The 144179-nt window shown below is 50.4% G+C and overlaps 5 protein-coding genes across 10 annotated transcripts in view; 4 read left to right on the forward strand and 1 right to left on the reverse strand.

Annotated features, from left to right (window-relative positions):
* PSMC6 (proteasome 26S subunit, ATPase 6) overlaps nt 1-11170 on the reverse strand; it is a 19043-nt gene extending 7873 nt beyond the window's left edge. Inside the window, exons 1-8 of the mRNA XM_061547876.1 lie at nt 11061-11170; nt 8884-8963; nt 7900-7939; nt 4005-4057; nt 2576-2643; nt 2100-2214; nt 1018-1105; nt 245-306 (exon numbers count right to left, since the gene is read on the reverse strand). Of these exons, the coding sequence (XP_061403860.1) occupies nt 245-306; nt 1018-1105; nt 2100-2214; nt 2576-2643; nt 4005-4057; nt 7900-7939; nt 8884-8963; nt 11061-11163 (609 nt within the window). The 5' untranslated portion in view covers nt 11164-11170. The remainder of the gene's footprint in view (nt 1-244; nt 307-1017; nt 1106-2099; nt 2215-2575; nt 2644-4004; nt 4058-7899; nt 7940-8883; nt 8964-11060) is intronic.
* Nucleotides 11171-33148: 21978 nt separating this feature from the next.
* LOC133339732 (ribosome-binding protein 1-like) lies at nt 33149-63890 on the forward strand. The gene is made up of 9 exons (XM_061547890.1): nt 33149-33536; nt 39968-40116; nt 50258-50446; nt 53424-53488; nt 54722-55003; nt 55900-56609; nt 59477-60205; nt 61325-61511; nt 63052-63890. The coding sequence occupies exons 2-9, from the start codon at nt 40064-40066 to the stop codon at nt 63888-63890; spliced, it is 3054 nt and encodes a 1017-aa protein (XP_061403874.1). The 5' UTR covers nt 33149-33536; nt 39968-40063.
* LOC133339737 (uncharacterized) lies at nt 63888-85342 on the forward strand. The gene is made up of 10 exons (XM_061547896.1): nt 63888-64275; nt 69694-69873; nt 72231-72264; nt 73607-73786; nt 74424-74830; nt 76860-77017; nt 77760-77876; nt 78562-78687; nt 81798-81890; nt 83523-85342. The coding sequence occupies exons 1-10, from the start codon at nt 64099-64101 to the stop codon at nt 85336-85338; spliced, it is 3288 nt and encodes a 1095-aa protein (XP_061403880.1). The 5' UTR covers nt 63888-64098; the 3' UTR covers nt 85339-85342.
* Nucleotides 85343-85957: 615 nt separating this feature from the next.
* Nucleotides 85958-102335, forward strand: LOC133339738 (uncharacterized). 2 transcript variants are annotated; one of them, XM_061547897.1, is made up of 7 exons: nt 85958-86917; nt 91508-91583; nt 92650-92717; nt 93018-93265; nt 96612-96680; nt 98879-99029; nt 100089-102335. In XM_061547897.1, exons 1-7 carry the CDS (start codon nt 85958-85960, stop codon nt 100227-100229), a joined length of 1713 nt encoding a protein of 570 aa, XP_061403881.1. In that variant the 3' UTR covers nt 100230-102335. The 2 variants fall into 2 exon arrangements, with proteins under 2 accessions (XP_061403881.1, XP_061403882.1); XM_061547898.1 differs by having other exon boundaries at nt 91511-91583.
* A 25746-nt stretch (nt 102336-128081) lies between these two features.
* On the forward strand, nt 128082-138198 carry LOC133339728 (uncharacterized). 5 transcript variants are annotated; one of them, XR_009754776.1, is made up of 6 exons: nt 128124-128204; nt 129194-129234; nt 130549-130866; nt 133029-133163; nt 134611-134657; nt 136432-138198. XR_009754776.1 is itself a non-coding variant. In XM_061547883.1 (5 exons), exons 1-5 carry the CDS (start codon nt 128132-128134, stop codon nt 136524-136526), a joined length of 678 nt encoding a protein of 225 aa, XP_061403867.1. In that variant the 5' UTR covers nt 128082-128131; the 3' UTR covers nt 136527-138198. The 5 variants fall into 5 exon arrangements, 4 of the variants coding, with proteins under 4 accessions (XP_061403867.1, XP_061403869.1, XP_061403868.1 ...); XM_061547883.1 differs by lacking the exon at nt 129194-129234 and having other exon boundaries at nt 128082-128204; nt 134608-134657; nt 136425-138198; XM_061547885.1 differs by lacking the exon at nt 129194-129234 and having other exon boundaries at nt 128082-128204; nt 134608-134657.
* The last annotated feature ends 5981 nt before the right edge of the window (nt 138199-144179 follow it).

Below are 144179 nucleotides of genomic sequence, written 5' to 3' on the forward strand. Positions count from 1 at the left end.
TCAGTGAGTGAATGGGTGGGTGGGTGAGTGCATGGGTGGGTGGGTGAGTGAGTGGGCAGGTGGGTGAGTGAGTGCATGGATGGGTGGGTGGGTGAGTGAGTGGGTAGGTGGGTGAGTGCATGGGTGGGTGGGTGAGTGGATAGGCGTGTGGGTGAGTGGGTAGGTGGGTGAGTGCATGGGTGGGTGAGTGAGTGGGTAGGTGGGTGGGTGAGTGAGTGTGAATGAGCGCAACTGTGAGGTTCACCTTGAGGAAGTTGCAGTCAAGTTGGCTCGCCACGGCCCTGGCTAACAGAGTTTTACCAGTGCCTGTAAAACAAGAACACACACGTATACACACACGTACATGTGCACAAATACACACACGTATATACAAGAACAACAACCGCCAATCGCCACTAAGTGGCGGTGACATCATCATGACGCTTGTGCCAGGCCATGTGCACCTTGAGGCCACGTAAAGTGTCGAACGCCCGCTGACAGGAGGTCACGGGGCAGACCCAGGTACCACGGGTCGACTGACTGAGATGACTGAGATGACTGGCTGATGTACCACCTGTGCCCCCTACTGTGCCAACTTGCTGTGCTTTAGTCACCCGGCGCTCCGCTCGTTGTTGTGAGCGTCGCTCCTCCGCCCTTCGAGTTGTTGGAGGGCGACTGCCTCCCACTGCCCAGTAGCGTCCTTCACGAGCCTCCTCCACAGGCCGATCTTGACACCGCTGGTACCAGTCATCGGCAAGTCCACTCAGCTCCACATCCTCCTGTACCACATCACTCCATCTCTTCTCTAGTCCGTGCTGCCTCCGTTTAGCCCCCTCGATCCGGCCGAACAAAAGCTGTTTGGGCATGCGGTGATTGGGCATGCGGGCTACATGACCCAGCCAACGCAGCCTTGCCTGCCGGAGGTGCTCACCGATGGGACTTTGTCCACATGTAAACACACGCGCATACTCACGCACACACACGCGTTCGTGCATTGTTTACAGGTGGGGAGTGGGGGGGGCCCGGCGTGTTGGTTACCGGGGGGCCCGTAGAGGAGACACCCCTTGGGGGGGGTGATCCCCACGCGCTGGAACAGCTCCGGGTTGAGCAGCGGCAGCTCAATCACCTGCTCACTCACGCACGTGAGAGTCTGTGAGTGTGCGAGTTACTGCGTGCGAGTCTGGGAGTGTGAGAGTCACTGCGTGTGAGTCTGTGAGTGTGTGAATCTCTGCATGAGCCTGCGTGTGGTGAGTTTGTAGTTCAATCACCTGCTCCCTCACACGCACGTGAGACTGAGCATGTGAGACTCTCTGAGCATGTGAGTCTCTGTGTAAGGGTGAGTGTGCGAGTTGTATGCGTGTATTGAGTCTACATGTGGTGAGACTGCGTTTGAGTCTGCAGCTCAATCAGTTGTTCGCTCACATGCGAGTGAAACTGTGAATGTGGGAGCCTGTGTGTGGCGAGTCTGCGTGTGGCGAGTCTACAGCTCGATCACCTGCTCGCTCGTACGCCCATGACACTGAGCGTGCGAGTCTATGAGTCTGCCCGAGTCTGTGAGTCTGAGACTGACAGTTTGCGTGTCTCTCTATGTGAGTGGGTGAGTCTGAGTGAGACTACCTGAGACTGAGAATCTACATGCGTCTGTGTGTGTGTCTATGCGTCTCTGTGTGAGTGAGTCTGAGTTTGCGTGCGTGTCTTTGGGAGTCTGAGTGAGTCTGTGAGAGTCTGTGAGGATGTGTCTCTGTGAGCCTCTGTGTGCGAGTCTGTATGAGTTGAGTCTGCGTGTGCGAGTCTGAGTAAGCCAGTGAGCCCGAGTCAGTCTGTGAGAGTCTACGTGTGTCATTGGGAGTCTCTGTGTGGCTGAGTGAGAGTCTGTGGCCGTGTGTGTCTCTGTGAGTCTCTGTGTGAGTGGGTGAGTCTGAGTGAGAGTCTGTGGCAGTGTGCGTGTGTGTCTCTGTGAGTCTCTGTGTGACTGAGTGAGTCTGAGTGAGAGTCTGTGGCAGTGTGCGTGTGTGTCTCTGTGAGTCTCTGTGTGACTGAGTGAGTCTGAGTGAGAGTCTGTGGCAGTGTGCGTGTGTGTCTCTGTGAGTCTCTGTGTGAGTGAGGTGGAGGTTGCTCACCTCTCGGAGTTCCCGGATCTGCTCGGTGAGCCCCCCGATCTCCGAGTAGGAGACCTGGCCCGGGTCTTCGTGGGACATGTTGTACACCAGCGGGTCCACCTCTCTGGGCAGGTACCTGGGGAGAACCACGGCGGGGCCTCGCTCACCCAACCACTCACCAACTCACCCACTCATTCATCCACTCACTCACTCAGCCAATCACTCAACCCCCCCCCCCCCACTCACTAACTCGCCCACACACTCACCCACTCACCCACTCACTCAACCACTCAGATATGATGATGGTTCTAATGGTGGTGTGCTAATGGTGGCGGTAGTGATCATGGTAGTGATGGTGATGATGGTGGTTGTGATGATGGTGATGATTGCAAGGATGATGATGCAGTGGAAGAGGAGCAGCTTTAACCCTGTCTGGGAAATTCCACATTCACATGGCAAGGGCAGGAGATCCAGTGGGCAGCACTGGGTGACCCCACCTCATGATGGTTAGCGTGGTCATGTCCAGGGCCACTCGGGTTCCTGCCTTCAACTTTGACTTGTCCAGCTACAGAGAGAGACAGACAGATATACAAAGAGACAGATACTGAGAGATATATCTAGGCACACTGAGACATACATAGATATCGAGAGCGACAGAAATATGCAGATATATATAGACGCAGAAGTAGACAAAAACTGAGACATATGATATACTGAGAAAAAGATCCACACAGATACAGAGAGAAAAGACATGAAGATATATACGCAGATACAGTGAGAGGTACAGATATAGAAGCACATGAGGGAGTGGTGTCACCAGCACCGTACCTGGCCACCTTTGCCTCCCAGTGCTGACGTTTAACAAACTGGAGGCGCTTATTTTGAGGCCAAGTCAACCTAGAGGAGGCCCATGACTGGTACTGATATTTGCTGTCACTATCCACTGCACCACCACTACCCAACACAAAGACAAAGGTGCCCCGCACAGCCTAAAACAGACTGTTGGGGCAAGTGCTGTTAGTGAGGAGCAGCGCCTATGAAGGCCGGCTCTGTGGCACGCGAGGGGGTGAGTGGCCTGCACCACGCCCGGTCGCCTTCGTCTCCCAGTGGTAACGTTGACGACACACCACTCCTTCGGATAATCACTTGAGGGCTGAGTGGACCTAGGGGAGGCCCAGGACCGGTTTGATTAATCGCTATCACTGATGGTGTTGGTGGCGGTCGTGAGCGGGAATCGAACTTTGGGTCTCTGCTGGGGTTCGCAGCGCAGCACAGCGCTAACCGCTGCGCCACAGCTCCCCTCAAGACACACACAGCACACACAGCCTACACGGGACACACAGCACACACAGCCTACACGGGACACACAGCACACACAGCCTACACGGGACACACAGCACACACAGCCTACACGGGACACAGCACACACGGGACACACAGCACACATGGGACACACAGCACACATGGGACACAGCCTAAACGGGACACAGCACGCACGGGGACACACAGCACACAAGGAGACATACAGCACACACAGAGATACAAAGAACACACGAGGCACACAGGGGACACACAGCACATGTGGAGTGCTCTGTCCCGTGGTGGCGACATGTTGACTACCTCGCCTGGTATGCAGGAGGACATGGGTTCGATCACAACCCCGACGATGCTTGCTGCTGTATATTTGGAGTCTGTGTCTCTCTCACCCCGTGGTCACATGGATTTTTCTCCGGGTCCTCCAGTTTTTCCGTCCACATTTAGAATCAACGTCACGCGTTTAAGGGTATTTGGCTGCTATAAATGTCCACGTGATAAGCCACTTCGTTGAGCTATCATTTGTGATAGCCAAGTCACTTCTGAAAACAGCTACATAGCTCAGTGGGCCTTACCTAGCAAAATTAATATAATGTATAGTTTTATAGTCACCTGTCTGCGACATCCGACCACATAGCGAGGCCCATTGGTAGCCTTCACGATAACTGAGACACAGAGGCAGAGAAATCATTGTCAATATCATGAACATCAGAATACCTGGGACACACAGACAGCCCGGCATTCTCACTCACAGACATACACGTATACACCACAACAACACCACTAGGTGGTGGTGACATCACCACGGTGCTTGTGCCAGGCCAGGTGCCCTTTCCGGCCACGTGCAATGTCGAAGGCTCGCCGACAGGAGGTCACAGGACAGGACCCAGGTGCCATGAGTTGACCGACTGAGATGACCGACAGATGCTTCCCACTAAGCCAATTTCTTGCGTTTCCGCCGTCTGGAGTTCTGCTCGTTCTTCTGAGTATTGCTTATTCGTCCTCCATCTGGGTTAAACCCAGGGTGGATCGTAGGCAGGCCAGCCTGAATGTTTCAAACCGGCGCAGAGGTTCCATTCCTTCAGTCTAAATAAAGATTCTGATTCTGACGGAGAAGTCTCAATGTTTCGCGAGCATAGAGAAGGGAGGGCATAACAATGGCCGAAAAGACCCGAAGCTTCATGTGGAGCGACAGGCCAGGTAGCTTTCACACAGCGTTACGCAGCCAATGAAGAGATGTCACCAGACGAATTCCGAGTGAGACCTCCGTTGCCAAACCAGATTTGGTCATAAGCACACTGCCCAGGTACGGGAACTACTCCACTCTCTCCACAACTGCCCCATCCACTCATGGGGAGTTATGGAGATGGGAGTATTTGATAATGTAAAAACACCCAGCCAAGTGCTATGTTTTGGTGGGGCTGATGGTAAGGCCCCAGGTTCAACAGCAGCGCCCTCCAACTCCTTCTCAGAGTGAGCAATAATCAACAGATCTTTTTCGATTTAAAGCTTTCGTGACTGCAGGGATTAATCTTCTTGGTTCTTTCGGTAAAGTCACGTATTATTTTATTATTATTTTCCTTCTACGTGACTTTACCGAAAGAACCAGGAAGATGACTCAACAGATCATCAGCATACGTAACATGGTTAATTAATAGGGAGCCATCTCTTTACCCGGGCATCGATCATCCTATCATTGTATATGTACCAGATGGAAATTCCTCTGGTACATAGTCAAAGATGATGTTCAATAGAACATGGGACAGAGGACATCCCTGTCACACCCCAAGGTGAATAGGGAATGGCTCCAACTCCAGGCTACACAGCTTTATTATCCAGGCCTGCCAACCATCATGAAGGCCCTTAAATATTGTGAGCAGAGAGTTAGGGACTCCAACAGCACGATAATCTAGAGCCCTGGCCTTATGATGGTATCATAGGCCTTGATCAGGTTAATAAAGCAGAAATGCTGGTCCTGTTGATATTCCGTTCACCTCTGCTGTAGCAGACGGACACATAAAATGGCGTGCGTGCAAGTCCGCCCTGGCCTGAAACCACATTGGGGCTCCGCAAGCCTCTCCTCAGCGTGCCTGGCAAGGCGATGTTAAATAATCCTTGCCAGGACCATTCCCGGCACACCAAGGAGGGAAATGCCCCTGGAGTTTTTAGTCTGTGTGGTGCCCCTTCTTGAAGAGGGGGACCACCAGGGCATCCTTCCAATCTGCAGAACCCGTCCTGTGGTCCAGACAGCTGTATTGATATTACATAGGAGAGTCTGCACACAGACGCCACCCTCCCTCAGCGGTTCACTTGGGAGATCATCTCTGGCCGACACTTTACCTGGTCTCAGGCTCTAGATTGCTCTTTGTACTTCCCCAAATAATGGTAGCCAAATATCTCCAATATTTGCGGAAACAGCAGTCCCAGCGCAGGGTTATCCCAACCTTGCCTCGATATTATCTGGGCTGAGGGATTTCCCTTCCCCCAAGTTACTCATAGAATTGCTCAGCAAATCCTTAAGGATCATGATAGGTGTGGCGCTAATGGAATTAAAGAGTGATTTGTGACTGCGAGCTACTGAAGCACTTTCCATCTCCATAACAATCCACGACCACCACTCTATCCTTACAGGACTACACGGCTCTCCGAACCTCCAAGCAAAGGCCACATTGAGCCTACTCACCCATTTCCCCTCGGCATCAGGAAGGGGGAAGCATGTCAACCCCAGCTGCAAGCGATGATGAAATTCTCGCTTGCAACTTTCATCAGCTAGCTGAGAGCACGTCACTTTGGGTTTGAATGGGGTCCTAAATGGACACCTACCACCGGAGTGGAAGAATGGCAGGTGCATTTTCCAGATGGCAAGCTGATGGTCAATGGGCAGAGTAGCACCACGATAGATCCTGGTGTTAAAGACATGGGCCCGAATTCTCGTATCACTATCTAGTCCAGCAAATGTTCTTGCTTAGACCCGGCATGCATCCATGTAGTTGTGTGGATGCGTCAATGCTGGAACGTGTTGGTGATTACAAACCTATAAGCTGCACAGAAGTCTAACAGCCTCCTACCGTTGTTATTGAGCTGATTTGGCCCATGCATTCCAATCACCTGCATCCTAAACAGGCATTGAAGTCACCTGATAGTCACTATCCCGAGATCCACTTTAGCTAGCACCTGTGACAGGTCATCGAAGGCATGCGACTCATCAGCTTTGCCTACATCCCTCCAATGATGTTCATCTTCAGTGGGGGTGTAAACCAACCACCACCACCATTCTTAAACTCCTGGTGATGGGGAGGCAAGCCCACAGTCACTTTGGACTCACAGCTTCCCACACCTCACCTCCACACTCCCAAACCCCCTTCATTCTTTTGTTCAGAAGCAGAGCCACTCCCTGTTGTTTGGAAGTTTCCTGCCCTGTGTGCAGGACTGTCCACACATCAAGGAGCAAGAACCAATCCACCGGACCCTCTTGTAATCCAGAGGTCCAGGCAATACCGCTCCATCTCCTGACGGCGTTTGTGTACGTCATCGGTTTTTATTCCAATTAAAACTAAAATAAAATAACTTTATCGGTACCAAGGCTCCCCACAAGGCCATTCTGGAGGGTTGTGTGGCACAGTATGGCGCCAGCTATCGTAGAGTACGGCGGTCGTGTTGCTACGGTTCTCTGCGGTAACAATGTTTTCATAAAAACGTCGCTACTACACCTCTCTAAAAATTGACGCTGAACCGCTCGCGCCTTCCGAGATTCAGCAGTGAAGGGGACACCCACCACCCGGCAACTTACAGACGTCTCATAACGGCAAACGGTTGATATATTTTGTGGTTTTAGTGGCAATTAAATTTAAGGTGGAGGGGTCACAAGCCCCTCGCGCCAGTCCAGAGCCCACGTTGGCCACTGTGGCGGCTGTGATCGCCATAAGGGCATCAACGGATTGGCATTGCTCACAGCTACCACAGCGTTACCAACAATCAACCACCGAGGAGGTGGCGGGGGGGTTTAAATTACCGAGCAGTGCTACCCAAATTACACCGACATGGAGAGGCAGCGAGAGACACGACACACAGTAACATCGCGACCACCAAAGATAAAGATCCCCCGTATAGCATTAATAGACTATTGGGGCAGGTGCTGTTAGCGAGCACCTATGTAGGCCGACACGGCACACGAGGGGGTGGGTGGCCAGCATCACACCCGGCCGCCATTGCCTCCCCTTGTGGCGATGTTTACACATCGCACAAGGTACTCATTTGAGGCTGAGTCGACCTCGGGGAGGCTCAGGACCTGATCAGATAACCGTCACTCGTGTTAGCTGTGAGCAGGAATCGAGCTCGGGTCGCCGGGTTCGTAGTGCAGCGCTCTAACCGCGACACTTCCGCTCCCCACAACCACAATCACCACCATCATGACCACCACAATTGCCATCACCACCATCTGTTGGAGTTGGTGTCCACAGACTGGGCCCTGCCATAGGAATGTGTAATTTCCAGAGCCAGTTCTTACATTTGTCCTCAGTGAGCTGTTTGAGAACCTCTCCCACAATCTGCAACACAAAAACAGTTGGTGAAACACTCGCAACGTGAAACACTCAATAGTCACACTCAGCCACTCGGTTATTCACTCACTCGCTAAAAAACTCATTCAGTGACACTGGGTCAAACTCAATAGACACTCAATAGACACACTCAGCTACTCACTCGCTCACTCACTAAAATACTTATTAAGTGGCACTCTGTGACACACTCAGTAGACACACTCAGACACTCGGTTATTCACTCACTCGCTAGAATGCTCATTCAGTGACACTGTCATACACTCAATAGACACACTCTATAACCACTCAGCCACTCGCTTGCTCACTCACTCACAAAAACACTCATTCAGTGACACTGTGACACACTCAATAGTCACACTCAGATACTCACTCGGTTACTCACTCACTCAAACACGAATTCAGTGACTCTGTAACACACTCAATAGTCAAAATCAGGCACGCACTCACTCATTCAGTGACAATGACACATTCAATAGACACTATCAAAAGACACTGAGCTACTCACTCGCTCACTCACTAAAATACGTATTAAGTGGCGCACTGTGACACACTCAGTAGACACACTCAGACACTCGGTTATTCACTCACTCGCTAGAACGCTCATTCAGTGACACTGTCATACACTCAATAGACACGCTCAATAACCACTCAGCCACTCGCTCGCTCACTCGCTCACTAAAACACCCATTCAGTGACACTCTATTACACACTCAATAGTCACACTCAGATACTCACTCGGTTACTCACTCAAACACTAATTCAGTGACACTCTGTGACACACTCAATATCCACACTCAGACACTCATTCAAACACTCATTCAGTGACACGCTTTGACACACTCACTCAATAACCACATGGTCATTCACTCAATGACTCCCGAGGCAGTAATGACTGTCCTTTAGCGAGTGGTGGTAGTGCCTTGTGTCTGTACCTGGCCCACGCTCTGCAGAGCCTTGAGGTCGTTCTCGGACTTGTCATACTGCTTAGTCAAATCCTTGAGCTGTTCACGGACTGAGAGACACCATCACCACCATCATTATCATCAACACCACCATCAACACCATCATTATCATTAACACAACCATCATCATCAACACCATCACCACCATCATTATCATCAACACCACCATTATCATCAACACCATCACCACCATCATTATCATCAACACCACCACCATCAACACCACCATCACCACCACCATCATCAACACCATCACCACCACCATCACCACCATCATCAACACCATCACCACCATCATTATCATTAACACCATCACCATCATCATTATCATCAACACCACCATCACCACCACCGTCATCATCAACATCATCACCACCATCATTATCATCAACATCATCACCACTATCATTATCATCAACACCATCACCACCATCATTATCATCAACACTATCACCACCATCATTATCATCAACACCATCACCACCATCATTATCATCAACACCACCACCATCATCATCATCAACACCACCAACACCATCACCACCATCACCAACACCATCACCACCATCATTATCATTAACACCATCACCATCATTATCATCAACACCACCATCACCACCACTGTCATCATCAACATCATCACCACCATCATTATCATCAACACCATCATTATCATCAACACCATCACCACCATCATCATCAACACCATCACCACCGCCATCAATGATAACAAGAGTGAGTGTAAGTGAAAGTTCGTGACGGTGAGTGGCGGAGTGATAAGTGAATCGTCTTGGTTCTTTCGGTAAAGTCACGTAGAATGGAAATAATAAAATAATAAAAATAAAACATAATAAAATAATTCTCACGACGTTTCGGCCACAACGCAAGCAGCCGTCCTCAGGTGAAGAACAGGTCTGTCAGAAAGACAGCGTCTGAATCATTTTATTATGTTTTATTTTTAGTATTTTATTATATCCATTCTACGTGACTTTACCGAAAGAACCAAGAAGATGAATCTCTGCAGTCACGAAAGCTTTAAATTGATAAGTGAATGTTAAGGAGTGTTAGTGAGTGATAGTGATGGTTAGTGAGTGAGCGGGATTGATAGTTTATAGAGTGTAAGTGATAGTGAGTGCAAGTGAAAGTTCGTGAGGGTGAGTGGCGGTGTGAGTGATGGTGATAGTGTCAGTTAGTGATGGTGAGTGTTAGTGTTAGTTAGTGATAATGAGTGATAGTGATAGTTAGTGATGGTGAGTGATAGTGATAGTTAGTGATGGTGTTAGTTAGTGATGGTGAGTGATAGTGATAGTTAGTGATGGTGTTAGTTAGTGATGGTGAGTGATAGTTAGTGATGGTGATAGTTAGTGATGGTGAGTGATAGTGTCAGTTAGTGATGGTGATAGTTAGTGATGGTGAGTGATAGTGATAGTTAGTGATGGTGAGTGATAGTGTCAGTTAGTGATGGTGATAGTTAGTGATGGTGAGTGATAGTGATAGTTAGTGATAGTGATAGTTAGTGATGGTGTTAGTTAGTGATGGTGAGTGATAGTGATAGTTAGTGATGGTGAGTGATAGTTAGTGATGGTGATAGTGATGGTGAGTGATAGTGATAGTTAGTGATGGTGAGTGTTAGTGTTAGTTAGTGATGGTGAGTGATAGTGATGGTGAGTGATAGTGATAGTTAGTGATGGTGAGTGTTAGTGTTAGTTAGTGATGGTGAGTGATAGTGATAGTTAGTGATGGTGATAGTGATGGTGAGTGATAGTGATAGTTAGTGATGGTGAGTGATAGTGATGGTGAGTGATAGTGATAGTTAGTGATGGTGAGTGTTAGTGTTAGTTAGTGATGGTGAGTGTTAGTGTTAGTTAGTGATGGTGAGTGATGGTGATAGTGATGGTGAGTGATAGTGATAGTTAGTGATGGTGATAGTGATGGTGAGTGATAGTGATAGTTAGTGATGGTGATAGTGATAGTGAGTGATAGTTCGTGATGGTGAGTAGGTGCCGGAGTGCGAGGGCTTGAGGCCTTGCGGGATGAGGCGGTGACTGTGCACAATGCGGGCGAGGCCGCTCCCTGTACGCGGCGCGTGCGGGTGAGCGCTGGCGAGGGTCGAGTGGCGAGGGGCGAGTGGTGAGGGTGTCGCTCACGCTCCCGCAGTCTGCCGTCCACCTCCTTGTGCTCGAGCAGCTTCTTGCGGTGCTCGTGCAGCGCCGCGTCCCGCTCCGCCATTGCGACTCCTTGCACTGACATGACGTCACTGGCACGCGCGCGCTCGCGTGACGTCACCGCTACTCGCATTTTGACGTGACGTCACTACCACTCGTGCTGGTGTGACGTTCCTAGTGTTCGCTCTGACGTGACGTCACCACTACTTGTACTATAGCGTGACGTCACTACCACTCGTGCTGGTGTGACGTTCCTAGTGTTCGCTCTGACGTGACGTCACCACTACTTGTACTATAGCGTGACGTCAACGCTAGTCGCATTTGCGTGACGTTACTCGCGCTCGCGTGGCGTCCCCTTCTACTCGCACTGGCAAGATGTCACTACCGCTCGCACTACATGACGTCACTACTACTCCAACTGGCGTGACGTCATCCACTGCTCGCATTGGCGTGACCTTACTACTCGCACCGACGTGAAGTCATTATTGTTCGCACGTGCATGACGTCACCTCCACTCGCACCATCATCTCTATTCGCACGGGCATGACGTCACCACTACCCGTACTATCGTGACGTCACTACTGTTCACACTGGCGTACTGCTACGACTGCTCGCACGGGCGTGACGCGACTAGTATTCCCACTGGCGGAACGTCACCACTACTCGTACTAACATGACGTCTTCACTGCTTGGTCTGGCGTGACACTACTACTCACGCAGGCTTGACGTTGCTGGCGTGACCTCACGGGGACGCTCACACTGGTGTGACGTCACCACTAGTGACATGCACGTGACGTCCCCAGATATTGACAAAAGCGCTTTGTCAACAACCACTTGCAAACGCGTGACGTCATATCCACACCCACACACGAGTGACGTCACATGCTGGACGTGGCGAGAGAAACAGAATGAATCCTAAAAGCTACGAAGCGCTTCATCACAGATGTCCAGCACGGGTGCACGGGCTCAGCAAAGTCACAACAGTGCAACAAAGAGCTTTATAGCTCATCGGATTCCTTCAATATAAATACATTTTCAGATATCGAAAAAAATTGTGATTCGTAAATAATACATCCATTTATTAAACAGCGTGGGCCATAAGTAACCATCCGATTTGTTTTGCAAATACATTTTGACGCGCTCTAAATGATGGAACATTCTTTAATTCGTTGGGATCCGATATAATTACGTGCGACAAATGATACCTTGCCTGCCACTGCCAAATCCGTGCTCTTATAACGGCGTTCTCCATCACTCCCCTCAACACTTCATTGTGAGGACAACTGCACTCCTCGCAATGCTGCAACTCTAGCAGCAGCTGGATCTTATATCTATCTCTTCTATATAAATAAATACCTTAATCTGTACGTCTCAAAAAACCTCTGGGGTTACTCCCGACAGGGTAGGAAGCTGACATTCGGTAGCTTTTAAGGACACAAACAGCGGGGAGAGAAATCAGAAAATTCGACATTTTCATTTTAAGGCCCTCAAATCTCGATTTTGAGTGCTTCCCATAAACGTGTTCTGTGCCCGGTGTCATTCAGAAACCGTTCAAAATAAAACATTGCGAGATTTTTTTGTTTCGTATGATAAGAGAGCCTTAGACGGCAAATAAAAAGACAGCGATAACCACTGGTTGGCTTCTATCTTTGATTGTGTTTGAGATATTTGGGATTCAGGCGGGTTTTTGAACGAAAATAAATTCGCATTTTGTGACGTTGACATGTGAATTAGAAAAAGGGTAAAAGATAGAAGAGCTTCCACCCGTAGACTATTAAGTTCATTAATTTTTGTTCTGTCTAATACAAAAAAAGAACAATCTTTAAATCGTCAACAATTTTTTTTTCGGAAAATATCCGAATATTTGGAGTAGTTTTTAAGTTGTCTGATCGTAGATAAACATTGGAAAACAAATGTTATCAGGTTAATTAATATATTTTATTAAAACGTTTGCCTGACGAAGACGGGCTTCATGAACTAGTTCGCTTGTGTTGCGATCGAAACGTCGTAGTTTTTTTTACCTATCGACGTGACTTTACCGAAAGACCCAAAGAATATGAATTCCTGCAGTGACGAAAGATTCAAGTCAAGATTTAGTTCGATAGAATTATGCACGAACCCCAGAACCTGCAATTGTGTTTGTTGGCGAAGTCGCTGAGGTGAAAATCAGCTTCATCCCACATCATCACATTTGTAATAAGGGGCCGTCCATAAATGACGTCACGCGATTTTAGACGATTTTTGACTCCCCCCCTCCCTTCATCACACGGCGTCACAAAAAGTCAGACCCCCCTAACATATGACGTCACAAAGCTCTGCCCCCCCCCCAAAAAATACTTCAAATCGCTTTAAACTATTGTCATTTTAGTGCGTATTTAATGTGGCGCTGCACTTTGATGTTGGAGGAGAAAACATGTATTAAAAAGTATATTTAATTAAGTAGAACGTGTTGTCTATATTTATTTACAGTCGCACATTTTGATGTGACGTCACATTTCTCACCCCCCCCCCCCTCGTCACACATAGCCACAAATGTCTGACCCGCCCTAGGTGCGTGACGTCATTTGTGGACGGCCCCAAATCACATTTGGAGGGCCTCCAGAGATTAAGTGAAAAGTTATACTGGTAGGAACGAAGTGGACCAGACCACCAATAGATTAATGTGTCCGTCCGTCCGTCCGTCCGACTGTCCGTCCGTCCGTCCCTCCGTGTATCAACATCGCCCCCTACTGCAAACACTTGGCATGACCCTACAAAAACCTTTAGACTCAGTGACGCTATCCTGGTAGCAACATCGCCCCCTACTGCAAACACTTGGCATGACACGTGTAACATTCCCTTATTCCCTGAGATAGCTTTTGATTAAAACCTTAAAATTAAATAAAGTGCGCGCGTTTCGTTAACATTAACGTGAGTAGCCGCGTGTAAGAGTTACATTTTAACGAGACGCGCGCAACTATAATGTTACTGAGGCCTAGTCCGTTAGCGCCTCGTATACAGCCTTAGGTTTTTGCGTGGCAAGGTATATTAAGCGTTTATTTTAATGTTTATAAAAAATTAATTGCACTTTTAACATTAACGCGAGTAGCCGCGTGTAAGAGTTACATTTTAACGACAGGCGCGCGCTATAATCAGTAGTTTATAAACTGTATTAGTCACTTTAAAGTTACTGAGGCCTAGTCATTCAGCGCCTCGTATACAGCCTTAGGCCTTTGCGTGGCAAGGTATATTAAGCGTTTATTTTAATATGTTTATAAAAAGTTAATTGCACTTTTAACATTAACATGAGTAGCCGCGTGTAAGAGTTACATTTTAACGAGACGCGCGCACTATAATGAGTGGTTTATTAACTTTTTTTGTCACTTTTAAGTTACTGAGGCCTAGTCCGTTAGCGCCTCGTATACAGCCTTAGGCCTTTGCGTGGCAAGGTATATTAAGCGTTTATTTTAATTTGTTTATAAAAAATAAATTGCACTTTTAACATTAACGCGAGTAGCCGCGTGTAAGAGTTACATTTTAACGACAGGCGCGCGCTATAATCAGTAGTTTATAAACTGTATTAGTCACTTTAAAGTTACTGAGGCCTAGTCCGTTAGCGCCTCGTATACAGCCTTAGGCTTTTGCGTGGCAAGGTATATTAAGCGTTTATTTTAATGTTTATAAAAAATAAATTGCACTTTTAACATTAACGCGAGTAGCCGCGTGTAAGAGTTACATTTTAACGACAGGCGCGCGCTATAATCAGTAGTTTATAAACTGTATTAGTCACTTTAAAGTTACTGAGGCCTAGTCATTCAGCGCCTCGTATACAGCCTTAGGCCTTTGCGTGGCAAGGTATATTAAGCGTTTATTTTAATATGTTTATAAAAAGTTAATTGCACTTTTAACATTAACGTGAGTAGCCGCGTGTAAGAGTTACATTTTAACGAGACGCGCGCACTATAATGAGTGGTTTATTAACTTTTTTTGTCACTTTTAAGTTACTGAGGCCTAGTCCGTTAGCGCCTCGTATACAGCCTTAGGCCTTTGCGTGGCAAGGTATATTAAGCGTTTATTTTAATTTGTTTATAAAAAATAAATTGCACTTTTAACATTAACGCGAGTAGCCGCGTGTAAGAGTTACATTTTAACGACAGGCGCGCGCTATAATCAGTAGTTTATAAACTGTATTAGTCACTTTAAAGTTACTGAGGCCTAGTTAAAATAATAAAAATAAAACATTGTGAGAATTATTTTATTATGTTTTATTTTGATTATTTGATTACTTCCCTTCTCCGTGACTTTACCGAAAGAACCAAGAAGACGCATCATATTGTTGTGGATTCGCTCTCCAGCACACCGGTGTTGCTGTACGACTCACGAATTGGCCACGTTCTGGTCACGCTGTGTCGGGTGGTGGCGGGTTTAACGACACATTTACGCTATCTAACCACCCCCCCCCCCCCCAAATAAAAAAAACTACATTATGGATGATATTGGTCGCGAAAGCCTACTACGTGTTAAACTAATACTGGTAGGAACGAAGTGGACCAGACCACCAATAGATTAATGTGTCCGTCCGTCCGTGGGAGGGGTGGTGTTGAGGGTGGTGTTGGAAATGAAAGACTACGAGTCTTTAAATCTCACAGCGTTTCTTGTCAAAACAAACACTTTTAATTAACGTTACACTAGAATACAGTAATTTTTTCTTTAACTCCTCTATACCCGGTCGATATCTCTGTACCGGTACTAAGTATTATTCCTACCAGCCCACCCCGCAGGGTCCTGTTACTGGTAGGAACGAAGTGGACCAGCCTCCAATAGATTATATCGTCCGTCCGTTTGTCCGTTTGTCCGTCCGTCCGTCCGTCTGTCCGTCCGTGTAGCAACATCGCCCCCTACTGCAAACACTTGGCATGACCCTACAAAAACCTTTACTCAGTCACGCTTTCCTGGCTAAACAAGTGTAACATTCCCTTATAATTCCCTCAGATAGCTTTTAATTAAAACATTTCAATTAATGAGGCTTTCCTGGCTAAACAAGTGTAACATTCCCTTATAATTCCCTGAGATAGCTTTTAATTAAAACATTTCAATTAATGAGGCTTTCCTGGCTAAACAAGTGTAACATTCCCTTATAATTCCCTCAGATAGCTTTTAATTAAAACATTTCAATTAATGAGGCTTTCCTGGTTAAACAAGTGTAACATTCCCTTATAATTCCCTGAGATAGCTTTTAATTAAAACTTGTAAATTAAAATTTAACTCACAGCGGCCTAAAGCCTCGAACTACGCCTCAAACTCTCCCTTCATATCGTTCCCCCGCGTGTGTGCAAGGGAGTTAATGTTTAACAATGTTACATTCCCTGATGCTTTTAAATAGAAACATTTAAATTTAAATCTTTTACATAAATAATAAAAACAGTTAAATTAAAAATTAACTCACAGCGGCCTAAGGCCTACAGCTAGGCCTAAAGCCTAGACCTAGGCCTCAAACTCTCCCTACATTCCCTGATGTTTTTTTAATAGAAACATTTACATTTAAAGCTTTTACATTAAAAACAACTCCCCCCCCGCTCGTCGGCGGCTCTCCAGCCTAGAGCCACGCCTGGGAATCTCTCCCCCGCTAGGGGTGTATTGGGCGGGGCTACGCGGGGTTGGGGCGGGGCTACAGCGGCAGGGGGCGGGGCAACGAGCTGGGGGCGGGGACACCGAGATGGGGCGGGGCCACGGGTGGCCGGGGCGGGGTTACGCGGGTGGAGGGCGGGGCCACGGGGCATCCACTTATTGGCGCCCATTTTTTGCCATTTCATTTTATTATAGCCATTCAATTGTTCGTTCCTACCAGCCCACCCCGCAGGGTCCTGTTTAAATTTGGGAATGCTGAATTTTATTTGTTGTTAGCCTTGTAAAAATAACATTTATTTTTCCTTAACTTTGTTTTCCTTTTGAAAATATTACTGGGGGCCTCACAGTACCTGTAGCCCAGGTGGCCCCAAAAAGCGCTACAAGGACACCCTGAAAGCTTCCTTGAAGAGCTTTGGATTTAACCTTAAAAGCTCAGGACCGACCTGCCTGGAGAAGAAAAGTACAGGACGGTGCAGTCCTCTGTGAGAGTAGGAGACGCTCCTGTGCCATCTTGAAGAGGCAGCAGCGCAAATCTACCAAGGAAGGACGTGTGGCTGCACCTCAGAGCTCTACATCCTCCCTGACCTGTCCAGTGTGCCACAGGGAATTCCGGGCTCGGATTGGCCTCTTCAGCCATCTGCGCACTCATCAAAACCCAACATAATGACAAACGTGCCTTGGTCATCATCAACTTTGATGGACGAACAAGAAGAAGAAGCCCAGGGACCCACAACATCTTAATCCGGCCCTGCCTGTCGACACGAGGGGGGGGGGGGGGGTGGCCAGCACCACGCCTGGCCGCCTTTGTCTCCCAAGTGGCGATGTTGACAACACCACCGCTACACCAGGCACCCATTTGAGGCTGAGTCGACCGAAGATAAGGACGAGGAGGCCCAGGACCGGTCCAGATAGAATCGCTATCTCTGGTTCGTCATGGGACCTCCGCTATGGCTGGTGTTGTTGGCCGTGAGCGGGAATCGAACTCGGGGTCTTCTCTGCAGGGGTTCCCGTAGCGCAGCGAACCGCTGCACCACCGCTCCCCTCCTCCCATAGCTAAGCAAAGACAAATATCCCCCGTGTAGTCTGTAACAGACTGTAGGGGCAAGTGCTGTTAGTGAGTAGCAGCACCTATGTAGGCCGGCACGGTGGCACACGAGGGGTGTGGGTGGCCAGCACCACGCCCGGCTACCTTTGTCTCCCCTCATGGCGATGTTTACACATCGCACCAGGTACTCATTTGAGGTTGAGTCTACCTAGGGGAGGCCCAGTACCGGTTCATATAATCGTCACCGGTGTTGGCCGCGAGCGGGAATCGAACTCGGGTCGCTGGGTTCGTAGCGCTAGTCGCTAAACTACCGATCCCCATACACAACATACACAACACAAGACACACACATCTGAGACTCGACGCGAGTCTGTGTGGCTCTGTGCGAGTTTGTGAGTGTGAGTCTCTGTGAGGCTGTGTGTGAGTCTGTGTGAGTCTCTGTGAGGCTGTGTGCGAGTCTGTGTGAGTCTCTGTGAGGCTGTGTGCGAGTCTGTGTGAGTCTCTGTGAGGCTGTGTGCGAGTCTGTGTGAGTCTCTGTGAGGCTGTGTGCGAGTCTGTGTGAGTCTCTGTGAGGCTGTGTGCGAGTCTGTGTGAGTCTCTGTGAGGCTGTGTGCGAGTCTGTGTGTCTCTATGTATGTGTGAGTGATTCCCTCTGTGAGTCTGTGTGTGAGTCTGCAGCTAGACCACCTGCTCGCTCTGTGAGTGTGCGTATCTGTATGTGTGAGTCTGTGTGTGTGTCTCTGTTGGCAGATTAGGGGGCACAGGTGGTGCATATACAAAGATCAAAAACAAAGATCCCCGTATAGCCTTAACAGACTGTAGGGGCAAGTGCTGTTAGCGCACCTATGAAGGCCGGAACGGTACACGAGGGGGTGGGTGGCCAGCACCACGCCCGACCGCCTTTGTCTCCCCAGTGCATATACATACACACAGACACACGCAGTGGGACTGGTATTGGCCAAACCAAACATCCCAATGCTGAAACAATGACCCTGCCACAAACCAATCTCTTTACGTCTTAGGTCACCAGGTAAGGACCCACTTCTACACGCTTTCTATTAACTCACTCTGTCTGTATGGATCGCTGCAGTCACGAAAACTTCAAATCTAGTTTCACTCTGTCTGTTGTTGTTGTTGACGTATCCTCAAATATTGTAACTCAATTTTAACCCACTTCCTAATGTGGTATCGACTGAAAACTTGGTATACTTATCATACTATCATTCTATCATAAAAAATATATATATTTTTAAACCACCTTTCTTTTCTGTTATGTTTCGGCTTGGGTCTAATTGTCCACAGTCAACTGACGTTGGCTGTAATTGGCCACGGTCCTTTACGTTATGCCAAGCTTGGGGGCCACTTCCTGGAGTCGTGGAGTTTTGCCATTACGAGTACGGTACATTACATTTTTAAAAAAGTATTTTTAAATATTACTTATTATTCAACAATACTGCTTAACACAAAGGGGTAACGGACACCCGATGCACTAATACGCCTCTCACTGGCTATTCTTACCCTTCCTGAGTGAAGCTTGTTGGTCGTCACTGGTATAGAAGCTGGAGACGACCCTTGCCAAGGGTACGGCTCTGCCCATCGGGCTCTTCTTCTCAGGAGGCTCTTGATCTTCAGGTGGACGACGACTGCCGGGACCGTTCAGACGTCCGGCTTTTATAGAAGTCCGTGGCTTGCTCTGCCCTGTCCCCGCCTTCCTTCCAGAACCTTCCACCAGGTCCCGAAAGGGTGACATCATCCCCCAGCCCCCCTCCTGGGGTCTGGGGTCTTTGTCCCTGGATCCATTATCCCAGGGTTTGCCGTTGCTCCCTTGGGCCATAGTCCTTTAACATTGGGCTTAGTCACTCTTCCGCCCCCTATTGACATGTGAGGGATACTACCAGCTGACAGCATGGGGAGTGCACAATAATACCTCGACATATATTTTATATTCTGCCTGGGTATTTTTTGCCATCAAACACTCCACCCCCTCAACTCCCCGTTGGTGATGGGGCAGTTGTGGACGGAATGGAGAGTTTTACATACCTGGGCAGTGTGCTCATGACCAGCTCTGGTTTGACAGCAGAGGTCTCACTCCAAATCAGTCGAGCGGCATTATCTTTCCACCAGTTGCGTAACGCTGTGTGTGTTCTGTCCACACGAAGCTTCAGGTCTTCTCGGCCACGGTCATTCCCTCTCTTCTCTATGCTTGCGAAACGTGGACCTCCCTAATGGAACATCTTCACTGGTTAGAAACATTAAGGCTGGCCTGCCTACCATAAATCCTGAGTTTAACCAGGCTGGATTGTGTGAGGAACTCACAAATCCAGCCACCGCATGCCTAAACGGCTTTTGTTCGGCCAGATAGAGGGGGCTAAACGAGCGTGGCACGGGCTAGAGAAGAGGACGTGGAGCTTAGTGGACTTGCCGATGACTGGTACCAGTGGTGTCAAGATCGGCCTCTGTGGAGGAGGCTCGTGAAGGACGCTACTGGGCAGTTGGAGGCAGTCGCCCTCCATCAACAACGGAAGGCAGAGGAGCGAGGCTCACAACAACGAGCGGAGCGCCGGGCAGCTAAAACACAGGAATTTGGCACAGTAGGAGGTGCAGGTGGTGCATCGGCCAGTCATCTCAGTCAGTCAACCCATCGCACCTAAAGAAGTGAGTTTGTCAATCTCAATAATGATTTAAACGTTGCATAGCTCCCAGTGGCTTCCAAACATCGGAAGGAAGAGCGTTCCAGATGAACGCAGAAGCAGCGCATCTGCAAGCGCCAGTGTGATGATGCAGCCAAAGACCGATGCTGCTGCTGTGAGGATGAGCGGAGTGGCAAGTGATGATGGTTTATAGCTCCTTGACGAGATCAGCGAGCGAACTATTGTGGCTCATTTGTGGCAAGCACTTTGTGTGTGCAATGAGTGCGACTGATCTTATGGTAACAATAACACGTAGGCTGTCGCGACCAATGTCATCCATAATAGAGGTTTTTGGGTTAGATCGTGTAAATATATAAATGTATCGTGAAAACCCGCCACCACTCGACACAGCCAACTAGTAAGGGTTGTCACGTAAACAGAACATGCCAATTCGTCACTAGTACAGCACATTTTGGCTCTCCAATCACACCGGCGTGCTGTACTAGTGACAAACTGGCATGTTCTGTTTACGTGACAACCCTTACTAGTTGGCTGTGTCGGGTGGTGGCGGGTTTTCACGACACATTTATATATTTACGCGATCTAATAAAAAAAACCTCTATTATGGATGACAATAACGCTGCATTCGCTCGGCAGCCAATGCAGCTCGGCGAGCATCGGACGGACACGTAGTGGGATCTTGCAGCACCCCGTCACGGCACGCACCAGGGAATGTTGTGCTCGCTGCTTGCAGCTTGCTCGTGTTTTGTTTGCCAGACGTCCCGTAGAGTAGCGGGTTGCAATAATCGGGGCTTGTCGATACTCCTACTACTACGTTACTACTACTACGCTACTACTACTACGCTATTAGTACTACGCTATTATTACTACGCGACTAATATGATGCTACTACTACTACGCTACTACTACTACGCTACTACTACTATGCTACTACTACTATGCTACTATTACGCTACTACTACTACGCTACTACGACACTATTGTAAAGACAGTACGGAGCGATAGAGGGATGGTATGGTTCCTCGGGAGCATGGTTACTAATGTACTTGCTAATGATGATTGATGGGACAAGCGTTGGCAGGGTCACGTGAGGGGGAGCACGGGATCCAATGGCGGGGAAGTGTAATAAGGGGGGAGATTGACAGAGCCACGTGCGGTGAGGAGAATTCGAGAATATGTCCGTGGCCGGATCGGGCGAGGCATAAGAGGCGGCGCGACCCGGACCATGGGGCTGTTGGTGTGGGGAATCGCCATCGTCGTCATCACCTTTCCATCGTCTTCGAGATGTCTTTAGACTAGAAGCTATGTTGTCTCAGAATAGAGTCGTCTAACTACCCAAGTCGTTGAGTTGTCAGTGGACTTTATTCAGAATAAATATACAGAAAGACAAGACGGTGTCTCTGAGAGCTACATTACACTATTACTACAACGCTACTCCTACTACGCGACTCCTACTACACTACTACACGCCACCGCTGTGTTGGCTGTTACGACTCGAACGTGGTCCAATGTGTCGTCTCACAACGTGCGAGGGTGCCCCGAATGTAACGTCGCCGAAGGTTGACTCGACAGCGAGAGAAGACTGACGATCGCATAACATTTGAACCCAAATGGGTTACACAATTGAATTACAAAAGAAATATCGTCATCAACTGTCCTCTGCACATTTCGTCTTTTGTTATGTGCCCGATACGCTCAAGTAGTGGCCATATCTTTCTGCCACACTATTCTATTCTCCGTTTGTTTCCTGACGGTGTCATAGCTGCTGCCGCTGCTGCTTTCCGATAGAGAATTGTTCAACCCAATCCCCGGCACCCTTCATCCTCCTCTCACCACAGTGGCAAGGAGATGTTAACTACCTCACCTGGTATGCAGGAGGTCGTGGGTTTGATCCTGACCCTGACGATGCCTGCTGCTGTATATTTGGAGTTTGCGTATCTCTTTACCTGTGGTCGCGTGCATTTTTCTCCGCGTCTTCCGGTTTTCCCCTCCACATTTAGAAACATGCGTGTAGAGTATTTGGCTTCTGCTATATATGTCGGCATGATCAGCCACTTGGTTGAGCTGCAATCATTTGTGATGTCCAGGTCGCTTCTGAAAAATAACGACATAGCTCAGTGGGCCTTACCTGGAAAAATAAAAAAATAGCTTCATTTTAATATGCAGAGATTGTGTAGTGAATAAAATAAAGACGCTCCATAATGGCAACGATTGTTATAACGTGTTGACTTCCACTCTGATAATTCCTATCATTACTGTACAAAGCAGTGAACCACCTTGCCCTATAATAGAGGTTTTTTTGGGTTAGATCGCGTAAAAAAATGTTGTGTCTCGATTTAAAGCTTTCGTGACTGCAGGGATTCATCTTCTTGGTTCTTTCGGTAAAGTCACGTAGAATGGAAATAATAAACTAATAAAATAAAACATAATAAAATAATTCTCACGACGTTTCGGCCACAACGCAAGCAGCCGTCCTCAGGTGGAGAACAGGTCTGTCGAGAAGACAGTCTGAATGTCGTGAGAATTATTTTACTATGTTTTATTTTTTATTATTTCCATTCTACGTGACTTTACCGAAAGAACCAAGAAGAAAAATGTTGTGTCGTTAAACCCGCCACCACCCGACACAGCCAATCAGTAAGGGGTTTGTGACGCAAAAAAACATGCCAATTCGTCACTAGAACAGCACTAAACCGGTTGTGTGTTGGAGAGTAATTGCAAAGTGGTTCACACAAGGGAGGCAGAGACATCTTTGGAGGCATCACGTTATTTCACAATAAGCCCTAAAACACGAAGGGGAAGAACTGCCCCTTCACCAGCTATCCTACGGAGGTATCTCCCACGGGCTAGCTAACCCTAGCTAACCCTGGCTCACCCCAGCTCACCCCAGCTCACCCTAGCTAACCCTGGCTCACCCCAGCTCACCCCAGCTCACCCTAGCTCACCCTAGCTCACATGGGCTAGCTAACCCTAGCTAACCCTCGCTCACCCTGGCTCACCCTAGCTCACCCTAGCTCACCCTAGCTAACCCTAGCTCACCCTAGCTCACATGGGCTAGCTAACCCTCGCTAACCCCAGCTAACCCTAGCTAACCCTAGCTAACCCTAGCTAACCCTGGCTCACCCTAGCTCACCCTAGCTAACCCTCGCTCACCCTCGCTCACCCTCGCTCACCCTAGCTAACCCTAGCTAACCCTCGCTCACCCTAGCTAACCCTGGCTCACCCCAGCTCACCCTAGCTAACCCTGGCTCACCCTAGCTAACCCTAGCTAACCCTAGCTAACCCTGGCTCACCCCAGCTCACCCTAGCTAACCCTGGCTCACCCCAGCTCACCCCAGCTCACCCTAGCTAACCCTGGCTCACCCCAGCTCACCCCAGCTCACCCTAGCTCACCCTAGCTCACATGGGCTAGCTAACCCTAGCTAACCCTCGCTCACTCTGGCTCACCCTAGCTCACCCTAGCTCACCCTAGCTCACCCTAGCTAACCCTAGCTCACCCTAGCTCACATGGGCTAGCTAACCCTCGCTAACCCCAGCTAACCCTAGCTAACCCTAGCTAACCCTAGCTAACCCTGGCTCACCCTAGCTCACCCTAGCTAACCCTCGCTCACCCTCGCTCACCCTAGCTAACCCTCGCTCACCCTAGCTAACCCTGGCTCACCCCAGCTCACCCTAGCTAACCCTGGCTCACCCTAGCTAACCCTAGCTAACCCTAGCTAACCCTGGCTCACCCCAGATCACCCTAGCTAACCCTGGCTCACCCCAGCTCACCCTAGCTAACCCTAGCTAACCCTCGCTCACCCTAGCTAACCCTGGCTCACCCCAGCTCACCCTAGCTAACCCTGGCTCACCCCAGCTCACCCTAGCTAACCCTAGCTAACCCAAGCTCACCCTAGCTCACCCTAGCTAACCCTCGCTAACCCTAGCTAACCCTGGCTCACCCTAGCTCACCCTAGCTAACCCTAGCTCACCCTAGCTCACACTAGCTAACCCTCGCTAACCCTAGCTAACCCTGGCTCACCCTAGCTCACCCTAGCTAACCCTAGCTCACCCTAGCTCACCCTAGCTAACCCTAGCTCACCCTAGCTCACCCTAGCTAACCCCAGCTCACCCTAGCTCACCCTAGCTAACCCTCGCTCACCCCAGCTCACCCTAGCTAACCCTAGCTAACCCTGGCTCACCCTAGCTAACCCTCGCTCACCCTAGCCAACCCTAGCTCACCCTAGCTCACCCTAGCTAACCCTCGCTCACCCTCGCTCACCCCAGCTCACCCTAGCTCACCCTAGCTCACCCCAGCTCACCCTAGCTAATCCTCGCTCACCCTAGCTAACCCTGGCTCACCCTCGCTCACCCTCGCTCACCCTAGCTAACCCTAGCTAACCCTCGCTCACCCTCGCTCACCCTAGCTAACCCTAGCTCACCCTAGCTAACCCTTGCTCACCCTCGCTCACCCTAGCTCACCCTAGCTAACCCTCGCTCACCCTCGCTCACCCTCGCTCACCCTAGCTAACCCTAGCTAACCCTCGCTCACCCTAGCTCACCCTAGCTCACCCTAGCTAACCCTAGCTCACCCTAGCTCACCCTAGCTAACCCTAGCTCACCATAGCTAACCCTAGCTAACCCTAGCTAACCCTCGCTCACCCTAGCTCACCCTAGCTCACCCTAGCTAACCCTGGCTCACCCTAGCTAACCCTAGCTAACCCTAGCTCACCCTAGCTCACCCTAGCTAACCCTAGCTCACCCTAGCTAACCCTAGCTAACCCTAGCTAACCCTCGCTCACCCTAGCTAACCCTGGCTCACCCCAGCTCACCCTAGCTCACCCTAGCTCACCCTAGCTAACCCTAGCTAATCCTCGCTCACCCCAGCTCACCCTAGCTAACGCTAGCTAACCCTAGCTAACCCTCGTTCACCCTAGCTCACCCTAGCTAACCCTCGCTCACCCCAGCTCACCCTAGCTAACCCTGGCTCACCCTAGCTAACCCTCGCTCACCCTCGCTCACCCTAGCTCACCCTAGCTCACCCTAGCTCACCCTAGCTAACCCTCGCTCACCCCAGCTCACCCTAGCTAACCCTCGCTCACCCCAGCTCACCCTAGCTCACCCTAGCTCACCCTAGCTAACCCTAGCTAACCCTCGCTCACCCCAGCTCACCCTAGCTAACCCTAGCTAACCATGGCTCACCCCAGCTCACCCTAGCTCACCCTAGCTAACCCTAGCTCACCCCAGCTCACCCTAGCTAACCCTGGCTCACCCTAGCTAACCCTAGCTCACCCTAGCTAACCCTAGCTCACCCTAGCTAACCCTAGCTAACCCTCGCTCACACGGGGTGGCTATCCCGGACCGGTCCCTGGCTCAGGTCCGGCTCCTGTAGTCAGGCAGGTCTTCTCCGGGTGGCGGCTTCTGTCTTCAGTCTTGCAACAGCCCCTCGACCCGTTCAGAGTCCGGCTTGTATTGCCAGTCCCGGGGCTTCCTCCGCCCCGAGCCACACCTCTCTTCTCGAGCCTTCGAGAGGGACCTGGTTCTGGTCCTGTGGTCCCCCCAGCCCCCTCCTTGGGGCCCCTTGGCCGGTACCTTCGGTCACCAGGCCTCCGGGTTCACCTGGAGCGCCATGGCTCCAGGTGAACCCTTGCGCCCCCTAACCGCCAGAGGCTGGCACTGCATGTGGCTGGTGTGAGCGACGCGCATCGTGCCTCACACAGGCCGGCTTATACCTCATGCAGTGGCCTCCACTAGGGGTCGGCACGGTTTGGCTCAAACCACCAAACCGCGGTTTGAACCGGACCAAATCGGTTTGGTTTGGCTCTGTTTGAACTGGTTCGGTTTGGTTTGGGGCTACGAAAACCGACTCGGTTTGGCTCGGACAGGGTGGAACCGGCTCAAACTAGTTTGGTTGGTTGTAAAGGCCGAGTACAGCAATATCAAGGACATGATGATGGACATTCTCAACCAGCGCTACCCAGCGTTGACGACGGACGCGGCGCCGAAGGCGGCGCCGCGTGGCGGCATTAACATCCTCTTTGACATGGTCTACGCGCCCAACGCTCACGACGGCGCCGCCTCCGAGGTCGACCGCTTCCTGCTTGAGCCGACTCAGGACCTGAGCATGGACGTCGTCGAGTGGTGGAAGCTGTACGGCGGCAAGTACCCGCGCCTACGACGCGTGGCCCTCGACTATTTGCCTATCCCGGCGTCGTCCGTGCCCTCCGAGAGAGCAAACTCGGCCGCCAAGCGCTCCTTTCTCGACCGACCAAACCTGCACAAGTGCACGTTCAAGGCCGAGATGTGTGTGCGCTCGTGGGCGCGGATGTTGCCTAGTGTTGGGGTTTCACTGCCATTGAACTACCACACTGCGTTCAAGGACATTGGGCGTGCCAAGCTTGAGGAGATGGCTGTGGACGACATCGTCGTCCAGTACTTTCTAGTGAATCTCAATATGAAGAAAGCCTGCGTAGAAATTAGCGATTAATACACTTGATATTTGTATTGAATGCGAATATTGTTTGCCGCGCATCTTTTCGGTTCAAGCCAACTCAAGAGGTTTGGTTTAGCTTAGTTTGGTTTGGTTTTGGTTTGGTTTGGTTCAGTCGTCGCTGGTTTGGTTTGGTTTGCTCAATTTGAAACCAGTTTGAGTCGGTTCAAACCATGCCGACCCCTAGCCTCCACCGATGCCACTACAATTGTAAATGTAGTAGTGGGTTTACTCTCCAACACACAACCGGTCTGCTGAACTAGTAACGTGACAACAACCTTACTAATTGGCTGTGTCGTGTGGTGGCGGGTTTAACGACACATTTATACTTACGCGATCGAACCCAGCAAATACCTCTCTTATGGATAACACTGTGTGCCTTGGTGTCTAAATCTTTTGTAGTCATTATTGCCTTACTTTAGTATAAATACATGTTAATTCGTATTCATATATAGTTTTTTTCTGACTTTATGTGAACGAAAAGACACATTCGCCCTTTTTCTCATTGAAAATAGGTAAATTTCAAAATATCACTGTCCTGGTTACAAAAGAAAAGTTTGTGGGGAATAACAGCCATTTTCTAGACTTTTTAGGCATACGCAATTACGAAATAACACTTACTACCCAGGAACGAAAATTGTGTTACATAGCGTAATATTGGTCGCGACAGCCCTCCAACTACAACGTCTTAAACTCACCTTGCCCCAGCCTACACCACTGACTTGCTGCACCCCCGTGTATCCCCTCAAGGTCCCTAAGATGTGGGGGGTGAAGATCTTTTTTCCTGCATTCCCGGCTCGAGGCTTAGCTTTACGGGCGACTGAGAGTTGCCCCCATGTCGCACTCCCCCAGGAACTATGGAACGATCTCCCACGAGGTGTGTACCGCTTGCTAATATTTTAGTTCTCTCAGTAATTATTCTTTGGTTCTTTCGGTCAAGTCACGTATAAAGAAAAAATAATAAATTAAATAATTGCATACGTGACTTTACCGAAAGAACCAAAGAATAATTCCTGCAGTCACGAAAGCTCCAAAGTTAAGATTCACCCAGTAAATTGATTCTTAAAATGTATTTATAATATTATTGCTTAGAATAGGTTTTCCTCTATTTTCTGGCAACAAAACAGGTCTGGTCTAACACTGGCATCCTCTGGTCTAACACCGTTTTGAGACGAGACTCAAAAGAAAGCTTTCTCAGGTGTGGACCAATCAGTTTTAAAGACAATGCACAAATGATCAGAGTACGTTTTTTGCTTGCATTCTGCCCACAAGTATTGTGGTTAATGCAGACATTATACTGGTAGGAACGAAGTGGACCAGACCACCAATAGATTAATGTGTCCGTCCGTCCGTCCGTCCGACTGTCCGTCCGTCCGTCCGTGTATCAACATCGCCCCCTACTGCAAACACTTGGCATGACCCTACAAAAACCTTTAGACTCAGTGACGCTATCCTGGTAGCAACATCGCCCCCTACTGCAAACACTTGGCATGACACGTGTAACATTCCCTTATTCCCTGAGATAGCTTTTAATTAAAACTTTGAAATTAAATAAAAAAAACTCACAGCGCCCTAAAGCCTACAGCTAGGCCTAAAGCCTAGAACTAGGCCTCAATCTCTCCCTTCGTATCGTCCGATTTGGTGTAGCAACATCGCCCCCTACTGCAAACACTTGGCAGGACCCTACAAAAACCTTTTGACTCAGTGGGGCTTTCCTGGCTTAACAAGTGTAATAATAAACTTCGCTTCAAATTTACTTTACTGAAACGCAGCACGTTTTTTTTAACACAGAGACAAGATACATTTATTAACACAGAGACAAGATACATTTAATCGCCTTATTTGTGCACGAAAAGCACGGCGCGAGGCCTAGTGCGGCAGGCTTTGCGAGGCCTACTGCAGGGAAGGCTTCGCGAGGCCTACTGCAGGAGGCTTCGCGAGGCCTACTGCAGGAGGCTTCGCGAGGCCTATTGCAGAGAAGGCTTCGCGAGGCCTACTGCAGAGAAGGCTTCGCGAGGCCTACTGCAGAGAAGGCTTCGCGAGGCCTACTGCAGAGAAGGCTTCGCGAGGCCTACTGCAGGGAAGGCTTCGCGAGGCCTACTGCAGAGAAGGCTTCGCGAGGCCTACTGCAGGGAAGGCTTCGCGAGGCCTATTGCAGAGAAGGCTTCGCGAGGCCTACTGCAGAGAAGGCTTCGCGAGGCCTATTGCAGGGAAGGCTTCGTGAGGCCTACTGCAGGAGGCTTCGCGAGGCCTACTGCAGGGAAGGCTTCGCGAGGCCTAGTGTGGCAGGCTTTGCGAGGCCTACTGCAGAGAAGGCTTCGCGAGGCCTACTGCAGGGAAGGCTTCGCGAGGCCTACTGCAGAGAAGGCTTCGCGAGGCCTACTGCAGGGAAGGCTTCGCGAGGCCTACTGCAGGGAAGGCTTCGCGAGGCCTATTGCAGAGAAGGCTTCGCGAGGCCTACTGCAGAGAAGGCTTCGCGAGGCCTATTGCAGGGAAGGCTTCGTGAGGCCTACTGCAGGAGGCTTCGCGAGGCCTACTGCAGGGAAGGCTTCGCGAGGCCTAGTGTGGCAGGCTTTGCGAGGCCTACTGCAGAGAAGGCTTCGCGAGGCCTACTGCAGGGAAGGCTTCGCGAGGCCTATTGCAGAGAAGGCTTCGCGAGGCCTACTGCAGAGAAGGCTTCGCGAGGCCTATTGCAGGGAAGGCTTCGCGAGGCCTACTGCAGGAGGCTTCGCGAGGCCTAGTGCAGGAGGCTTCGCGAGGCCTACTGCGACAGGCTTCGCGAGGCCGTCCCTCTGTCTGACAAGATGGCCGCCCGCTCCCCCTGCGATCCGTGAACTAAATGAACTAAACAAGATGGCCGTCGCATCTGGCGCAGCCAATGACATCGCCTGTTGCAATCCTTGCTCTGTGGGCGCGCGAGTCAGTGGGGAGGGGGGTGTTGACGTCATCGCTCTGTGGGCTCGCGAGTCAGTGGGGAGGGGGGTGTGGACGTCATCGCTCTCTGGGCGCGCGAGTCAGTGGGGAGGGGGGTGTTGACGTCATTGCTCTGTGGGCTCGCGAGTCAGTGGGGAGGGGGGTGTTGACGTCATCGCTCTGTGTGCGCGCGAGTCAGTGGGGAGGGGGGTGTTGACGTCATTGCTCTGTGGGCTCGCGAGTCAGTGGGGAGGGGGGTGTTGACGTCATTGCTCTGTGGGCGCGCGAGTCAGTAAGGAGGGGGGTGATGACGTCATCGCTCTGTGTGCGCGCGAGTCAGTGGGGAGGGGGGTGATGACGTCATTGCTCTGTGTGCGCGCGAGTCAGTGGGGAGGGGGGTGTTGACGTCATCGCTCACCCCCCATGCACAAATCATTTTCTTTTTAACTCCTCTATACCCAGTCGATATCCCTGTACCGGTATTAGTATTATTCCTACCAGCCCACCCCGCAGGGTCCTGTTTCCTTGTAAAAGGTTTCAGTTTGGCGTTTTAACATCTTAACACCTGTTTTGTTGCCAGAAAAAAGGGGAAAACCTATTCTCATATTTTGGTACTGGCAAAGGAGGTCCCATGATAAAATATGATTGCTTTCATGTTGAGTGTCTGCTGCGACTGCTATGTCCTGTACAGCGCTTTGAGATCCTTGATGAAAAGCGCGAAATAAATGGAATGTTTACAATACTTATTGAGTCTAACTTCATATGTAACTCTCACAACGCGGTCGCTGTCTCTCCCCCTCCATGATTCAGTCAGAATGTTCCTTCAGACTGCAGTAATTCGAAAAGCTACGAAGCGCTTCATCACAGACGTCCAGTACGGGGAACAGGGTTCAGCAAAGTTACACCAGCGAACACTCAAAACACTCCTCACGAGATAGGAGTGCAACACGTCACTACATATACTGTACAGTATAGAGGTATTATTATGCACTCGCCATGCTGTCAGCCGGTAGTATCCAACACGTGTCAATAGGGGGCGGTAGTGTGACTGAGCCCAGTGTCAAGGGACTGTGGCCCAAAGGGCCAACGGTAACCCCGATGGGAAAACGGATCCTGGGACGCAGACCCCAGACCCCGAGAAGGGGGTTGGGGGATGACGTCAACCTCCCAGGACCCGGTGGAAGGTCCTGGAAGAAAGGCGTGGCTGGGGCGGAGTAAGCCTCGGACTTCTATAAAAGCCAGACCTCTGAACAGTCCAGGCAGTCGTCGTCCACCCGAAGATCAAGAGCCTCCTGAGGAGTAGAGCCCGATGGGCAGAGCCGTACCCCTGGCAAGGGTCGGCTCCAGCTTCTATACCAGTGAAGACCAACAAGCTTCACTCAGGAAGGGTTAGAATAGCCAGTGAGAGGCGTATCGGGTAGAAGGGCTGTTACCCCTTTGTGTTAGGGATTATTTGTTTAAAAAAATACGTGTTGCCTCAGAGCGACTCTCCTCTAGTTATTGGCCCACGACACATATACATAGTTCATAAATACATTTATTGATCAAGACAGCAACAACTGCAACAAATCAGCCCCAAAACAACACCACGAGAACACGGCACAGCACCAGTGCCTCAATGCAATGCCACATTAACATTGCACTATCAATACGACGGACACAGGACGCTACGGTGGCTAGGAGATGTTGACTACCTCGCCCGGTATGCAGGAGGGCGTGGGTTCGATCCCGACCCTGACGCCACGGTGGCTAGGAGATGTTGACTACCTCGCCCGGTATGCAGGAGGTTCGTGGGTTCGATCCCGACCCTGACATCACGGTGGCTATGAGATGTTAACTACCTCGCCTGGTATACAGGAGGGCGTGGGTTCGATCCAGACCCTGACGTGGCCACGGTGGCTAGGAGATGTTGACTACCTCGCCTGGTATGCAGGAGGTTCGTGGGTTCGATCCCGACCCTGACGCCTGCTGTATATTTGGAGTCTGCGTCTCTCTCAATCGCCCCGTGGATTCCTCCACATTTAGACTCAACGTCTCTGCACGTTCAGAGGATTTGGCCGCTGCGATAAATGTCCACACGACGACGATGATGATAAGCCGCTTGGCTGAGCTGCTATGATTCGTGATGGCCAGGTCGTTTCTAGCAAAGAAGCCAATAGCTCAGTGGGGCCTCACCTGGTACAACGAAATACATCGTTGTGTTGAAGTTGTATTTGTTATTAAGCCATTTATTTGCCTTTCCTTTGCTTTGCAATGCTCAGCCGGTAGAATGAAACAAGTTTAGTTTGTAGAACTATCGTCACACAGGCGGTAAGGATCGAATATTTACTCCACGTCTCACCGAAAGCCCCCACTCCCCGCGAGCCCCCCACTCCCCCCACTCCCCGTGAGCCCCCCACTAACCCCACTCCCCACTCCCCCCCACTCCCCGTGAGCCCCCCATTAACCCCACTCCCCGCGAGCCCCCCACTCCCCGCGAGCCCCCCACTCCCCCCACTCCCCCCCACTCCCCGTGAGCCCCCCATTAACCCCACTCCCCCCCACTCCCCGTGAGCCCCTCCACTCCCCGTGAGCCCCCCACTCCCCGTGAGCCCCTCCACTCCTCGTGAACCCCTCCACTCCCCGTGAGCCCCCCACTCCCCGCGAGCCCCCCACTCCCCGCGAGCCCCCCACTCCCCCCCACTCCCCCCACTCCCCGTGAGCCCCCCATTAACCCCACTCCCCGGGAGCCCCCCACTCCCCGCGAGCCCCCCACTCCCCCCCACTCCCCCCACTCCCCGTGAGCCCCCCATTAACCCCACTCCCCGCGAGCCCCCCACTCCCCCCACTCCCCGTGAGCCCCCCATTAACCCCACTCCCCGTGAGCCCCTCCACTCCCCGTGAGCCCCCCACTCCCCGTGAGCCCCTCCACTCCCCGTGAGCCCCCCACTCCCCGTGAGCCCCTCCACTCCCCGTGAGCCCCCCACTCCCCGTGAGCCCCTCCACTCCCCGTGAGCCCCTCCACTCCCCGTGAGCCCCCCACTCCCCGTGAGCCCCTCCACTCCCCGTGAGCCCCTCCACTCCCCGCGAGCCCCCCACTCCCCCCACTCCCCGTGAGCCCCTCCACCCAATCGCCGCAGGTGGGGGGGGCGGGCCTGTAGTGGAGGGGCGGGGCTGAGGGGGGCTGGGGGGGTACAGGGCTATGGGGGAGGGGGGAACTGTGGATGACTGGGGGCGGGGCTTGATCAGCGCGGGGCGGGGCTTGTTGTGTGCCTGTGGAGGGGGGGGGGCTGTGGGGAAGGGGGCGGGGCTGTGGAGGAGGCTGTGGAGGAGGAGTCGGGGGCTTGACGCGTGAGGGGGCGGGGCTCCCCCCATCTCGTGACCCCTGACCCGCTCCCATCGCCTATCCCGCCACCATTGACCACTCCGCGGCATTGTCTGGCGGCCGCCTGCCCTGGGCCCGCAGCCGTCCCGCGCGGAGCGAGAAGGAGAGCGAGGCGGCCGATCGCGGCTCCCCCCGGGGTCCCACCTCTCCCTCGCCTTCCTTGAGATTGCTTCCCGACCGCGGTGGCGGCTGCTGCTGCTGCGGCTGCTGCTGCGGCTGCTGCTGCGACCTCTTAGACGGCGGAGAGGTGGGGAGCAGCTCCGTGCGGCCTACCCCGGGCCTCCCCCACTACCTCCACCCCACGGGGGCGAGGCGCTAGGCTAGACCGAGGCTGTGAGGCCTTGGGGAGGTCTCTCCCCCCCCCCCACCACCACCCTCCGTGTCGCTCTCCTCACGCCAAGCAAGCGAGGTGAATAATCGCCGTGAAAAATTCGATGAGCCTCACTCTGCATCGTTATTGTCGTCGTGGCTATTGTTGTAGTGGCTATTGTTGTTGTGGTTATTGTGGCTTTGATTGGACGTTAATTGAATCTCCCGCTGCCGAACGGGGTTTGAGTTTTTGCTGAAATTGATTTGCATCGCGCGCATTGTAGCTGCGCTCAAGATTATTGTTGTTGTGATTGTGAGAGGTTGCTTAGGAATATATACATCTTTAGACTGTAGCGGCACGATGAATCCGATGAGCTATGAAGCTCTTAATCACGGATGTCCAGCCGGGGGCAGGGAGGTTAGAATGTTACAAACGGCGAACGCGTTGGAAACAACACGATAGGAGTGCAACGGTATAAACATGAGGCAAATTAAACTCGACGATTTTTTTTATTGTACCAGGTGATGCCCCACTGAGTTTATTCGCTTCTTTGTGAAAAACGACCTGGCCATCACGAATGATTGCAGCTCAGCCAAGCGTCGTGTGTACATTTATAGCAGCGGCCAAATCCTCTGAACGTGCAGAGACATTGAGTCTCACTGTGGAGGGGGAAAGCGGAAGAACCGGAGAAAAATCCACGGAGAGAGCGAGATGCAGACTCCAACAAATATACAGCAGCAGGCATCGTCAGGGTCGGGATCGAACCCACGACCTCCTGTATATCGGGAGAGGTAGTCAACATCTCTTAGCCCCACTGCGGCGTTAACCGCTGGGTTTACAATGCGGTCCAATTGATGTGGTTGGTGATGGTAACACGACGCGGTCCAACTGTGCTGGTGAGTGGTGTGAGCTGCTGCCGCTGGTTGGTAACGGCGGTGCCTACGAGAGGGCAAAACGAATGACTCCGAGCTGCCCATCGAAACAACGAGAGGGGTGTCTTGGAAGCTAGGAGTGAGTTTATACTCTTCTTTTTTTCGTTATTATTTATATATTTTTTAAACATCTGGTTATTTTGATGCAGTGGCGTTCATGGCTAAACGGACTGATCCTTGCAATAAACTCCTTTAAAAAAGTTTTTTTTAAAACAACGGGTTTATTAACAACGCTTCGTTTAACTCGCGGTCTAGAAGTGCTATAAATGGCGCCTGAGACACGCGGCCCCTGCGTTTTGTGCGAGCCGATTCCACAGTTTAGGGACCGTGGCGTTTTTGACCTACACAAATATATAAATAATAAGGCGTCCATCCAAAATGTTAATTGCTTTAAAGTCGCGAATTAATTGATGCCGATTTTGATACATTGTCACCGGATCTGTGTACTTGTGCAAAATGTTGAATTGATTGGACAACGGAAAGTGGACGCAATTTTGATTCCAAGATTTGACCACGACAAACAGAGAAATCAAGTTAAGTAAAACTGTTGAAAAAAGGTTTCTCTTTTGGGTTTGAACATCTTAACACCTCCTGTTTTATTGCCAGAAAGGGTAAAACCTATTCTTATTTTTCATAGACTGATCTGGCTGTGATGCAGATCCTTCTGCAGTGATCATGGCGAAATGTTAACTGCATCGCCTAGTATACAGGAGGTTGTGGGTTCGATTTTGACCCTGACGCCAAGGTAGCTCGGAGATGTTAACTACATCGTCTAGTATACATGAGGTTGTGGGTTCGATCCCGACCGTGACAATGCCTGCTGTATATTTGGAGTGTGCATGTTCTCCCCATGGTCATGTGGATTATTCTCCGGCTCCAGTTTTTCCCTCCACATTTATAATTAACATCACGCGCTTTGAGTATTTGGCTGCTGCTTCAAATCTCCACGTGATGATGATAATTAGCTTCTACTTTGTTGAGCTTTAATTTGTGATAGCCAGGTCGCTTCTCACAAAATATCTATATAGCTCAGTGGTGGGCCCTACACCTGGTAAAGTAAAAAAAATAGTTTCTAGTTTTAGTTGATAGGGAGGGGTAGGAACTCAGCAGCAGCCGAATGAACACATTATTACACAGCGGTGGCCTGTAGTAGAGTAGCAGTAGCAGCGTAGTCGTAGTAGCAGCGTAGTAGGAGTATCCACAAGGCTCGATTATAGCAACTCGCCACTCTGCGGGACGTCTGGTGAAAACAAACATGAGCATGCTGCAGCAGCGAGTACAAAACTCTGGTACTGCAAGATCCCACTCCTTGTCCGTCCAGTGCTCGCCGAGCTGCATTGGTTGCCGAGCGAACGCAGCATGTTTTATAGTCATCACACTCATTACACATTGCTTGCCACAGATGAACCACACGATAGCTCACTGCTCATCTCGTCAAGCAGCTATAAACCATCATTACGCGACACTCGTGCCATTGTTGCAGGCCACAGCGGCAGCTTTTGATTTCACGCGGATGAGGAAGGAGGCGTTTGCGACCAATATTATCCATAATAGACGTTTTTTGGGGTTAGATCGCGTACGTGTAAATGTGTCGTTAAATCCATCACCACCCGACAGCCAATCAGCAAGGGTTTGTCACGTGAACGAAGCAAGACAATTCATGACTAGTTCAGCTCTAACTGGTTGTGTGTTGGAGAGTAAACCCAATTCTCATACTGTGACGTTCCGCCGGTAATTACAACCAGCATCATCAGGCGAGAGCCAATGGATTTTGGCGTCTAACAAAGACTGGTCACCGCATTATCGCGCAGCGCTTTCAGCTGCGCTGCTTCTGCGGCCGTCTGGAACACTCTTCCTTTCAATATTAGGAAGCCACTGGAGCTATGCAACTTTAAAACTATCAGTCTATATTGGCAAACTCATTTCTTTAGAACTGCTGCTTGTTGTGTTTAATTTGTTGTTCCACCTCCGGTTAGCACGGTTGGCTACGTACGGTGCGAAAGAAGTTCAACACACATACACTACAATATACACTACAATGCACACTACATTATTATACACTTCACTACATACAGACACATGAGACCATGTGATTAATGGATTCACTACACGTGGCGAACGTAGAGCAGCCTCCACCGATGAATGGATGCAGTGCCAAGTAAATAATGCCGCAGTTTACTAATAGGGTTTTTCCCATTTTTTTCTGGCAACAAAACTGACACCTTTTGCAAGGAATCATGTTTACATTAACCACAATACTTGCAGTCAAATGGAAAAAAAAACAATACAGTACTCTGGTAATTTATGCATTGTCTTTGAAACTGATTGGTCCACACCAGAGACAGCTTTCTTTGGAGCCTCGTCTCATATGGTGTTCGACCAGATGACGCCAAAAGGCGCACAGTTCAAGACAACGCACTACCAGAGTAATGAGGGCTCGGGGTTAGCAGCTACATCATGGGACCTCTTTTGCCAATACCAAAATATACTAATAGGGGGTTTCCCCTTTTTTTCTGGCAACAAAACTGACACCTTTTGCAAGGAATCATGTTTACATTAACCACAATACTTGCAGTCAAATGCAAACAAAAAACAATACTCTGGTAATTTATGCATTGTCTTTGAAACTGATTGGTCCACACCATAAATTACCAGAGTATTGTTTTTTGTTTGCATTTGACTGCAAGTATTGTGGTTAATGTAAACATGATTCCTTACAAAAGGTGTCAGTTTTGTTGCCAGAAAAAAAGGGGAAAACCCTATTAGTATATTTTGGTACTGGAAAAAGTGGTCCCATGATGTAGCTGCTCACCCCGAGCCCTCATTACTCTGGTAGTGCGTTGTCTTGAACTGTGCGCCTTTTGGCGTCATCTGGTCGAACACCATATGAGACGAGGCTCCAAAGAAAGCTGTCTCTGGTGTGGACCAATCAGTTTCAAAGACAATGCATAAATTACCATAGTATTGTTTTTGGTTTGCATTTGACTGCAAGTATTGTGGTTAATGTAAACATGATTCCTTGCAAAAGGTGTCAGTTTTGTTGCCAGAAAAAAAAGGGGAAAAACCCTATTAGTATATTTTGGTACTGGCAAAAGAGGTCCCATGATGAAATGCTGCAGTTGTAGCCTTGAAAGTTAAAATAAATAACGTTTTCATAGCACGTGAGCTCTGAAGAAGGGTCCTTGCCAAAAACGTCGCCTCTGTTCCTGACAAGGCGCCGGTGTCGCCATAGGCATGGAGCCCGTTGGGAGTTTTCTCCGTTGTTTGCGCACCAGCGCCACCAACGCGCCAGCATCAACCTCGCCAGGTGATGCATTAAAACCCACGGTAATGTGTGTAGTACGATGAACTTCTTTCGCACCGTATGTAGCCGACAGTGCTAATCGGAGGTGCGGGGGAAGGACAACAAACACAACAACAACAAGCAGCTCTAAAGAAGAGTTTTCAATCTCGATTTTTTAGAAGTGCATAGCTCCAGTGGCTTCCGAATATCAGAAAGAGAAGAGTGTTCCAGACGGCCGCAGAAGCAGCGCATCTAAAAGAGATCAATGACATTGATATTTATTAATGGTAGCTGCTATAATATGCTCCACGGGGGATGTGAGTGGATCAGAGATTAGGCAGAGGTGTGATGCACGGTGGGAGACTAAGGTTATCTTCTTATTCACGAACTTGCTGTCTGAGAATTGCATTTGGGACTATACACGGCTCCTGCATCATCATCATCATCATCTCTCTCTCTCTCTCTCGAGAGAGAGAATTTAATGAGATGTACTATATACATATTTATTTAAGGCAATTCATGAACAAATGTAGGGTTTTTGTATGCCAATATAATCATCTGCGAAATTTGCTATTCACGAGCATCTCCGGAAGGTATCCCTTGCAAATAACGGGGGAATACTGTACAGCAGAATAACCGGACAGATACCGCCTCCTCCTTTACAACCACCTCTCCGTATAAACGATACAAGCATATTTTTGTACACATCCCATCAGCCACACGGCCTTCGGAGAGTGCATCGCAGCAGCAGCATTGCTTCAACACAATGAGTCAGGGCTCTGCTTGACCGATCGTGTGAATGAGAGAGAGAACGTAATTGAGAGTGTGTGATCCTAATGAGAGTGTACACAGTCGTGTCTAATGCTGTGCGGCTATAGTATCCAAGTGTGTGTGAGTGAGTGAGAGTCTGTACTCTGAGTCATGTAGCCCACATGCCCAGCCACCGCTTGTCCAAACAGCTTTTGTTCGACCGGATAGATAGGGCTAAAAACGGGTGTGGAATGGGCTAGAGAATAGATGGACTGATGTGATATGAGAGGATATGGAGCTGAGTGGACTTGCCAATGATTGTTACCAGCGGTGTCAAGATCGGCCTCTGCGTAGGAGGCTCGTGAAGGACGTTACTGGGCAGTTGAAGGCAGTCGCCCTCCAACAACAACGGAGGGCAGAGGAGCGACGCTCACAACAACAAGCAGAGTGCCGGGCGGCTAAAACTCAGCAAGTTAGCACAGTAGGGGGCACAGGTGGCACATTATCCAGCCATCTCAGTCAACCCATGGCACTTGCTGTATCTGTCCCATGACCTCCTGCGAGCAGGCATTCGACGCTTCACGTGGCCTTAACATGCACATAGCCTGGCACAGGCGCCATGGTGATGTCACCGCCACCTATTGGCGAATGGCGGTTGTTGCTTGTATAATTTACTGCACGCACAATATTCATTGTAATCTCATTGAGGCTCCATGAATCCTGCAGAGATCAGAATCGGAGTCTCTGTTTGGACAGCAGGAGGAATGCGATGAACTATGAAGCTCTTCATCACAGATGTCCAGTGTGGGGTACGGGGTCAGCAGAGTTACACGAGGGAGACTTCACTTTACACACAACGCCGGATTGCACTAAGGGCTACGTTCCTTGCGCATGAGTTTGCGCAGCAAGGGGCGATGTTTCTGCTGCTGCTTTGTGTGATCTCAACTGTGCACATAGCCTGGCACAGGTGCCGTGGCGAATGGCGGGTATTGGTTATTGGATCACAGCTGTAGCGAGCGGTGATGCAGCGGTTAGATCTATGCTGTGCTGGGAACCCGGCAGGGGACCCGAGTTCGATTCCCGCTCACGGCCAACACAAGTTACGATTATCTGAACCGGTCCTTGGCCTCCTCCCGTAGGTTGACTCGGCCTCAAATGACTACCGAGTGTGAGGTGTGTAAACATCACCACTAGGGAGACAAAGGCGGCCGGGCGTGGTGTTAGCCACCCACCCCCTTGTGTGTTGTGCCATCCTTCATAGTCGCTGCTCGCTAACAGTTCTTGCCCCAACAGTTTCTTACAGGCTCGGCGGGGATCTTTGTCTTGGTGTGGGTGAGTAACTGAGTGGGTGGGTGAGTGAGCAGGTGGGTGGGTTGGGGGATGGTGGTGGATGTGTGGGTGGGTGAGTGCGTGAGTGGTTGGGTGATGGTGTTTGGATGTGTGTGGGTGAGTGGGTAGGTGAGTGAGCAGGTGGGTAGGTGATAGTGGTGGATGTGCGTGGGTGAGTAAGCAAGTTGGTGGGTGCAGGTGGTGGTGAACGTGACGGTTGTGTGGTGTCACCGCAGGTCTGAGGAAGCACAGAGCCAGCCGTGTCCCCCCCCCCCCCAGCCAAGAGCGGGGGGGGGCTGCGGGGTTCCGTTACCCCTCCGTGCAGACCTGCCATGGAGACAGAAAGCAAGGGCACTCAACCACGAACCCCTCAAGCGGAGCTGCGGTGAGACCCTCACTCACGGCCACCGATCCACACTCACTCACCCACTCACTTGCTCACCTGCTCGCTCACCCGCCCGTTTGCTCACTCACTCGCACTCGCTCACCCGATCACTCACTCACCTGCCCGCTTGCTCACTGACTCGCTCATCTACCCACTCGCTCACACACTCACCCACCCACACACTCGCCCAATACTAATACCAATACCCACCATTCGCCACAAAGTGATGGTGACATCACCATGGCGCCTGTGCCAGGCCAGGTGCACTTTAAGGCCACGTGAAGTGCTGAAGGCTCGCTGACAGGAGGTCTCGGGACAGACGCAGGTTCCTTCTGTGCCAACTTGCTGAATTTTAGCCGCCTGGCGCTCCGCTCATTGTTGTAAGTGTCGCTCCTACCCTCCACTATTGCTGGAGGGGCCACTGCCTCCCAACTGCCCAGAAGCGTCCTTCATGAGCTTCACCCACACTACTCACCTGCCACTCTCCCACCCACACACTCACACGACTACTCACCTACTCATCCCACACACTCAAACAACTACTTGCCTGCCACTCACTGACTCACTCACCCACCCACCCACTCTTTCACTGACTCACGTACTCGCTAATTCACTCACCCACTCACCTCATTAATTCACTCACCAACAATAACAACCGCCATTCATCACTAAGTGGCGGTGACTTCACCACAACGCTTGTGCCAGGCTATATGCACCTTGAGGCCACGTGAAGTGTCGAACGCCCATTGGTAGGAGGTCGCGGGACAGACCCAGCAGGTGCCACGGGTCGACTGACTGAGACGACTGGCTGATGCACCACTTGTGCCCCCTACTGTGCCAACTTGCTGTGCTTTAGCCACCTGGCGCTCCGCTCGTTGTGAACGCCGCTCCTCCGCCCTCCGTTGTTGTTGGAGGGCGACTGCCTCCAACTGCCCAGTAGCGTCCTTTACGAGCCTCCTCCACAGAGGCCGATCTTGACACTGCTAGTACCAGTCATCTGCAAGTCCACTCAGCTCCACGTCCTCTCTCCACAACTGCCCTATCACCTCTGCTGTAGCAGACGGACAGAAAATATGGCATCTGTGCAGGACCGCCCTTTCCTGAAACCGCATTGGGGCTCCGCAAGCCTCTCTGCAGTGTGCCTAGCAATGCGATGTTGAATAATCATTGCCAGGACCTTTCCCAGCACACTGAGGCGTGAGATGCCCCCTTTAGTTGTTACAGTCTGTGCGGCTCCCCTTCTTAACGAGGGGGACCACCAGAGCATCCTTCCAGTCCTGCGGAACCCGTCCAGTGGTCCAGACCGTTGTGATGATGTAATATAGGGCAGTCTGTGCACAAACGCCACCCTCAGCATTTCGCTTGGGAGATCATCTCTAACCGGTGCTTTTCCTAGTCTCAGACTCTGGATCGCCTTTAGTACTCCACAGATGGCACCTCAGCCAGCCACTCACAGGGGGTGACTTCTTCCAATATTTGAGGCACCGCAGCCTCGGCAGGGTCATCCCCACTTTGTCTCACGTTGTTATCCAGGCTGACGGGGATGTCCCCTGTCCCAGGACCTCACAGAAATGCTCAGCAAATCTGCAAACCTGTTCCTGGGGGTCGGAGATTGGATCACCATTCTTTCCCCTAATGATGGCAATAGGTGTGGTGCTGCAGGTTACTTTTTTGATGGAATTAAAGAGCGATTTGTGATTGCGGGCCATTGAGGCAGAGTTCATTTCCTCAGCAACCCGCGACCACCACCCATATTTGCAGCGCCTCACAGGTCTCCGAACCTCCGAGCGAAGGCTGCGGTAATCTTCCTCATTCTCCGACGTGGCATGCTGTCGACGATTAGAGTGAGCCTGTTGCTTTTTAAATCCTTTATATTAAGTTCGCTTGCTTGCTTGCTTGTGTGCTTGCTTGCTTGCTTACGACCGTGCAAATCTTTCAGTCGTTTTTTAACCCACTTCCCATGATCCAATCGAGCTGACATTTTCCACACAGACTCGTCGTGCGTGACAATACATTTTCGTGAAAATTTTTTTCCAAAATTTTACACTGTTTAGGGAATTTTAAAAAAATATTTAATTACCAATTGCTTAATGCTGGCAGACAATCATCTGACCCATAGGTGGCAGCCATCTCAAGCCAGAGGACGAGAGGACTCTAGCCGCCACGCATATAAAGGATTTAGAGTGAAAAACTTTGTTTTTACGGGTTAATTTTTCTCAGCCAGCTTGAACACCTCCTCTGTCAGCCAGGGTCTCTGGGGAGGTCTGGACCGTGTACCCAAAGCAGCCATTGCATGAGCCACAGTCCTCAACCTCGCCCAATTCCCCTCGACATCAGGAGGAGTGGGGGACGATGTCAACCCCAGCCGCAAGCGATGATTAAATTCTCGCTTGCAACTTTCATCAGCTAGCTGAGACCATGTCACTAAGGGTTTGAATGAGGTCCTGGGTGTACACCTACCACTGGAGTGGAAAAATGGCAAGCGCATCTTACAGATGACAAGCCGATGGTCAGTGGGCAGATCAGCTCCACGGTAGGTCCTGGTGTCAAGGACATGGGCCCGCATCTGCTGTTCCGTCACTACGTAGTCCAGCAGATGTTCTTGCTTGGACCCGGCATGCATCCATGATGTTATGTGGATGCGTTGATGCCGGAACAACGTGTTGGTAATTACAAGCTCATGGGCTGCACAAAAATCTAGCAGCCTCCTACCCTTGTTATTGAGCTGATCTGACCCATGCCTTCCAATCACTCCAGACCAGGTGTCAGCATCATGACCAACTCGAGCATTGAAGTCACCTAACAAGATAACTCTATCCCGTGGGGCCACTTTAGCTACCACCTGTGACAGGAGGTCATAGAATCATAGAAGGCATCTGACTCATCGGCCTTGCCTGCATCCCTCCACGGATGTTCGTCTTCAGTGGGGGCATAAGTAACCACGACCACCACTCCTCGCCTCTGGTTGATAGGAAGATGAGCCCAAAGTAGCCTAAGGCTTACAGCCTCCCACACCTCACCGCCACGCTCCCACGCCCCCTTCATTCTTTTGTTCAGAAGAAGAGCCACTCCCTGTTGTTTGGCATTCTTCTGCCCCGAGAAGAGGACTGTCCACCCCTCATGGTGGCAGGAGCCAGTGCCTGTCTACCGGACCTCCTAAAAACCACAAGCGGTACTGGTCCAGCTCCCGACAAAGGAGTGGCAGCCTCTCCTCCGCAGTGAGCGTTCGAAGATTCCACGTGGCCACACGTAGTGGTGTTTTGTTGTTTCTGGAGGAGCCCCTAGGGTAACGATTCAGTCTCCTGGCTTCGCCAAATGGGGTTTGGCCAGGATACGTCATAGATGTCTGTCCCCCCTGGGCCTCCGGCACAAGCTTATTAATTAAATTTTGTCCGTCGTGGTTTAGCGGTAATTCATTGAAGGTGGAGGGGTTACCAGCCCCTCGCACCCATCCAGAGCCCCCATTTGGCCGCTGTGGTGGTCACAAACGCCATGAGGGGAAAGGCCAATCGGAATTGGCCCTCCCTCCACAGCACTGCCCACGACAGCGTTGCCCGTCCGGCACCACGAGGAGGTAGGGGGGTTGTTTTGCCGGACCAACATACACATCCACTCACTCAACTGCTCGCTAATTCACTCGCCCACTCACCTGCTCACATACTCACTAATTCACACACCCACTAACCCACTTGCTTACCCACGAACACTCCTCGCTCTCACACTCACTAATTCACACTCGCTCACACTCTCTTACCCACACACTCACTCACTCTCTCACACTCATGAATGAGGATTGCTCGTGAGCAGTGCACGTGTGTGGTTTGTACGAAACAAAGATGCTTCATCCAGAGATATCGGAGGTGCTGCCGGTTGGCACTTGGGCCCAGGTGACATTTTTATTGAGTGTATTGGGTGTGGCGGTCGCAGACTCCAGGATTCAGTTTTCTACTTGTGTCTAAAGAGCCTCAGCACCATAATCAATCAGAATGTTGTTTCACCACCGCGTGTAAATTAGAGTGGTCATGCAATTTTCATATCAGGGCTCGACGACACATTCGGTCACTGTTGAGTCGTGACGTAGCCGACATGGCGGTTGCGTGTGCAGCGTTGTAGTAGCAGCGTAGTTGTAGTAGCATAGTAGTAGGAGTATCGACAAGGCTCGAATATTGCAACTCGCTACTCTAAAAAGAGACGTCTGACAAACAAACATGAGCAAGCTGCAGCAGCAGCGAGTACAAAACTCTGACGCGTGTCATGTCCGAGTGTCCAAGATCCCACTCGCTGAGCTAGCATTGGCTTCCGGCTGCCGAACGAACGCAGCGTTATTACTATCAGGTCATCACACACACAGAGTGCAAAGGAACCACACACCTTGCTGCTGATCTCGTCACGCGACACTCCGCTCATCATGACGCGACGCTCTCCGCTCTCCGCTCATCATCACGCGACGCTCCGCTCATCATCACAGCAGCAGGAGCGGCTCTTGGCTCAGCCCATCGAACAAAGACGGTCGTCAACGCATCATCGCGTGGCGCTTTCGGATGCGCTGCTTCTGCGGCCGCCTGGAATGCTCTTCCTTCCGATGTTAGGAAGTCGTTGCAGTTATGCACTTTCAAATCCTCTCGATTGACTGTTGGCTACTTACAACGTGAAAGAAGTTCAACATAGACACACACACCTCAACCCCATCACACACAACCCCTCTTCACACCTCATGGCATTCAGCCCTGCACTCGCCTACACCACACACAGACACACACCACTACAAACTACAACACACTGCACACACACACCACACTACAAACTAAAACACACTGCACACACACACCACTACAAACTACAACACACTGCACACACACACCACCACAAACTACAACACACTGGACAGCCCACACGAACGAAGACTCAGACTCATGCAGACCCACACTGGCATCATGCTTAACACTGGCACTGCCTCAGATAATACACACGGGACAGACACGGTACACACACTGGAGAGACACGGGAGAAACACGGCACAGACACGGGAGAGACGGGACGGACACGGTACACACGAGACCGACAGAGTACGCATAGGCCAGACACAGTACACACAGGACAGACACAGTACACACAGGAGAGACACAGTACACACAGGAGAGACACAGTACACACAGGAGAGACACAGTACACGCGGGAGAGACACAGTACACACAGGAGAGACACCGTACACACGGGACAGACACAGTACACACGGGAGAGACACAGTACACGCGGGAGAGACACAGTACACGCAGGAGAGTCACAGTACACACAGGAGAGACACAGTACACACGAGAGAGACACAGTACGCACGGGACAGACACAGTACAAACTGGAGAGACACAGTACACACGGGACAGACACAGTACACACGGGAGAGACAGTACACACGGGAGAGACAGTACACACGAGAGAGACAGTACACACGAGAGACACAGTACACACGGGAGAGACACAGTACACACGGGACAGACACAGTACACGCGGGAGAGACACAGTACACACGGGAGAGACACAGTACACACAGGAGAGACACCGTACACACAGGAGAGACACAGTACACACAGGAGAGACACAGTACACACAGGAGAGACACAGTACACACAGGAGAGACACCGTACGCACGGGAGAGACACAGTACACACAGGAGACACGGGACACACGGGAGAGACACGGTACACACGGGAGAGACACAGTACATGCGGGAGAGACACAGTACAAACGGGACAGACACAGTACACACAGGAGAGACACAGTACGCACGGGACACAGTACACACGGGAGAGACAGTACACACGGGAGAGACACAGTACACACGGGACAGACACAGTACACACGGGAGACACAGTACACACGGGACAGACACAGTACACACAGGAGAGACACAGTACACACAGGAGAGACACAGTACACACAGGACGGACAGTACACGAGGTGTGGTGATACTGGAGTCTGACTTTCTCTAATGTCTGTCTGTGTCTGTGTGTGCCGCCTCCTCCCTGTGTGCGCTTGTGAGTGTGTGCGTGCGTGTGTGCGTGCGTGCGTGTGTGCGTGCGTGTGTGTGCGGTCTGTGGTCTCTAGCTGTGCTAAGCCTCAGCATTGACCCACTCCCTGCTGCTTCTCCTCTACCTCTCCTTCTTCACGTGTGTATCACTCACCTACTCACCCACCCACACACATCCACCCACTCGCACACCAACCTACTCGCACACCCACCCACTCGCACACCCACCCACTCGCACACCCACCCACTCGCACACCCACCCACTCGCACACCCACCCACTCGCACACCCACCCACTCGCACACCCACCCACTCGCACACCCACCCACTCGCACACCCACCCACTCGCACACCAACCCACTCGCACAGCCACCCACTCGCACACCCACCCACTCGCACACCCACCCACTCGCACAGCCACCCACTCGCACACCCACCCACTCGCACACCCACCCACTCGCACACCCACCCACTCGCACACCAACCCACTCGCACACCAACCCACTCGCACACCAACCCACCCACCCGCTCACCAATTCACCCACTCGCCACCACTGACCCCCACCCCAACCACTCACCCACCTCCCCCACCCACCCCATTGACCCCCCCCACTCACCTACTCATTCACCCACCCACTCACTCACTCACCCCCACCCACCCACCACTGACCCCCCCCCCAACCACCACTGACCCCCCCCCAACCACTCACCCACTTCCCCCACCCACCCCATCGACCCCCCCACTCACCTACTCATTCATCCACTTATTCACTCACTCGTGATATTCACTGACAGCGCGCACAGTGCTCACTCACTCTCTGCTCACTCACTCAGTGCTCACTCACTCAGTGCTCACTCACTCAGTGCTCACTCACTCAGTGCTCACTCACTCTCTGCTCACTCACTCAGTGCTCACTCACTCAGTGCTCACTCACTCAGTGCTCACTCACTCAGTGCTCACTCACTCAGTGCTCACTCACTCAGTGCTCACTCACTCAGTGCTCACTCACTCACTCAGTGCTCACTCACTCAGTGCTCACTCACTCACTCAGTGCTCACTCACTCACTCAGTGCTCACTCACTCACTCAGTGCTCACTCACTCACTCAGTGCTCACTCACTCACTCAGTGCTCACTCACTCACTCAGTGCTCACTCACTCACTCAGTGCTCACTCACTCACTCAGTGCTCACTCACTCAGTGCTCACTCACTCACTCAGTGCTCACTCACTCAGTGCTCACTCACTCAGTGCTCACTCACTCAGTGCTCACTCACTCACTCAGTGCTCACTCACTCAGTGCTCACTCACTCAGTGCTCACTCACTCACTCAGTGCTCACTCACTCATTCAGTGCTCACTCACTCACTCAGTGCTCACTCACTCAGTGCTCACTCACTCAGTGCTCACTATCTCACTCACTCAGTGCTCACTCACTCACTCAGTGCTCACTCACTCAGTGCTCACTCACTCACTCAGTGCTCACTCACTCACTCAGTGCTCACTCACTCACTCAGTGCTCACTCACTCAGTGCTCACTCACTCACTCAGTGCTCACTCACTCAGTGCTCACTCACTCACTCAGTGCTCACTCACTCACTCAGTGCTCACTCACTCACTCAGTGCTCACTCACTCACTCAGTGCTCACTCACTCAGTGCTCACTCACTCAGTGCTCACTCACTCAGTGCTCACTCACTCACTCAGTGCTCACTCACTCACTCAGTGCTCCCTCACTCACTCAGTGCTCACTCACTCACTCATGCTCACTCCTCACTCAGTGCTCACTCACTCGGTGCTCACTCACTCACTCAGTGCTCACTCACTCAGTGCTCACTCACTCACTCAGTGCTCACTCACTCTTCAGTGCTCACTCATTCAGTACTCACTCACTCAGTGCTCACTCATTCAGTGCTCACTCACTCAGTGCTCACTCACTCACTCAGTGCTCACTCACTCACTCAGTGCTCACTCACTCAGTGCTCACTCACTCAGTGCTCACTCACTCAGTGCTCACTCACTCAGTGCTCACTTACTCAGTGTTCACTCACTCAGTGCTCACTCACTCACTCAGTGCTCACTCACTCACTCAGTGCTCACTCACTCACTCAGTGCTCACTCACTCATGCTCACTCAGTGTTCACTCACTCACTCAGTGCTCACTCACTCAGTGCTCACTCACTCAGTGCTCACTCACTCAGTGCTCACTCACTCACTCAGTGCTCACTCACTCAGTGCTCACTCACTCAGTGCTCACTCACTCACTCAGTGCTCACTCACTCACTCAGTGCTCAATCATTCAGTGCTCACTCACTCACTCAGTGCTCACTCACTCAGATGCTCACTCACTCAGTGTTCACTCACTCAGTGCTCACTCACTCACTCAGTGCTCGCTCACTCAGTGCTCACTCACTCAGTGCTCACTCACTCACTCAGTGCTCACTCACTCACTCAGTGTTCACTCACTCACTCAGTGCTCACTCACTCAGTGCTCACTCACTCACTCAGTGCTCACTCACTCAGTGCTCCAGTGCTCACTCACTCAGTGCTCACTCACACTCAGTGCTCACTCACTCACTCAGTGCTCACTCACTCAGTGCTCACTCACTCAGTGCTCCTCACTCAGTGCTCACTCCTCAGTGCTCACTCACTCAGTGCTCACTCACTCAGTGCTCACTCACTCACTCAGTGCTCACTCACTCACTCAGTGCTCACTCACTCAGTGCTCACTCACTCAGTGCTCACTCACTCAGTGCTCACTCACTCAGTGCTCACTCACTCACTCAGTGCTCACTCAGTGCTCACTCACTCACTCAGTGCTCACTCACTCAGTGCTCACTCACTCACTCAGTGCTCACTCACTCAGTGCTCACTCACTCAGTGCTCACTCACTCAGTGCTCACTCACCAGTGCTCACTCACTCAGTGCTCACTCACTCACTCAGTGCTCACTCAGTGCTCACTCACTCACTCAGTGCTCACTCACTCAGTGCTCACTCACTCACTCAGTGCTCACTCACTCAGTGCTCACTCACTCAGTGCTCACTCACTCAGCTCACTCACTCACCCAGTGCTCACTCACTCTGCTCACTCACTCACTCAGTGCTCACTCACTCAGTGCTCACTCACTCACTCAGTACTCACTCACTCAGTGCTCACTCACTCAGTGCTCACTCAGTGCTCACTCACTCAGTGCTCACTCAGTGCTCACTCACTCACTCAGTGCTCACTCACTCACTCAGTGCTCACTCACTCACTCAGTGCTCACTCACTCAGTGCTCACTCAGTGCTCACTCAGTGCTCACTCAGTGCTCACTCGCAGTGCTCACTCACTCACTCAGTGCTCACTCACAGCACTCACTCAGTGCTCACTCAGTGCTCACTCAGTGCTCACTCACAGCACTCACAGCACTCACTCACTGCGTTTGGACCTGTATATGGGTTTATATTTACATATATCTACGTCAATATCTATGTATAATCCAGCTATGACCCGAGTTCAATTGCCGCTCATGGCCATCACCAGTGATAGCGATTATCTGAACCAGTCCTGTGGCTCCCCTAGGTCGACTCGGCCTTAAATGGGTACCTGTTTGCGGTGTGTGGTAAACATCGCCACTGGGACGGCAAAGGCGGCCGGGCGTGGTGCTGGCCACCCACCCCCTCGTGTGCCACAGTGCCGGCCATCATAGGCTCTGCTACTGCTCACTAACAGCACTTGCCCGAAAAGTCTGTTAAAGGCTATGCTTGGGATTTTTGTGTGTGGTGTCTGTGTGGTGTCTGTGTGTGTGGCGTGTGGTGTCTGTGTGGTGTCTGTGTGTGTGTGGCGTGTGGTGCGTGTGTGTGGGTACGTATGTCGGTGTGTGTGGTATGTGTGTTGTGTGTGGTATGTGTCTGTGTGTGGTGTCGGTGTCTGTGTGGTGTGTGTGCATCTGTGTGATTGTATGGTCCGTGTGTCTGTGTGGTGTCAGTGTCTTGTGTGTGTGGTGCATGTGTCTGTGTGTGTGGTGCATGTGTCTGTGTGTGTGGTGCGTATGTGATGTCTGTGTGGTGTGTGTGCATCTGGGTGTTTGTGTGGTACATGTGTGTGTGTGGTGTGGTCTGTGTGGTGTCTGTGTGTAGGGAGGCGCGGGTGGTTCTGCATCTGCTCAGGGTCCCCATCTCTCCGGGGGAGATGCAGAAGCTGGTTGGGGGCCCCGAGGGCTCCCGGGGGAGGGGGCCTGGGGAGGAGGGGTCGGCGGTGGCGTCGCCACGCAGGCAGAACGATGGACACGACGATCCCGTCAACAACGGCAACAGCAGCAGCAGCCGGTGACTTAAACACACACACACCGTATAGACACATACACGCACACAGCTCTATACACACCAATACCAATACCCGCTATTCGCCACTAAGTGGCGGTGACGTAACCACGGCGCTTGTGCCAGGCTATGTGCACGTGAAGGCCACTTGAAGTGTTGAACGCCCGCTGGCAGGAGGTCACGGGACACACCCAGATGCCATGGGTCGACTGAGATGACTCGCCGATGCTCCACCTGTGCCCCTTACTGTGCCCTTTACTGTGCCAACTTGCTGTGTTTTAGCCACCCGGCTCTCCGCTTGTTGTTGTGAGCGTCTCTTTTCTGCCCTCCGTTGTTGCTGGAGGGCGACTGCCTCCAACTGCCCAGTAGCGTCCTTCACGAGCCTCCTCCACAGGCCGATCTTGACACCGCTGGTGCCAGTCATCGGCAAGTCCACTCAGCTCCACATCATCTACTACCACATCACTCCATCTCTTCTCTAGCCTGTGCTGCGCCCATTTAGCCCCTCTATCCGACCGAACAAAAGCTGTTTAGACATGTGGTGGCTGGGCATGCGGGCTACATGACCCAACCAACGCAGCCTTGCCTGCCAGAGGAGCTCACTGATGGGACTTTGTGGAGATCTTTGAAGGATTTTTTACCTCCTAGCATAATCCGGCCTGATTAAACCCATGATGGATCTTAGGCAGGCCAGCCTAAATGTTTCTAACCGGCAAGCATGGAGAAGGGAGGGCATGACCATGGCCGAGAAGACCTGAAGCTTCGTGTGGAGCGACAGATCAGGTAGCTTCCTTAGAGGGTAACACAGCTGATGGAAAGATCATGCCGCTCAACTGATTTGGAGTGATACCTCTGCTGTCCAACCGGAGCTGGTCATGAGCACACTGCCCAGGTATGGAAAACTCTCCACTCTCCCCATCACCATTTGGGAGTTGTGGGGGTGGAGTGTTTGATGGTATAAAATACCCAGGCAGGTGCTTAGTTTTGGTGGGGCTGATGGTAAGGCCCCACCTCTTAGTGGCACGCTCCAGGTTCAGCAGCAGCGCCTCCAACTCCCCGTTTGAGTGAGCAGCAATCACCAGATCATCAGCATACGTAACATGATTGACCATTAGGAAGCCATCCCTTGACCGTACCTGGGCACTGATCAAGCCTCCCATTGTATCTGCACCAGATGGAAATTCCTCCCGTAGAGCCATCGAAGGTTACATGAATTACGTGGTCGAAATAGATATTAAATCATGTGGGAGCCAGAGGACATCCCTGTCACACTCTAAGGTGAACAGGGAATGGCTTTGACTCCTGCCCATGTAATTTTACCTGGGCCTGCCCACCATTATGAAGGTCCTTAATGATTGTGAGCAGAGAGTCAGGGACTTCGAAAGCACGAAGAACAACCCATAGCCCAGGCCTACTGATGGTATCATAGGATTTGACCTGGTCAATAAAGCAGAGATGTAGGTCCTGTTGGAATTCTCTACACTTCTGCTGTAGCAGATGGACATAAAATGTGGCATCTGTGCATGACCACCCTTTTCTGAAACCACATTGTGGTTCCGCAAGCCTCTCCTCAGCATGTCTGGCAAGGCGATGTTGAATAATCCTTCCCAGGACCTTTCCCGGCACACTGAGGAGGGAGATGCCCCTGTAGTTGTTAGTCTGTGCGGTCCCCCTTAAAGAAGGGGACCACCAGGGCATCCTTTTAATCCTGCGGAACTCGTCCAGTGGTCCAGACTGTTATTATGATGTCAAATAGGGCAGTCTGCGCTCAAAAGTCACCCTCCCTCAGCATTTCGCTTGGGAGATAATTCCTGTCCGGTGGTCTCTATACTGAGGGGCCACTTTCGCGAGCACCTGTGACAAGAGGTCATTGGCCTTGCCTGCATTCCTCCACTGATGTTGTTTTTCGGTGGGGGCATAAGTAACCACCACCACTCCTCGCCTCTGGTTGATGGGAAGAGGATCCCAAAATAGGCTGGAGCTTACAGCTTCCCACACCTCATCGCCACGCTCCCACACCCCCTTCATTCTTTTGTTCAGAAGAGCCTCTCCTTGTTGTTTATTAATTTCCTGCCCTGAGTGGAGGACTGTCCACCCCTCATGGTGACTGAAGCCAGAGCCGGTCCACCGGACCTCCTTGAATACCACAGAGATGCAGACGGTACCGGTCCAGCTATCGATCGAGGAGTGGCAGCCTCTGATCTACAGTGAGCATTCGAACATTTCACGTGGCTACCAGCAGTGGCTTTTTGTTGTCTCTGGCTAATCCCTGAGGGTAAGTATTCGGTCTCCTGGCTCCGTCAAATTGGGTTTGGCCAGGAGAAGTCACAGACGCCTGTCCCCCTGGGTCCTCGGGCACAAGCCGAGCTAGATTTTTTTCCGTGATTTTGTGGTTATTAATTTAAGTAGGAGGTGTTACCAGCCCCTTGCACCTGTCCAGAGCTCCCTTTGGCTGCTGTGGTGGCTACAAATACCATGAGAGGAATGGCCAATTGATATTGGTCCTCCCCCCATGGCACTGCTCACCACAGCACGACCGTCCGGCACCAACGAGGAGGTAGGATGTTGTTTTGCCAGTTTACACACACACATATACAACTATATACACACACCACTAGACGAAGACAAAGATCTTCCATATAGCCTAACAGATTGTTCGGGCAAGTGCTGTTAACGAGCACCTATGTAGGCCGGCACGGCACACGAGGGGGGGGATGGCCAACACCACGCCCGGCCGCCTTTGTGTCCCCTTGTGTCGATGTTTACACAACACACCAGTTATTGATTTGAGGCTGAGTCGACCTAGGGAAGGAGGCTCAGGACCAGTTTAGGTAATTGTCGTTGGTGGCCGTGAGAAGGAATCCAATTCGAGTCACTGGGTTCATAGCGCAGCATGCTAACCACTGCACTACCACTCCCCATAGATTGTATATATATACACACTCACTGGCTCACTCACAGCTGAGTGTGTGTGCCTATTCAGGGAGGCGGAGTCTGTCTTGGCTGTGGAGGAGTCTGAACTGAGAGATGGACATGAATTTAACACAGGTGAGGTTTCACGTACACATGCTCGCTCACTCACACGGTCGCTCGCACATGCACACTCACTCATTCGCACACACTCACTTGCTCACTTACACACTCACACTCACTCACACACGCACACTCACACTCACTCGCACGCTCACGCATGCACACTCGCTCGCGCACTCACTCACGCACTCACTCGTGCACTCACTCGCGCACTCACTCGCGCACACTCACACACTCACTCGCACACTCAAAACACTCACTTGCTCACTTACACACTCACCACTCGCTCGCACACGCACACTCACACTCACTCGCACGCTCACGCATGCACACTCGCTCGCGCACTCACTCGCGCACTCACTCGTGCACTCACTCGCGCACTCACTCGCGCACTCACTCGCGCACTCACTCGCGCACTCACTCGCGCACTCACTCACACACTCACTCGCACACTCAAAAACTCACTTGCTCACTTACACACTCACCACTCGCTCGCACACACTCATACACTCGCTCGCATACGCACATTCACACGCACACTCACTGATTTACTCTCACATGTGCTGACTTTCTCATTCACTCAGAGACTCGCACATCCTCAGACTCGCTCGCACACTCACTGACTTACTCTCACACATGCTGATTCACTCATTCACTCACGCAGACTCACACACCGACTTAGACTCGCACACTCATTCACCCTTACACACAGACATATATAAATATCCCCCGTATAGCCTCAACAAACTGTTGGTGCAAGTGCCCTTAGCGAGTAGCACCTATGAAGGCTGACACGGCACATGAGGGCATGGGTGGCCAACACCATGCCCGGCCGCCTTGTCTGCCGAGTGGTGATGTTTACACACCACACCAGGTACTCGTTTAAGTCTGTGTCGACCTAGGGGAGGCCCTTGACCGGTTTAGACAATCATCACTGGTTTTGGCCGTGAGCACGAATCAATCTCGGGTCGCCGGGTTCATAGCGCAGCGTGGCGCTAACTGCTACACTGCTCCCCATCATTCGCACACATCACACATACACACTCATACACTAGCTCACTCACACTCACTCATACACTTGTACACTCACTCACGTTGACTCACACTCGTACACTCGCTCACCCACGTACACTCGCACTCGCTCGCTTACTCCTTCACTAACATACACTCATGCTCGCTCGCTGACTCAATCATGTACACTCACAATTGCCCTCACTCTCACCAACCCACCCCCTTTGTTGCCTCTAGATGTCTCCTTGGATACGTCCGTACCCAAGGCATCCTCATCATCACAACAATTATCAAACCCCCCACCATCAGTGTCACCATCACAACCATCTCTACCTCCACCACCACCATCATCACCATCATGCCCAACTCCGCCCGTGGTGCATGGCTCAGCACCATCTCCTCTTCCCCCGACGTCGTTGATCTCTCCGCGCTCGCTGCGCTCTCTGGAGCCTGCGGGCCTGGCCTGTCGCGTCCTCTGTGAGAGGCTCCCGGACGACGGGCAGCTCGGAGACGTGCGAGGTGAGACATGGGACACGTGGGGAGAGACACGAATACGCGGGGGGAGGAACACAAACACGTGGGGAGAGAGACACGGGCACACGGTGAGAGACACGGAGATGCACGGGGTGAGAGGTACGGGCACGCAGAGAGAGGCATGTACACGTAGAGAGATGCGGGAAGAGACACGGCAAACGCGGGGAGAGACATGGGTACGTGGGGAGAGACACGTACACACTGGGAGAGGGACATAGACACGCTGGAATAGAGACAAACGAAGAAAGATGCGGAGAGACAAATTTCGGGATGTGCGGAGTGAAGTGGAGACACGCAAAGCTTCACAAAGACGCATGCAGAAACCCACGCATGCAGATTCACACACGCAGACAGGCATCTCTCAGCCTCCCATTGTATCCATACCAGATGGTAATTCCACCGGTTCAGCCGTGGAAAGATTTTCGAACTACTTGGTCAAAGAAGATGTTCAGTAATGTTGGGGCCGGAGGGACGTCCCTGTCACACCCCAAGGTGAACAGGGAATTGGCTCTGACTCCTGGCCACGTAGCTTTACCCAGGCCTGCCCACCATGAAGTAGGCCCTTAATGATTGTGACCAGAGAGTCAGGGACTCTGAAAGTACGAAGAACAACCCAGAGCCCTGGTCTACTGATGGTATCATAGACCTTTGCCAAGTCAATTAAAGCAGAGATGTAGGTCATGTTAAAATTACATACTCTTTGTTTCCCTCTCCCTATGTCCTTGTTTCTTCCCCCATGTCTCTCTCCCCACGTCTCTCTCCCTATGTCTCTGCCTTTGTCTCTCTCTGCCTGTTTCTCTCACACTGTGTCTCTCCCCCCCCCCCCGTGTCTCTCCCCCCCCCCCCCCCCCCATTTCTCTGGCTTTTCTCGTGTCTCGCAGGCGGTGTGAAGCACCTGCTGGAGGAGGTGGACGTCTCTGTGGGCGTGTCCCCCAAGCGGGTGAAACTGGACCGAGGGGGAGGTGCGTGGGCAGTCTCAAGGGGCGGCTCTTGGGGTGGCCGTGTCCGCTCGGCGTCTCTGGGGAGCACGGTGGGGGGGAGCAGCAGTGGCAAGAGAGAGAATGAGATGAAGATGATTGAGAAGGAGAAGGAGGAGGAGGAGAAGGAGGAGGGGAAGGAGGAGGGGAAGGAGGAGGGGAAGGAGGAGGGGAAGGAGGAGGGGAAGGAGGAGGGGAAGGAGGAGGGGAAGGAGGAGGGGAAGGAGGAGGGGAAGGAGGAGGGGAAGGAGGAGGAGGAGGAGAAGATTGAGGATAAGATTGAGGATAAGATTGAGGAGAAGATTGAGGAGAAGATTGAGGAGAAGGAGGAGGAGAGGAGGAAAGCGGAAGCGGTCACCGAGGCATTGCAGGGCGACGTCGAGGGAGGTGAAGGCGCTCAGAGCTGTGAGGGAGGCGAGGGGCAGCAGCATCGGCAGGAGGTGGTGATGTCGGTGGAGGTGGCGGCCGTGGCCACGTCGCGCGAGGAGGAAGACCGGCAGCGGCAGGACGATGAGGAGGCAGAGGCGATGGCTATGATGATGGAGGCAGAGGCGCTGGGCGTGGAAGAGGTGGTGGAGATCACCTACGAGGGGCCTGGTGTCACCTACTCACAGGTGAGTGTGCAGCTTCTTCTCCCTCCTCCCCCCCACCGCCTTCTCTCTCACGGGGATCTGGGTGTGTGTGGCCCTCCGTCTCTCTCCGTGTGCGTGTCTCTCTCTCCCCGTGTGGCTCCGTCTCTCTCCGTGTGTCTGTGGCCATGCAAGTTGGCCTCGGCACACACGCACACGGGGCTGTCCTGCAAGGGAGCAGGCGTCTGTGTGACGTCTCCCACCCAAATCCCATTTGGCGGATCCAGGGGACGGAACCCGTACCCTCGGGGTTCCTCTATAAACGGCAGGAGACCACTGCGGGGGGTGACCACGTGGAATGTCAGATCGCTCACTGCAGAGGAGAGTCTGACACTCCTCTGTCAGGAGCTGGACCTGTTCCATCTGGACCTCTCGTTCTGGCTCCAGGCATCATATGAGTGGACAGTTCTACACTCATGGCAGGAACTGCCAAACAACAGAGTGGCTCTGCTTCTGAACAGAATAATGAGTGTGGGTTTTTGGGAGCAGGGAGGTTGGGTGTGGGGGAGCTGTCAGTCCCAGGCTACTGTGCGCTCACCTCCCCATGAATGGGAGGCGAAGAATGGTGGTGGTGGTGGTGGTGACTAACACCACCACCGAAAATGAACATCAGTTGAGGGATGCAGGCAAGGCTGATATGACCACCTAATCACAGGTGTTAGCTAAGGGTGGCTGGCCTCTTGGAATCGACTCATCCTGTTGGGTTACTTTAATGCCTGAGTGGGTCATGACGGCAGCCTCCTGGCCTGGGCCAAATAATGTTTGGTAGAAGGTTGCTGAACTTGTTTGCTGCCCATGGGCTTTGTAATCGCTCCCAGCATCGGTGCATCCATGCAACATCATGGATCCAGAATCAGAATATTGTATTTATACTGCAGGAGGAATCAGATGAGCTATACATCTTTTGTTCACATATGTCCAGTAGGGGCACGGGGTAAAAACGTTACAACAACTAAATCATACTTAACTAGATAGTAGTCCAAAGTACAAGAAAGTTAAACAAATCACCTCAACACAACCTACAAATACAACTAAACCATCCCCATCCAACCAGGCAATGCCCACCGAGGTATTACATTTTTTTAAAGCAACTTGGCCGTAAATGATAGCTCAACAAAGTGGCTTATCATTTGGATGTCTATAGCAGCAAAATAATCTAAATAATCTCAGTGCATGTATGTCGAGTCCAACCAAGAACATCTCCTGGACTACACAGTGATGGAAACAGCAGATGATGCGGGCCCATGTCCTTGACACCAAAACCTACCGTGGAACTGATCTGCTCACTTACCATCGGCTCTCGTCATCTGTAAGATGCGCGCATGCCATTCTTCCACTTTGGTGGTGGTGGTGGGCGTTCACTTAGCACCCTATTCAAAAGTGACAGTCATTTTCTCTTGGCGCACTGATGAAAGTTGCAAGTGAGAATGTCATTATTGCATGCAGCTGGGGTTGTCATCGTTCCCCTTCCTCCTGATGGTGAGGGGAAATGGGTGATGTTCAGGACTGTGGCTCATGCAGCTGCAATGGCTGCAGAGAGTTGGAGGCTCGGCTGTTGAACCTAGCGCATGCCACTAAGAGTTGGAGCTTTACCATCAGCCCCAACAAAACAAGGCACCTGCCTCTGTGTTTTATCCCACTAAATACTGACTGGGCAGTGTGCTTATGACCCGCTCCAGTTCGGCGGCTGAGTTGTAACTTGAGCGGCATTGTCTTTTCATCGGCTGCATAATGCTCTGGAAGTTACCTGGTCCGTCACTCCACACAAAGCTTCCGGGGCTTCTTGGGCCAGTCATGCCCTCCCTTCTCTATGCTTGTGAAACGTGGACCGCTCTGAAGGAACATTTGCGCCGGTTTGAAATATTCAGACTGTCCTCCCTACGATCCATCCTGAGTTAAACCAGGTGGATTGTGTGAGGAGCTCACAGACCCTTGAAAGATCTGGACACGGTCCCATCATCAATGAGGTCCTCCAGCAAGCGAGGCTACGTTGGCTAGGTCATGTAGACCAGATGCCCTACCACCGCATGCCCACGCAGCTTCTGTTTTGCCAGATTGAGAGAACTAAACGGGTGTAGCATGGGCTAGAAAAGAGATGGACTGATGTGGCACAGGAGGATCTGGACCTGAGTGTGGACTTGCCAATGACTGGTACCAGCGGTGTCAAGATCAGCCTCTATGGAGGAGGCTCGTGAAGGATGCTACTGGGCAGTTGGAGGCATTAGCCCTCCAGCAACAGCGGACTGTGGAGGAGCGACGCTCGCAACAACGAGCGGAGCACCGGGCGGATAAAGCACAGCAAGTTGGCACAGTACGGAGCGCAGTTGGTGCATTTATCGGTCGTCTCAGTTCCATGATGTCCAGCACCTAGCCTTGCATAGCAGTCCTATCCATGGCACCTGAGACTGCCCCTTTACCGCCTTCCAGCAGAGAGAGCCTTCAACACTTCACGTGGCCTCAAGGAGCACCTAGCCTGGCCCAAGATGTCGTGGTGATGTACACCGCCTCGTAGTGGCGAATGGTTGCTGTGGTCTATGCGCGGTGTGTCGTCTCTGTGTGTGTGTGTTGTGCGGTAGTGTAGTGGTTATTGCGCTCACTGCTAACAACAGTGACAATTATGGGAACCATTCCTGGGCCTCTTCTAGATCGACTCAGCCTCAACTGAGTACCTGGTGCGGTGTGCAAACATTGCCACTGGGGAGACAAACGCGGCCAGGCATGGTGCTGGGCACCCACCCCTTCGTGTGCTGTGCCGGCCGTCTTTGTGCAGCTACAGAGGCAAACCGTGTGCGTCTTAACACTCGTGGAATCTTTGTCTCTGTCTCCCCGTGCCGTCCCGTTCACCCGCGCAGCTGGACATGAGTCGCTACTGGGCCGAGTGTCCCTTCTGCCTCAAGAACAGCGACGGCCACACCTACTGCAGCCACTGCGGTGCCCAGCTGCCTGCCAACACCGTAAAGCGGCTTAAACCCGCACCCCAACAACACCACCAACAACATCAACAACATCATCATCAGCAGCAGCAGCACCACCACCACACGGCGTTTGGGTTTCACGGCGGCCGCCACCTCTCCCTGAGCCGGCCCTCCCCACGCCAGGCCCATGCCCACCCCTCCGGCCACGCGTCACCGTCGTTTGGCCCCCGCGGGCCCTTCCGCTCCTCCACGGGCGGCCGCCTCCCTGCGCTTCGCACCCCGGCCCAGCAACCCCAGCAGAGGGCAGCCGCCTCTCAGCTGCTGCTGCACCACTCCCTAATGCAGCAGCAGAGGGGCGGTCCTAGGGGAGGGGGCGTGGGGGGTCCCGCCGCTTGCTCCGCTGCCTCGTCCAGAGCTGTGCCGCACTATGACCGGCACCAGCAGCAGCAGCAGCAGCTACGCAGTTACCAGCACCACCACCAGCACCACCACCAGCAGCAGCAGAACTCCCTCCTGCGTGCCGGGCGAGGGGCCACGCTGGTGGGGGCCGGGAGGGCCAGGGGGGGCGCCGGGGGTGGGGCGGCTCTAATGGCGGCCGCGGGGGGCCGGGGAGGCCGCGGGGTGGGGCAGCTGCCGCTGGGCGGGGGCCACCAGCGAGGCGCGCAGGTGAGATGCACTGCCTGAGCCTGATAGTTGGCGAATATGGAGGTTGTGATGGAGAGAGCGATGGTGAATGTGCGAGTCTCTGTGCGAGTCTCTGCGAGTCTCTGTGCGAGTTCTCTGTGTTGGTCTCTGTGTGGGTCTGTGTGAGCTTCTGTGTGAGACTCTGAGTGTCTGTGTCTGAGTCCGGCAAACAACCCCCTATCTCCTCGGTGGTGCCAGACGGTGTGGTGCGCAATGCCATTGAAGTCAAATTTTAATCGGCTATTCCCCTCATCGAGTTAGTAGCCACCACAGCAGCCAATGGAGGCTCTTGACGGGTGCGAGGGGCTGGTAACCCCTCGACCTTCGATTTAATTACCAAAAACAAATGCGGAAAAAATCTTAACTCAACTTGAGCCGGAGGTCCCTGTGGGCAGACATCTATGACTTACGAAACGGGGACCCCCGAAATGGAACATCTTCGCCGGTTATAAACATTTAGGCTGGTCTGCCTACGATCCATTCTGGGTGTAAACAGGCTGGATTAATGTAAGGAGCTCACAATTCTTTGAAAGATCTGGACGGTCCATTGGTGAGATCCTTCGGCAATCAAGGCTGCGTTGGCTGGGTTATGTAGCCCACATGCCCAGCCACCGCATACCTAAACAGCTTTTGTTAAGCCAGATAGAGGGGGTTAAATGGGGTGGCACGGGCTCGAGAAGAGATGTAGTGATTTGTTACAAGAGGATGTGCAGCTGAGTGGACTTGCCGATGACTGGTATCAGCGGTGTCAAGATTGGCCTCTGGAGGAGGCTCGTGAAGGACGCTACTGGGCAGTTGGAGGCAGTCGCCCTCCAGCAACAACGGAGGGCAGAAGAGCAATGCTCGCAACAACGAGCGTATCGCTGGGTGGCTTAAACACAGCATGTTTGTACAGTAGGGGGCACAGGTGGTGCATCAGTCATATTAGTCAGGCAACCCATGGCACCTGGGTTTATCCCGTGAATTCTGCCAGCGGGTATTCGATACTTCACGTGGCCTTCACGTTGTGTGAGTTTCTTTGTGTCTCTGTGCTTGTTTTTGTGTATGTCTCTTGAGTCTGAGAGACAGAGACTGTTTTGTCTCCCTCTTTCTCTCTTTCAGGGTTCTTTCTCCAGCTGCTGGCCCCCCAATGGAGCCATGAAGCCACCAGGTTTCGTGGGGGGCTCCCCGCACCCTCACCACGCCTTTTCCTCCCTGCGCCTGCAATGCAACGGGGGGCGTCTTGGCTCCCCTCTTCACGGCCGCCCTATGCCCCTCACCCCGATCCACAGCAAGCCTGACGAGCCCAGTGAGCGAGCACGTACACAGACACACACACGTGCACAGACACATGCAGTCATTCTAGATTTGAAGCTTTCGTGACTGCAAGGATTCATACTCTTAGGTTTTTTCGGTAAAGTCACGTAGGTAAAAAAATAAAATAATAACAAATGAAAATAACTAAATTAAATCACACAAGCCTCCGTCATCAGGTGTAACTGCTCCAGTATTTTTTACTGGAGCAGTTACACCTGATGACGGAGGCTTGTGTTGCTTCCGAAACGTCGTGATTTAATTGAGTTATTTTCATTTATTATTTAATTTTTTTACCTACGTGACTTTACCGAAAAAACCTAAGAGTACACACACGCTCACTCGTGCACACGATCGTGCACACATGTGAACGCACGCATGCGCAAGCACACGCACGCACACACGCGCGTGTGCACACACGCACAGGCATGCACGCACGCATGCACAGGCATGAACGCACGCTTGCACGCACATGCTCATGCAAGCACACATGCACGCCCACAGACATGCCTTTTCTATCCAGCCGAACAGAAGTTGCTTGGGCATGCTGACTTCGTGAACCAGCCAACACAGCCTCACCTGCTGGAGGAGCTCACTGGTGGGGCTGTCCAAATATTTCAAGGATCTGTGGGCTCCTCGCACGATCCAGCCTGGTTAAACCCAGGATGGATCATAGGCGCAGGCCAGCCGAAATGTATTGAGTGTTCAAACCGGCGCAGATATTCCATTGGAGGAGTCCTTTTTTTGCAAGCATAGAGAAAGGAGGTCATTACTGTGGCTGAGCTACACACCAGGTAGCTTCAAATGCAGCGTTACACCACGGATAAAAATGCCGCTCGACTGATTTGGAGTGATACCTCTGCTGTTAAACCGGAGCTGGCCATGAGCACACTGCCCAGGTATGGAAAACTCTCCAATCTCTCCACAACTGCCCTATCACCAATTAGGAGTTGTGGGGGTGGAGTGTTTGATGGCACAAAATACCCAGGCAGATGCTCGGTTTTGGTGGGGCTGATGGTCATGCCCTGTCTCTTAGTGGCACTTTCGAGGTTCAGCAGTAAAGTGAGCAGCAATCACCAGATCATCAGCATACATAACATCGTTGACCAATAGGGTCAACCCACGACCTCCTGCATATCAGGTTCAGCAGTTAACATCTCGCCACTGTGGCAATATGTTAACTCTATACGGATATATAATACATACACATGCGTGCACGCTCACTTGCTCACTCACAGAAACCTGTGGTTTGGGTGGCCAGCACCACGCCCGGCCGCCTTTGTCTCTCCAGTGCTGAGGTTTGCACACCACACCAGGTACTTATTTATAGCTGACTCACCCTAGGGGAGGCCCAGGACCGAGTTCAGATAATCGCCATCACTTTTGGTTGGCCGTGAGCAGGAATTAAACTCTGGTCACTGTCGGGTTCAATGCACAGTGCAGCGCTAACCACTGCCCTACCACTCCTATACACTGCGCCACACAAACACACTGTGACCCCGTGACCCTGTGTCCCCGTGACCCCGTGCATCTAGTTGTGCTGTCCAGTGGCGATGAGGACGATGACGAGGTTGAGAATAAAGAGGGGGACCATGGCAAGAAACCAGCGGGGAAGGAGGGAGAGGAGCAGAAGGAGGAGGAGCAGAAGGAGGAGGGGCAGAAGGAGGAGGAACAGAAGGGGGAAGGGCAGAAGGAGGAGGGGCAGAAGGAGGAGGGGCAGAAGGGGGAAGGGCAGAAGGGGGAGGGGCAGAAGGAGGAGGGGCAGAAGGAGGAGGGGCAGAAGGAGGAGGGGCAGAAGGAGGAAGAAAAGGAGGAGGAAGAAAAGGAGAAGGAAAAAGAGAAGGAAGAGGAGGAGAAGAAGGAAGAGGAGGAGAAGGAAGAGGAGGAGAAGAAGGAAGAGGAGGAGAAGAAGGAAGAGGAGGAGAAGAAGGAAGAGAAGAAGGAAGAGGAGGAGAAGGGGGAGGTTGAGGAGGAGGGGAAACGGGGGAAGGGAGAAGAGGAGGAGGGAGATGAGGTGAGGAAAGAGGTGAGAGCTGAGAGAGAGGAGGAGCAGCAGCAGACGGAAGATAAGACACAGGAGGAGGAGGAGACTGCAGTGGTGAGGGTGAAGGTGTCTGGTGAGGAGAAGGGGGAAGAGGAGGCAGCAGCAGCGAGGCACGACGAGGTGAGTGAGGAGGAGGCGGCCGTTTCGGCTCCTGCCTCGGCACGACGAGGGGGAGGAGGGAGAGGTGGGGGGGGAAGGGGAGGAAGAGGGGGAGGAGGAGGAGGGCACGGTCAGCGCAGCGCCCGCCACGCAGGGACGTCAAGAGACCCTCGGCGACGACGACGACGAGCAGCTGCAGCAGCAGCTCCTGCTGCTGCAGCAGCACGATGATGATGATGAGGAGGATGAGGAGGAGGAAGACTTTGATGAGGAGGAGCTGGATGATGAAGAGGAGGAGGAGTGTGCTGTGTGCGGTGAGGAGGGTTGTGAGGAGTGTGGAGCCGGTGAGGAGGAGGAGTTGGAAGATGAGGAGGAGGAGGATGAGGAGATCTGTAACGACTGCGAAGAGGGAGAATGCGCTCGACATGCAGAGGAGGAGATGGATGAGGAGGATGAGGAGGAGTTTGACGATGAAGATGAAGAGGAGGAGGAGGAGGAAGAGGAGGAAGAAGAGGAGGAAGAAGATCTAGAGGAGGAGGAGGAGGAGGGGGCGATTCTGGCACTGGACGAGGGGAGTGGTGGTGGCGAGAGCGACACCGAGGGTGGCAAACGCAAGGTGAGGAGACACACGCTTACCTACTCGCTCACTTACTTGCTCACACACCTCATTCATTCAACTTTTTTTTTATAAAAACTCGCCCCCATTAAAGAGGGCATCGCAATGCTTTAAAGTATAAATTAAACAATGGTAGTCCTTTGTTTACCTATAAAATCAAGATACATATACAAATATAAATGAGAGGACATACTCAAGGAAAAGCTTAAAGGAAACAAATTGTCTTGCAGAGTTTCCCCAAACAGTTAGGTGCTTGGAGCTAATCTGGAGACCGGTGGAAGAGAGTTCCAGATCTTAGGCGCCTCACTCGAGAAGGCCCCTATTACCGCCCAGCGTAGAATGAAAAATTCTAGGTTGAGCTCACAGGGCCTGGCCTGAGGAGCGCAAGGCAAATCTACCTTGACATCTGGGGGCCCAGACCAAGACCGCTTTGAGCTTTGTAAATCATTACAGTTAACTTAAATTGTATGCGATAGCTGACTGGTAGCCAGTGTAGATCACGGAGGATTGGTTTTACGTGCTCGAAACGGCTAACACGTCTAAGCACGCAGGCAGCCGCATTTTGCACCAGCTGCAGTTTCCGAACCAGTCCACGAGGCAGCTCAGCATACAAAGCATTTCCGTAATCCAGACGCGCCGACACAAAGGTGTGAACCAGTGTTTCAAGATCGCGAGCGGATAAGAGGGGTCGCAGCCCTCGGAGTATTCTTAGGTAATTAAACCCCGCTTTGGCCACAGCTGCAACCTGAGGGCGCATGGTCAGGCGACGATCGAACAGTTCACCGAGGTCGTGCACCACTGTTACAGGGAGAGGGCGTACTCCATCAATTAATGGAGGCTCAAGCTCCCCCTTTCCCATCCTCAGGCGACTCTCTGATCCTGCGATCATCAACTCTGTCTTGTCAGGATTCAACCTTTTGCCAGTTCTGCTGCATCCATGCAGCTACCTCTGCCAGAGAGTCTGTTAAGCAGACGAGAGCTGTGTCTGGGTCACTTGAAGGAGACTATCAGGGTGTCATCGGCGTACTGATGGCACTAACTTGTGCCTCCAAGTGATAGCTCCCAGCGGCCGAACAGGCGTTGAATAATCGGGGAGATAAGACTGACCCCTGGGGGATACCGGAAGGGGGAGGGTCCAGCAGGGGACACGTGGAGAACCGAGGCCACCTGCTGGGTCCTGTCCTGCAGAAAAGATCCAATCCACTGCAAGTGCCTCTGATTCCTGCCAGGTCCCGTAGGCGCTGCAATAAAACCTGGAAGAGTTGATCACTGGCTCAAAGGCATCCTTAAGAAGCCAAGAGGGACAGGGAGAAAAATCACAAGTGGTCCAATTCATCCCCGCAGTAGTCTGGATGAGGTCTGTTTAACACGTCGGCTTTCGCGACGAATATCCAAAATAGTTTTTTTGGGTTAGATCGCGTAAATATATTAATGTGTTGTTAAAACCCGCCACCACCCGACACAGCCAACTAGTAAGGGTTGTCACGTAAAGAGAACGTGGCCAATTTGTCACTATTACAGCACACCGGTGTGTTGGAGAGCCAAGCCACATTTACAATCTGAGTACCGTCAGCAGTAGCAAAGCACGTGTGCCAACAAGGACACTCAATTAATTTTTATAATGTTGAAGTTCTGTGCAAAACTAGTTATTACTGGCCAAGACTAATTAGAGAATATATCGAAAATGTAAGATGTAAAAATAATCGTAACTGTTCCAGACAGCAACCGACTTAGTGCTTCGTGGAAGCAAATCCTCAAAACAGGATCCCTGCGGGGTGGGCTGGTAGGAACGAATAACCAAAGAATATAAACATAATGTATTATTACACTTGTTTAGCCAGGAAAGCCGCACTGAGTCGAAAGGTTTTTCTAGGGTCCTGCCAAGTGTTTGCAGTAGGGGGCGATGTTGCTACACCTAATCGGACGATACGAAGGGAGATTGAGGCCTAGTTCTAGGCTTTAGGCCTAGCTGTAGGCTTTAGGGCGCTGTGAGTTATTTTTAATTTAAATGTTTTAATTATTAATGTATAATTGAAATGTTTTAATTATTAATGTAAAAGCTTTAAATGTAAATGTTTCTATTTTAAAACATCAGGGAATGTAACATTGTTAAATATTAACTCCCTTTCACACATGCGGGGGTACGATATGAAGGGAGACTTTGAGGCATAGTTCTAGGCTTTAGGCCTAGCTGTAGGCTTTAGGGCGCTGTGAGTTTTTTTATTTAATTTCAAAGTTTTAATTAAAAGTTATCTCAGGGAATTATAAGGGAATGTTACACGTGTTTAGCCAGGAAAGCCTAATTAATTTAAATGTTTTAATTAAAAGCTATCTGAGGGAATTATAAGGGAATGTTACACTTGTTTAGCCAGGAAAGCCTCACAGAGTCTAAATGTTTTTGTAGGGTCATGCCAAGTGTTTTCAGTAGGGGGCGATGTTGCTACACGTAATCGGACATCGGACGGACGGACGATATAATCTATTGTAGGCTGGTCCACTTCGTTCCTACCAGTATAATACATTGTTTACCTGCATGTCTATACAGGGCACCACACTTCAATAGGGATTACTGTTGGTACGGCTATTTTTTATACACACAGTGGACAGGAAGGACAGGATCAAAGGGCTCGCATAATGCGAATGCATAATGTACATTAGTTCATTAACCACTTTGCGCAAGAGCACATATGTGTGGCCACCACATCTACACCTCTATAGAAGGAACGAAACAGGTGGACTTCTCTCCACAAATCTGGCTGCCGTCTTAAGTTAGTTGTAATTGCTGGCGAAACGTCATACTCAGATGGTAAATGTGGCTTGGCGCTCCAACACACCGGTGTGTTGTACTAGTGACAAATTGGCACGTTCTGTTTACATAACAACCCTTACTAGTTGGCTGTGTCGGGTGGTGGTGGGTTTTAACAACACATTTATATATTTACACAATCTAACCTAAAAAAAACTCTTATGGATGAGGTCTGCAGGCAGGACCAGGGAAAGGCCTCAAATAAGAGGAGCCCTTGGGTCCAAGCTAGGATCAGGACTAATTGCTGGGCAGATACCCTCTCTAATGCGATCGATCTTATTAGCAAATAACTGATGTAAATCTTTGCAGCGCTCTTCAGAAGGAGCAATCTTTATTGACGTACAGTCTTGGTGAAGCAAACTGTTGACCATCCTGAACACCTCAGCAGGGGTCGGTTCCTTGCCGAATCAATCCTCATGGCGACCTAATTTTTCTTCGCCATGAAGATAGCCCGTGTGTAAGCCCATTGACAGGCTCATAGAGTTGTTCGATCATCAAGTTGAGATCTGCGACAGCATCGTACCATTTTCCTAAGTTATTTTTTCAGGGCCCTGGGTTCTCTGGAATACCAGGGAGTGGTCATGGTAACTGGAGCATGAAGACGGTGGTGAGGAGCAAGGTCATCTTTAGCAGATCGGCGCAATAAATTGTACTTATCAACCCTTTCATTGATGGTACCACTGTCACAGTCAGAAGAAATATATGCGGATTAGGCGTCATGAAATCCAGAAGGGGTCATGCGCCTTTTGTGCCGAACTCGGCGTCCCTGAAGTCCCCCAGACCTTCGCAGAGGGGTGGGGAGACCCTTGATCTCGACATGAATCACTCTGTGATCAGTCCATATTGCGAACGAAAATTTAGTGGTCATAACTGAGACCCGCTGGGCGAATACTCGGTCGATCGCGTGGCCATGATGATGGGTTGAGCCCTGAATAAACTGAGTAAATCCCATGGAACCGATGGTATCCAAACGGTCTGTAGCTAAACTGTCAGATGTGTCATCCATCCATATGTTGAAATCTCCCAGCACAATTGTGGAGGGAATTTCAGGAACAAGGGAGGCATCACCTCAGACAGCTGAGACGTAAAATCACCTTTGCTTCCTGGTGGTCTATAAACAAATACAGGCCCTGATTCTCATTCGGGGCACAACGCACGATCATGTAATTCAAATTACTCAATTTTGGGACCAGGGCACATGGCACAGACGAAATGAGTCTGAAAGATCACCGCCACCCCACCCACCCCTCTTTTTACCTGTCTGGGGAATATGCAATATTGAATGCCCACCTGGGACTAAATCAGCCAAAGGTTTGTCGACTCCAAGTCAAAACTATGTTTCGCTAATAAAAGCTAGGTGGGGACAGCTCATAGCGATCGTGTCACGTACTGAAGGGGCGCTTTGCACGACCGACCTCGCGTTCATAAGCATGAACTTCAGTACAGGCTCCTTCTTGCCACTGCAGCTCAGTGGAAAGTTGGTTAGGTATGTTTATTATAACCCTAGGCCAATGGGGAAGGGATTCTGGGAGTCTGGATCTGAGGGTCCGATGCAGATGTGATACTACCGAGATGTTATGGGTAGACAATGAATTGGAACCATCCTCACTGGCTCCCAGATTCCAACCTCCCGACAGGCCTCCTCCGTCCACCCTAAAGTCCTCGGGGGGGGAAAAGGGACGGAGGCTCCTAAGGTCATGAACTGAGTAAGCCGATATCAGGTGATGAGATTAACTTAGCTGAGACAAGACACACGCTGGTTGTAGAGCACAGCAAGCTGACCACAGGCCAAGATGGGCAGGTGTGGAAGTAGGCCAATCAGATAGTGGTTATACTGAAGCACAAATCAAGAGATGAAATCAACTTGGTTTGAGTCAAGGGCTCAGGCAGATCCAGGGAGCAGCATCTCGGGCAGACCCAGGGACCAGCAGCTCGGGCAGACCCAGGGAGCAGCAGCTCAGTGAGGCCTCAGCTGCTCCTTAACCTAAAAATAACGACTCTATAGTGTAAAACTAGAAAACTAGAAGGTGACTTTCAAACAGAAATAAATGTTTAATTAAATAATAAAAATATTTAATTGGTATGCAAAGGTAAAAGACAAAGATCAACGCGAGTGGGGCAGGAGTGGCAACAAGCCTGACAGTGTCCCCTCACCTACTCACTCACATACTCACCTACTCACCTAGTCACTCACGCATACATTCACTTATCTACTAACTGACCTCACTCACTCACCTATGCACTCCCTCACCTACTTACTCACTCACCTATTCACCCACCCATCCACTCACTCACCCACCTATCCACTCACCTACCCATCCACACACTAACTCACCACCCTCCCATTCATTTATCTACCCACCCACTCACCCACCTATTGACCCACCCACCCTCCCGCTCACATACTCGCTCACCCGCTCGCCCACCCTCCCGCTCACACACTCGCTCACCTGCTCACCCACTCACCCACCCACCTGCTCACACGCTCGCCCACCCGCTCACCCACCTGCTCACTCACCTGCTCACTCACCTTCCCACCCACCTGCTCACCCAGTGAGCGCGTTGACCCTGCAGGGCCCCCTGTATCCGCTCTGTGTTTTTTCGTGCCGCAGGCTGCCTCCCTGCTACGGTGCCGCCAGGCCAAGCGCGCGCGCGGCTTGGTGCATCCGCACCTGCTGCCTGCGGTGTCGCCATGGCGACAGCGCGCCCTGTCGCCACGGCGACGCGTGCTGCTGGACTGTTCTGCGGTGTACGTGGGAGGAGAAGAGCACCGTCCAGCGGGGCCCGTCACGGTGATCCCCCTCATATACTCTACACGACACACAATACACTATACACGACACACAATACACTATACACGACACACAATACACTATACACGACACACAATACACTATACACTACACACAATACACTATACACGACACACAATACACTATACACTACACACAATACGCTATACACTACACACAATACACTATACACTACACACAATACACTATACACGACACAATACACTATACACGACACACTATACACTATACACTACACACAATACACTATACACTACACAAAATACACTATACACTACACACAATACACTGTACACTACACACAATACACTATACACTACACACAGTACACTATACACTACACACAATACACTATACACTACACACAATACACTATACACAACACTACTACGCTGACCAATGGAGCCTGTCACGGTTATCTCCTTCATATACTACTATGCCTGATATACACTTATACATTATATACGACACTACTACTATATACTATACACTATCCTACTATACACTACACTATACTACACAACTATACACCACTGCGGCGGCCCCGAACAACCATAGCCTGCGGCGCCCCCCAACAACCACAGCGTGCGGCGGCCCCCAACAGACTGGTCAAGTAAATCCTTACGATCCACTCGCACAGCGTGCGGTGGGCCTTCATCGAGCAGTGGATTTAAGCACACAAAAAAACTCCAATACTAATGTAATGGACAGAGCACGTCTCTGCCTCAGGGCAACAGTGGAGAGAGCGCGGCTGTCCCTCAGGGCAGCAGTGGAGACAGCGTGGCTCTCCCTAAAGCCAGCAGTGGAGAGCACGGGGGTCCCTCAGGGCAGCAGTGGACGGAGCACGACTATGGCCTCACTCTCACTCACCCGTCTCCTCACTCACACTCACCCGGCTGCTTGCTCGCGATCACGTGACGCACTTCAACCATTTACATAATTGGAACCTCATTTGCCAGTACAAAATATGATAATAGTTTTTTTTACCCTTTTATCTGGCAACAAAACTGACACCTTTTTTTACAAGGAGTCATGTTTGCATAGACCACAATACCTGCAGTCGTAATGGTGTCATCTGGTCCAACACCATGTGAGACTAGGCTCGAAGGAAAGCTGTCTCGGGTGTGGACCAATCAACTTTAAGGACAGTGCATACATTATCAGAGTTATGTTTTTTGTTTGCATTACGACTGCAGGTATTGTGGTCTATGCAAACATGACTTTTTGTAAAAAAGGGGTCAGTTTTGTTGCCAGATAAAAGGGTAAAAAAACATTTATCGCACTTCAACCAATCCGTGCTGCGTTAATCACAGAATGACAGAGCTGGGTGTTTATATATTAGTACTTGCAGAAGTACCCAGCGTTGCCCGGGTGAAAAATATATTTCTTAATAACCTTACATATATACACAGATGGGCTGCTACCCCTGCCCCCCCCCCCCCCCCCAGCCACGATCTCCTCGGCCGCTGTGCAGTAATATGTACGGCCTATAGTGTGGTGGGGTGTCGAGGCCTAGTACCGTGCAGAGCCTCCGGCCTCGCCTAGATTGCCCATCCGGCTGAGGCTGGGTACTGGGGCCGTTAACCCCCCCCCCCCGCGCTACAATAATACTATTCTTAGGTGTTTTCGGTAAAGTCACGTAGGTAAAACATCAAAATTAATAAAAATAATTAAATAAAATAATTTTTTTTAATTTTGATGTTTTACCTACGTGACTTTACCGAAAACACCTAAGAATATGATTCCTTGCAGTCACGAAAGCTTCAAGTCTACAATAATACTGTCTAATCGCTATAATTTTATTATCTACCGACCCTATAATAGTAATTGCACACATTGGGGTGGGGGGGGAGTGAAGAGGACGTGAAACTTTGATGAATTTATCTCAGAGTCGCGTGTTAATGCGTGCGCATATTTTTAACGGGAATTAAAAATGGCGTCCACCCAGCAGCGAATGCGTCGCTACCCGTTGCCAGGGGCAACCGCCGTGGAAAACCAAACGGACCAATCGCGTCTCGCAAATCCCTCACATTTCGTCCAATGAAACTGCGTATGATCCGGCGACACACAGACAAACAGACACACACACAGACAGACAGATTTGCGATTTTATATATATAGATACTACTATACACTACTATACATTACTATAAATTATACACGACTATATACTTTAATACTATACACTACACTATACACTACACTATACACTACAGTACATTATACACTACACAACTATATTATACCCTTCCCTACCATACACTGCGCAACCGTACACCCTTAGTGGCGAATTGTGGTTGTTGTTTGCTGACTTGTTTGTTTTTCTCTTTTTGCAGGTGTCGGTGATTTCAGTGGACATTCCATTAGCAGGTCTAACCTAATCACCTACTCACCCGTTTACTCGCTCACTGACCTGCTCACTTATACACTCACCGATCTACTGTTTGCCCCGTTCATTCACCTGCTCTCTCACCCGCTCACTCGTGCACTCACTCACCGATCTACTCACTTATTCCACTCACTCATACACTCATTCACCGATCGACTCACTCACCCACTCACCTGCTCACTCATACACTCACTCATACACTTACTCACTGATTTACTCACTCATACACTTACTCACTGATCTACTCACTCATCCACTCACTCACTGAACTACTCACTCACCCACTCACCAATTAATATAATCACTCATACACTCGCTAACTCATACACTCGCTCAAATTCTCAGTCAGCTGTTTACTCACCGGCTTGCTCACTCACTTGCCCACAAAGTGCTGTTAGTGAGCTGTGCCTATGAAGGCCGGCACTGTGGCACACGATGGGTGGGTTGGCTAGCACCACGGCTGGCCACCTTTGTCTTCCAAGTGGCGATGTTTACACACCGCTGAGTCGACCTAGTGTAGAGGTGAGCAGAATGCTCACCTCTACACTACCACTCCTCAACACTCACTCTTACAAACTCAAATACACACTCATGTGATCACTCTCGCTCACACACTCGCTCACACACACGCTCACACACTCGCTCACACTCTCGCTCACACTCTCGCTCACACACTCACTCACACGCACACCTGCTCACTCACTCACCTACCTACTTAACCACAGATGTGGGCAGTGGTGGTGCAGTAGTTATCATACTGCACAGGTTAGATTCCCGCTCACGGCCAACACCAGCGACGATTATCTAAACCGGTTCTGGGTATCCCCTAGGTCGACTCAGCCTCAAATGAGTATCTGGTGCTGTGTGCAGCAAACATCGCCACTAGGGAGACAAAGACAGCTGGGGGCATGGTGCTGGCCACTCACCCCCTCGTGTGCCGTGCCGACCTTTATAGGTGCTGCTACTAGCTAACAGCGCTTGCCCCAACACGGGAGATCTTTGTGTTTTATGGCTGTAGTGGTGGTGGTGTTGGTGGTGCTCATGGTGATGATGATGGTGGCAGTGATGGTTGTTGTGGTGCTACGAGCTAGAAGCACTTGCCCCAACAGTCTGTTAAGGCTACACGAGGAATATTTGTCTGCCTGTGTGTTTGTCTGTGTGTTTGTCTGTGTGTGTGTCTGTGTGCTTGTCTGTGTGTGTGTTTGTCTCTGTACATATCTCTGTACATCTGTCTGTGTTTATATTTGTTTATCTGTGATTGTGTTCATCTGTCTGTGTGTGTTGTCTCTCTGTGTACAACTGGCTATGTGTCAATGTGTGCAGTGGGTGAGGGGCGTGCCCCCCGCGTGCTCTCGCTGCCCGCGCGCTCCCTCTGTTCATGCTCTGTGAACACGGCAGAGCCGCAGGGCCCCAGCCTGCTGCTCGCCCTGGAGCCGAGCCTGGCGCTCAACGTCCACTCACAGCTCCTCAGCTGGGCTGGCCTGGACAGCGTGGAGGCGACTGGTATGCCGTGTGGCATGCGGAGACACACCGGGATACTCGGGGACACGCGGGGACACACGGAGACATGGGGGAGGACACGGGGGAGACACGGGGTCAATGGGGAGACACGGGGGAGACACGGGGGAGACACGAGGGAGACACGGGGTCAATGGGGAGACACGGGGGAGACACGGGGTCAATGGGGAGTTGCGGGGGAGTCGCGGGGGAGTTGCGGGGGAGACGCGGGGGAGACACGGGGTCAATGGGGAGTCGCGGGGGAGACGCGGGGGAGACACGGGGTCAATGGGGAGTCGCGGGGGAGACGCGGGGGAGACGCGGGGGAGACACGGGGTCAATGGGGAGTCGCGGGGGAGACGCGGGGAGACGCGGGGGAGACGCGGGGGAGACACGGGGTCAATGGGGAGACGCGGGGGAGACGCGGGGGAGACGCGGGGGAGACGCGGAGGAGACACGGTGGTCAATGGGGAGTCGCGGGGGAGACGCGGGGGAGACGCGGGGGAGACACGGGGTCAATGGGGAGTCGCGGGGGAGTCGCGGGGGAGTCGCGGGGGAGACGCGGGGGAGACACGGGGTCAATGGGGAGACGCGGGGGAGACGCAACTCCCTGTCCATCCCACCCCGGTTCCCCGTCTGTCAGAGCCTCCCGAGCGCGTCGTGACACTGGTGGTGGAGGCGCCGCTGCCCCCGGCGTCGCTGCGCCTGCTGCAGGAGCTGCTGCTGGAGGTGGCGCGCCGGAACGGTGGCCCCCCGCCCCCCCATCACCACTTCTCGTCGTCGTCGCGCATGCCGGGGGGCCTGGCCCCCCACTCACCGCTGGCGCCGCACCCCCCCTCGGCACATGGTGCCTTGGCGCTCACCCCCGCCCATCAACACCACCAGCAGCACCATCATCACCATCATCACCAGCACCATCAGCACCATCAGCACCATCAGCACCATCAGCATCATCAGAATGCCGTGGCTGCGTACGTCGCGGCCGGGTTTGCGGAGCCTCCCTACGGACCTGGTGGGGGGCGCCCACCACATGGATTCCAGCACGGGGTGGTAAGAGTCTCCCCCGTGTGTCTCCCCTGTGTCTCAGTGTCTCCCCTGTGTCCCCGTGTCCCCATGTCTCTCTCCCAGTGTCTCCGTGTGTGTGTGTCCCCCTCCCTGTTATGTGTAACACAATGGGGAGCGGTGGTGCAGTGGTTAGCGCTACGCCGTGATATGAACCCGGCGACCCGAGTTCAATTCCTGCTCACGGCCAACACCAGTGATAGTGATCATCTGAACCGGTTCTGGGCCCCCCCTAGGTCCACTCAGCCTCAAATTAGTACCTGGTGCGGTGTGTAAATATCACCATTGAGGATAAAAACGCCTCCGGGCGCGGTGCTGGCTACCCACCCCCTCGTATGCCACAGCGCCGGCCTTCGTAGGCGCTGTTCATTAACGGCACTTTCCCCAATAGTCTTATAAGCCTATACGGGAGATCTTTTTCTTTAGTTATCGGAGGAGGGGAGCAGTGGTGCAGCGGTTCGCGCTACGCTGTGCTACAAATGGGTGCCTGGTGTGCAGTGTGTAGTAAACATTGCCGCTGGGGAGACAAAGGTGGCCTGGCATGGTGTTGGCCACCTACTCCCTCGTGCCACAGTGCCGGCCTTCATAGGTGCTCCTCGCTAACGGCACTTGCCCCAAAAGTCTCTGTAAAGCCGAAACGGGGGATGTTTGTCTTTGTGTCTGTGTGTTAATATGTAGCAGAGTTGTGTAGTAGGGTTGTCTTCAGTAGGGTTGTTGTTGTTGATAGAAGGTTCGTGGTGGTGGTGGTTGCACTTGTTCTAGATTTGAAGCTTTCGTGACTGCAAGGATTCGTACTCTTTGGTTTTTTCGGTAAAGTCACGTAGGTTAAAAAAGAAAACAAATAAATTAAATCACGACGTTTCGGAGGCAACACAAGCTTCCGTCTTCAGGTGAAACCGTCACAGCAAAATTGCTGTATCAAGTGAAGAGAAGTCCCAAGAGGCACGACCTTATTATATACTGGTTGAGGGGGAGGAGCCAGGATGGGTCGTGGGAGAGGAGGAGTTGTGAGATGGTCAGTACTGCTGCTGGAACTGAGCCTTTGTAATGTAGATGGCAGAAGTAGATAAGCAAGCTAGGATTAAGCCGCCTTTTGTTATGCTGCTGGGTGGTTAAAATTCAAAGCAGGTAACTAAAGTAAAAAAGAAGCTAAACATGATAAGCAACGTGTGGTGATGTTGATGGTGGTGCGTGGAGCTGGGGGTAACAGACTGGTTATATGGATATGTTTAAGAAGATAAATCTAAACTGGCTGTCTATCAGTAAACTGCACGGTAACTAAAGTTGAACTTGGTTAATTACATCTTTCCAATGATTGCTCAGTCTGAATCCATCATCTCGGTTGAAGTTATGTCTGTGTTTGTATATCTGGATGGCCTCATGGAAAAATCTTTGGTAGTATCCAGGAGGTTTGCAAAGTACCTTGGTATCTGAGAACACAATGTCATGCGAGCCAGCAGTATTATAACAGTGGTCAGCCATGGCCGACGAATTCGTCTTGCCATGTTTCAAATCCGACTTGTGCTCGCGAATGCGGTCAGCAATGTGTCGTTTCGTTTCCCAGATCCGATATAGCAGTCACCACAGGTACAACTTAATCTGTAAACACCGGGGTACTGTAATTCAGAAATGGCGTCCTTTACGGATGGGATCAGATCACGGATTTTGTTCAGATTGAGCAATCATTGGACAGATGTAATTAACCAAGTTAAACTTTAGTTACCGTGCAATTTACTAATAGACAGCCAGTTTAGATTTATCTTGTTAAACATATCCATATTACCAGTTTGTTACCCCCAGCTCCACGCACCACCATCAACATCACCACACGTTGCTTATCATGTTTAGCTTCTTTTTTACTTTAGTTACCTGCTTTGAATTTTACCCACCCAGGTTGTTGTTGGTGGTGTCGTCGTAGCATTGTGCTGGTGGTGCAGTGTAGTAGTGGTGGTGTCCTAGCATTGTGGTGGTGGTAGTCGTCGTGGTATCGTAGCGTTGTGGTGGTGGTGGTGCCCAGGGAGTTCCGTGGCCGGCCGACTTCTCCGTTCTGCAGCTGCGCCAGGGTGGGCACTACGCCAGCGAGTTGATGCCGGCGGCCTCGTCGTCGTCGCCAGCGCCGCCCTTCGCAGTGCCTGCCGACAGCCAGCGCAGCAGCAGCAACATCCCTGTGCAGAGGTGACGGGGGGGCCGGGAGGTTGCAGGGTGGAGGTTTTTGTGGTGGTGTTAGTTGTGCTACGCTGTGCTACGAACCTCGGTGACGGGCTAGAGAAGAGATGGAGTGATGTGGTACAAGAGGATGTGGAGCTGAGTGGACTTGCCGATGACTGGTACCCGCGATGTCAAGATTAGCCTCTGTGGAGGAGGCTCGTGAAGGACGCTCCTGGGCAGTTGGAGGCAGTTGCCCTCCAACAACAACAGAGGGCGGAGGAGCGACGCTCACAACAACGAGCCGAGCGCCGGGTGGCTAAAACACAGCAAGTTGGCACAGTAGGTGGCACAGGTGTTGCATTGGCCAGTCAAATCGGTCCACCCATGGCACCTGGGTCTGTCCCATGACCTGCCAGCGGGTGTTCGACACTTGACGTGGCATTCATGTGCACATAGCCTGGCACAAGCGCCGGGGTAACGTTACCGCCACTTAGTCACGGAACCCATTCGTAAGTCTTGGAATGCCCCTTCAGTTAATTGTCGTATTCCGACTTATGAACCTTTCCGACTTATGAACGGTTCAACTTAGGAATCGTCCGACTTACGAATCGTCCATCTTGCGAACCGTCCGACTTACGAACCGTCCAACTTGTGATCTTGTGGTGACATGCTGTGTTGTAGTGACGTGTTTTGATGTGTTAATGTGTTGTGTTATGACGCTGTGTTTTTGTGTTATTTTTGTGTTCTGTTATTGTGTTGTTGTGGCCAGGCTCATCATCTATCCCCCGCCGCCCACCAAGGGTGGCCTTAGTGTTACCACGGAGGACCTCCTCTGCCTGGAGCCCGGAGAGTTCCTTAATGACATCATCATCGACTTCTACCTCAAGTGAGATGCGCCCTGGAAACTCTACATTCCTATGACGGTTCCAAAGAGCGGACGGGCGGGAGTGGAATTGAAGTACAGGAACTTCTCTACTCACGAACGTCCGACTTATGAATTTTAAGAGATAATGAACAAACCTGTCCCGTATATCCAGTTGCAGCTGTTCAGAACGAGAGTTGTAAGTTCAAGCGCCGCGCAATAGATGGCAGTAGTGGCAACTTCATCTGCAGAACGTGAAGAACCTGTGGCATCTTCATCTGCAGAATGTGAAGAACCAGTGGCATCTTCATCTGCAGAACATGAAGAACCAATCGCATCTACAGAAGATTATACAACTTTTAAAGCCATTCCCCGTATACATGCCGTCCAACATGTTCGCAATCGACAGGAGTAAAGTTGAACTTACGAACCTCTGAAACCTAACTCATTTATAAGTAGAGGAGTCCCTGTATTTATTATAATGCAGCAGACTCTCGATTATCCGCACTCATGACGGGGAGGACGACTGCGGATAATAATCTCTCCCCGTGCGTGTCTCTCCCCCTGCGTGTCTCTCCCCCTGCGTGTCTCCCTGTGCGTTCCTCCCCGTGTTTCCCCGTATCTCTCCGTGTCTGCCTCCCTCTGTCTGTCTGTCTCCCCCGTGTCTCTCTACCCCCTGTCTGTCTCCCCCCCCATGCGTGTCCCCCAGGTTCCTCGTGAGTAGTGAGCGCATGAGCCGTGAGGACTCGGACGGGATCCACGTATTCAGCACCTTCTTCTACAAGCGCCTGCTGCAGACGGAGCGCGTGCTCACAGAGCACATGGCCAGCCTCACGTACGCTGCACACCCTGCTGCACTCCCACCCTGCACCCTGCATACCTCTCCTGCACACCCCCACCCTGCACCCCCACCCTGCACCCCCACCCTGCACCTCCACCCTGCACCCCCACCCTGCACCCCAACCCTGCACCCCCACCCTGCACCCTGCACCCTGCACCCCCACCCTGCATACCTCTCCTGCACACCCCCACCCTGCACCCCCACCCTGCACCCCCACCCTGCACCTCCACCCTGCACCCCAACCCTGCACCCCCACCCTGCACCCTGCACCCCCACCCTGCACCCCCACCCTGCACCCCCCACCCTGCACCCCAACCCTGCACCCCCACCCTGCACCCCCACCCTGCATCCCCACCCTGCACCCCCACCCTGCACCCCCACCCTGCACCCCCACCCTGCACCCCCACCCTGCACCTCCACCCTGCACACTCTTCCTGCACTCACCACTCCACCGAACGCTGCACAGACTTACATAGCATACAACATAACATAAAAACTACACACACTACTATAGCATTTTCTTTACACTACACTGTACCACACACTACTAGACACTGTTAATACAGCATATACTACACACCACACTACTACACACTATACACTACACTGCTATACACTACACACCATACACTACACACTACACTGCTAGAAGGACCGGTAGCGTAGCGGTTCGTGTGCTGCCCTACGAACTCGGCTACCCGAGTTCGAGTCCCGCAAACACCAGTGACGATTATTTGAAGCGGTTCTGGGCCTCCCGTAGGTCGACTCAGCTCCAAATGGTTACCTGGTGCGGTGTGTAAAAACATTGCCACTGGGGAGACAAAGGCGGCCGGGCGTGGTGCTGGCCACCCACCCCCTCGTGTACCGTGCCGGCCTTCATAGGTGCTCGCTAACAGAACTTGCCACAACATTCGGTATGCGGTCCAGACCTCCCAAAGACCCTGGCTGAAGGAGGAGGTGTTCCGTTTGGTTGAGAGAAAACGACAGACCCACTCCCGTCATCTACAATATCCAATATTGTAGAATGAGGAGGCTTACCGCAACCTTTGCTCGGAGATTCGAAGCGCTGTGCGGCGCTGCAAGGATTAGTGGTGGGGGCGGGTTGCTGAGGAGATAGAATCTGCTTCAGTACCCCTCTGACAAATCACTATTTAATTCCATAAAAAAGTTACTTGCAGCACCTCACCTATCACCATCCTTAAGGGAAAAAGAATGGTAATCTGATCTCTGACTCCCAGGAACAGGTCTGCAGATTTGCAGAGCATTTTTGTGAGGTCTTGAGGAGGGGAATTCCCTCAGCCCAGACAACATCATGGGGCATGTTGGGGACGACCCTTTTAGGGCTGCCATGCCTCAAATATTGGCAGAAGTAGCCACCCCTTTTGAATGGATGGCTGTGGTGCCATCTGTAGAGGAAGTGCTTAAAGATTGTAACAACTATATGAGCATCTCCCTTCCCAGTGTGCCGGGAAAGGTCCTGGCAAGGATTATTCAACATGGCGTTGCCAGGTACACTGAGGAGAGGCTTGCGGAGCCCCAATGTGGTTTCAGACCAGGGTGGTCCTGCACGGATGCCACATTCTCTCTGTCTGCTACAGCAGAGGTGTAGGCAATTCCAACAAGACCTACATCTCTGCTTTATTGACCTGGTCAAGGCCTATAATACAATCAGTAGGACTGGGCTCTGGGTTGTTCTTCGTGCTTTCGGAGTCGCTGACCCACTACTGACGATCATTAGGGACCTTCATGATGGTGAGTAGCCCCGGGTAAAACTACGTGGCTGGGAGTCGGAGCCATTCCCTGTTCACCTTGGGGTGCGACAGGGATGTCCTCTGGCTCCCACATTATTTAAGATCATCTTTGACCACGTAGTTCAAGAAGCCTTCGATGGCTGTATCGGAGGAATTTCCATTTGGTACAGATACAGTGGGAGGCTGATTAATGCCCGGGTGCGGTCGAGGGATGTCTCCCTATTGGTCAACCATGTTATGTATGCTGATGATATGGTGATTGCTTCTCACTCAGAGGTGGAGTTGGATGCGCTGTTGTTGAACCTGGAGTGTGCCACTAAGAGGTGGGGTCTTACCATCAGCCCCATCAAACCTAAGCACCTGCCTGGGTAGTTTGTGCCACCAAAACACTCCACCCCCTTAGCTCCCCATTAGTGATGGAGTAGTTATGGAGAGAGTGGAAAGTTTCCCATACCTGGGCAGTGTGCTTGTGACCAGCTCTGGTTTGACAGCAGAGGTCTCACTCCAAATCAGTCGGGTGGCATTATCTTTTCATTGGCTGTGTAATGCTGTGTGGAAGCTACCTGGTCTGTCACTCCTCACAAAGCTTCGGGTCCTCTCACGGCCACAGTCCCTTCTCTTTGCTTGTGAAACGTGGACCCCTCTAATGGAACATTGCGCCGGGTGAAACATTCAGGCTGGCCTGCCTACTATCCATCCTGGGTTTAACCAGGCTGGATTGCGTGAGGAGCTCACATATCCTTGAAAGATCTGGACACATTCCCATCAGTGAGCTCCTCCGGCAGGCAAGGCTGCATTGGCTGGGTCATGTAGCCCACATGTCCCGCCACTGTATTCCCAAGCAGCTTCCGTTTGGCTGCATAGAGGGGGCTAAACGGGCATGACATGGGCTGAAGATGAGATGGACTGATGAGGTATGGGAGGATGTGGAGCTGAATGGACTTGCCGATGACTGGTACCAGCGGTGTCAAGATCGGCCTCTGTGGAGGAGGCTCGTGAACGACGCTACTGGGCAGTTGGAGGCAGTCGCCCTCCAACAACAACGGAGGGCGGAGGAGCAACGCTCACAACAATGAACAGAGCGCCGGGTGGCTAAAGCACAGCAAGTTGACACAGTAGGGGGCACGGGTGGTGCATCAGCCCGTCATCTCAGTCATCTCAGTGAGTCGACGCGTGGCACCTGGGTCTGCCCCGTGACCTTCTGCCAGCGGGCGTTTGACACTTCACGTGGCCTCAAGGTGCACATAGCCTAGCACAAGCGTCGTGGTGACGTCACCGCTACTTAGTGGCGAATGGCGGTTGTTGTATAACTGTGTGTGTGTGTGTGTAACTGTGTGTGTGTGTAACATGCAGCCTGGCCCAGCGGCGGCATGCACGCGTGAGGACGTGGACGAGGAGAGTCGACCTTTTCAAGAAAAACTTCATCTTCATCCCCATCAATGAGGAGTGAGGCTCTCACCGCATCACTCCTCCAAAAGCATCACACCAGTATCACTCCACCACCACCAGCGTCACTCGACCAGTATCACTCCACCACCATCGTCACTCCTCCACCAGCGTCACACCATCATCGGCATATTACCATCACTGGCGTTGCACCGTCGCACGGTCATTGCACAAAGTCTAGCGTCATGGAGCCGTGTGTGTGAGAAACCGCCGTCCGTTGGACCTACAGTCGACCCTGACAATAGCAGTTCCCGTCTGCCTTGCCCGTTACATGGGAGCCTCACTGCAGCCGAAGCAGATGCAGGAGGATAAGAAGAGTAAATAAAATGGATAAGAGTCTCGATAGGGCCTCCTGTAGGAAGGAGTGAACCTGTACGCAGTGCAACAGCGCCCTCGTGTTCCTCCTGTCACCCCCTTTTCTCGTGTCGTGCTAGCATAATCGGCCGAGAGCCAACTCGCAAGCGCGTGCCGGAGGCAATGAGACTCCTCCCAATAATAATAAATGGGTTTTTCCCCCTTTTTTCTGGCAACAAAACTGAAACCTTTTACAAGGAATCACGTGTGCATTAACCACAATGCTTGTGGTCAAAATGCAAAAAACACACTCTGATAATTCTACTTTGGTTCTTTCGGTAAAGTCACGTATAAAGATAAAATAATAAATTAAATAATAGCATACGACGTTTCGATTGCAACACAAGCAATCATCATCAGGTATAAATGAAATAGCAACAAAAAATCTAACCAGAAAACTATAGACAGACATATAAGCAGACAGATATCACCAAGATACATAGAGAGAGTAACACAGGTACAGAGAGGGAGATCGTCTCTGTGGGGTGGCCTTAAATAGACAGAGAGAGGGAGGGGTTAGAGAAAAAATGTCTCTAACCCCTGCTATTATTTAATTTATTATTTTATCTTTATACGTGACTTTACCGAAAGAACCAAAGAATAATTCCTGCAGTCACGAAAGCTCCAAAATTAAGATTGACACTGATAATATATGCATTGTCCTTGAAACTGATTGGTCCATACCAGAGACGGCTTTCTCTTGAGCCTCTGAGCCTCGTCTCCATTGGTGCTAGACCAGAGGATGCCAAAAGGCGTACAGCTCAAAGACAATGCACTATCAAAGTAATGAGGACTCGGGGTAAGCATCTACATCATTAGACCTCCTTTGCCAGTACCAAAATATAATAATATGGTTTTTACCCTTTTTTCTGGCAACAAAACGGAAACTTTTGTACAAGGAATGTTTTGGTACTTGCAAAGGATGTCTAATGATGAGACTCCTCCCAATTTGAATAAATCAAATCTGCGTAGCTCCCGAGCGTCGGCTGACGGGCGGCCGCCCCTACAGAGCTCGAGCTGCGTTTCGAGCGACGCTACGAGGCCGCTTGGCCGTCCCTCGTTCACACGACCTCTACTCGAGAGCTCATGGCCGCAAGACAGGCCCGGCTCCTCCTTCCACGATACCACCTCTGGGACATTTGCTACAGCTGAGTTCAACTATCATCCAGAAGATGGTGACATCAACTAGCGACTGCTTTCTACCAAGCCACTGAACCTCATTTCTTGACACCGTCTGTCGTGACTCCATGTGTGATGATGCCGCTGTGTCTCCCTCAGGCATCACTGGTTTCTCGCTGTTGTCTGCTTCCCGGGCATGGAGTCGCCGACGTTCGAACCAAACCCCAACCATCACGAGCCGAGCCCAAGCCATGGAGAGCAAAGCCCAGGGTGTGGAGAGCAGAGCCCGATCCACGGGGAGCAGAGCCCCAAGTGTGGAGAGCAGAGCCCTAAGCTTGGAGAACAGAGCCCCAAGCTTGGAGAACAGAGCCCCAAGCGTGGAGAACAGAGCCCCAGGCGTGGAGAACAGAGCCCCAAGCGTGGAGAACAGAGCCCCAAGCGTGGAGAACAGAGCCCCAAGCGTGGAGAACAGAGCCCCAAGCTTGGAGAACAGAGCCCCAAGCTTGGAGAACAGAGCCCCAAGCTTGGAGAACAGAGCCCCAAGCGTGGAGAACAGAGCCCCAAGCGTGGAGAACAGAGCCCCAAGCGTGGAGAACAGAGCCCCAAGCGTGGAGAACAGAGCCCCAAGCATGGAGAACAGAGCCCCAAGCTTGGAGAACAGAACCCCAAGTGTGGAGAACAGAGCCCCAAGCTTGGAGAACAGAGCCCCAAGCGTGGAGAACAGAGCCCCAAGCGTGGAGAACAGAGCCCCAAGCATGGAGAACAGAGCCCCAAGCTTGGAGAACAGAGCCCCAAGTGTGGAGAACAGAGCCCCAAGCTTGGAGAACAGAGCCCCAAGTGTGGAGAACAGAGCCCCAAGCATGGAGAACAGAGCCCCAAGCGTGGAGCACAGAGCCCCAAGTGTGGAGAACAGAGCCCCAAGCTTGGAGAACAGAGCCCCAAGTGTGGAGAACAGAGCCCCAAGCTTGGAGAACAGAGCTCCAAGCTTGGAGAACAGAGCCCCAAGTGTGGAGCACAGAGCCCCAAGCGTGGAGAACAGAGCCCCAAGCGTGGAGAACAGAGCCCCAAGTGTGGAGAACAGAGCCCCAAGCATGGAGAACAGAGCCCCAAGCGTGGAGAACAGAGCCCCAAGCGTGGAGAACAGAGCCCCAAGCGTGGAGAACAGAGCCCCAAGCGTGGAGAACAGAGCCCCAAGTGTGGAGAACAGAGCCCCAAGCCCGGAGAACAGAGCCCCAAGTGTGGAGAACAGAGCCCCAAGCGTGGAGAACAGAGCCCCAAGCGTGGAGCACAGAGCCCCAAGCTTGGAGAACAGAGCCCCAAGCGTGGAGAACAGAGCTCAAAGCGTGGAGAGCAGAGCCCCAAGCCCGGAGAACAGAGCCCCAAGCCCGGAGAACAGAGCCTCAAGCATGGAGAACAGAGCCCCAAGTGTAGAGAACAGAGCCCCAAGTGTAGAGAACAGAGCCCCAAGCCCGGAGAACAGAGCCTCAAGCATGGAGAACAGAGCTCCAAGCGTGGAGAACAGAGCCCCAAGTGTGGAGAACAGAGCCCCAAGTGTAGAGAACAGAGCCCCAAGCCCGGAGAACAGAGCCCCAAGTGTGGAGAACAGAGCGCCAAGCTTGGAGAACAGAGCCCAAAGTGTGGAGAACAGAGCCCCAAGTGGGGAGAACAGAGCCCCAAGCGTGGAGCACAGAGCCCCAAGCATGGAGCACAGAGCCCCAAGCGTGGAGCACAGAGCCCCAAGTGTGGAGAACAGAGCCCCAAGCGTGGAGAGCAGAGCCCCAAGCGTGGAGAGCAGAGCGCGAGCCTCGGAGAGCTGAGCCCGGAGCGCGTAGAGCAGAGCCCGCAGCGTGGAGAGCCGAGCCCCAGGCGCGGAGAACAGAGCCCGGAGCCCGGAGAGCAGAGCCCGAGGAGCCAAGAGCAGAGCCCTGTGACCTCCCACAGCACCAGAATTAGGGAATGGCGGTGGCACTCGTAATGACTGTGGCACCGCTAAAGGGGCAGATACTTGTAGTGCTGGTGACACTGATGGGGCTGCCGCTGCTGTTGCTGGTGTTGCTTACGGTGCGGATGGATGTGGTAACAGCGGGAGTATCGATGGTGGTGCTGATCGCACTGCTGTTAAGAACAGGGCCAGTGACGGCGTTGATGGAGGTGGTGGTGGTAATTTTGGCGCCTATTCCTCCGCCTGCTCTTCCCAAACCTACCCTCGCGATGCCCACTCGCCACGGCCTCTCCACCAGCTGTGCCAGCCAAACTCGGACTCGCCGCACGATGCAGCGGCCACAGCGGCAGGCACAGTGACCTGCAATCTTGGCGAGGGGCAACGAGACAATGTAACGGAGAGGGAGGGAGATGGTGGGGGGGAGGAGGAGGGAGCCAGCAGTAGGGAGAGTGAGAGAGACAGGGCCACAGAGGGAGGCAGTGGGGCGGATGAGGGAGGCAGTGGGGAGATTGAAGGAGGCACTGTGGAGAAGGAGGAACAGAGTGGGGAGAAGGAGGAAGGCTGCGTGGAGGAGGGAGGGAGTGTGGAAAAGGGAGAGAGCAAGGAAAAGGAGGGAGGAAGCGGGGGCAGGGAAAGAGACACAGGCGACTGGATGGAAGACATCGGGGAGAGGGAAGGAGGCCACGTCCAGGAGAGAGGCAGCAGTGGGCGGAGGGATGGAGAGAGTGGGGAGGAAGAGGGGAGCGATGCTAGTGGACAGGGCATCATCATTGTGGAGACACGGTCTCTTTGCACGGAGGAGGCGATGATAACAGAGGATCAGGGGGAGGTGGAGAGGGGGAAAGAGGAGGGGACGGAGGAGGAGGTGAAGGAACCAGATAAGGACGTGGAGATGGAGGAGGTGAAGAGACAGGAGGGGAAGATGGAGGAGGTGACGGGTGCAGAGGAGGTGATGGAGAAGACCATGAAGGAGCAGAGTTTGGGGGCGATGGAGGGGGTCGAGGAAGATGAGGCGAATGAAGTGGAGGAGTCGGCTATTGTCATTACGGAGATTCGCTCTGTGGCCAATGAGTTTGATCAGCAAGGTGGAGGTGAGGATAAGGGAATTCAGGACGAGGAGGTGGAGCTGCCAGCCAGTGTTGTGGGCATAGGCCGGGCTGACGAGTTGGAGGAGGAACAGCAAAGAAGTGAGGGATGTAGGGACCAGGGTGAGCGGGTGCGGCAGACTGGGTATGGAGACCGGGTGAAGGAGAATGAGGAGGTGGCTCAACGAGGTGGTGGTGATGAAAGAGAAGACATGAGAGATGAGTTGAGGGAAATTGATGAGCAAGGGGGAGCAGTAGATAGAAACCGTACTGATGAGGTCAACACCCCGGAGGTTGAGCAGCGACGAGGTGGAGGAGGAGGTGGAGGCACCCAGGATGATGAGATGAAGCCGCCAGGAGGCAATGGAGACGATGAAGAGGAAGCTGGTGTGGCACGAAGAGGAGGTGGCACAGACGAGGAAGCGGAGCAGCACGGAGGAGGAGGTGGAGGAGGTGAAGAGTGCCGGGTGGCGGTTTCGAGTCGTCTGATGGCCGTGCTGCTTCAAGCTTGTGGCGATGTAGCCAAGGTGAGGCAAAAAACAAAGAATCCCCCCACGCAGGCCACACTGACTAAGTGCTGTTTGCGCGGAGTGCCTGTGAGGGGTGGGGGGAGTGTCATCAACAACACGCCCGGCGACCTCAGTCTCCACTGATGATTGCACGACACCAGCTACTCTTTTAAGGCAGTCGATCTAGGGCAGGATTCAGGGCCGGTTTAAATATTTCATTGCTGGTGTTGGCCATGAACGAGAATCGAACTCAGGTGACAGGGGTTTGTGAGGCACTTTGCCCGCTAATTGATGATGTGCCGCTGCTCCCTGCAGAGAAACGGCAGCCGTTACTTCCAAACTTGCTTTTGTTTCTGGGCTCGAGGTGTTTTGACCACAGGCCCAGTGGCCGAGAAAGTCAACCCGCCCACAGCAAAATAGCACTGCGGCTACCTCTCTTTTTGCGCAGGGGTCGTGTTCTTGAAAATGGTGCGTAACTTGAAATCTCGTAAAATGTAATGGACATTTCCCATACGAAATAAAGGAAATGGGTTAGTGTTCGGGAGAGCACGCTATCGAACCTCATTCTTATATCTACATATTTCACAGGTTACAATACATATTATATGTGCAATACTACCATACATGTGTTAAAGATAGTAACAGCCTATTTAAAGAAAGAAAATACAAAAATAATAAAGTAAAACAAAGTGAGTTGCTTGAGTGGCAGTGTTGGGGCTGGTGGTGGAGGGAGTGGAGAGTGGCGGGGATGACGATGGTGGAGATGATGGCGCTTTCAAATGTGTGCACAAGACAAACTTCACGTGGATAAGATCTTCAGAACGGCGTGCGAGAAGGAGATGCTCTTCTGGTGGTTGTCGCGATTGAAACTATGCTGCACGACTAACGATGAGCTTGCAGCGCGCTCCGTGCACCATGGCCCAATGCTCTGGACTGCGTTATTTCAATAACAGTGCGCGCATAACAAAAATGACATTTAAATTAATCTTAACGTGTCCTTTCAAAATCACGTCATATAAATGCACGTAAAAAGCGAGGCGACTTTATCGGAGTCGATGCGTTTCTTAAATTGAGCTTCCAGGTTATACGAAGTTGTGGGGGGGGGGGGGGGTGTAAGAGATGACAATGCGACTCATCTTGAAGTGTGCGAGAGATGAAACAGGAAAGCGTTGTGATTGTGCGGTGTTGTGATCGAACAGTGTGGATAGGTTGAAAGTGGTCGACAGAGGCCTTAACATGCGGGGAGGAGGAGAAATCAGAGTGAGTTTTCACGGGCACAGAGTTAATCATGGTATTAGCAATAGAAGAGCATACTTTGTGGAAGGCTCTTTGCTGGAAGGGGGATCACAGAACAGACCCAGGTGCCGTGAGTTGACTGATGACTGGCAGACGTGCACCACCTGTGCCCCCACCTGTGCCAACTTGCTGGGGTTTATTTGCCAGGCGCTCTGCTCATTGTTGTGAGTGTGGCTTCTTTGCATTCCATTGTTGGAGGGTGACTGCCTCCACCTGGCAAGTAGTATCTGTGACGAGCCTCCTCCACATAGGCCAGTTTTGACACCGCTGCTATCAGTCATTGGCAAGTCCACTCAGCTCCTCATCTTTCTGTACCACATCAACCCATCTCTTCTCTAGCCCATGCCATACCCGTTTGAACTTATTTCGCACCGTACCTAGCCAACTGTACGTAGTTGGGGGATAACAGAATGCTGGTCACCCCACCCTTGACCGAGTGGCTGATCCCTGAGTACAATATGTTATGAGTCTTCGGATGCTTTTAGATCAGGTCATGTAAAGCGTATACTTCCACCGCACTGCTTAAGTATGCCTGGGATCAAGGGCCAGCAAACGTTGAACCCTCCTCTTAATTTCTACAAAAAACAAAGTCCAAGCCTAAAAAGGACTGAACAAAACGGAAACGAATTGCGCCTGCCCACTGACTATAAGACAAGGAACTGCAAATCGTTGAGGTCGACATCTGTGGCCTCGGAGAACTTGCCAACGTGTGCAAGGAGAACGAGAACCTACAGTTGTCATTGTGGTAGAAACATTCCTAGACACCCAGCTGTTTGAGACGGAGCGGACTGCGTTGCAGTACCCAGGTTACACCATTTGCTGCCGAAGAGATTAAACTGCCTTATCCGGAGGGGTATTGCAGTGTACTGCCTACAAGGAATTGCCATCCATCCCAAAGAGATCCAACAGACATGGAACCTATGTGGCTCACAGTCACTTTAAGTTCCTGGAAGCTACTCAAAGGAGCTGTGTGTGCTAACAATGGCATCCTTAACTACCTGGACACTGAAACCCCATAAAAAAATTACAGAGTTTGATGCACATTCCATCATGCTGGTGGGAGACTTCAATGTCCATCATGAAGACTGGCTAGGTAGCTGAACAACAGACTCAGCTGGCTGCCAAGCTCTACAGCTTGCAAGTTGCTTGGGTCTCCAACAGATTGTTGAATTTCCTGTAATGTTATGGAGCTATACATCCACAGCAACATTCTCACCAAAAAGCTATGAGATAAGGCATGGGTTGATGAGAAGTGCAGGAGAGCTCCAAGGGAGAAGCGACACCTCTTCCGCTAGCTCAAGAAAAACAATACTGCCATCATCAAGCTGAAATTTGCCAAAGCAAGACACTTGTACAACCAGGCTGAGAAGCAGGCTAGAAGGAACTACAACATCAAATTCAAGGAGGAGCTTACTGATCGAACCTTAACCAGTAAGAAATGGTAGAGGTTTGTCAACTCCCTTTTAGAAGAGCTGCAAACTCTGACATCCCCGTCATTGTGAACAACGATGTTGCCCATATCATAGCATGGGATAAAACAGAGAAGGTGTTCCGTGAGACCTTTGCAAAGGAATGCCGTCTCCAAGATGCAAAAGTTCCCGTACATGTTCTCTAGCTCCGCCCATTACCTTTTGCCAAGATGGAGTCCCCGCTTCGGATTGGGTTCCGATTACCCAGCGGTGGCCATGCAGATACCCCTTGTCACCCCCTAGGTGGCGCTGTCTCATTACACATGCATAAGGGGCACCACCAGGGCATCCTTCCAACGCTGGAGAATCCATCCCGTGATGCAAATGGTTGTGATGTCACATAGAGTAGCCTGTATGCAATCACCACACTCCCTCAGCAGTTCTCTTTGAAGGTCATCTCTGACCGACGCTCTTCCTGATCTCAGACTCTGGATTGCTCCCCCGTCCTTCCTCAACAGATGACACTTCAGCCATAGTATTTCACAGTAGGTGGCTATTTCCTCCATTATTTGAATCACAGCGGCCCCAGCAGGGTCAAACCCACCTGATCCCTGATGTTATTTGAGCTGAAGGATTTCCCTGCCCCCAAGACCTTACTGAAATGCTCCGCAAACCTGTTCATGGGGGGTCAGAGATCAGATCACCTTTTTTCCCCTTCTGGGTGATCGGTGTGGTACTGTGCAAGTTACTTTTTTTTTAAATTAAATTAAGCAGTGGTTTGTGATTCCATATCCTCGGCAACCTGCGACCACCACTCATCCTTACAGTGGCGCACGGCTCTTTGAACCTCCGAGCGAAGGGTGCGGTAAGCCGCCTCATTCTCCAACATGGGATATTGCCAATGGCGGGAGTGGGCCTGTTGCTTTCTCTCAGCTAGACGGAACACTTCCTCCATCAGCCGCCGATTGATTCTAGCCTTCCCTCCAATAGGCATTGCTTACAGCCACCACCACAGCCTTACTGAGTGGCCACCACCAGAGATGAGGTGGGATGTCGTTCTTTTGGGCCATTCACACAGGCAGCACAGCGATTTTAGCTCACGAATTAACCGTGTTAGTCGTCACTGCCCACCATTACTGCAGCACCCTCCTGAGATAGCCATGGGGCTCACTGATTATTTCCTGGGTGAATGAGCGCAGTGATACCAATGACACAAACACACTTCCCACAGTTTAACATGTAGCAGGCTTTTGCGAGCAATATGATTCATAATAGAGGTTTTTTTTTGGTTAGATTGCGTAAGTATAAATGTGTCGTGAACCCTCCACTCGACGCAGCCAATCAGAAAGGGTTTTTTACGTAAACAAAACGTGCCAATTAGTGACTAGTTCAGCACGAACCGGTTGTGTGTTGGAGAGTAAACTTACGACAACAATTACGATTTGAGTATCGTGATGTTTCGCCGGTAATTACATCCAGCATCATCGGGCGATTTTTGCCAGAATGTACACTGCCCACTACTGCCCGTCTCTTTGACCTCTCCCTGCTCTCTCTTCTCTCACTCTGTCCTCTCTCCTTTCTCTCTCTCCTCTCTCTAGCCATATTTGTTTGTTGTAGTACAGAGTTTGACTGATAACTTTAATCTAAATTGTCTTATGGTTGTTATTGTTTGACTTGCATCCCACTGGGATTTTTGCACACATCATTGATATACGGTGCTTTTTCTGGAAGACTTTGCTGTTTTTTCCTGGATTTTTCTGTTTGAGCGTAGTCACTTTAAGATGTTTCTTGTTCATGTTTTTGTTTGTTGCTGTTGCACCTGATTCAAGAGCTGAATGGCTCACAGGGCTATACCAAATGAATGCAACTGAAAACTCTCTCTCTCTCCCCATGTGTGTCTCAGAAGAAGGGGGGAGAAGAGCCAGCCGATGGGGGTGACGTCGCTGCCAGTCTGATGGATCTCGATGCTCGGGCCCGAGGTGGGAGACCTTTCACTTGCCCGTGCTGGCCCTGTCACTGTCTCCTGTTCCTCCCTTTTAAACGGCGGCACGGTTAGAATCCGGCATGGTTAGAATCCGGCAGGCTGCCCTGATTTATTATTATCATTTATTAATCTGCGCTGATGTATGAGCTGTGCAATCGTATTGCGCGCCGACCGCTTTGCAGTCGTTTGGAGGTGTTAACTGCCTCGCCTGGTATACAGGAGGTTCATGGGTTCGATCCCGACCCTGACGATGCCTGCTGCTGTATATTTGTAGTCTGCATCTTTCTCGCCCCATGGTCACGTGGATTTTGTCTCCGGGTCCTCGGGTTTTTCCCTCCACATTTATAATTATCGACATCACGCATCGAGAGCATTTGCCTGCTGCTATAAACGTCCACGTGATGCTGATGATGATAAGCCGCTTGATTGAGCTGCTACCGTTCGTGACGGCCAGATCGCTTCTGAAAAAAGCTGCACAACTCATTTGGGGGCCTTACACCTGGTAAATAAATAAATGCTGCTGTGACATCGTTTACGAGAGTTAGATTGCGTAAATGTAAATATGTCGTTAAACCCGCCACCACCAGACACAACCAATTGGTAAGGTTTTTTTTTACGAAAACAAAACGTGCCAATTCGTTAATAATACAGCACACCGGTTGTGTGTTGGAGAGTAATTGTAAATGTCGTAATGGGTTGACTCTCCACCACACCGGTGTGCTGTACTAGTAAGGTATTGGCAGGTTTAACGGCACAACTTTTATATTCATGCGATCTCTAACCCAAAACACTCGGTAAAGGAATGGCCATTGTGTATGGCCATCGCAAGTCCAAATGTTGACAAAAACTCAGCCGCACATTGTTCAGTTGGGGATCACAGCACCAGCTGCATTGGGTCCTTGCTATACAAGCCTGGCAGGAGCCCTCCTCAAAATAAAGAGTCATGGTCTTGGCTGAACGAGCGGTGGGGATGGCGTTGGTGGTGACTATGATGAGAGTGCGGCTACTAAACGGGGGGACCTATGTGTGACCCCCCCCTCCTCCTCTACCCCCCGGCCCAGCCGCCCACATTGCCACAGAGATGGAGGCAGCACAGATGGGCAGCCCCTCCTCTCCGCCCCTGGACCAGGTGTGTACCCACAGTGCACTGTGCTGTTGATGGTGGTGGTGGTGGTGATGTTGGGTCGCATGAATGATGATGCTTTGTGATGATAGGTGGTTGTGGTGATGATTGTGATGATGATTTTGGTGATGGTTGTGATGATGATTTTGGTGATGGTTGTGATGATGATAATGATTGTGTTGATGATGATGATGATGTTGGAGGTGGTGATGATGTTGGTGATGGTGATGATGTTGGTGATGGTGATGATGTTGGTGATGATTGTGATGATGTTGGTGATGATTGTGATCGCGTGACACCCCACAGTGCCACAACAATTTTGACACCCACTCGGACCAAGACAATGAAGAGAGAGACGAGGAGGAGGACGACGAGGAGGAGGACGACGAGGAGGATGAAGATGAGGAGGATGAAGATGAGGAGGATGAGGAGGAGGATGAGGAGGAGGATGAAGAGGAGGATGAAGAGGAGGAGGCCTGGCATGAAGACGACCATGACTACACATCACAGTTCATGCACAACGGGCTTGCACAGAACCCACAGATCTGCAAACAGTGAGAACCACAGAGCGACCATGTGCCATGGTCCACAGTGAGACTCAGGGAGACCAGGTCCCAGAGAGACCAGGTTCCAGGGAGACTGGGACCCAGGGTCCCCAGTGTGTACGTGTGTCTGTGTGTCTGATTGTGTCCATGTGTGTTTGTTTTTGTCTTTTGTGCGTGTTTGTTTATGACGCCGTCTGGCCAAACCCCAAATGGCGGGGCCAGACTGAACCCCGTTTTCGGGGTTCCTCCAGAAACAGAAAACCACTGCAGTTGGCCATGTGGAATATCCGAATGCTCGTTGCGGAGGAAAGGCTGCCTTTCCTTTTTCGCCTGGACCTCTGGAATACAAGAGATCTGGTGGTGCTGGTTCTGACTCTAGTCACCATGAGGTGTTGTACGGTCTTCCACTTGGGAGCGGTACACTGCCAAATAACAGGCAGTGGCTCTGCTTCTGTACGAAAGGATTGAAGGGGGCGAGGGCGTGTGGAGGCGAGGCGTGGGAAGCTGTAAGGTCCAGGCTACTGTGGGCTTGCCTCCCCATTAAAGGAAGGCGAGCAATGGTGGAGGGTTGGAGACTTCCGTCCCCACCGAAGATGAACATTGGTGGTGGGACGCAGGCAAGGCTGATGAATTTGATGCCTCCCATGACCTGTTCCAGGTGCTAGCTGAAGTGGCCCCCTTGAGTTAGAGTCATCCTGCTGGGTTGTGATGCAGGCAATTGGGCCGGAGTGATTGGAAGGCATGGGCCAGATCAGCTCGGTAACAACGGAAGGAGGCTGCTAGACTTCTGTGTAGCCCATAGGCTTGTAATTACCAACATGTTCTTCGGCATCGGCAGACACACAACATCATGGATGCACGCCGGGTCCAAGCAAGAACATCTGCTGGACCATATAGTGACGGAACAGCGGATGTGGACCTATGTCCTTGACAATATAACCTGCCGTGGAGGCACCTGCCCCCTGACCATCGGTCTGTTATCTTCAAGATATGCCTGTCATATTTCCATTGTGGTGGTGGGGAAGACTGTTTTAATCGCTTTCGGCTGTGGTTGGAATTATTCCCACCCTCCTGATGCCGGAAAAAAATGGTTGAGGTTCGGGATTGTGGCTCAGGAGGAGGTGTTCTGGCTGGCTGAGAAAAACTGACGGGCCCACTCCCGCCATCTATAACATCCCACGTTAGAGAATGAGGAGGCTTACCGCAGCCTTCACTCAGAGGTTCGGACAACCATGTAGCTCTGCAAGGATGAGTGGTGGTTGTGGGCCGCTGAGGAGATGGAAACTGCCCTCAGTAGCTCGTGATCCCACTTTATGTCCTTCAAAAAAGTAACTTGCAGAGCCACACATAAGACCGTCCTTAAGGGAAAGAATGGTGACCCGATCTCCAACCCCCAGGAACATGTCTGCAGGTTTTACTGAACATATCAGTAAGGTGTTGGATGAGGGTAAACTCCTCAGCCTAGATAACATCATGGGGCAAGGTGGAGTTTGACCCTACTAGGGGCTATTGTGCCTTTAATATTGGACGAAGTGTCCACTCCCTGTGGTAGTGGCTGGCTGAGGATGCCGTCTATTGAGGAAGGATGAGGAGCGATCCAGAGTCTTGACAGCAGGTTTAGTGGGGCGGGCAGTGATGATCTCCAAAGTGTGTATGCAGACTGCCCTATGTGGCATTACAACTGTGGACCACAGGACAGGTTCATCAGAATTGGAGGGATCCCCTCCAATTCTGAAGGGAGACCGTTCTGAAGGGAGACCGTTCTGAAGGGAGACCGTTCTGATTGTAACTACAGGGGCATCTCCCTCCTCAGTGTGAGTCCAGGAAGGTAGTGATTATTCAACATCGCCCCCTTGCCAGGCAGCGTGCTGAGGAGAGGTTTATGGAGCCTCAATGTGGTTTCAGGCCAGGGCGGTCCAATACAGGCAGCATTTTCTTTGTCCGTCTGCTTTAGCAAAGGTGTAGGGAATTTCAGTGGGATCTACATCTATACTTTATTGACCTGGTCAAGGCCTATGATATCATCAATAAGCCAGGGCTCTGGGTTATTGGTCCTGATTTTGGGGTCCCTCTGACCCTATGATTATAATCATTCGTGACCTTCACAATGGTGGGCATGTCGGGGGTAAAGCTGTATGTCTGGTAGTTTAATTAATTCACATATTTGACCACGTAGTTCGATAAGCTTTACATAGCTGTACCATAGGAATTTCTATCTGTTACAGATACAATGGGAGGCTAATTGATGTCTGGGTGCGGTCAAGGGATGACTCCCTATTGGACAACCATGTTATGTATGCTGATTAACTGCTGGTTGCTGCTCACTCTGAGAATGAGTTGGAGGCGCTGCTGCTGAATATGGATAGTATGATTATGACCAATTCTGGTTTTTCAGCAGAGGTCTCCGAAGCAGTCGAGGGGCGTTATCTGTCAAGAAACTACCTGGCCAGTCACTCCACATGAAGCTCTGCGTCTTCTCGGCCACAGTTATTGCCCTCCCTTTATGTTTGTGAAATGTGGATCCCTCTAATGGAACATCTGTGCCAGTTTAAAATATTAAGGCTGGCCTGCCGATGTCCCATCCTAGGTTTAACCAAGCTGAATTGTGGGAGGCGCTCACAATTCCTTGGAAGATCTGGACACTGTCCCATTGGTGAGCTCCTCCAGCAGGCCAGGCTGCGTTGGCTGGGTCATGTCGCCCGCATGTCTAGCCACCACTTGGCCAGACCGCTTTTGTTTGGCTGGATAGAGGGGGCTAAACTAGCACTGCACTGGCTATAAAAGAGTTGGGCTGATGTGGTAGAGGAGGATGTGGAGCTGAGTGCACGTGCCGATGACTGGTACCAGTGGTGTCAATTTCGGTCTCTGAAGGATGCTACTGGGCATTTGCAGGCAGTCACCCTCCAGCAACAATAGAGGGCAGAGGAGCGACGATCAAAACAACGAGCGGAACGCCATGTGGTTGGGACACAGCAGGTTGCCACCCATAGCACCTGGGTCTGTCCCGTGACCTGCTAGCGGGCGTTCAACACTTCACATGGCCTTAGCGTGCACATAGCCTGGCACAAACGCCATGGTGACGTCACCGCCACTTAGTGGAAAATAGTGGTTGTATATGTACTTGTGTGTGTGTGTATATATGTATATGTACTTGTGTGTGTGTGTGTATATATGTATATGTACTTGTGTGTGTGTGTGTGTATGTATACACGTGTGTGTGTATGTATGTACACGTGTATATATGTACACGTGTATATATGTACACGTGTGTGCGTGTATATATGTACACGTGTGTGCGTGTATATATGTACGTGTGTGCGTATACTTATGTACACGTGTGTGTGTGTCTCTGCAGACCGTGCATCCTTCTTATGGACTCGCTTCGTGGTCCAAACCGAGACCACGTGTTCGACACCATCTGGGAGTAAGTGCCGGGCTGTGGGCGTGTGGGTCGCATTGATTCACCTGGGCAAATAGATCCCATACACACACGGGCAAAACACAACCATCTCCTACGTGTAGCCCACACGGCCTTTTGGGACAAGTGCTGTTAGTGAGCACCTATTTCGGCCGGCATGGACACGAAAATGGGCGGTGTGCCCAGCACCACCTGGGTGCCAGTCTCTCCACTGCTGATGTTCAATACTCATGACACCAGGTGTTCATTTGAGGCTGAGTCGACCTAGGGGAGGCCCAGGACCAGTTCAGATAATCATCACTCGTGTTGCCCGTGAGCGGGAATCGAATCCGGGTCGCCAAGTTCATAGATCAGTGCGCTAGCCACTGCGCCACCGCTCCCAACACGTGGAGAGAAACCTCATCATCATCGTTATAGCGCTTGGTTGCCTAGGAATGCCGCACTTGGTCTCAAGCCTCGTTTTCAGGAGGGTACTGCCAAGTTATCACTGTACTAGCACACACTAAACAAACAAAGATCCCCCATATAGACAGGAAGACTTTTGGGGCAAGTGCTGTTTGCGAGCACCGATGAAGGCCGGAACGGTACGCGAGGGGGTGGGTGGCCAGCACCACTCCCAAACCGCCTTTGTCTCCCCAGTAGCAATGTTTTACACACCACACAGATGCCAATTTGAGGCCGAGTCGACCTAGGGGAGGCCCAGGACCGGTTAAAATAGTCGTCACCGGTGTTCGCCGTGAGCGGGAATCGAACTCTGCTCGCTGGGTTCATAGTGCAGCGCGCAAACCGCTACACTTCCGCTCCCCACAAACAGACACACACACACCTGCGTGTGTTAGAATTAAAAGTTTATCAAAAAATTATAGTGGAACATGAGTGGTTGAGTTAGTGGGGAACTTCCTCACCAAGTTAAGCGAGTAAGTTGATGAGTTAGTGTGAGTGGGGGATTCAGTGAGTTTCTAGGTGTGAGATTGGGTGTGACTACAATGAGTGATTTTGATGGTGTGATTTGCGCGACTGAGTGACTGGGTGAGTGTCCATGCATGAGTGATGTGATGTTGGTGATGGTAACATAAGCGATTGTGTTCGTGGTGGTGATGTTCATGCTGAGGGGAAATGAGGTGGTGTTCAGTGCTGTGGCTCATGCAGCTATGGCTGTATTTAGTAAACAGTCCAGACGTCCCCAGGTGTTTTGGCTACCTCAGAAAATCAACAGAGGTTTGGAGAGCTGTGCGGCGCTGCAAGGATGAGTGGAGGTCGCGGGTTTGCTGAGGAGATGGAAACTGCCCTCAGTAGCTCGTGATCCCTCTAACTCCTTCAAAAAAGTAACTTGCAGAGCCACACATTCTACCATCCTTAAAGGAAAGAATGGTGAGCCGATCTTTGACCCCCAGGAACATGTCTGCAGGTTTTTTTGAGCATATCAGTGAGGTGTTGGGTGAGGGGGATACTCCTCAGCTCGGATAACATCATGGGGCAAGGTGGAGTTTGACCCTACTGGGGGCTACTGTGCCTTTAATATTGGAGGAAGTGTCCACTCCCTGTGGTTGTGGCTGGCTGAGGGTGCCGTCTGTTGAGGAAGGACAGGGGGGGGGGGAGCAATCAACAGTCTGAGAGCAGGTAAAGCGGCACGCAGCAATGGTCTCCCAAGTCTGCGCAGACTGCCCTATGTGACATTATTTAAACTTTAATTTCCTATCTGCCCCCGGAGCCATTGTTGGCAATGGTGGTGATGATGGTAGTGGTGGTGATGACAGTGGTGGTGTTGGCAATGGTGGTGATAGTGGTGGTGCTGATGTTGGTGATGGTGGTAATGGTAGTGGTGGTGATGGCAGTGGTGGTGTTGGCAATGGTGGTGATGGTGTTGATGGTGGGTGGTGTTGGCAGTGGTGGAGACGGTGGTGGTGATGTTGGTGAATGGCGATAGTGATGACGATGGTGTTGATGATAGTGGTGGTGATGATGATGTTGCCAATGGTGGGGATAGTCGTGATGGTGATAATGGTGTTGGCAATAGCGGGGATTGTGGTGGTGCTGTTGACGAAGATGGTGGTGGTCGTTGGTGAAAGTTTGTGGTGACGATAGTAGTTGTTGGTAATGGTGATGATGGTGGTGATGGTGTTAATGGTATTGGTGATGATGGCAGTGATGGTGGGGATGGTGGTTGTTGTTGGTGGTGATGATGGTGGTTGTTGGTTATGTAGGTACTTGGAGGAGGAGTGGGAGGCAAGGCGGGGCACGCGGAGGCGCTTCAGCAGGGACACGATGCCCGCGTGCTCCGTGCTGCTGCCTCAGCAGGACAACTTCAGCGACTGCGGGGTCTTCCTGCTGCAATACGTCGAGAGTTTCCTCAAGGTGAGAAGCACACCCGCTGTCCAGCAGCCGATGCACCTGCGATTTAGCACGGTTGGCTATGTCCGGTGCGAAAGAAGTTGAACGCACACACACACACACGTACACATACCCTGTCCAATGTTGGTTGGTGGAGAATTGGGAGGCCCCCTCCATCCCGTAGTGGATTGCACCTGGCCGTGTGCATGCATGCACGCGTGTGTGTGTGCTTGTGTGTGCCCGTGCTTGTGTGTACATGCGTGGGCTGTTGCCCCACACAAAGCTTCGGGTCTTCTCGGCCACGGTCATGCCCTCCCTTCTCTTTGCTTGAGAAATGTGGACGCCCCCCCCCCCCCCTCGTGGAACATTTTTGCCGGTTAGAAACATTTGGGCTGGCCTACCTACAATGCATCCTGGGTTTAACCCAGCTGGATTGCGTAAGGAGCTCACAAATCCTTGAAAGGTCTGGACGAGGTCACTTTAGTGAGCTCTTCTGGCAGGCAAGGCTGCGTTGGCTGGGTCATATAGCCTGCATGCCCAGCCACCACATGGCTAAACAGTTTTTGTTTGGCCAGATAGAGGGGGCGAAACGGGCGACTGAAATACGTCAAGTTGCCACAGTGGGGCATCAGCCAGTCATCTCAGTTAACCCATGCCACCTGGGTCTTTCCCGTGACCTCCTCCTGGCAGCGGGCGTTCAAAACTTCGTGGCCTTAAAGTGCACCAGCCTTGCACAAGCGCTGTGGTGATGTCACCGCCACCTAGTGGCGATTGGCGGTTGTTGTCTGAGGTTTACATGCGGACGTGTAGCGGTTAGCGTGCTGTGCTATGAATCCGGCGACCCGAGTTTGATTCTCGCTCACGGCCAACACCGGTCACGATTATCTGAACCGGTCCTGGGCCTCCTCTAGGTCGACTCAGTTTCAAATTATTACCTGGTGCGGTGTGTAGTAAACATCGCCACTGGGGAGACAAAGGCGTTCGGACGCGGTGCTGATCACCCACCCCCTTGTGTGCCACAGTGCCAGCCTTCATAGACGCTGCTCGCTAACAGCATGTTTGTCTTTGTGTGTGTGTGTGGAGACGCCCGTGACAAGTTTCGACCTCCCCATGCGCCTGGACGGGTGGTTCCCCCCGGCCGCCACTCGCCACAAGAGGCAGGAGATTAAAGAGCTCATCCTGGCCCTGCACCAGCAGCAGAAGGAGCAGCAGCGCAATGCGTGAATGCGCCCACTGCTGCAGCATTGTCGCTCAGCCGGCTGCAGCATCGTCGCTCAGCCGGTCGCAGCATCGTCGCTCAGCCGGCCGCAGCGTCGTCGTTCAGCCGCAGCGTCGTCGTTCATACACAGCGTCGCTCAGCCACAGCGTCGTCGCTCAGCCGGCCGCAGCGTCGTCGTTCATCCGCAGCGTCGTCGTTCAACCACTGCGTCATCGTTCAGCCGCAGCGTCGTCGTTCAGCCGCAGCGTCGTCGTTCAGCCGCAGCGTCGTCATTGCTCAGCAACAGCGTCATCGCAAGCCACAGCATCATCACCTGGACCAGGGGCGGCTGTCTTTTTTATATCAAAGTGCTTTCTCAGGAAAGCGCTGGGTGGGTGTAGGGGGAGGGGGGGCGTGCTCTGGAATTTTATGCGGGGGGGGGTGGAATGGGGGTGGGGAGGAGCACGATGGGATAATGGAGCGAGGAGCAGCTACCGAACCCGACCACGGACAGCGTCAGAAGACACGACGACGTGTTTTTTTTTTTATCAAGCGAGAGCGGCGCCCACCCCCAGTGACCAAATTGGCGTGAGTGGCGGTGACGTCATTATTTGTCGTAGTTACCGTCGTGGTCGTCGTTGTCGTCGTTGTCGTCGTTGTCGTGGTGGTGATGATTCCCCGGTGGGGTCGCAATGTCCCTCGTTTGCTGCGTTTGATTTCGAGGGCGGCGGCGGTGAGCACCGGACGTTGAAGCGACCCTGCGGTTTGGGAGGCCCACGCAGCGATCCGCTGTCCACGGGAGAGTGGGTGATGGGGGTGGGCGAAGAGGGGGAGCGCGTTGGGGCCGGCACGATGGAATGAGTTCTGGGAGAAGTGCTAGAGAATCCCCGGGATAGACGGCGCCCGTCGCGACGAACTTATAGGGGCCGCACACACTGGTGGGCGACTCTGTGTGGGGTGACTGTGTGGGGGGTGACTGTGGGGGCACACAGTGACTTTGTGGAGCGACTCTGTGGGGGGGGTGACCCTTTGTGGCGGGCAACTCTGTGGAACGTCTCTGTCAGCAACTCTGTGTGCCACTGATTGGTCCCCCCCCACCACCCGCAGCAAGAAAGCCGGTGCCTCCGATTGACTTGACGCATGTGACAAGGACGACGACGACCCTATTTGTTGACACGCGTGACGGTGCGTGTTGGTGTGCGTGTGGAGAAGGTTGTCGGGATCTCATTTACGTACGATTGTCTCGCTGGCCACACACACAGCGAGTGGCTCATTTGCGACGCTTGGGAATTCACAAACTGAACGTTAACAAACGGGATCGGACGATGCTGACGAGATGGTGCAAATGAGGGACGGGGGCCATACAATCGAGACAACAGCCGGTTGACACTGCTTGCTAGAGCAGAGCACGACACGAGCCCTCGACTTTGCAGGATTGGGAATTGTTACGCAGCTAGGATCGATCGGCTCAGCGGCGAATGTTCGTCGGCAGTAAGATAAACGACCGCAGAGGTTCAGCCCCCTGTGTGTGCAGCAGCTGTGTCCCAGGCAGTCGGTAACCGGGCCGAGACCGCCAACGACTCCAACGCTTGAGTGAAGGCCATTGATGTCTCGGGGGCGGCCGATGGCTTGCTCGCAAAGTTGAACGCAGGGATCTATCGTTAGATCGCGATGGTGGTTGGGGGGGGGTGACGTCCCAGAGTCGCTGTCGACTCAGCAATTGGGACCTACGCAGAGGGGGGGGACCCAAGGAGATGCCGCAATACCCCCCCCCCTGCATTTCCCCTCCTTACCCCCACAGTTCACAGGTGTGGATGAGTCCTCCCCAAAGTTCATGGTTCTCTCTCTCACACCCCAACAACAACAAAATAACAACGCGAATTTTGACTCCGTTGGTTTTTTTGCAGTGCCGATGGAGCCGCACCCCCAACCCCACCCCCTCCCCCGTGGTGAATGCCGCGGCTGGTGTAGATTTCCTTAAATCTCCGTTTGTCGTTAACATTATTTGTGTTGAAGTGGCTTCCTTTGGTTCGTCTGCCCTGTAAATACGATTTCACAGCAAAAACTCGGTTCTAATAAATCACGTTTGACTCGATCATCTTCGTTTTTATTTAAGTTTGATGTCTACAATAAAACCCTCGTGAATTCACAAACTTTCTTGTCTTTGTTTACAGTTAACTATTGTAGTTTCAGCCCTTTGTCAGCCCACTGCTCAATGATAATCGGTACCTAGTAGTATGTCTAATGTTAGCTACAACTGAATGATAAGTAACCATTCATATGGCATGTTAACTATTCATATAACAGTTTTACCACTGCGGAATCTTCTCTTCGTGTCTCTACCCCAGAGGCAATGCCCCCCCCACCTCCCAGTGCTGAGCAAATCTTGGCGCTCGCAGGTCACTCATTGTAAGATCCAGGGCAGTGCAGGGGGCCCGCACAGAGCGAGCAGTGACGTTTGTGTGGCATGGGATAGAGAGTGAACAAGTGAGTGGTTGAGGAAGCGAGTGAGTAGTGGCAGCAGCTCCTCTGGTTGTATGGCACGGGATGGCGAGTGAGTGATTGAGTAAGTGGGTGAGTGAGCGAGTGAGGATTGCCACCCCTTGCAGTGGAGGGGTTTGCGTGTTCTCATGATCCCGAGAGCGAAGCTGTCTGGAGCCTTGTGCTCCTGGTATCGTCACCCATGGCGGCAAGTTCAAAGGGTAGGTTCCAACCTTAAATCGATCCAAGAAGTCTATATCAACGTCCGAACCGGCAGAGACTGTGGGTCTCAACAGCTGTGAAGGCGGACGAAGGCTGCAGCGGGAGAAGTGGCTCCAGTCGCGGCTCACCATGCCACTGGACCCAGCCACTGGCCTGTCAAGGTGGTGTGGATCCCACCCACGCCCCGGGGTCCCCATGTAAATTAACTCTTAAGTGCAGGCTTTTGTCAGGTGAGGGAAAGTCCTGCAGAGATGGACGATTGGTGAAGGGGGCAGGGCAGTGAACCTGGAAGCCCTCGGTCAAGACACTGCATGTAGGTAGTGCATGTGTGATAGTCATTGGACATCCGCACTGGGATGGATGGGGCCTTCAGCAGCAACATCTGCGGCTGAGCAGTCTTTAGAATGCCCTCTGCTCACCCTCAAATGGGGGAAGGGTTTAGAAAAGGAGCCCTCAACATAGGCTATCCCATATTTCCTGACTGGGAAACCGCACCAAGCGGGATCACCATACTTGCGGTCAAACAGAAGCTAAACAAACAAAAAGAAAGATACATTTTGCCATCTGGAATATAAGAACACTCATGGAGAACATCGAATGATTCCCCTGAACGAAGGAAAGCTGTCTCGGGTGTGGACCAATCAACTTCAGGGACAGTGCACATTATCAGAGTTATGTTCTTTTGTTTGTATTATGACTGCAGGTATTGCGGTCTATGCAAACATGACTCCTTGCAAAAAGGTGTCAGTTTTGTTGCCAGATAGAAGGGTAAAGAACCAATTATCATATTTTTACTGGCAAATGAGGTCCCCATAGTGAAGAACGGCTATCGTGTCCAGAGAGTTAGCGAAGCACAACATTGATATTGCTGCTCAGTGATGAAACACGACTTCCCGAAGAGTTGAAAATGAGGGAGGAAGTGAGAGGAGGGTATTAAACCTTCTTCTGGACAGTGAATCTCGGATCCACGGAGTCGGCTTTGCAGTCAAAAATAAAATTACTAATGTGCTCCTGGAACTCCCCACAGGTATCAACAAAAGGCTGATAACTCTCCACCTCCACCTCGGCTAAAACAATGCGCAACAGTCACCAGCGCTTGTGCCCCGACCCTCGACACGGACGATGGCATCAAGGAGCAATTCTCTGATCTCGATGATGCCCTCACTTCCATCCCGATGAGCGACAAGGTCATCTTCCTGGGCAACTTCAATGCCCGGGTTAGACGTAACCACACCCTGGCCAATGGAGCGGAACCATTGGCCAGGACAGCACGCTGCCTTCCTCGCCTGCTAAAACCATCCGAGGACACGACGCAAGACCGCAGCGTACCACCAACTGAAGGCTGAAATGCAATGCCAGATCTGTGCCGTGAAGAACAGCTGGTGAGTGGAAAAGGTATGCGAGGTAGAGGGAATTGCCGACCAGCACTACATGCGGAACTTCTTACAGGCTACAAGGACAACCTTTGTACCATGGTCTACAGGACAAACCCAATCATGCCCACACGATGGATCCCAGCTCCTGAAAGACGACAATGCCATCAGTCAATGCTAGAAAGGGCATTTCAAACAGCTCCTGAGCAAGGAATCCACCGTGACAAATGAATCCCCCCAAGCCAAACCACAACACCCCCACAGAGCACCATCTCGGCGAGCCACCAACAATCGGTGAGCTGAGGCGTGTCATCAAGCGGATGAAGTCCAACAGCCTGTGGTCCAGATGGCATCCCAGCTGAAGTCTTCCAAACTGGCAGCCACCTGCTGACTTAAAGGCTCCACAAGCCGATCCTCCGGATCAGGCACGAAGAAGACCTCCCCGGCGACCTCAGGAATGCGACCATAGTAAGAATCTTCAAGAAGGGGAACAAGTTATGCTGTATAAACTACAAGGGGGTCTCCATCTTGTCCATAGCAGGAAATACCCTGGCCTGCATCCTGCTCATTCGTCCTGTTGCTGAGAAATTCTTGCCGGAGATACAGTGTGGATTCTGACCATCCCGGGGTACTGAAGATCTCTTCATTGCCTGACATGCAATGAAAGTGTCAGGAGCAGCATCAACAACTGTTAAAGGCATTTGACTCCCGCAACCAGGATTCCCTTTGGAACGTCCTCCAACGGCTTGGATGTCTGGTGAAGTTTGTCACCATCCTGCGGATCCCACACGACGATATGACCACCATTTTTAGTGGGGGATCTGAAATGGATGCCATCCAGATCCGAACGGGTGTTAGGGTTGCGTGATTACCACCACCTTATTCACCATCTTTATGGTCATGGTCACCCTCCTTGTCCACGGCCGCCTTCCATCTGGCATCGGCATCGCCATCCAGTACCGTCTGGACGGGAAACCCTTCAACCATGGACGTTTTCGGGCAAAGAAGAAGCTGACCACAAAGGACATCCACGACCTGTAGTTTGCAGACGACTGCTCGATGTATTCAACTCTGCATATAATATCCTTGGCTTAACCCTGAACATCACCAAAACCAAGGTCCTCTACCAAACGCCATCCAACCAGACAAACATCCCCCCGACTATCTATGTCAATGGAGAGGCCCTTGAATATGTGTATTTCTCTTACCTCTGTAGTCATTTTGAAGGTTGCGTCTTTTTCTATTCATCAGGGAGAGAGAGGAGTTTGGCTCCATTTTCTCTCCCATGCAATTCCCTGAATATTATAGGACACCAATGCAGACTTTTAAACGTGCTTTAACAGCGGCAGAGAGATCGACAAATAACTCGATCCGGAATACAGAAAATCTTAACAATATATGGAATGTATTAACAATGCTTTGGTTCATTATGCACTATTGATGCACTATACACAAGGATACGAATACACTGTAACGGATGCTAATTTCTCAACCAAGTACAACCAACTCTTCAAAATGCTTAACATCTTGACAGCGCCCCCACGCGTCGATTAAAAGAGAACACCGAGTACAAACAACTCTCAAAACTCTCGGCAACTTTAACAGCGCACATCAGCACAGCGCCCCCTCATGTGAACAATTACAGAACACCGTGAAACCAAATTATTCAAAACTCTTTCGAAACTCTAACTGAACACACAGCACCCCTGAGTGTTGACAATCACAACACCATGGTAACCAAACAGATACAGAAAAACGCGACGACCGTTCGCACCTACCCTGATGCACGATCCACTCCTGGGTGACGAAACAATGCAACAGAAGTCCAGGGCACACAACGGCAGTCTCAGGACTTGGCTGCGTCTTCAACAGCGCCCTGAGCAACTCAAAGCAGTTGCAGTCTCGGGACTTGGTTGTTATCAACAGCGCTTTGAGCAACTCAAAGCAGTTGCTGTCTTGGTCACGAATTTTATTCTCCCGGCAGAGCTCAGAGATTCCACGTGGCTATAGTCTCGGGACTTGGCTGACGTCTCCAATGGCACCCCGACCAACACAACGCATGCACAGACTTGGTCCTGCAGTAACAACTGGTCCTCTCCAGGAGTCCCTCGAGTCACGGCGAGTGGCGATCGTCCGTCCTTCCCTGGGCAAATGCCGACTGCCTCGACCAATACTAAGCACACTGCACCCCCCGGGCGAATGCCGACCACAACCTCTGGTCGGCAGGACAAAGGATCCGGTTCAAGGATACCCTCAAGTCCTGCTTGAAGTGTAGAAAAATCAGCCTTCCAGACTGGGAGGAGCAACAGACTGCTGACCGTCGAGGGTGGCGCCGCTGCATCCACCAGGCCGTGGACAACTTCGAGGCCTAACGTCTCGATGCCGAAGCGGATTCCTGCCAAAAAAGTAAGGAAAAGGAAGCCAATCCGGCACTCCAGATTCCACTTCCATCTGGGACCGCGTGCCCCCAATGCCCGAAGATCTGCGGGTCTAGAATTGGACTTCTCAACCACCTCAAGAACCACCACTTAAACCTGATGGACGTCATCCTCGATCCCCGAGGGACTGCCGAATGAATGAAATAATGTGTGGCAAGGGATAGAGCGTGAGTGAATGGGTGAGTAAGTGGGTGAGCGAGTGAGTAGTGACAGCAGCTCCTCTGGCTGCTGTGTGGAGCTCTGCCACGTGACCAGGCTGAAGCTTGACCTGCTGACCCCTGGGGGTAAGGTCCCGTAATCTAAAATACTTTTACTGCCACAGTCACTACCCCAACCACTATTTACACGATCTCTGCCATTACCACATCCACAACCTCATTTCACTGCAACTACTTGCCACCACACCACTGCCAAGACCCCTACCACCACCATGTGTAATGGTTCGACAGAGGCACACACTCGTATGGAGGCAACACTATTTAACACAACTGTAATACAACTGTAAAACACACTATATAACGGTGGTGACCACCGTTCTAATCTCGATAACACTCGGGCACTACACAACGTGGCCAAGCCAGGAGGGCTTCTGCTTGGCCACGACGACTTGAGGCTTCTGTCTTCAGGCTTCATGAGGCGTCTTCATCCCGGACACGAACAGCCTCTCTCTGCGTGTGGAGCCCGCTTATATGCGCCTCGCCGTGGCCGGCCACACCCAGGCCACGCCCACATCCAGGCCACGCCCACCTTCTCGAACCTTCGAGAAGGCTCTGCTTCCCGACCACGTGCCTGCCAAGGTCCCCCTGGGGCCCCTGGACCCCACCTTGATCCGGTCACGTATCTGGTCGGGTTCACTCAGAGTGCCACGGCCTGACACGACCCCCATGCTGCCCGACCCGGCAGTGACGTCATTCGTACCGACCCGCCATAGCAGTGACGTCATGTTGATTAACTGTGAGCAGCCAATAATAGGTACTGCATATTCTATGCATACTCTCAAATCACCATAATGTACATACAGTTTGTATGTTGATTAACTGGGAATGACCCAACTAGTAATATGTATGGCATATTCTCAGATTAATATGATCTATTGTAACTTATACGACTGCATTACCGCCTCTCTGGTCTTTGCACCAGATAGGCCCATTGCGATAACATAACCTTTATTCCCTCTATTTAAGACCGAAAAATGAGGAATTCTACACAACTATGGCTATTGCCTGATGAAGCTGGTTGTAATCACCAGCGAAATGTCGTACTCAAATTGTAAATGTTGTGGGTTTACTCTCCAACACACCGTTGTGCTGAATTAGTAACTAATTGGCATGTTTTGTTTACGTGACAAAGCTTACTAATTCGCTGTGTTGGGTGGTGGCGGGTTTAACGACACATTTATAAGTATGCTATATACCTGAAAAAACCTTTATTATGGACCTTAACAGACTTTTGCGTGAAGTGCTGTTAACCAGCACCTATGACGGCCGGGATGGCACATGAGGGGTTGGTGGCCAGCACCACGCCCGGCTACCTTTGTCTCCCCAGTGGCGATCTTTACGACAGACCATACTAGGTACTAATTTGAGTCAGAGTCTTCCTAGAGGAGACCCAGGACTGGTTCAAATAATTGTCATTGGTGTTGGTCATGAGCGTTAATTGAACTTGGATCGAATGATTCGTAGCGCCATGCGCTAACCGTTTTTCCACTGCTCTCCAAATTCACCCTTCCCCCACTCACCCATTACAGTGCCACGACGAGGCCGAATCTCGTGGCGTGCCCTGCCTCCACAGGACTCATTTAATTGATCGGTTTCTGTTCGTTACGCAAACATTTGCTTGTTTTGCAAACAAATTGGGCTACATTCAAATTGCTTGTTAGTGATTTCTCATTCAAACAATGCTCGTTAAGCGAGACACGCCTGTATTTATTCATATTGTTTGTTGAAAAGGTGTTGGGGATAAATATGCTGCATGACAATAATTAGTGTGATACAGAACAGTGATTCATTAAATAGATTTAGAATGTTATATATTTGTTTAAATGAATTTGGATCTACTGGTTCATGGAGTAAGGAGGGTTGTTTAATATTAAAGTGTGAGTTTTTTTTAGATTACTTAACCAATGAATGGATTTATATTAGTATTGTCTTTTTGCATAAACTGTCATTGTTTTAGATAATTTATTTTGCAAGAAAAGGACGTTTTAAAGCATGAGATCCGAGATTTGTGTGGCAAGTGCAGTATACTGGACAGACAACGATACATCTGGCCAGATAAGTACAGGGGATTTTATCTAGATATCTCCACACCACGTATCTTGGAAAACTATCATACGGCATTCGGATGCGTGCAGATAACACGCTTCTGTCTCCTTTGAGTTCCCATTGCCTACACCGTACTTGTTGCAGGGTGAACAATAAAGAAGTGATTGACTGAACTTTTACTGATCTTCATTCATGGTCCCTTCCTTTGATTCCCTCAATCTACTTTCCAATTTTTGTGAAAAAGCAGTCAATTGGAGCTAACTCTGGACATTACATGTTTCATTGCCTTCTAAAAATCAGGACCACCATTAACATGGGGAATAATTTCCTTCCACGCTCTCAACAATGAGCGGTTCTGATTAAACTTCCTCAACCCCAATTGCCTCTTCATGTTTAGATGTATTGGTGTTTAGTACACTTCCCTCCAGTAGTCTTACGCTGGATCCATTCCTCCATCTTCGTTGTAGAATATACATCTCTGAGGGAGTTATGAAAACCTAGAAATTGACTGATGTAACCTTTCTACCATGCCTCCACAAGGTCCGGGTCTGCAGTTTACCCTGGGTTCGATTTGGAGTTAAATTTCCCCACGCTGTTCTTTTCTCTTCAATTTAACCAGTTAATTCAGCATTTGCTTCCTACCATATTAATCTCATCTTTGCAAATCTTGTAATGCTAGCCATTCCTGAGTTTCTCTATTAAAATCATTTAATGTGCGTGATTTTTAGGGATTGTGTAATGATTATTCGTTTTAGTTTGTTCTGCGTATGTGTATTCGATTAATGCCATGACATTTGCCTTGGCAATTTGTTTGGCTCAATCATTCCGCATAGAGACACGGAACCACCTTGGTCTAGGTGTCTCTCATCCACTCTTACAAACTTCAAAAATGGTCCATTCGTATACACTGAGTCAGCACACCTCAGATCCACAGGTCAAACCCTAATAGCTGTGTATCCATCCTTCTTAAGGTTCATAATGATCACGTTAAAAAGTAAACTGAGATTCTAAATTCAAGGTTTGGGACTCGATATTTGTATTTATCTCTTGAGATGATTTATCATGGCCATAGGCTAAACCCTGAATGTCATGCCTTTAGGGTCCTGGGCCTGTGTCTATCTCTTAGGAGGTTCGTAATTGAAATACCGGACTCGATCAGTGAGGATGTGTGAGATTCTAGACTGTGTGTCTCGAGTTTTCTCGTGAGGTTTGTGGTGGCCTTGTCAGTGTCTGAGGGTCTCTCACGACACGTTATCCTCTCCGTACCAGGTGCTGTCACTGTCACGATGACAATGTCGCTCCTCTCCGTCTTTGTTTATCCCTCGCCCACGGTGTTGGAGACCTCACGGGCGACCATGCCCCCCTGTCGCGCGTCGTGCAGGGTCCACATCTTCGTGTGGACTCCGGTCTCTGTGAGCCTCCCCCCCACGCTCGCGGCATCGTTCCCCCTGAGCCACGAGTAGGAGATGGGAGGGGAGCCCCGGTCCAAGACGCAGCAGAGAGACAGGGAGCCTCCTTCCTGCACCACGGGGTCCCGGGGGGAGATCCCGGGCTTTGACACGGCCTCTGACACGGCCTCTGAAACACTCAGACATAGGCATGGAGATACTAAGATATGCACTTTGCTCATTAATGGGACACCACCTTGAGTTGTTAAATAAGCTTGAGGACCTGGGGGAGCTGAAGAGTTTTTTTTGGAGAGGAGATGCACACTGCACACCCTGGTACCAACCCGTCCTACAGATGGAGTGACTTTTCCCCTGGATGCTGCCATTGGTAAAACCCCTACAAACACGAGAGAGCTGAAGCCTCATTGAGCCTTTTACTACCTGTGACTGCTGTGACAGACATATGGAGTTTTGTTATCACGTAGATATGATATGTAGGAAAAAGATAGGAAAAAAGGAGAACAAATGTGGAAGCATAAAAGTACAGGGCAATAATTGTTATTTCCTGCACTACTATCTGTCGGGTGCAGGGGATGAAAAATTGCCCCATTGTTTCAACTGCCGCACCTGGAGGTCAAAAATGGTAGACCATTTGTGCTACCCATTAACACCACGGCAGCATCTCCTTAGCGTATGACATTAAGATGAGCAGTAGGCATGGTCGGAAACGCAGGCTGACGAGGAATTTCTTGGTGCTTCAGAAAGGGACAAGAGAGATGAAGCTGAATGGAGATTGTGCCAACCTGGTGGCTCGTCCAGCTATCTTCAACACAGAAAACTGAGCATCATCAACATTGATCATCAGGAGCACCATTAATCATTATCGTCAGCATTGTCATAAGCATCATCATCATCAATACAGTGATCATTATTTGCAACATCAATCATTCTGATAAAGATCACCATTCATGTCCTCATCATTATCATCTTCAACCTAAGTAGCAGTCATCATCATCATCATCAGTGATGACTCGGGGTCGAGTATGATTGTCCTCTTGGTGGGTCCTGTTTGTAGAATTTCAAATGGTTGAAAAAGACGATCCGAGAGCCGCAGATTCTGCTGCAGTGTGGGCAAGGGTATGTGATGGTGGTGGATGATAGTTGGGCCTTCTTGGTGGTGACCCTCCCCTTGCGTTGTTACCGCTTTTCGTCTGTGGCACGGCGAAAATATGTTTCACGGAGTGCGACCCCCTCGTGGACGATCCTCCTCCATGTGGTGCTGACCTGTGTAACGTCCTCCCGGTCAGTGGTGTTGATGTGCCACGTCTTGATGTTTTTTCTGATGTTGTCCTTGTACCGCTGTCCTGCATTTAGCTGACCCCCTTTGTAAAAATGGTAACAATCAGGGCATCTCTGAGTTATGTGGGGATTTCTTCATTGTGCCAGATCTTCAGAAGCAGGGCATGTACGTGGTGTAAGAACTCTGACCCACATTTAGAATTTCTTCTGAAATCCCATCAGTACCAGCGGCCTTGTTATTTCTTAGCTTCTTGATGGCATCTCGTACCTCCTGCATGCTGAGTGGTTCTTCCATGTCCGCTTGTATGGATCGCTGAGGGATTCGATCGATGACCTCCATCTCAATGGTTGTAGTTTTGTTGAGGAATTATGAAAGTGTTCTCTCCACTAGGATTTTATTGTTTAATCATCCTTCAGTAGCTTTTGTCTATCATTTGAGCGAAGGGGGTTTAGCCCACGGTAACTGGGTTCGTATACTGCTTTGGTGGCGTTGAAGAAGCCTCTGGTATTGCCTGAGCCTGCTCGCTGCTGGATTTCCAGGGCTTTCCCTATTCACGATTTGTTTTTGAGCTCCCCTACCTGGCGTTGGACATCCACCTTTGCTTTGGTGTGAGCCTCTCTTTTGGTCTTGCAGTTTGTGTCATTCTGCGATGCACAAACGGTTCTTCGTTTTGTGTCGATACGCTCTTCAATTTCAGTGTCGGTACTTGTTGATCTTATAGCCAATGGTATTCTTGCAGGTGTTGAGGGTGGTGGACTTGAGCATGCTCTGGTGTGTTTTTATATCATCAGGACATTATTTGGGGAGTTCTGCACCAAGAACTGGCTGAAAGTGTTATAGTTTGCTGGTATTGCTCAGACACTCGATGTTAAGTCTTGGCTGGCTCAGACTTTTTTACAACCTCCTTTTTTGCATTTGCCCGAATGGACATAGTAGAGCAGATCAGGCAATGGTCTGTCTAAGAGTCGTCGGCACTCGTCATCATTCTTGTGATGTTCACATAACGACAATCCTTAGCTCAGACAATGACATAGTCAATGAGATGCCAGAGTTTGGAGCGGGGATGCATCCAGGATGTATTGAATTAGTTTTTCTGACGGAAGAGTGTGTTGGTGATGATGAGGTCATGGTCCGTACATTTGGATAGGAGAAGAATTCCATTTGAGTCGGCATTGCCCACACATTCCTTTCCAATCGTGCCTCTCCAAAGGTTGTGGTCCCGACCGACCCTGGCCTTAAATCCCCAAGAAGATTTATCTTGTCTTCCTTAAAAATACTTGAGAGTATTATGTCCAAGTTGGCAAAGAAGGTCTCCTTTACTTCCTCCTGTGAGTCCAGGGTTCGGGGCATAGGCACTCACAACTGTGGCCATTTGGTTGTTTGCAAGCTTCAGATGGATGGTCATTATGCGTTCATTGATGCCCACAGTGAGTTCAGAGAGGTGGCTGAAGAGTATGTTCTTAATAACGGAACCAACTTAATGGTACCAAGGCCAATCAGCTGGTTTACCTTTACAGAAGAAGAAGGTGTGCCTTTCTCCCCCTTGAGTTGCCTTTCAACTGCCAGTTGAGTTTCAGAGAGCACAGTGAGGTCAATCCGAAATCTTCCCAGTTACCTTGCGATGGTTGCAGTTCGTCTCTGAGGTCGATCATTGGTTGCACTTTCCATCAGGGTTCGCAATATGCAGGCTAAAAATTTTAAATGTCTTTGTTTCTGACCCCAAATAGGTGATCCCACTGGACACAGTAAACCAGTCGGAAGTTATGAGGCAGGCTATTTTGAAGGGCACCTTTTCCAGCTCCTTCCCTTACTGGGGTGAGAAGAGCGGATCCTAAAAAGGGCTGCTCAGTCATGGGTGAAGCTGCCCAAAATAAGTATCTGCCTTTGCCCCTGAGCAAGACGTCTGAATCAAACACCCACTGCCTGCATGCCAATGCCCGATGATCACTATCCTGCTTCAGACACTATTCCCTGATCGCCACAGCACTTTTAATCTAGGATGTGCAAGAGTTTGTTCCCTTTCAAGAGAATGCCTGCGCATGACATCTTTAAACATGGGGAGATGGATGCACAGTCAGCTGCCACACGATGCTATGACAGAGAGGGATCAGGGGCTAATGCCATGGCAATTATTGGTGACCTCTCTCTGCTGCAGCCTTGCACTTGTGACCAGACATCGTAGAAGGCATCTGACTCATAGTCCTTGCCTACATTCACTGATGTTCATCTTCGGTGGGGGCGTAAGCCACCTAAACTATTCCTCATCTCACATTGATGGCGAGGCGAGCCCACAGTAGCCTTGGAATTCACAGCTTCCCACACCTCACTGCCACGCTATCATGTCCCCTTTATTCTTTTGTTCAGAGGAAAAGCCACTCCCTGTTGTTTGGCAGTTCCTGCCCTTAGTACAGGTCTGTCCGCCCCTCATAGTGACTGGAGCCAGAACTAGTCCACCAGACCTCCTGAATGTCACAACGATCCAGGCGGTATCAGCCCAGTTTCCGATAGAGGAATGGCAGCCGCTCCTCCGCAGTGAGTGTTCGAACATTCTACATGGCCACTCACCTTGGTTTTTTGCTGTTTCTGGCTCCACCAAATGGGGTTTTGCCAGTTGACGTCATAGACGCCGGTTCCCCGAGGGCCTCTGGCACAAGCTTCATTTGATATTTAATTCATGGTTTAGTGGTAAATGAATTGAAGGTGGAGGAGTTACCAGCCCCTCACACCCGTCCAGATCCCCTATTAGTTGCTGTGGTGGCGACGAGCACCATGACAGGAAGAGCCGATTGGAATTGGCCCTCCCCCCATAGCATTGCTCACAGCCACAACAATGTTGCCATCTGGCACCATCGATGAGTTGTTTGTATATCCATGAACAAAGACAAAGATCCCCCATATAGACTTAACAAACTGTTGGGGCAAGTGCTGGTAGCGAGCACCTATGAAGGCTGGCACAGTACACGATGGGGTGGGTGGCCAACGCCGCGCCCGACCATTGTTGTTTCTCAAGTGGCAATGTTTACACACCACACCATGTACTCATTTGAGGCTGAGTCGACCTAGGGGAGATCCAGGAACTATTTAGTTAATCATCATTGTTGTTGGTTGTGAGCGGGAATTTAACTCAGGTTGCCGGTTTTGTAGCGCAGCGGCACTAGCCACGACACTACCGCTCCCCAATCTACATGCAAAGACATACACACACACACTTACGTTCAATGACCATCACCTTCTCGTACAACGTCGCATTCAAGACTCTGCCCTGGTACTCCCAGTAGAGCGTGATTGAGAACTCGCCCGCGTTTTGCGACATTGGCACCATCAATTCTACTGAGTCCACGTGGACTCCATATATTTCACCACCACTCTGCCCAAGCGGCCAGGCTCCGGCCTGAAACCAGAATAGTAATTCCAGGTCAAGATCCTCACTGGCTCAGTACACGCTTGCCCAGACTTTCCGTGATTCTGGAGGGAGAGGCTGAGGAGGAGACAGCCTGGAGGAGCCTTGGTCAGATTAAAGGACATGGAGCTTCCAACCACCGCCTGAGAGAAGTTCACTTGACAGGCTGTGAGGTGGGGTTGTTGAGAGAGACAAAGATCGTAGTAGCACAGTGAGAGTTGCATATAGGCTGGGTTAGAGACATTAATGGTGGAGCTCATAAGTTGACCACCAAAATCAATGCGGGCTTATTTGGCATTCAAGTATATTCCACATAAAACTACCGACGATTTTAAGAGATGCATACATATATCGCATCTACACCCAAATTAATGGATAAACCTAAAACCACTTATCCAAAACGACCTTCAGAGACTCCTCAAGGCAAGAATACAATCCCGATACCCACTCTCAACGTGCTCTCATCTCATTCCATCCTGAGTGGAGGGTAACCTGTGACAATGCCATCACCTCCAACAAACACTTCATTGCCAGCCCCATAGAACAACCTTCCAGTCTCAATACACCACTAAAACAACAACAACCTGCACCGAATCGAACAACAATGCCCCACAGTGTGACTGCGATCAAAAAGCTCAAACCATGGACTTTAGAGTAATACCACTACTTTCTGCTTCGACAATTCACCGACAGCATTTTGGATGTTGTCTAGGCTACTCCTGAAATCGCTCGCTGGCTTCTCAGCTTCAAAATGAAAGTGTACATCTTGCTGACCAACCCCCTCACAATACAACGGAAGGAGTGCAGTGGGAGGACTGTCTTTCTCTGCTGTCCCAACCACACAGTTGTGTACATTGCTGGTCAGGTCCACACTCAATCTATTCATTTCCCCGTAAAAGGGGTTGTAAATGACGAATGCTTATTATCATAATACTACATCAGAAAAAGAGTATATTGGCTGTATAACCTGGGTGGATTCCTGTCAGTCTGGGTGCTGAGCATATCTGTTAACATTTTGCTAACGAGGCGCTCAAAAAATGCGGTCTGAAAATATTAGTATATGGACCAAGGTATAACACTTATAAATTCTGCAAATTACGATCAAACCAAAACCTCTCCACGACCGCTGATGATTTTTTCCACTCACTAATAAAGACTCAGAAACCACCTGGAAAAACGATAAGGACTGTTCTATGGGTGGGTGGCAAGGACCCTTATCAATCAGATCTGAAATGTGGTGATTTGAACTCACGCCAACCTCCCTTCGGTATAGGTTCTAGCCATATCTGTATTGTGAGGCATTGATCATGCGTCTGATTGGTATAACTCGCTAAAGAGCACTAAGTGAGGTAGCGTGATGGTGGAGTAGTAACACTTGAGCCTCACAGCAAGATGGCAATGAGTTCGATTAATAAATTAGGTGCATTTCTTAGTGGAGTTTGTATGTTCTCCTTTGGATTTGCAGGGTGCTTGTATGAGTGTCGAGTTTTTGTGTCCCCACCCCCTGTTTCTGCATGGGTTTCCTCCATGTTCACTGGTTTCCTTCCATAGCGAAAATAAATGACACAACGTAACTGGTATTGCCCTAACAATTCCACTTGTGAACCATTACCTGCAGATTACTCAATTGGGATTTCACATAGCAGCAACATCAACCCTGACTGTGCATACACAATTTTGAGACTTGTGTTAGGCTTTCCTGGGTAAACGACAATAAACGTAATTGTATACAGTAGAACCCCTTTTAACGACCACCGCTGTTAACCAGTAATTGCTTAACGACGGGCCTCCATAGAGCCTAATGTGTAGTGTATAGTGTAGTGCATAGTAGTGGTGTACGGTGTAGTGTATAGTAGTGTTGTATGTAGTAGTGTAGTGCATAGTAGTGTAGTGTATAGTAGTGGAGTGTATAGTAGTGTAGTGTATGATAGTCTAGTGTATAGTAATGTTGTGTTGTGTATAGTAGTGTATTTTAGTGTAGTGTAAAGTAGTGTAGTGTATGGCAGTGTAGAGCAGAACCCCACTTAACGATAACCCCTGTTAACGACTGGCAAAATTGAGTCTTCCGCCGTTGCCGATCATTGCTACAACGCGGTGGGCTCTCATGACATTGTTTTCTCCGAGACTAAGGTGCTCTGCAAACCCTCTGGCTACCATCAAAGGTTTGTACACGAAGCCATTCAGATATACAAACACAGACATAATTTCAACCGTGATGATGGGTACAAACTTAGTAATCATTGGAAAGATGTTATCAACCATGCAAAAAAGACTTAATTACACATTTTTGGACCATCTTATCTGACAGGCACTATTTTATTTTACTTTACCGAGTGTTAACATCCCCAGTGTTTAACAGTACTCTCTTCATTGTTCAGCCAGCATTGGTATAAACATGGGCTTTTTCGTTATTTTATATCATGTGTATCAACAGGTGCTTGTACATACACATGTCCACGTACACTTGCACTCCACACTCTCTTTTGGCCACCCCTCCCCCTCTCCGTCCAATACGTTGGCGTGTGCAGCAGTAGTTGCTTGCGCACAACCACTTCTACGTCGCCGACTCTCGCGTACCACTTCGTGCATCCTTTTGGCCCCCTCCCCCCTCCAGATACGTTCTACGTAGCACTTCGTGCCTTCTTTTAGCCCCGCCCCCCTCCCTCCCGATACATTCCATTCATTGGCTACCACATTCTGATGAGCTCCTCCCCCCTCAACTTGCTTTTAAGGGCTTACATCTTGAATCCTTGCCTCACTTGATGCAGCAAATCTGGCTGTGACGGTCCCACCTGATGACGGAGACTTGTGTTGACTCCGAAACGTCGTGATTTTTATTGTTTTATTTGTATTAATTTCATTTTTACCTACGTAACTTTACCGAAAGAACTAAGAGTATGAATCCTTGCAGTCACGAAAGCTTCAAATCTAGAATGGAATCAATAGAGCCCAATGTGTAGTGTACAGTGAAGTGCATAGTCGTGTAGTGTATGGTAGTGTAGTGTATACTAGTGTAGTGTAATGTATAATGTATAGTAGTGTAGTGTATGCTAGTCTAGTGTATAGTGTAGTGTATAGTAGTGTTTATTAGTGTAGTGCAAAGTAGTGTAGTGTATAGCAGTGTAGAGAAGAACCCCTCTTAACGACAACCCCTGTTAACGACTAGTCTCAATAGAGCCCAATGTTTAGTGTATAGTGTAGTGAATAGTCGTGTAGTGTATGGTAGTTTAGTGTATACTGGTGTAGCGTAGCGAATAATGTATAGTAGTGTAGTGTATACTAGTGTAGTGTAATGTAGTGTATTGTAGTGTTGTGTGTAATAGTGTAGTGTATAATAGTGTAGTGTATGTTCAACATGTAGATGTTCACGACCAATATCATCCATAACATAGGTGTTTTCGTGGTTAGATCGCATGAATATAAATGTGTCATTAAACCCGCCACCACCCTTCTTCTTCCTAGCGTTGTTCCCGCTGTGGCGCAGAGTCCGCTTTTCGGCATTGTCTTCTCCATTTGGCTCGGTCCAGGGCATCTTCAGGGGATGCGTTGACCGTCTTCATGTCTTCCTTTATTCGGTCCATCCATCGCTTCTTCGGACGTCTGCGTGGACGGCGGCCCTCTGGCTCAATACGCACGGCAGTCTTGGCCACTGATGACTCTTCACTTCGCATCACACGGCCGTACCACCGAAGCCTTGCCTCAAGCATCTTGTCCGCAATGGGGGCCACACCAAGTCGCTTCCGAACGTCTTCGTTCCTGACACGATCCCATCGAGTGAGCCCGAGGCTCCATCTGAGCATCCTCATCTCCATGGTGTGGAGAGCTTGTTCGTGTACAGTTGTGGCTGGCCAGCACTCGGATCCATAGAGTGCCACCGGTCGGACGATGGTCTTGTATATTTTTCCCTTCAGCCTATCCGGCATTTTCCGATCACAGAGGACTCCGGTGACTTGCCTCCATTTCATCCACGCCGCATTGACTCGTGACCTCACATCAGTCGTGATGCTACCATCTGAGCTGATGGTAGAGCCCAGGTACTTAAAGTCCGTCACCTTCTTCAGATCTTCTCCGTCAATACTGATGGTGCCGTCGGTTTGGGGGCCACACTCCATATACTCCGTCTTTTTGATGTTGAACCTCATCCCGTTTTCGTCCAAACGTTCCTTCCACAGGCGCGTTTGTCTTTCCACTTCTCTCTCTTCATCTGAGAGGAGGACGTCATCCGCGTAGAGAATTGACCATGGCAGGGGCGTGTGCAGGTCGGCAGTGATCGTGTCCATGCACAGGATAAACAGGAGTGGTGACAGGGCCGATCCTTGGTGCACTCCAACGCTGATGGGAAATGGCGGTGATATGCCCACTGCACACCTGACTGCACTGGTGACGTTCTTGTATAGGAGTTGCACCCAATGCACGTAGGTTTCAGGGACTCCATGGGATCGAAGCGAGTGCCAGATGAGGTCGTGGGGGACCCTGTCAAATGCCTTTTCAAGGTCGAGGAACGACACGTGCACAGCTTTGTTCTTCTCTCTGTGCCTCTCCAGCAGGAGCCTCGCCGCGAATATGGCGTCCGTAGTGCCACATCCTTTGACGAAGCCGCATTGGTTGGGTGATAGGGTGATGATGTTTCTAATCCTCGTGTCCAAAACTCGCTCAAAGATCTTCATCGCATGACACAGGAGCCTGATTGGCCAATTAAAAGGTTGGTGCGTAAATAGAGCATGCCAATTCCTTACTAGTGTAGTGACTGTGCTTGTCACTGTATGGTGCCGGGGCTTGCGAAATCACGACCGGTAATGTGTTGTCATTATGGGCAGCACGGGTTATGGGATGTAGTACCAGCCCTAGTGGGGCTGGGTGAGCGCTGGTTAGCGGAGGCACTGCGAGCAGTGTGCGGTGCGGGCTCCCGGTGAGGGAGCGAGAGGGAGCTTCAGCCAGGCAGGGTTACCTTGGGGCATGATACTCTGGTTGACCTGCCGTCACGTGACCATACGATACTTGAGGGGGGGCACTGGTGGACGGGGGATCTGGGGCGGTCACATGGTCCAAAGGCGCTCTCGGGAACCTTCGAGAATGAGCTCGAGAGGCCTGGAAGGTGGGCTGGGCTAAAGGCGAAGCCAGCCGCAGCCCGGAAGCATATAATGAGGGCTCCGCGAGGAGCTCGGGGTTCTTTATGTGCTGGTGTTGGAAGATCCACGTCGGGGAGAAGAAGCCTCTAGCCACGCAGTCCGGGACCCAGCTTGTGGTCCGGACCGGGATAGCGAACCGTGTCTAATTCTGCCGGAGCGTGGTTAGATGGGCATTCGAGACCCGAGTGCAGATTGTGTTGTGTTATGTACTGTTGAGTAAATAAACAGTGTTGCTCCCAAGATAACGTCTGTGACTCAGTTGGACTCACTACACTAGTACAGCACACGTGTGTTGGAGAGCAAATACACAACATATACAATCTGAGTACGACGTTTCACCAGTAATTACAACTAGCTTCATCAGGTGACAGCCAGAATTGTGGAAAAATCCTCTTGTTTCGTTCCTTACATCCACTTGATTCGGAGTTTCTCCAATTTTCAGGTCAGACGAGCCTCTATGGGGAGGATACTTTTCTTCAAACCAAAAAAAAACCTATATTATGGAGTGTAGTGTAAGGTAGTGTATTGTTGTGTAGAGTAGAACCCCGCTTAACGACCACTCCTGTATACAACTAATCGCTTAACGACGGGCCTCCATAGAGCCCAATGTGTAGTGTATATTAGTGTAGTGTATAGTGCAGTGTATAATGTTAACGACTAATCGTTTAACGGCGGGCCTCCGCATTGAATAACCATATTTATTTTAATGTTATGTTTCTAATGTTGTTAGTATCTTTATGTATTAATATCCATTGTTTAAGTATTATAAAATAATTTTGATGTGACGTCACATTTATCAACCCCCCCCCCCCATCGTCACACATCGTCACAAATGTCTGACCCCCCCCCCCAACCCTAGGTGCGTGACATCATTTATGGACGGCCCCTTTGCCGACAATATCCGCCAACAGATATGAGAAGTGAACGGGCTCGTCCACACGCCACGTTGCTGCGCTGGCACTGCTGAGACATTGGACATTGGAATCCACCTTTCGACTCCTCTGATTTTAAACCCGGTTCTCAAGTGTAGGAAGCTGATGTAGTGTATATATGTTGAGCCTCTTTGGGCACCGTTTATAGAAAACCGTGCCAATCGCGGGTGAATTCCCGACCCTGACCCTTACCTGGTAACACAAAATATAGTGTTTGTATCAGATGTATTTTTTGTTCATCCTTACCTCACCACAGTGGCACAACAAGCTGAATATTTTAGAGGTGGCAACCCATTTCGTGAAACGACATTTGTAGCATGCAACGTTTCCATTAAAAAAAGTATTAAATATGTAGAAAATGAAATGTGCATCGATGTTCGTTATATTTTTTAAAAATCACAGTGATGGAAAATAATTTATAGTCGTATTGCGGTCGGTGCGAGACGCAATGACACTTTTTGATTCGAGATGTTATTTTCGCTGCAATTGACGCAATGAGTTGCGTAACATCTTCCCGGTTGCTTCCTAGTTCTATCACCCTTTGCATTCAACCCCCCGATGAAGCTTGGAGAGCTGAATATAATTCAAAAGAACTGACAAACAATCGCCTTGTGAAATACCCAACGCAGAAGATCCCTGGGTTTGATATTCCACGAAGCTGCTCATGGTCCACCATGAATCGCACAAACCATGGAAGCGGCAGTAGATGCGGATGATAGCTGATGCTCAAATGGAAAATAAAAATACTCTCCAATAGTAGTGATGCGACTGTGGTCATCCAGAACAGAGACCGTGCAGTATGTAATGACGCACTGCCCAGATCCACAAATACGAAGGAAACATCACAGTAATGATGATTCACAACTCCACTGTGAATTTGTAGTCGTTGGCTCTGCATCAACATCAGCAGCCGGACGACAGAAGAAGTAAGAAGCGGATTCCAAATTTAGGGCGCTGTGGTGGCTAGGAGATGTTAACTCCCTCGCCTGGTATGCAGCATACCGTGGGTTCGATCCCGACCCGATGCCTGCTGTATATTTCGAGTTTGCATTTTCTCCCCGTGGCTTTTGCATTTATCTCCGGGTCCACCGGGTTTTCCCTTTACCTTTAGAAACATGCGAGTAGAGTTTATAGTGTTTGGCTGCCTTTAATTTCCATATGATGATAGGCAACTTCTTTGAGCTGTCGTTTGTGATAGTCAGACCTCCCAGACTCTATGGTCTTCCCAAGATCCATAAAGAAGGCACCCCGCTACGACCCATCGTGTCGACGATCAACTCTCCTACCTACAAACTAGCCCGGTTTCTATAAGATACTCTGCTTCCCTGCACAGGCAAGACCTTTTCGGCAGTACTCAATTCAACCCAATTAGTCTCTATGGTCAAGGACATGGTACTATCTCCTGATGATATCCTCGTCAGTTTTGATGTAATATCTCTGCTTACCAAGGTCCCAGTACCTGACACCCTAACAATAATTGAGGACTTGGTCCAACATGGATTGAATTCGGATGTACCTGCGCTGGTTAGGCATTGCCTCACCAACACTTATTTTACCTGGAATGGCACCTTCTACAAACAGAATGAGGGTACCCCTATGGGCTCCCCCTTGTCACCAGTGATAGCCAACATGTTCATGGAAAAGTTTGAATCAGACGCCATCCAGACATCCACCCTGCGTCCTTCCCTGTGGAAGAGGTATGTAGATGACACTTTCGTCATTTCGCCACATGGCCTCCCAGCATTGAACCACTTCTTGGACTACATCAATTCCAGACACCCATCCATCAGATTTACCATGGAAGTGGAGAAAGATGGTAAACTACCATTCTTAGATATTCTGTTTGAGAGGAGACCTGACGGATCCTTGGGACATTCTGTCTACAGGAAAGCCACCCACACAGATTCCTACTTGAAAACTGATTCCCACCACCACCCATCTCAAAATAATTATCTCATCAAAACGCTATACCACAGAGCTCGTGGCATTTCTGACCAACACCACCTGGCCAGTGAATTAAGACATGTACATCGGGCCCTCAGGATGAACGCATACTCTGACCGCGCAATCCGCCAAGCTGTTTCTCCCACCATACAGAAACAGCCACATGAAATTTCGATTTAAAGCTTTCGTGACTGCAGGGATTCATCTTCTTGGTTCTTTCGGTAAAGTCACGTAGAAGGGAAGTAATAAAATAATAAAAATAAAACATAATACAATTATTGTTATTAATAATAAAAATAAAACATAATAAAATTATTTTATTATGTTTTATTTTTATTATTTTATTACTTCCCTTCTACGTGACTTTACCGAAAGAACCAAGAAGCCACATGAAACTCCGATCAAAACTATCACGTTGCCATACATAGCAGGCGTGACCAAAAAGATCTAAAAAATTCTAAACAAACATAAGATCCAAGTCCGATTCAGTACAGTACATAAAATCCGTGATCTAATTCCATCTGTGAAAGATGTCATTCCTGACTTACAATACCCTGGAGTCTACAAACTGAGTTGCAGTTGTGGTGATTGCTACATTTTCGAGAAACAAAACGTCATATCTCTGATCATGTCCGAGAACAAGGTGCTCTGCAAGCTTCCTGGCTACCATCAAAGGTTTGTACACGAGGCCATCCAAATATACAAACACAGACATAATTTCAACCGTGATGATGGGTACAAACTTAGTAATCATTGGAAAGATGTTATTAACCATGCAAAAAAAAGATTTAACTACACATATTTGGAGCATTCCTGGTAGCGATTTCAGCTGCACCACCTCCACATAACAATAGGCTCAGTCAACCATTCTACACAACAAATACTCATTTCCTGGCAGCGATTTCAGCCGCACCACCTCTACATGACAATAGGCTCAGTCAACCATTCTACACAACAAAGACTCATTTCCTGGTAGCAATTTCAGCCGCATCACCTCTACATAACTCAAGGCTCAGTCCCATTTACATGCACCTTTACATCATCCGCACCTAGTTTACACAACAAAGGCTCATTCCTAACAGCGTGCTTCAGCCGCACCGAACCTCACAAAAATAATATTCAGGATCTACCTTGGCTCCTCCCACCCTCAACCAGTATATATACAAGGACTGTTTTCTTGGAATTTATCTCACTTGATACAGCTATTGTGCTGTGACGGTTCCACCTGAAGACGGAAGCTTGTGTTGCCTCCGAAACGTCGTGATTTTTATTTTATTTTTATTTAACTTTTATTAATTTAAATTTTTTACCTACGTGACTTTACCGAAAAAACCTAAGAATATGAATCCTTGCAGTCACGAAAGCTTCAAATCTAGTATCTCCCAGCACATCAACAGCCCTTTGTAATCTATGAATGTCGAAGCTGTTGGAGGCCGGTCCTGTTCTGGGCTGAATTTATTTATGGTGCGAATGGGGTCCAGCATCTCATTTTCCCCTTGTAATCGACGCCATTCCTCCTGATTCTGTCCTAAATCATGATCGGCCAGGGGAGGCTCTGGTTTGTATTTCCACATGTGCACAGGTGCTGTGAGGAATACCGCGTCAGGTAAGAGTGGTTTACACCTGGGCGAGCCCCTAGCACATGCACAAGTACCTGCCTCGGGCAGACGCAATAAAACATGAGTTGGTGTGGCGCAACCCCTTCCTATGGACCACCTTATAGGATAATTCTTGCAGCCAATCAATCCACCTGATCATTTGACCAGGTGTAATGAGTATTTCAGTGCTGCGTGGTCAGTCTGCAACGTGCATTTTCGTGCCTATAGGTATGGGCAAAACTGCTGTACAAAATGCACAACGGCCAGGAGTCCTCTCCTCGTTAAGCAGTAGCGTTGTTCAGTTGATGACAGTACCGGCTGCCATATGCTATAACCATCTCTCTAGCTGACTGCACCTGACAAAGGATGTCCCCAACCCCCAGATTGCTTGCACCTGTGTCCAGCGTAAAGGGCAATCAAAAATCAGGGTATGCCAGCGGTGGTGCCTCTGTAAGGAGTGTCCACAGATTTTTAATAGCCCTGTCCTCTTCAGTACCCCATTGGAATGTTTGCCCCTTAGTTGTAAGTGCATGTAGGGGTGATAATTGTTTTTTTACCCTTCTATCTGGCAACAAAACTGACACCTTTTTACAAGGAGTCATGTTTGCATAGACCACAACACCTGCAGTCATAATGCAAACAAAAAAACATAACTGATAATGTGCACTGTCCTTGAAGTTGATTGGTCCACACCCGAGACAGCTTTCCTTAGAGCCTAGTCTCACATGGATTGGAACAGATGACGCCTTTTGGCGTCATCTGGTCCAACCCTGCACGCGTCCACCCTACTCCGTTCTCCCCCAAGAAATGCTTCGATCGCCCTGCCTCTCCCGGTGACATCACCTCTCTCTTCCTTTCATTGTTACGTCATCCTGACACTGTCCCCTTTTATTACGCGACTATTTCTACCCTCAGATCACGTAAGTATTAGCACTACACCAGTGTAATGATGGTCGAGTCAACCTACAGTGCGAGTGGACTAGAGGCCACGAGAATGATCGAGAATAGGGGCATGGCCATGTGATGTAATGGGATGGAGTCAACCTGCAGGACGAGTGGTCTCGGGTCAGCAGGAAGGATCGGGAATAGGGGCAGGGCCATGGGACAGGGTCGTGGCCACGCACCTTAAATAAGGAGAACGTGCGGGAGATTCGGGCCGGCTGCAGTGGGATCTTTGCCAGTTTGAGGGTGAACACGTTGCTCCTTAATAAAGAACTCCTTAACCGGACAAGTGCGTTGAGATCGTCTTTATACTAGTGTAATGGTTAAATTTAGGCGCACACACTTCTTGGGAGGCAACACTCATTTATTAATGAACACAACAGTTACTCTTACTTTACACATAGGGTGGTGACCACCGACCTACTCTAGCTAACACACACTTCTCTAACTCTCAGCTACTCTAGTGTGACCCAGTCAGGTGAGCTGCTGGCAGGTCCGCTCACTGGAGGCCTTCTCTTCTTGGCGTCTTCACAAGGCGTCTTCATTCTCGGCACGGGCAGCCTCGAACCTTGTGAGGAGGCCGCTTATATGGGCCTCGGTGTGCCCGGGCCCCACCCCAGCCACGCCTCCCTTCGAGCACCCTCTCGAAGCCCCCCTGCTGTCCACGTGCCCCCCGAGGTCCCCCTGGCCCCCGGCCCCCACTGGGATCCGGTCACGTGTCCAGCACAGGCCCTGACGTCATTCCCGCCTTCAGCTGGGATGACGTCATGTGTGTGTGTAGACCCACGTGGTAGTAACGTTCCCGGCATAGTAACGTCACACGTGTGCGTGTGTACACAGTAGTGATACCACAATCATTACACTAGTAATGAATTTGCATGTGTTTGTTTACGTGACAAACCTTTACTAATTGGCTGTGTCGGGTGGTGGCGGGTTTAACGACACAACAATTATATTCATGTGATCTAACCAAAAAAAAAACTCTATAACGGATGATACTGGTCGCAAAAGCCTCTTACTACATGTTAAACGTTTGTGGTTAATTTGCGGAGAGCACTTTGTGTGCAATGAGTGCGGCCAGTGTTTGGTCGGCAAATCGAAAATTCGTTTGGCACTCAATCGGCAAATCTGGTTTACGGTTTGTAACATGACAACCCACCCCTCCTTCTGTTTCATGTTACCCTAAGTGAACCCAGGCCTGCAACGGGAAGTATTTTAATGTACAATATGAATAATATTCTCCACAGTGTTAAATATCACTTGAACAGAAAATGTATAGAATGAGAATTTCTTTTTACGTAGTGTAAAGTGCTCTACACTGTTGAAAATGAATTTAGTGCACAATATTGTACATACTCTTTGGTTCTTTCGGTAAAGTCACATAGATATAAAATAAAATAAATCACGACGTTTCGGGCGCAACACAAGCGTCCATCATCAGGTGGGAAAGCATGGTCTGCTGCTGAGGCAGACTTTTAAATGTATTGAAATGGGTGTAGCTCAAAGGTTATAAAGAAGTAGCCGGGGCTAGTGATGTTAATGTGAGAAATTAGCATGTAACTGTAAGAAAGGAGAGCGGCCTCCTCGACGAGGGCACGGAAGTGGCTATGTTAATGTGAGGGATTAGCATTATGTTAATGTGATACATTAGCATGTCCAGTCGGGGTACGGGGTAAGAACGCTACAACAACAATACACAAACAGGATTGGAGTGCAAAGTACAAGAAAGGTAAATAAATCACCCAAATGCATACAAATACAACTAAACTGTCCCCATCCTCCCAGGGAAAGCCCACAGGAATACACTTATTTTTGAGAAGGGACCTTGCTATCACAAATGATAGCTCAATGAAGTGGCTTATCGTGTGGAAATGTATATCAGCTAAATACTCTAAACGTGTAACGTTGATTCTAAATATGGAGGGGAAAACCAGAGGACCCGGAAAGAAAATCCATGCGACCACGGGGAGAGAAATGCTAACTACAAATATACAACAGGCATCAGGGTCGGGATGGAACCCACAACCTCCTGTATATCAGGAGAGATAGTAAACATATCCGAGCCACCACGGCACCCAATCAATGAGCACACTGATAAAGTAAGAAAAATCACGTGGCCGAACCTCACTGCCACCGACTGGACATCTGTAAAAAAGAGCTTGATAGTTAATCGGATTTCTCCTATTAATATTCTGAAATAAATATTCGGATTCTGACACTTTGCAGCTCACGACCCCGGTCGTTGTGACCCCTCCCTTATTTCTCTCCAGCCCCTTCCTCTCCCTTTCTAGCCCCTCTCTTATCCCTCTCACCTCCCCTCTCATCCCTCTCCAGCCCCTTCCTTATCAAACTCTAGCCCCTCCCCCCTCAGTCGAATCCTTCTTTAGCCCTTATCTCCAGCCCCATCATCTCTGCTATAGCCATGCCCTCTCATTTACTAACCCCGCCCACTCCGCTTGTTCTCTGTCGTTGTACAAACCGTGTCTCGCTCGTTCAGTGGCTATTCACAGTGAAGGTATGGAGGAGAGTCGGGGATTCGTCGTGGGCTGGCTGTTGCTGCTGGCTCTGGCACTGCTCACGCAGGCACAAGGTACTGGATACACTGAACACACATAGACACTAACACATGTACACATAGATATGCACTCTAACACGTAGACTTACACATGTACACAGAGATACACATGTACACATATACATATAATTAAGTACATGGCGTTAATTCAGTCACAATTCTATTGTAGTTATTATTATTGGTCGATTCGATGACAAACTGTTGAATACATCATAATGAATTATCTACGTCCAGTCGACCAAAACAGTCCAATATACAGTCCACTCTTGGCTCTTTAAATTTGGTGTGAGGTGCATGGACATGTCCCCACTCCAATATGATCAGGTCTACCAATCGGTTAACTCAATTAATGTTTTTTTACACGGGAGTACACACGATATCGTGAAGGAGCATTAACCATCATCACTCGAACTCCAGTCACCCTCGGAGAAGTTTTTGGCTAACCATCAAACGACGGTTACTGCATCGCGCGACGCTTTCAGATGCACTCCTGCGGCCGTCTGGAACGCTCTTCGTTCCGATCTTAGGAAGCCATTTGAGCTGTGCACTTTTAAATCTATATTCAAAACTCATTTCTTTACAACTGCTTGTCGTGTTTGGTTTGTTGTCTTTCCACCGCACCACAAATTAGCACGGTTGGCTATGTGTGGTAGCAAAATAAGTTTAACATAGTAAACACAGGCATAGCCAACTACAGAGTTGTGATATGGCTCAGTGCAGTGCAGTTTCTAATAGCGCTAACTCAATTATCTTGCTATGTGTCTGTATTCAGAAAATGCACGTTCCTCATTCGAATTGCCTTTTGCAAGGTACAAGCATGTATTTTCGAAGGGACATTGCCTTAAAGGAGTGGTTCTTAACCGTTACTGCAGCTTTGCACCCCTGTGGTTCTCAATCGAAAAACAAATAAAAATGTTAATACATAGGTTTAAAGAAACATAGTAGTTGTACTCACGTGTCCGTGCTTAATTTGTGTTTCCATCTGGTATGTCTCGCACCCCCAGAAAGGGCATCTCGCACCCACAGGGAGTGCATGCACCCTAGGGTAAGAAGCACTTCCATAAAGGAAGGAGTTCTGATCCAACAGTTGGAAGAAAAAGGCTCTCATATTGGCTTGTGCATTATTTTAACGAACATTTTACGGTATTTGAAGAATTGAGTCCACTGAATCAGCAACTCAGTAATGTGTTCCAGTCAGATGCAGAGCACAAATATGAAAAAAAGTTCCACCCTTTGACTTCAACACATCGGCCACAGCCACCACCACCACCACCACCAAAATCACCTCCCATTGAATTGAGTGGAAAAGGCGATGGCGTGTCAGTACCCAAACCCTGGGCTCAAATGCGACCTTGATTGTGGAGCCTGATTAACCAGCAGTGGAGAAAGTGTTTGAGGTTGGGATTCGGCAAGAGGTCATGTGGAGCCCATGTCACGTAGCCATACAGAGATGTGAACCTGATTGCGGAGCCCGGTTAACAAGCAGTGGGAAAAGTGTTTGAGGTTGAGGTTCGGCAAGAGGTCATGTGGTGCCCATGTCACGTAGCCGGACACATGGAACCTGATTGTGAAGCCAGGTTAACCGCAGAGGAGGAGGGAGCTGTGGGAAGTGTTTGATTTTGGGGTTAGACAAAAGGTTATCTGGGGTCCATAGTCCACATTGAAGTCTATTGAGGGGGGATCTGGGGATTGAATCTTGGGCTGCAGCCCCCATACACATGCGTCTTGGCGGTTGTAGTGGACAATGGTGATTATGGTGGCTGTGGTGGTTGTGTTTGTTAGTGGTCGTGATTGGTCTTACCATGGATATGCTCGGGGTAATTATTGTGGGGGTATTACTGATTATATTGGTGGTATTGCTGATTGTAGTGGTGGTATTACTGATTATAGTGGTGGTATTACTGATTATAGTAGTGGTAGCATTTCTGGTTATGGTGGTTGTGGTGGTTGTCGTTATGCCTGTGACAGGCGGTTTTGCAGACCACATTTTATAGTCTCTCCCGTAGGAAGGATTTACTACTATATAGTGGCAGGACAGCAAATATGAACCTTGACACAATGGAGTTGATCTACCATGGAGTTGATCTGCCTGCTGACCACCAACTTGTCGACTGTAAGATGCCCGTGTCATTCTTCGACTGCTGGAGTGGAAATCCAATTCAGACCATATCCAAATGCACAATCACCTGATCTCAGCCAATTCAGACCTCCATTAGAAAACCTGCCTCACCTAGCCTGGCATAAGCTTTGCGGTGATTAAATTTGATAGTGAATGGCAGTTGTTACTTGTGTGTGTGTGTGCCCATGTATGTGTTTGCAATGTGCGTGAATGTCGCTGTTCCCCCGTGCTTTGTATCAGAGTGTAAGGAGGCGACGCCACTCCACTCCACTCGCGCCTCGCCACCACTCTGCACCTTCCAATCTGTGGCATGGTTCAAAGTCAAATCCGAGTTGGAGATACAGGAAATGCTGTCCTTCGTCACGGATGCCACAAACTTCACGGACCCCATGTACAAGGGCAAGGTCCGCCTGGCCAAGCCGGGAACCGATGACGTCTCATTGATCCTCACCGACGTCGCCCTCAACGACAGCAGAGAGTATCGCTGTTTGCGCAAGTGGAGATGTGGAGGCCGAGAGAAGTTCCGCTGTGACAGCGTGACACTCGTGGTCAATGAACGTGAGTGTGTGGACCCTCGTATATACGGGTAATTGTGTCATTTGACTGAGGAAATAATAAAAAGTAGAAAGATCATTATTGGAAAAGAGCATGCGTAATCTTTGAGATGTCATTGACGTTTAGCCCTTATTTTCATCCCATAATACTCGTCACTTTACGCCCTCCTACAGTCCACGCTTAATCGCCACACCCTTACTTCAGCTGCTGCTGAGACGTTCATAGATGCCCTTGTAGTCGGCCCACCCGGACCCCTACACCTGTGAACCATAACGATGGGACAGGTCAGCTAAATAGACAGCAATAAAAAATAATTAAGTTAGGACACGATTGAGTTGTTAGTCCGCGTTGCGTTCTGTCCTCTGGGGAAGTGGGCGACTCCATATTATTCAGAAGCTACCTGGCCACATATGATAGCTCAACAAAGTGGCTTATAATGTGTACCTTTATAGCAGCCAAATTGTTATGTTTCGTTGTTTGGGTGTAATTGTCCGCGGTCCCTAACGTTATGTCAAGCTTCGCTCGGAGCTATAAAGGATCGCGGTCCCTGGGATTTGGGGCCACAAAATGGAGTCGTTCAGTAAAGCAATAGTTCATGTGAAAGCGCCTCTGCCTCTGGTCTGATGAAGGAGTGAGTCCGGGGTTGCTCTTGGCGATCAAGACACAGCACAAATACTCGAAACGCATGATGTTGATTCTAAATTTAGAGGGAAAAAACCTGACAACCCAGAGAAAAATACATATGTCCACGGGGAGAACATGCAATTACCCCTTTGTGTTGGTATCAATAAATGTGCCTCCAAGGAGTACGTCCGAAAACGTAGTTGAACTCACTACACAGGTAACCACACCAGTTACCACCCTCATCACCTCTCATCTAATTGACGACTGCAGTTGATTGTCTCTGGGATGTTTATATAAATTAAGACTCGAACGACGTACTACAAGGAGCCTCTTCAGATACAGTAACATGAGGTCCGGGCTTCACGCTTCGTCTCAAAGCTCATGCCTTCCATTCCACGTCCCCTCCCCTTGTGCTCTCGCCTTTTTTATCTGAACTTTATGGCGGGACCCCGGGGTCCCGAATAAACAAAAGTCAAAATCGTAATGAATTTATTTATTTTTGGCGACTCCGTCTCATCGCGCACATAAACGACGCGACCCACCAAGGCGCGGATCATTCTGTTATCATGTTGCCAAAATTGCTGTAGTCATGAACAAAACTTTGATTAGCGCATCGTGTAGAGCTCGTCAAGAGAAATAGATTGCCGTATCGTTCGCCTTCAAGGCATAAAATGACGTCGCAACACAGTTTATGTGAGAGCCGGGGGCTTATGGGACCCCGGGGTCCCGCATGACATTCATCTCTCGAGCCCCCTTTCTCGAATCTTCCGTTACTGTTTGTCCCCCTCGCAATGATTCCCAACCATCACCTTCATCCCACCTATTCTCGTTCAAACCCTTTCTTCCAAACACTTCAAAAGCCTGCCTCCCTACCAATCACTGTGGAGGCCTCTTTCCGCCAATCGGTGACCTTGGCCCACTTTTGAATAACCGTTTGGCTGCGAATTGACTTGGGGTGCGTGCTGGTTAATTTTGGTTATTACACAAACATCACAAATTCACAGACGCTCTTGAAAGGAGATTATTGAATCTCAGAGAGGCTTCTCTGGGTAAGTGAATAACTGTTGAAGTGACTTTTAAAGGAACAGTGTTGTTCTGAACAGATCTTTCCCCATCATTGTACACAAGGGGATGTTACACTCCTCTCCTTGTGAGAGATGCAAATGTCATTCTTCATGCCATGCCATGATGCAGTTGACACTTTGAGACTAAATGGGAGTGGAAAGGTGGTGCCAGCAACCTGAGTTCGATTCCTAGACATGGCTAAGGTCAGTGGCGAGTGATATCGAACTGGTTTCAAGCTTTGAACGTATTTCACACAGGCCATGAGGTTCGGTGTCGGTAAAGGCATTCAACCACAAGTGCAAAGACCATTGCTGATGATTATTGATGGCAATGATGATGATGAATTTTGTTAACTCGGAATATGAACATTTTAGTCACCACTCAAATGGAATTTTAGTTTTCAATGTCCGCAGGAATCCATGTTGTGTTGTTTTGCTGTAATCGTCGTGGAGTGGCCTTCTTTCTCTCTTGTTAAGAAAGCACCTCGTCAACGCCCGTGCTTGTTGTACCTGTGAACTGGCTGGTGGCGGTCATGGTGGTGGTCGTGGTGGTGGCGGTGGTGGTTGTGGCAGCAGCGGTGGTGATCGTCCTCATCGTGTACCGGTTCACACGTGAGTGCAACGCTTACGCTCACATTGAAAGGTAGAAACGCCCTGCAGCACCACAATGCACTCAATATTTGTAAATGCCATCGCCAGAAGCGGTGGCCTGTGCAAAATATTGGGAAAAGACCAAGTTGGTGTGTGACCTTTCTGTACCCTTCGGGGCAAACCACCTCCCCTGTATTTGGGGGGTTGTGTCGGAGAACCCAATAAAAAACAGAATAAAGTACCCTTTTTAAATGCTCTGATAAGTGCATTGGCTTTGTACTGTTCGGCTTTTGATGTTCTTTGGTCTGACACTGGTGAGATTAGGCCAGAAAGAAGGTTGTCTCTGGTGAAGGCCAATCAGTTTTAAAGACAATGCAAAGACTATCAGAGCAAGTTTGTTTGCATGTTCACCACAAGTACAAGTGGTTAATGCAGACTTGATTCATTGTTCTATTGCCAGAAATGATTAAACCTATGATTATTATTTTCATACCCTGATTAAAGTGGATTTCTTTACGAACATCCTAATACCGGTCTCCCGGAGAAAAACAAATCCTCGCGACTTTGGTCTTTACTGAGAAATAATAATGGGCACTCGTGTTGGATAGGCTATGTACTGAGTCGTAATCACGAGTACAGCAAGTCCCCGGGTTGCGGAAGACCTGACTTATGGAAGTCCGACCTTACGGAAAGGCTCCCATAAATAATGTAAAAAAAACGTTTAAAATGCGGAAATGTTTGCGTGAGTTACGTAAGCGCAAGTAGTGCGGTGCGGCGAGGTTGCAGATTAATACTGCAGAGCGAGGTGTTAGGCGGGGAACACCTTACGCCTTGCTCTTCCAAAACCCAGCCGTCACCGAGCCCAAGCTTCACTAGGATAAAGGTAAAAAAAAATGTTTAGCGTTACAGAATTATTTTCCTTTTGTAGCATTACAAAAATTTTGTTTTCTGGAAACAACATATGTTCCATTAGTTTAATTATGGGTAGTGCTAGGTTAGATATTAGATTAAATGAAATAATGATAAGAAGCGCAGAGCGTATGTACAGCGATATGATACAGGTAGCGATAGAAAACGGACAACAACGCGATACAGTAGGGGAGGCACAACTATTTTGGCTATGGGATTTTATCTTAATTTTGGGGGGAAATTATTCAGTTTCTGACATATGGAAAATTCGAGTTATGGATCATTATCGGGAACCTAACCTTTCCGTAACCCGGGGACTGCATGTACACATTATGGTAGTCAATGCAGATAATATCCATTGTCCTATGATGCACCTAAATGTTGATTTTCCTCTGAGGCACTCAGTTTGAACAATGTTAATTCTCAGTGAATTTGCTCAGCGTACCCAAGAAATAAGTCTGATCTCATTTTGACAAAAATCATGAAAACTATATGAGGTTTAATTGGGCTAAGCATGAGTCGATTGTATCATTACCATTTGCGTGTTTGTGCTCAGCAGGCAATCGACGAGCGTCTAACCAAGAGGCTTCTCCACCTGAGAATGAGGTGAGTTGAAATCTTGCTGGACAACAGTGTGGTCAGTACAATGAGATGTGCATTCGGCTTCATGACTGCATCGGATGTGCTGAGCCATCACCACCAAGATCCGCGAGGTTGTGTTCAATCCGTGAGGCTGGGTATCTCTGTGCCTTTATCACGGATCACGCAATGGCCACGTGATTCCAGTTGATTCCTTTTCGATTTATTGTGACTGGCAGGTTAGGATAGTGTAATTAATGTTTGCGCCATACGTACCCAAACCGTGCTAAACGGTGAACATTCACCAAGCAATCAACTAGGAATCAACTTATTGGTTAAATTCGATCACGTGCATGACTGAGATGATGATATCATGGTATCTACTCGAGGACCCGGATCAGGAAACTTTTTCGCTCGAGATCTGAGCTCCTGTTGACAGAATCAGAATCTTTATTGAAACTGGAGGAGGAATCTGATCATATGTGAAGTTTTTTTTCACAGATGTCCAGGGGACATCTGATAATGCTGGATGTAATCTCCATTGAAACTTCCGTACACTTTGTGAGATTACTGAAGCAGTACTAGAATTTGCACGATTGAGTCACGTGACATTTGTATCCATTGGCTGTGTCGGGTGGAGGAGGGTGTACAACACACTCATATTTACACGACCTAACAGGCGTGAAATCTGATTACGAATTATAATCTCGGTCGTGATGGCCTACATACGGATAATGATGGCCACGTTTCGAAACTGCACTTGATGAGTTGAGAGTAAACCATAGCTAGCAGAGGAACAATGTTCAGTAAGAGGCACACATTGAGATGAAATGGGAATAGCCGTCGTTGTGAGTCCCTCGGGAGTTCCAGGATGACGCTGAAACAATAAGAATACGTTGTACCCTTTCTGGCAATAAAGCAGGATTTGTGTTAAAATGTTCGAAAACCAAATAGACACCTTTTGCAAGTTATCAAGTCTGCATTAACCACACCCGATACTTGTGGCAAAACATCTTAACACCTGTTTTATTACACGCTCTCTATTAACTCACTCTGTTGTTGTCATAGCCTCAAATCTTGTAACTCAATTTCAACCCACTTCCCAATGTGGTATCGACTGCAAACTTGGTATACTTATGTCATACTCATGACAATACTATATTTTATCATTAAAAAAATATATATTTAAAATTTTGAATTACATGTTATGTTTCGGCTTGGGTCTAATTGCCCACGCTCAACTCACGTTGGCTGTAAATCACCACGGTCCCTTACGTTACGGCAAGCTTCGGGCCACTTCCTGGAGTCGTGGAGTTCTGCCATTACTCGTACGGTACATTTCATTAAAGCGTGTTTTTTAAAAAGTGTTTTAAAATATTACTTATTGCCAGAAAGGGTAAAACCTATTTATTTTGTTTCATCGTTTTGGTACCGGCAAAAAATTCCCATAAATATAACTGTTCTGCCAGGCTGATGTCTACCAGGTTTGGTGGTGGCTCTCGAAGTGGCTGAGGAGTCCAATTCTGGATCCGCAAATCTTTGGGCATTGGGGGGTGCCAACGCGGTACCCAGGTGGAAGTGGGAATCTGCAGTGCCGGGAATAGTCGGTGGACAGGGGGACATGTAACTCGCTCGATGAAGCTGGTTGTAATTACCAGTGAAACGTCACTGTATTCAAATGGTAAATGTTGTATTGGGTTTACTGTCCAACACACCAGTGTGCTGAACTAGCACAAGCACCGTGGCGACACCACCGCCACTTAGTGGCGAATGGCGGTTGTTGTTGCTTGTGAGTTCACAGTACACGGCGCTGGGCCCAAGGGAGGGCGTCGGCGACGTCCTGGAGCCATCGCAGCTTTAGGCGTCATCCCTCCACTCCAAGACGCCGCCTCATGATGGGCATGGAACAACTCAAGTCTAAGGACCCAATGAACCCAATCAACAGCAGTGAATTATGAGGACCTCCGCATTGGCTTGAGGCAAGAAGTTGAGCAACGATCCCGACCCCTAAAACCAGAACCCAGTCCCGTACATAAAGGAGTAGTTTGTAGAATGCGTGCCTCTTCTGAAATATTAGGTTGTAACTTCGCTGTCATGTGGTAGGAGAGGTTGTAACTTTTGTAAAGAGGATAACACAAATGACTACTCACTGCCCGTCGAAACAACGAGGGGTGTCTTGGAAGCTTGGAGTTTGCATTCTCCTTTGTTTAATTATTACTAGTATTTTAAAACATATGGTAATTTCTGATGCAGGAGCATTCATGGCTAAACAGATTGATTATTGCACAAGGGTTTCTTTTGGTGTTTCAGCATCTGAATATCTATTGATCCAGGTGTGATGCAAATCCTTCTGCAGTGACTGGTATACAGGAGGTCGTGGGTAGGATTCCGACCCTAAAGCCTGCTGTATATTTGGAGTTTGCGTGTCTCCCCCCCCCCTTGTTCTCCCCGTGGTCGCATGGATTTTTATCTGGATCCTCAGGTTTTTACTTCCACATTTAGAATTAACGTGCATTTAGAGTATTTTGCTGCTATAAATTGCCACGTGGTAAGCCACTTCGTTGAGCTATTATTTGTGGCCAGGTCACTTCTCAAAGAGAGCTACTACATAGACATAGCTCGGTGGGCCTTACCTGGTAACAAAAACAATCTCTATTCGACGTGTTCTTCTTTCTGTCTCTCAATGTAATTCCAAGCAGCACTTAGCCACGCTAGTTTGCACACTTTTTAGCTTTTGTCGCTTTACAATAAAAGAGATTCTATGTGAATCTAACAATTAATTTCGTGTTGCGGTGGCTGGCGAACATGATAAATTGTGAAAGGTGCCTCTTAAGTGCATATTATATTACTATTCACGCACACAACTGCAACAAACAGCATTCTATACAATACAGTATGTTTATATATCAAAATAAGAATTTCGGCAGTAACATTTCTAAATTTTCAACGGAACCGCAATCATCGCAACCAACAGTGCATTTTTCTTAGGTTCATTTTCCCGTGCACGTGTGTGGTGAGCGATAGTGTACTGCGCTACGAACTCGGCGACCTGAGTTCAATTCCTGCTCATGGCCAAAATCAGTGACAATTATCTGAACCAGTCGTGGGCTTCCCTGAGGTCGATTCAGCCTCATATGAGTAACTGGTGCGGTGCGTAAACATCGCCACTGGGGTGACAAAGGTGGCGTGATGCTGGCCACCGGACCCCCTCGTGTGCCGTGCTGGCCTTAATGGGTGCTCGCTAACAGCACTTGCCTTAACTGTTTGTTAAGGCTATACGGGAAATATTTGTCTTGTGTTTTATTTATAACTTAATTAAACCTTTAGTTTGCATAGAAACAGATCATGACTGTTGTATATATGCCTTTTCCAAAAATAATATTGAGTGATATTGTTTAGTTTTAATGTAAGAGTTATTTTTTTCACATGTTTGGATTTAGCGAGTTCTAAAAAACGCAGTAATGGAGGCCTGTGAACTCCACTGAGACAACAAAGGCCAAAGGAGCACCCCCGCTGCTTCTGCAGTGTTCCTCACACAAAAGAGACTGGCATCTGGAGGTAAATTTTCCACAGGCTTTGGCTGTAAAGTTGTAAAGGTGGATTGACCACCACCTCAAAGAATATTTTCAAACATTATGGTAGTAAATGTTAACATGATATAATATTTTGATGTAACTATTTTGTATATTTTCATTAACAATTACTATTATGCCATACGGTCTGGGATAAGCAGGTAAAACTAATGATAATGCAAGGAGTGATCAGGGAATTTCCGAGAAGCAAGGGAGGACCCATGGCAAAACACCATAATCTCGCTGCCCACTGAGGGCAAATCCAGGGCAAAGAGACAAGAATGTCCATTGCCATTCCACTCTGAATTAAACAAACCCTGGTGCCTGGAAAGTTGGAACGTTCAAATGCCAACCATGCATAGGAACATTCTTAAACAACCTGGCATTAAACATTAACTTTGGTGATAGGATATATTGTTACATGACAATACATCAAATATTGAGGTTTTGAATGCGATTAGTTGCATGTTTTATTACCATCCACCTATCTATACATGAGTGCCATGTAATCTGGGTTAGGCATTTAAACTTGATAACGAATTATGTAAGTTTTATATTGAATTATTGAACCAAAGGATCATTAAGATATACATAATACGAATTACGTAAATTCTCCACGACCAGAATAATATGTATTCCAGGGATATAACTAGAGCCTGCCGAACCACCTTTGTCTTCCCATTGGCTGTCATTACATGCTGCAGAAATAATTCATTTTAAAGATGAGCCGACCTAAAGAGGGGGGAAGGCCGTTTCAGAATAAATAAGGCGACAGACACAACACACTCAGGGGCAATTAAGAACATCTGCATCCACAAGCCTTGAGACGACCTCTGGAGGAAGGGGGGGGGGGGGAAGTGACAATCACTGGCTCAGGATATTCAGGCAGCCAGATTAAAAGGTCAACTAAAAACTGACTGCACAAATCGCAAGATGATCTTCCGGTGGGAGGGGATTTTATAGGGGTTATAACATCAGGTGCCAGTTCTGCAGAGCAAGAACCAGGACCCGCCAGATGCACCACGTGTGCAAAGATGAAAGGAAGAAGTTGGGCCGTAAGGTGTCCTAGGTAATTAACCACATGAGCTAGAAATCCTATATAAACAGCACCCAAAATCGTACAGGTCAGTCTTGTAATGGCAAACTTCGGGGGTGATCCTCGTAAACAACCAGAAAGTCAAGTCTTGCAGAGGCAAAGGCTCTGTGTTGCCAAGTGTTGAGTTCTGCGCTGATAGACTCTGAGTATCGCTGAAAGTTTCTAAGTTTTTCCTTATGTTTTGAGTCGCTTGTAGAGTCAAGGACTTCGATAAGTTGTACTAAGCTATAGGAGTTGTGAGAAGCAAAGAGGTATATGCGAATGCATTTTCATATCATACAGTGATCAGCTAAGATATGTGAGAAGTTAAGTGGAGATTTGAGTTATGCAACAATATCGAGTGTGCATGAAATGTTGTCCAAGCTATAGGCTGGAAAAGTTATGTTGCCCAAGTGACTGATATTCTGATGATAAGCGTTATGATGAGTTTTGGAGAGTGAACGATGAGCAGTGATGAGCGGCGCACAGCAGGAGCCGTCCCGAGGGACCTGGGGGCACCAAGGGTACTCGCGAGAAGCAGGCAGCTGCTGATGACAAGGAATGAGGAGCAACGTGGCCACAGCCCATTCCGACTGCTGCTCGAGCCTGGCGTGCAGATAACCTGCACCGGTGCAGCGCAGCAGCTAGCGGCTGACCACGAGCGTGCTGACTCGGGAGCCCCGAGCACCCTCCAGCATGGGTCGAGCACGACGCACAGACAACCGTGGAAGGAGCAGCGAGGCCGCGAGCGCACTGCAACTGTGGATGAAGCCTGCCGTTCTACAATATCGTTGTGAGACTTGAGATATTGTTCAGAAAGAAGAAGTGAGAAACATTAACTTTACACTCACTATTTTCACTGTACCTTGCACAGGTTGTGGGCCAAGAAGAATCACCATAACGGGGGCATTGTGTATGGTCGCGTTACCACGAGACAGCCTATTTTTATTTTAATCACGTGATCATGGGATCTGATCGTTGATGTTCTTCTGACCATTTGATACGCTTAATTTTGGACAAGATTAGTATTGGCTAATCGTGAGTATTAGCCAATACTTGTTTTTTTGTTTGTTATTTAATACGGATTGATGAGTTCGTATATTTGCATGGGTACTGTCGTTGCTATTCATTCATGTAGATACGAGGTGGATGTTAGAGTAAGTGAGATTAAAGTTGCCGAGATTAAAAATGGGTTCCGAGTGCTTCTTTCCTAAATTTGTGCATCATTGTCGTAATGACGAACTGTATCATGCAGTGAGATCTGAATCCCGGGACCTGACATGAGTACACACATCATTGTTAAAACGATATCACAAACACAAAACATAATCACTGAAACATACCCCTAGACAACGAGAGAGCTAATAATCACACATAATCACAATAAGCACATACCCACAATCACATACACACACATTAATCATTAATGTTTAACACAGACACATTCTTAATTACATTTAACACATTTTAACTTAATTACACGTATTAACATTGTGGTGCCATGACCGCGGAGCAGCTCTGCAAACGTCGGGATGGTCCACTAAACCCCGCCCTGAACGCACACACGCGCACACACACGTAGGGTCCCGGTTGGGGATCGCCTGGCATGGGTTTTCATCCGAAGGGCCCCTAGCGGGGATGTCTCACGGTTTCCCGGTGCCAGGAGATTGGCAGACCCCCCCCCCCCCCCCAGGCCAAATTACATTGTGGCCTCCTTGAATCGGCTTAAAATTGTATATGGGCACAAACTCACCGGGCTAACCACAGCGAGAACGCTCACAGCACGGGGGGAGGGGCCAGGGGAAAAAAGCATGAGGGCGGCGCAGACCGGGAGGGGGAAGGGAAAGCTCTGGACCCCCCGCGGAGGTGTATTCTGCGGTACGGCAACACCGACCAAACCGGCTGAATCCGGAAGGGGGAGGGTGGGCGCGTAGACAATGAATCGAGGCGTAATGTAAATAACGCTCCAGGTAAGGGGCGGGGCATCAGTTTAAAATAGAAAGGTAGGCGCGTGATTGGCTGCACGGTGCGACGTCCCCCTGGGCCTTTGAAGTTTAGAGAATAAAGGTGGGAGCTCCGGGACGATGAGGTCAGTTGTCTTCAACCTTCGGGCCATCAAGACCCTCTCCCTGCCGTCCTGCCTCTTCAAGCCGCTCACAGCATCCGTGTGATGCCAGCGAGTGCTGCTGCGAGACAGTGATAGGTCAAGTCTTCTCTCGTCCTTCTCCCCCCAACTCTCTCAGCGTCCGTGGGACGCCGTGAGTCCAGATCCAAGGTACGTGGTAGGACGTTTGTGCAACTGGGTTCGTCGGCAGAGTTAGGCTGAGCTCTTCCCGCGAAATATCCCCCCCCCCCTCCCAGGTAGAGTGTATTTGCGCCAGTAATAAACTTTAGTTCAGAGGATCGTGCAGTGTGATTTCTGTGTGTGTGGGTAAAACCTCGGCGCGGTGCTGGTAATTTGAGCGTGTGTGTGAGGCGTGCGTGTGTAGAGGTGTAATTGTGCATGGCCACGGATGTTGAGGTGTAATTGTGCATGGCCACGGATGGCCAACAAACACAAGGGGCGGGGTTACGGCCGTACACAGGGGAGGTGCTCGCACCGACGTCCGCACCTGCATCCCCCACGGGCCCCTCCCGGGGGCCGAGTCCTATAAAAGGTGGTGAGCCGGAGGGCTCGAGGTCGGAGCTCAGCTTTAACCAGAGAAGAAGGAAGACCTGCTAGAATAGGCCCCAGAGCTCCCCTGGCTCGCTGTCCTTATAAGGGCCGACCAGGGCAAGCCGGTGGCGTGGCCCCGAGAGCCCAGACTGACGAGCCGGTCTGGAGACTCAGGGTGCCGGGATCCCAGCTTGACCAGGGCTGGGATAGATAGCCTCCCCTAGCTCCGTAGTGGAGGACTTGGGCATAGGTTAGCGGGGTTAGCTGTTGTGTATCCCTGTAGCAGGTCACAGAGGACCTCGACGACGCTGATGGCGTATACATCCGTTTTCGTCTCGACGGGAGCGTGTTCAACCTGAGGCGTTTGCAGGCCCACACAAAGACCATGGAGCAACTGATCAGGGAGCTGCTTTTTGCTGACGATGCCGCCCTCCTTGCTCATACAGAGGCAGCTATGCAGCGAATTACGTCCTGTTTCGCGAAAACAGCTCAGATCTTCGGCCTTGAAGTCAGCCTGAGGAAGACTGAAGTTCTTCATCAGTCCGCACCCCATGAGGAGCACCATCCACCAAGCATCTTCATTGAACAAACAGAACTGAAAGCCGTCCACCAGTTCAGCTACTTGGGGTGCGTCATCTCGTCTGACGCCAAGATCGACAACGAAGTCGACAACAGGCTGGCCAAGGCAAACAGTGCATTTGGCAGACTATACAAACGTGTCTGCAACAACAGAAACCTTAAAAGAGCCACAAAGGTCAACGTCTACAAAGCTGTTGTGCTGACCACTCTCCTGTATGGCGCTGAGTCCTGGGTCACGTACCGTCGTCACCTGAGTCTCCTCGAGCGTTTCCATCAGCGCTGCCTCCGCACAATCTTCAATATTCACTGGAGTGACTTCGTCGCCAACACTGAAGTCCTCAAGTCAGCGAAGGTCATCAGCATCGAGGCCATGGTCCTCAAGACACAGCTTCGTTGGGCAGGGCACATCGCCAGGATGGAGAACCACCGCTTGCCTAAGATCGTGCTGTATGGGGAACTGTCCTCTGGCCATCGCGACATAGGGGCACCACGAAAGCGATACAAAGACTCCCTGAAGAAGTCCCTCACTGCTTGCTGCATCGATCACCGTCAGTGGGCAACACAAGCAGCTGATCGCAACTCCTGGCGGCACACAGTCCACCAGGCCACCTCCTTCTTCGAAGATACCCGCAGGGCCCGTATGGAGGACAAAAGGAGGAGGAAGAACCATGATCCCTCAGCACCCATCCCAGATGAGACCTATACTTGCAGCTGTTGTGACAGGACCTGCTTGTCCCGCATAGGCCTCTTCAGCCACCAGCGTGCCTGCAGAAGACGTGGATGTCCTTCCTAGATCTTCGTTCGCGAAGCCAAGCCATGATCCCTGTAGCTAAGTGACCCGTAATTACTGTGTGTGCACAAGTTGGTGTAATAAACAAGTGTGCCTCCGACCCTGTCGTCAAGCCTCCTACATACTTACTACATCTGGCGTCAGAAGTAAAAGTTCAACGATGGACACACGAGGGACGACACGTACCAGGGAGTCGGAGATAGAAGACGCCACGGCCGAATCACCACCAGAGATGGCACGGCTGCCGACGCTCGCGCGTGTTTATGCGCGCGTGTGTGAAAAATGAGCGCCTGCAGTGTGTAGGGCCAGGGGCAGGGTGCGATAAACCCGTTCGCCGGCGTTTATACAGCGTGTTTACACAGCGACAATAGCATTAACGGCGAGGCATGCGCACATATTCATACTGCCGCCGTTCCTTTTTGTTTAGCGCTAGCCTCTGATGCAACGGTTTAAGGCTTAACCACTCGGGGGTGCGCGCGCATATTAATACCTCCGTTTTCTTTAGCGCTAACCTTTGTGTGGAATAAGTGCCTGTAGGGGCACGCTTGGTTACACGCGTGTGTGCGAAATACGCGCCTGCAGGGGCGCGCGTGCACGCCTCCGCATTCGCTTTTGTGGTGGTGTACGTGTGCGTGTGCGGAATAACCCCGGGCGGTGGTGAGCCAGCCAATTAGCCATGTCCCTCAGAGAGGGCGCTGGCGCGGGGGGGGGGGGGGGGATCACCCGATCGGCGGGTACGCTGCGAGAGGCGGCCGACGAGGAGGAGGGGGGAGTGGAGGGGGTGGACGTCGCATCCCACCCGCTCACAGGGAGCGGGAAGGCGGACGTCGGCCCCCACAACATACGTTAACATATTTTTTATTTCTTAAAAATTATT

Source organism: Lethenteron reissneri, unplaced genomic scaffold, assembly GCF_015708825.2.
Source record: "Lethenteron reissneri isolate LAM-NWPU_2019-01 unplaced genomic scaffold, ASM1570882v1 scaffold_214, whole genome shotgun sequence".
In the NCBI taxonomy this organism is placed as follows: Eukaryota; Metazoa; Chordata; class Hyperoartia; order Petromyzontiformes; family Petromyzontidae; genus Lethenteron; species Lethenteron reissneri.

Excerpts from the sequence above, each read along its gene's own strand:
- LOC133339732 (XM_061547890.1), top strand. The coding sequence starts at position 40,064 with ATGGAGACAGAAAGCAAGGGCACTCAACCACGAACCCCTCAAGCGGAG. Across the intron at positions 53,489-54,721 it reads TGGACATGAATTTAACACAG|ATGTCTCCTTGGATACGTCC; the intron begins GTGAGGTTTCAC and ends TGTTGCCTCTAG. Across the intron at positions 55,004-55,899 it reads GCAGCTCGGAGACGTGCGAG|GCGGTGTGAAGCACCTGCTG; the intron begins GTGAGACATGGG and ends CGTGTCTCGCAG.
- LOC133339737 (XM_061547896.1), top strand. The coding sequence starts at position 64,099 with ATGGATGAGGAGGATGAGGAGGAGTTTGACGATGAAGATGAAGAGGAG. Across the intron at positions 77,877-78,561 it reads ATCATCGACTTCTACCTCAA|GTTCCTCGTGAGTAGTGAGC; the intron begins GTGAGATGCGCC and ends CGTGTCCCCCAG. Across the intron at positions 78,688-81,797 it reads GAGCACATGGCCAGCCTCAC|CCTGGCCCAGCGGCGGCATG; the intron begins GTACGCTGCACA and ends TGTAACATGCAG.
- LOC133339738 (XM_061547897.1), top strand. The coding sequence starts at position 85,958 with ATGGAAGACATCGGGGAGAGGGAAGGAGGCCACGTCCAGGAGAGAGGC. Across the intron at positions 86,918-91,507 it reads CTTGTGGCGATGTAGCCAAG|AAGAAGGGGGGAGAAGAGCC; the intron begins GTGAGGCAAAAA and ends TGTGTGTCTCAG. Across the intron at positions 96,681-98,878 it reads GTGTTCGACACCATCTGGGA|GTACTTGGAGGAGGAGTGGG; the intron begins GTAAGTGCCGGG and ends TTGGTTATGTAG.
- LOC133339728 (XM_061547883.1), top strand. The coding sequence starts at position 128,132 with ATGGAGGAGAGTCGGGGATTCGTCGTGGGCTGGCTGTTGCTGCTGGCT. Across the intron at positions 133,164-134,607 it reads CATCGTGTACCGGTTCACAC|CAGGCAATCGACGAGCGTCT; the intron begins GTGAGTGCAACG and ends GTTTGTGCTCAG. Across the intron at positions 134,658-136,424 it reads CTTCTCCACCTGAGAATGAG|TTCACAGTACACGGCGCTGG; the intron begins GTGAGTTGAAAT and ends GTTGCTTGTGAG.